At 37.6% G+C, this 144,179-nt stretch overlaps 3 protein-coding genes across 4 annotated transcripts; all 3 read left to right on the top strand.

Moving 5' to 3' along the window:
* Window positions 1-5,206: 5,206 nt before the first annotated feature.
* On the top strand, window positions 5,207-117,127 carry LOC128524165 (NALCN channel auxiliary factor 1). The gene is made up of 3 exons (XM_053496562.1): window positions 5,207-5,860; window positions 114,591-114,762; window positions 116,015-117,127. The coding sequence occupies exons 1-3, from the start codon at window positions 5,207-5,209 to the stop codon at window positions 116,293-116,295; spliced, it is 1,107 nt and encodes a 368-aa protein (XP_053352537.1). The 3' UTR covers window positions 116,296-117,127.
* A 5,775-nt stretch (window positions 117,128-122,902) lies between these two features.
* abhd13 (abhydrolase domain containing 13) lies at window positions 122,903-127,983 on the top strand. Its single transcript, XM_053496563.1, has 2 exons — window positions 122,903-123,040; window positions 125,982-127,983. The coding sequence occupies exon 2, from the start codon at window positions 126,029-126,031 to the stop codon at window positions 127,040-127,042; it is 1,014 nt and encodes a 337-aa protein (XP_053352538.1). The 5' UTR covers window positions 122,903-123,040; window positions 125,982-126,028; the 3' UTR covers window positions 127,043-127,983.
* A 2,321-nt stretch (window positions 127,984-130,304) lies between these two features.
* Window positions 130,305-135,699, top strand: tnfsf13b (TNF superfamily member 13b). Of its 2 annotated transcripts, none has more exons than XM_053496565.1 (7): window positions 130,305-130,888; window positions 131,140-131,433; window positions 131,846-131,936; window positions 133,558-133,614; window positions 134,035-134,159; window positions 134,405-134,555; window positions 135,140-135,699. In XM_053496565.1, the coding sequence occupies exons 2-7, from the start codon at window positions 131,143-131,145 to the stop codon at window positions 135,250-135,252; spliced, it is 828 nt and encodes a 275-aa protein (XP_053352540.1). In that variant the 5' UTR covers window positions 130,305-130,888; window positions 131,140-131,142; the 3' UTR covers window positions 135,253-135,699. The 2 variants fall into 2 exon arrangements, with proteins under 2 accessions (XP_053352540.1, XP_053352539.1); XM_053496564.1 differs by having other exon boundaries at window positions 130,308-130,888; window positions 131,846-131,954.
* Window positions 135,700-144,179: the final 8,480 nt, after the last annotated feature.

Consider the following 144,179-nt stretch of genomic DNA (forward strand, 5'->3'; position numbering starts at 1 on the left):
CAGATAAATATCCCAACATTGCCTGCCAATACAATGAGGAAAGCTCAGGCTGATCATTAGCACATTTAAAATTACCCAGCTCAGATTTGAGCTATTGCTGAATAATCATTCAACCTCAGTGAAAAGCCAGGACCATATTAAAAGATGATGCCACTGCAGCTAGGGGAGCAGTAGTATTTGTCTTCCCTGGACAAAGGCACAGAAACAGTTCCACACATACATTTGTGCTGGCCTCTGCTGTCACACCTCAATCCCAGAGCAGCACGGGGTCAACCAAAGGTCAGCCAACTCACTGTGAGCACCTTTATTCTTCCATGCTGGACACTCCCTGATTTTATAAAACACACCCATGCCCTTCTTCCAGTAGTCTCTAAAGAGAAAAAAAACATATCGTTTTTTAAAGTTATTTGCTCGGTGTCTGTGCTGTGTCGGTCTCCACTGCATGTTTCCACACCTGCTTTCACAGGTACTTAACATACAGTAGCATACAGATTTGTGTTACTATCTTTGGCCAGTTTGACTGGAAAAAAAACACCAGGTTTGTTCTTTTTGTCATTTGAGCAAATTATTTTTCTTTGACACACAAGGTAGTCTATATGTAAACATTTAATTTGAAACACTGAATAAACTTAAATAAAAAGCTTTAAACGTCCCATTTTTGAGCAAGAGTCATAACCAGCTATTTACATGGCTTCATTCTGTCATGTGATCAGTATAGCAGATCAGCGACTTTTGTGAGTAAATTAATTGCATTTAACTAAAATTTGTATATTGCTTCTAAAATTTCTCATGATCTTCGACATTAAAAAAAACTTATGTGAAACTAAATTTAATGCTTTTTTCCCCCTTGATCTAATTTGCTGCCACGGTTTTCTGCTTGAACCAGTATAAAATTACAATTAAAGCAATACCTTTTAAATATAATTCAACCAGCATATTAATGATAAATGCTAACTTGCTTACTTAAATAACCAGAAGCACAACTGCAGGGCGATTTATCTGCTGTAACAAAACTATTTAACCTAATATTTGTGGGGTGTTTTAAAAACCCTTGAGACTCAAATAATACATGCACAAAATATTTTCTCAGTTTGCTATGCTTCTTGCTTTATGAAAAAAAAATTCTCAAAATTGGTAAAAAAAAGGCTCATTTTGCTGTCAAACTACACTCAGCATAGTTAAAACATAGTTGACACAACTGTACTTAGTAATATAAAAAAAACAGCTACAGAGAGGACTCACTCGTTTACACTCAACTCAGTTTAGAAATATCTTGATAACTTTTTAACAATAAAAAGTGTATGTGTAAAACACTGAAAAATAAAACTTATATACATATAATAAAATTGTACTTTCTGTACATTGAAGATATTTTTGAAAAAAAATAATTTAGGGGGACGTAATAGAACACATCAAGATCGTTTTTTTTTTATTTTTATCTTTGTTTGTTTGTGCATGCATCACGTAAAAACTACTAAATAAATTTAGATGGGGTTTTTACAGATGTATTTGGTTGAGCTTGCGATAACATATAGGCTTTTTTCCATCACAATCAGCTTTTTTTTCAATGGAAAACACCCTTATATAATAAAAAAAAATTGTTAATTCCAAAATTCAACAGATGGCTTTGTACATTTTTTAAAATGCTTATGAGTGTGCAATTAAATTCCATGCAAACAAGGTTGCCGGCACATCTAATAATGTATAAAATAATAGGATATCTGCTGCTATTGGCTAATGCTAGCTATGAGTCAACAGCATATCTGGAGTCAGTTATGATTTTCCTACCTGTTGTGATAATTCACAGTTTTATTCCACTAGATGAACAAAAATACTCTACAACTGTTGAAGATTGTTATAACGTAAGCAGTTTTTTAATCAAGAAAAAATGCTAAAAAGATACAAATTCACTCACTATTATTAAATGAGAAACGTAAATTACAAACTGGAACAATAACATTTTAAATTGTTTTTAGTAAAATTAGCAGTGCTGTTGCTCTATTTATCTCGTTACCTCCCAGTGCTATTGGTTTGACAAAACTGACCCTGTCTGAAGCAGATATAATTTGTCTTTTCTCAAATATAATTTGTTTTTGTCTTGTTTTTGACAGAATACTGATATACAGTAATGCAGGTTATGTGCAAGTTTATGTGCTGTGCATTTTATGTTCAATTAGACCCACATCAGCTTGCTTACAACCAAGAAAGTGCAAGATCCTTTTATGTTGCAGTTCAGATTGAATCAGTGCTGAGCTCATCTGGGGGTCAGCTACATATCAAAGGATTCATAATCTGGTTACTACATGCAATGTCCACAACCAAGAGGACATCTACACCTGGCTTCACCAAAGTGGTGCAGGTGCTGCTACAGTATATGAGGAAAGAGGGAAGGGGTTGGGTAAAATCGTGTTCTGTGTTTGTTTTGGAAATGCTCTTTTGGTCGATAATATCATATTTCTAAACCACCAAATAGTGAAAGATTAGTATACTTCCTTTTTATGAGTCCTGTTTTGTCACTGGAGTGTATTTTTTAGTTTCTTAAATTGTTTGAAGTAGTGATTAGTGTAACATTAATCTCCAGTGTGTAGCTAAGTAGCAAGGAGTGTCTCCTGATAACGATCAGTAACTGTGCAGGTGGGCGTGAGTCATGTCTGACAGCTCCAGCTCAGTGAAGGGGATTCCAGACAACATTGGGGAGCTGAGACCGGAGTACACATTCACTTTCCTGCTCTCTTGACACTGCCAGAAAAGCAGCGGGCTGCTAATTAAATAGGCGCCTCTTCGCCTTTGGTTTGCCACAAACACATATGTTGTTGATTGGCCACCTTTCAGGTGGCGCAAGCTGTGTGTGTGTGTGTGTGTTCATGTGCTAATATTTGCATGTCTCCTAGATTTATCTACTCTGTGATTTGTTTATTTATTTGAAATGAGCCCCAGCAGTAATAAGGGGACCTCAAAGTCTCATAGCACATTTAATTAGTAAATTCTAGCAACTCCCAAAATAGAGGTTATTCAATCCAAATTTCTTTGGCAGCACCAGTAAACACAGTGAAATTAAGGCATGCACACATCAGAGAATGTATTCAGTACAGAGTTTTTTTATTCTTTAGTTTTATTTACAATATTTTGTTTTCAATGTCAGTCATTAATCATATCAACCCACAGAATACATACACAAATAATGATACAGTTGTGCTGATTTTTTCAAAACATTTAATAATTTTTTAAAGGTGAAGAACATAAAGAAATACTCATCCATTTTATAGATCATACCAAGATGTGAACCCACATAAATTGTTTAACCATAAAAAAAATATTTGTTACTATGACAAATATATTATTAAATAAAAATATAGATAAATGAGACCTCCTTCTTGAGGCAAAGTTTCAAATACACGCATCATGTTATGAAGATAAAACTGTGCTAGTCAGTATTTAAGATATAAAAAAATATGTGTAGTTTGGCTAAAATCCCTATTATGCTTTAAAGACTGACATTTGATTAGCATCATTAAATGCATTAGCATCATATTGATTTCTAATCTATTTGAAGGTTCTGAGTCTGTCACAAGAAAGCCAGACATGAGGCAATAAAAATAAATCCAGAATGTAATGTCAGTCCATTGCACACACATACAAACAGACACAATCAGGTGGTTTTAAGGCATCAACCCACTGCATCACTATGGCACTTTATAGTGATTAGAAATGTAAAAATGTGCAATACTTGAAAATATAATGTCAAATTGAGAAAAATAAATACTTTTTTTTACACTGAAAAATACCAATATTACTGTAATCCATACAGAGTTACTAGAAGACAAATTATTAAACACACACGTTTGTCTTCCTATCCTTGACATGACCTTCACATCACTTCACTATGGATGGATGGATGATTCTCCCCAAACAAGATATAAAAACATTGCCAGACAGACAGATAGGTTGAAACACACAGACACACACACACACACGTCATGTTCCTAAGCTTGCTCCTTAACGTCCAACAACTAGGCTCCTTAGCTGAGCTCGTCACAGCTCCACTTCCACACTGCATACTAATAAAGTTTGAGGGGGAGGGGGACTGGGGGGACTGGAAGGACTGGGGGTTCAGCAGCAGCGCAGAAGCAATCGAGGTTTGGACAAGGCTTCACGAGCACTGTCCCTTTTATACGGAAATGTTTTTGTTCGCCGCTTATCATCAATCGTGCCGATATTAGATTTATAGTTTTGTTGCGTTTTTGATACCCGCGTTATTTTTTTCAGGACACTGATTTAAGATCGTAGCCTAATTTATATACAAGTAAATTTATAACTAAGCGACTCGTTAACAATGTGGTTATAAAGGGGGGAAAAAAAACAAGAATGCACGGATCACTGTATGTGTATTAACATGGGTTGGAGCAGAATAGTTACAGTTGATAGACCGATATTCCATGTTTTCGTTAGTCGGAACACAGCTGTGTTAATGTTAATCTGAGTTTAACCCACTGACTGCGCAAAGCTATCGGGTGCGTTAGTGCCGTACAGACGTCTTCCTGTGTCCACAGCGCAAAATCTAACGGTTTTATTGACTCGCTGTGTGTCCGTGTCGCCATCGCTCAAAGTCCTCCACTGCGCCAGGATGGAGAGATCGCCACGCTGGAGATGACGCAAATGACCCAGCTCTCCCCCCAGAAAAAGTGCTTCAAGACGAACATGGCGGCAACTTAGCACAGGACCGAAGATGATTCTGACTGTCAACCGAAAAAGCCCGAGGCCATCCGCCCAGATCCGGTCCAGGAAATTCGGCGGGCCACAGCGCGAAGTTCTCGTCTTCCCTTAACGAGCGCCGGTAGAGGGAGAGGAGGAGAGGAAGAGGCGGCATCCCAGCGACTCATCCACGGCGGAGAGGAGAGGAGAGGAGAGAAGATGAGAGGAGGAGAGAGACATGCTGGTGCGGAGGAGTGGGCTTTCCTCCCGAGAGCCACGAACTAGAGGAGTAAACCAGCGTGTGCTTCGTTCTCTGTCCATGCATTAAGTGAAACGGGAAAAAAAGGATCGACACAGAAACAGCAGGACGAGAGAGAGAGCGAGAGAGAGAGAGCGAGAGAGAAAACGCGTTTACAAGAGAAAAAATCCATCTAGTCCACCCTCCAAAGTCAATGAATATTGTGGCAGAGAAGCCGTCGCGGTGGAGTCGGCCGGCGCCGCGCTTTCCTAAAATATGACCAGGGGTGCTCGGACGTGTCGGCAGCAAGATGACGGCTTAAACATCCGCTCTGCACCCCGCCAGCACGAGAAGCCATCCGCTGATTCGGAACGGGCCCAGCGATGGCGACTGAGCTTGGCCTCCTTCTTGTTTGCGAGCGTCCTGCTCGCTGATCGCCTGTGCCTCTGCGCCGCGGCCATACGGACGAGCACTAAAGGCGAGCGACGGGACGCGGTGGCGTTCAGGGACACGAGGGAACAGGTGCACCGATCTTCTCCCGGCACCACCGACTATACTCATCTTTACGCAGGGAATTCTAGCACACCTCTGTGGAGACTGGAAGCGTGTCACCCCGACAGCGTCTCCAAAAGCTGCTTCGCGGTGGCGGACCCCGTGTCCGCGTGTTCGGGCCTCTCGGACGCCGAGTGGAACCTGAGTGATTTGTACCTGCCCTTTTGTGATTCCTACTCCCTTTTGGATTTGTTTTACGGGTTCTCGAGTCCGGACAACGTGAGCTGCGGCCTCGACATGTCGGCGTGTTCCCGGTGCGTCGAGGCTTACCAGCGCCTCGACCGGCGAGCTCAGGAGACGTACCATGAGTTTGAGCTCCTGGTTCAGAAATACGAAACGGACGCGTATTCGGTGCGGACATGCATGGATGAATGCACGGTAGGAATCGCTCATTTGCAGGCCGCAACGCGGCTTGTCTGCGTTTTACCCGCAAATTAGCGGACATACTTCGCATTTGTGCCGTAATGTGTGTTGTTTTCTTTGCTATTCATAGTGTGCTTCGGGGGTTTGATCCACGTACAAAGAGTGCTTAAATTACAGTCTTCTTGTGACCGCTGTGTTTGTGTGTGTGTGTGTGTGGTGCGCGCGGCCGTGTGCTCCTGCTGTGCGCGCACTTGTGGATTATTGCAAAAAAGGAAGCGAGACCTTTCATGTGTTGGGACCCAGCGCTTCCAGTACTGTATAAAGGGTCACACACCAACCAGAACATTGTTTATCATAGTGAGGGTCCTGCATTCCGTGTCCCCTTTAAATCTTCAACGGCAAAACCTATTAAACTAATCTAGTTTATTTCCAGATGAGGCATTGATGCTCCTCAGTTGAAGGAGAACTAAACGTCTTACACAACGAAACATGAGCTGTTTCACAGCTGTGGCCTTTCTTGGGTTTAGTGTTTTGTGCCTTTGCTCGAAAAAACAATCAGGAAGAGGAGAAGCACGTATGATCATTTGGATGCTTGATGCTTTGTGTTTGCTGATTTACAGTATATTTGCACCCGTGTGTGTGTGTGTGTGTGTGTGTTATGGCGCAGTATTTTGTGGCATTTCAATAACGTTAATAGCGGAACAGTGGGTTTTTTCTTAGCTAATCCCCGGAAGGCTCTTGCATTCATTGCTCAGTGCTGAGCAACATGTTTCAGGAGACGTTAAAGGTTTTTTGCTTTAAATAAAACTGCTCTACAATTTTGTTGAGCTTTGGTAAGTAGTACTCGAAGATAACATGGCGTGATGGAAATGGTGCTAAGCAGCATATACTGTACACCACTACATTTCTGTCCTGTCTTTCTGACAAAGAGCATACAGCCTGTCACATACGTATTATATTTTGATTTCATTTCATTACTTATTACTACATTTAATTATTTCACTGATTTTGCAGCATTCTCGTTTCTGCTGTTGGATCCTTTGGTAGGTGTTTCTGAGCAGATGCTGTTTCTTGTCCATGGTCCTGAAATCAGGACAAGTCTTACACTGGCACAAAGTGGTATCTAAATCAAAGGTTCTCAAACTTTATTTAGCCTATATTGCTCTGTTTAACTGCAACTGAACTCTTTAGGGTAATTCCTTAAATGTGAACAATAATATTTTTTATTTTATGCCTAAAAGTTTGTGGACATGTGACCATCACACCCATGTGAGCCTTTCCCAGACTGCTGCCACAAAGCTGGAAGCACACAACTGAATAGGATGTCTTTGTATGGTGCCAAAATGAGTGTTTGACCAGACCACACCAATGGTCGTGTGGCTGGAATTTGGCAAATCATACAAATGTGTCATATAAATGTGGAATGGGATGTTCAAAAAGTACATGTGGATGTGATGGCCATGTACCCACAAACTTTTGGCCATATACTCTTTGGCCAAGTTGACTTTATTTACAGGCCTACTTGTACTAGTCCATTAGTTTAACTTGTGCTAGTCCTTTAGTGCAAAAGTGCGTGGATCATGTTGCTTTCAGCTGTTGAAGCCTAGCAGAGGGAAATAAAAAATTCTGTAAGCATAATTGTTGCACTGGAGCCACAAAACTTCATAAAGATCTGGGTGCGTGTTTTGAAAAACTTATTACTAAACAACATTGCAGACCTTGTTGACCTGTCTCAACATTGTTGACCCGTCTCAACGTTTGTTGGGCAGTTTTTTTTGTCATTGAAGAGAAGTGCATTTCTGATTACCGATTTTATGTCTTACTTTTTTGTAGGCCCTCAGTCAGTATATTTTCTTAATTAATATCTTCAGTATTTTTGTTGTAGGAGAAAATGTCACTGTACTTGCTGGTCTTTTTACACAAATCGGATAATTAGAGAAGAATTTATTGGTAACGTGAACACCCATTCATCTTCTATACCACTTTATACTGTATACAGGGTTGCCCAGGGCCTATCCCAATTACCCTAACCTGCATGTCTTTTGTCTGTGGAAGGAAATCAAAATAATCGGAGGAAAACCACCAAGCACAGGGAGAAGTGCAAGGTGCAAGGCAACAGTGCTAACCACTAAGCCACGTGAACACATGTATTTAAAATAATAGTTTTAATTCTTATATTTTTTGAATACACAACTATACATATTTATGTTTAAAACCTGACTTGAATCTCAGTAACCTGTTTAATTGCACATTGTTTATGGTCTCTTAAATGAAGACTAACAGGAATTAATGCATAATCTTTTCTCTTTCACAATGACTATATGTGCTTGTATGTGAGTGACAGAGAGGCGACAGAGAAAGAGAGACACACAAGAAGATGAGTGAAAGCTCTAAATGACACATTTCTGTCCTGATCTATCATACATGGCCCATTAGTGCAAAATGTTTATTCTCCTTTGGCGTTCTTTGTAAAAGATATTGATTGACAGCAGAGTGGAATTACAAATACCAGGTTCCAATATAGGGAAGCAGTGTTTGACTAAGTAATAAAACACAGGTTTTGATTTTGGACCTGTAAATGGGATAATGCAGACTTAGCATGTAGCTTGATATACTTGAGATTTCCTGGCATCATAAACAATTATCATAACATCACCCTTCAAGGACCTAAATACCATAAATAATTGCTTTACGAAAGCTTATATACAGTATATGTATTTATGAACTGGTGTTCTCCAGTTCATTAGTATTAGATATAATTTAGATATTATGTTTTTAATCATTTTTTAAGTAAATTATAGTGTTGAACAAAAATCCAACTCTAATTAATTAAAAGGTGATGATTACAAAGACAAAGTGAATCAGACAATTGGTAATATAAAAAAAATGACACTCACTCACTACTTACCACTACCTGTATATCAGCACATATTCGTGCAGTTAGTGAATCAGCCAATCAGGAGGCAGCAGCACAATAAAAAAATCATGCAGCTACAGGTGAAGAGATTTAGTTAATGTTCACATCAAACATCAGAATGAAGCAGGGTTGTCGGAACTAAATAGGACAGGCTGAGGTTTGAAAAAATGAGAAAACATTGATAAGAGAGGTCAGAGAAAAAAAAGACCAGATTGGTTTGAGCTGCCTGGAAGACAATAGAAACTCAAACATGGCATTGTTTACAACTATGGTGACCAGAAAAGAAAAGCACTTCAGCATAAACAAAACGTCACTCTTGTGGTGGATGGGCTATAAGAGCAGGTTACACTGTTGCCGGCCAAGCATAAACGTACACATACATTTTTCTGACACGTATCATCACGTTTCCTCCTGTTACAATATTATGGTACCTTCCAGATAAAACAAAACAAACTACACTGGACAATTATATTAGGCAAAGAAGAGAGGAAAAATTATATAACATGAAAATGTACAGAAAACAGTGCAGTTACTATACTACAGTAATTTGTCACAGTGATTTCATTTGATAGGATCTTTACTTTTCTTATTTTTGCTGTGCTGGAAGTGGTTTTAATGCTTGTTAGATAAATTGTTAAGTAAATAAATGAGTATGGGTGTTCGCAAAGAGATTTTTCAAGAATGCTTAGCCTTGTAAAAAACTGTAATACTGTAATACTAATATATGGTATTACATATTGATATTACAGTAATACTCATCTCTAACAATATATCCCTGAGTAACAAATGTATTTGTGTATGCATTGATTATTAATTTATCTCCACTATTTGCTTTTAAATCAGTTGTTTTGGGACAATGGGAGAACACCAGAGAACTCAGGGGACACAGAAAGAACTCCACATACTGTAGATAAGCTGAGCTCAGAATCAAACCTTGGAGCTGTGATGTAAAATAGTACTCACCATGCCACTGTGCAACTCTTTTTTTTTTTTTTTTTTTTTTACAAATACACATTTTATTACAAAATATAGTCTACAGAGTGCATAGAGGATCTTCTTGGGGGTAAAGACTGCCAATTGATCATATATATATGTCTCAAAGAGTATGTTTAACAGATTCCTACTTTTTACACATGTAATACACATGTCCAGAAATGTCCAGAATTCACTGTTGTGGCAAATTGTATTTTGAATGTGCATCTGTAAGAGGCTTTAGTTGCTGTAGTGTGGCTTTAATAGTTGCAATCGTTGCTCTGTCCTAACATAAGCAAAAGAGAGTAAGACTATTAGGCAGTGTATTTCCAATGTGTCACCTCATTAATGGGCTGAATACATGTTGCGAACAGACATAAGCACTATTCTTAATGAAATAAATTTGAATCAGAGAGCCGTTAAATACAATCTAAACCCCTCTCCCTTTTATTGCATGCATACTGTATACTTGTCAAAATAATGGTGAGAACAAGGCTCTTTGAAAGCCTTACTAAGGGACTTTGCAGAGACTCTGTTGACCATCTAAACCATAGTGGGTAGTGAGGCAGCCATGGGCAAAACCCCTTCATTCTTCCCTGCAGCATTAAATATGGATGGTATTAAAGTGCCACAGACCTCTAAGCTGTCTGTTTTCAGGAAGAATTAATGAGGTGGAAAGACAGGGATTTCTGCCAGCTGTGCTTCTGTGCTTTTAGCTTTCATCAAATGCAGGAGAATTTTGTATTCACTTGTGGTAGCATTTCACACTGAAATATCAGCACTGAATTAAATTGCTGGATGTAGTTACAGAGCTTGGCGAATCCCAGTAGAGTAACTTTTTTTTTTTTAATTTAGTTGGACTTTTTATTACATTAAGCTTATTATTTTATTAATTTTGAAGAAATTTACTCAGTATGATGATAGTTAAATAAGAGGGAGAGGAGGTGTACTTGCAGAGAACCAAAATTCTTTGTTCTTGTTTGGGGGCTTTTAATGTCTTGTGTTTGTCCTTTTTGTTTAAAGAAATGCATGTGTGTGTGGGGGTGTCTTGCATGTTGTTGAGTCGGGGTAGACACTTGCAAAGACCTACTGTAGCCTTAAGAATGTAGTTATGTAATTTCCATAAAAAAGAAGAAACTAAATTATATTTAGTTATATATGTTTCATGTAATATCTAATTTCTTTTTCTATTCAACATTTTAACGTCTTGAGAACAAATATTTAAAGTACGCACAAAATCTGTTTACCCTGCCCTCACACACATAGAAATACCTACAGACCATGGCTAAATTGTTAACCCTTCCAGGAAGGACAGATGTTAGCAGTGGGTAACTGGGAAGTGTTGCCTTGCTCAGCAGCTCACTATAGTTGGCTTAATGTCCGTAGCCATGGGCTTTTTGACACAGCACAGAGGCTCGATTGAAGCCAGCGGACAAATCCAAGGATCATCGTTCTGTTCTACTGCCACAGCAGGCACCCAGCCCTCAGGGCACTCGCGTTATCATTGTTTACCCGAGCCTAGAACACTTGTAAAATCAGTTCCAATTACCATCTGCTATATGAACACATGGTGAAATGAGAATATCCTCTGAGAGAATACACCATGTTTATGACATGAATTAAGGAAGGGTGGAATGTTACACCTCCAGTGTCAGTGTTGGTGATTTAGGGAAAAGAGCAAACCTTTTAAAACCAAAACAGTTATGTCATCAGATGTTAGAGTTTCTTATTACACAGTGTAAAAATAACACTAACCATGGACCCTGAACAGTTTAAACTTTGAGAAGTTGTACAGTATGAATGAATATTATATAATGAGACAATTTAGCATAAATATTAATAACCAATGCCATGAACTAGAATAATGTATTTTTAACCAAGCCAAAAATCTTTTTTTGATGCATCAAGCATCATATGCAACGTTTGAGATTTTCACAACACTGATCATGAACATAAGCATGCAGCATGATATTAATATGGAATTGCCCTCTCCTTTGATGTTATAATAATCTCCAGTAACCACCACAAAATTTTGAAGCAGTGGGGATTTGCTGATATTCAGCCACAAGATCATTAGATAGGTCAGGCACTGATGTTTGGCATGGAGGACTAGCGAGCGGTCAATGTTCCAGTTTGCCCAAAGGTATTCAGTGGATTTGAGATCAGGGCTCTGTGCAGGATGTTGTGACGCTTCCAAACCAACTTTATCAAGCACATGTCTTCACCATTGTTATGCTACAGGTTTGAGCTTCCTAGTTCCAGTGAAGGGAAAATTAAAGATTATTGAAAATCATTTTTATAACATTTAAAAAACACTAAATCAAATCTAAATGAATTGCATCATATGAGGCTGCATAGAGGTTCGAGATGGAAACACCATCCAAGTATCACCTAATGCATAAAAAACCTAAAAAATAAACCTTAAAATAAATTTTATGCTTTTAGTTGTCCTACACACTGCAAAATCCATTATCAAAACAGAAAAAAAAAAACAAGAAGGAAGGTGCTTGGTGCTTGAATTGAGAGCCACATATCTTGTGGTGGAAATGTGAAGATTTCCAGGCAAGGCATCAGCACCGCAGTCACCACTGCCACCTTGCTGGTGGAAAAGGCCATTAGTGGGTTCGTCCCATTTTTAGCAACCATTAGATATTGATGTGGCTGGAGGATAAGATCAGAAAGAAAGAACATGTGTTAAGGATGTGACAGCAGATATTGGTTGGGTACAGCATTAGCAGGATGTATAAATAGGTAGGATGTATAAATTTATATAATCTCAAATTGGATTGTCAAAAAGTGTGCATTATTAGCGTATAACAGCACGTTGTGTGTATTATTTTATAATAATATGCTTATTCCAATGTGTTATTGCTCCTGTAGTTACATCTCATACACAGCGACTTGGCAGACATTCCATATAATCCAAGACTAATAATAAACACAAAAAATATAAAGTGTGTAATTGGTGCTGTGGTGATTTTTGTACGTGAAATGGAGGACATTTATTTAACATTTAGAGTTATTGAGTTTCAAGTGTCAGCACGTTGTTAAAGTTTAATGCTTTTCAAGGGATAGACTTCAGGACAGAAGTTGATTTCTGATTTCTCGTTAAAATGACATGCTGCATTTCTTTTTGTCTCCATTAACTTTATGTTACTACATTTTTAAAATCTAAGTGATAAAAAGAACTAACTTCCTAACTAGTTTGTGGGCATTTCACCACATTAAAACTAAGTTAAAACCATTTAAAAGCATGGCATGCCAATAAAAAAAAAATTAACATTGTAATGACTGGACATTTGCTGTGATATAATGACTAACATAGTACAGACTGTGCTGTTATTTAAAAATAATAACCACCACCATATCACCCCAGAGTGTATTATTTTTATATAGCCACATGGTACAATGTGTGTTATTCCTAACAAAAAAACAGCATCGTATTAATTACATTGCATTACACATTTATTATACTGTTACACTAAAATCTTTGAAAGCAGGATTATAATAAGTAAGGCCCATACTCCACCTGCGCACACACGCACACACATACTGTATTAAAGGAAACAACCAGCGAGGGGGTCTCTCTGGGGTGCTGTATCCTGCAGGTCCAGACCTAGCCTTCCCTTCCGGTCTAATTTAATTTACGCCGTCATGATTGTGCCTGCTTCAGCTGGCCTCTCCTCTGGGGCTGACTGTGTGTGTGCTTCTACATGCAGAACTGTTCTTCTAATGGAAACCCCTGAATTTTATACAACATTTTATACAAGTTACTGATAACAAAAGATCTTTAGGTCTGACTGCTAATACTGAAAACTCTGTCCACATTTCTAAAGGGTAACTGTTTTGTTTTTAGTTTTTTGATTGTTTCATGTGTTAAAACATTTACAGTAGTTATTAAACACACATAACTGACGTATTAGAACCGGACTGGCCCGAAAGTGTGGATTAATTCCCTGTAGCTGTCATTGGTGTGGACTGGAACATAACTGATTGGTTTGTATTAATGTGCCCATTCTAACTAGCCATTGTTTTTATAATAATGTCTCATCTATTGGGACTTACAGTACACTACTAGTCAAAAGTTCTAGCTTTATGGTCTTTCTCATTGTTATTTCTTTTTCCACTGTAAAACAATGACTGCAAGCATTTAAAATATGCAGTAATCTCATTAGAACAGTTGATATTGAGATGTTTCTGCTACTTATGTCCTGTAAAGCCTTCTTAAAGACTCTAATCTGAGGTGTTGTTTATTGGTGATTTTTAAGACTGGTACCTCTAAATGAACTTTCCCTCTGCAGCAAAGGTTAGTTTGGTTTTGCTTTCCTGGGATGGTCTTCATGAGAGTCAGTTACATTATGGTGTTTTATGAGTTTTGCAAATACAGTTGACAATACTGTTTTTGCAAGAACTAGTCCAGAACAGCTGACCCTCAGTGGTTAGCACTGTCTAGGCTCTATGTGCCCCGCGACCCTGAATACAGGATAAAGCAGTATAGACAATGAGTAAGTGAGTATTGTCGTTGTCCTTGCATAATTACCTAATGCCATATACTGTACAGGAGTTTTAGGGGAAAAAATCCTGTATATGTCAGATAACAGATAACTAGGTAACATTTAATGCATCTCGGATGTCAGAGCCTTATGTTTACATTTTACTGTAATTTTTTATTTTTTTTTAAAGGTGATCCATGCGCTATACACTTTCTGTTACACACAGTGTGTATGTGGATCAGATAACATGAACATTTACGTACAGAACAGTTTCTTCAACAGAACTAACCAGAATAGCCATAAAAACTAAATATAGGGTTTTCATTACTTAAAAAATCTAAATTCATTTGCCAGCAGTATCTAATGTTTTATTTTTATAGTTTGTAAACTCATTCATGTTAACTTAATAGTGTCCCACCCCCAGTTCTTTAAACAGTGTATAATCAATAAAACTCTATAACATATTTGCTGTGTGTGACTAAAACTGATGAACTTTGGTCCACATCTTAACTGTGTTCGAGTTTTATGGCACCCCAATGGTGTAATGAGTGCTCTGATTAGCACAGGAGGGACGTGTTTAGTCACACGGATGGAACAGGCTGAGCGTACAAGCTCTCGGCAGGGACTGCGAGTGGGGTTCTTGTTGAGGTGGAGGTACCATACTATGCGGGCTGGGTAATTAGAAGTGACACCTTCTGCATGTTGGGAAGCGGAGTGAAGCAGTGGCACTCATCAGAACTCGCTGCTGAGAAAAGGAAGAGGAGGCAGGATTATGTGAATATAGTGTAGTCCCCACATTTCTGTAAAAGTTAAATATCTGTAGAAGTGCAGCCTCTTCTCTTATGAATTTGAATGTGCGACATAGATCTTCTGGTGATTTGTTGTATTGTTGGCAAAGGATAGGTGAATTGTATTCGCTTTTACTCCATGTATGCTACCTGATCTACTGACTTAGTGGAATAATGGTGGCAATGGACGCTTGCTCTTATTTAACACGGCAGGCTGATCTCAGTGCCCTCGGTGGAGAAGCATGTGGGAGCAGGGAGAAGACACTTTCCATCTGGCACTCTTCTATGAACATACTGTATGAACAGTACAGATTATTGTTAATGTGTACACGAAAGGATTCATTTAGCAGCTTCCTGCATCTCTATATCTTTGTCTTTCTCTGTCTGTCAGACTCTCTCTCTCTCTCTCTCTCTCTCACTTCCTTCAACACACAATCATGATATGTGTCTCTGAAGGTACAGTACAGTCTAATTAAATTAGAGCAGTGTTGCTTTTTCCTTTTGCAAACAGCAGAAACCTGCACATCATATTAAATGACAGCTTTCGTCTCTCACAAGGGAGCAGATAAGAAGCTTCTCACTGCTGGTTTCTGTAATGTTGCAGGGGATTACTACTTCCTGCACTAGCTTTGTAAGACCACAGCTTAATGACGATGTCTCCCACTTCTACCATTATGCATAATGTGGTCTCTAAACAGCACTATCCTTTAGACCCAGGCTCCCACATATCCACTCAATTCATCACATCTCTTCTGCAGGAACACACTGCAGATGGAGCTGCTTCCTCATGGTGACATCAGTGCAGTGCAGTTTAGGGCCATTTTGTCATACTGTAGGTTCCCAACCAAAGCCATGTTGCCCAGTCCATCTTATAATTCAGGACTGTGGGCAGATTGCCATCAACTCTGTGCTGTAGAATGGAGGAGGCAGTACAGATTGGTGTCATCTGGTCACAACATGAGAAACACCAACATGTCCTCCTGGGTCCAGTAGTTGTTGTTCATATTCTGCGTTTACTCAGTTTGACATTTTTTTTTTCTTTTAGTGCTTGCTTGGATTCTAGCCCATGCTGCCAGTTGGCCAGCATGTTTCACAGATTACAGGGTGGGATGGATGGGATTAAGGCAATGAAAGGCAATGAGAGCATGAGTGGTCAATGTGTTTGCCTTCTTTATTACTTACAAAATAGGAAGGTGAAACACCACTGAATAGTTATTCCTGGGGTTATAAAGTATAGTAGAGGTGATGAAGTACATGCTTTTTATTCAATTCAATTAAATTTAATTTTATTTGTATAGCACTTTTAACAGTTGTCATTGCCGCAAAGTAGCTTTACAAAGAAAAACTCCCTGAGATGGCTATAGGAAGAAACCTTGAGAGGAACCAGACTCAACAGGGAACCCATCCTCATCTGGGTGAAACAGAGAGCAGTAAATGATCTGCATTCATACTGTGTGTTAGGTGGCAGGCAGTTCAGCATAACAGTTGATGTTAATTAATGTTAATATAGAGTCCAGGTAGTTATTGAAGGCTCAGGTAGACTCGTAGGAAATTCCAGGCCTTGAACTATCGAGTGACTGCAGCCAAGTCAAATCCTCAGAGAAACAGCTGTCAACATCAGTCGGGGCCAGAACCATCTTCATGGTATTTTTATGACTGATAAAGTTTGAGAAATTTTGTCAGAATTTATTTTATTTTTTGTCTTCTTCTTTTTAACCTTGGCCATCCTTTTATATGTCTCCTATAATCTAACCCTAACCCTAAAAAGAAAATCTAAATGTGTGGGCATGTGGCTGTTTGTTTGGATGGAGATCAACTTTTTGGTTTAGATCAAGATATTTTTCTCTCTTTGCTAAGAGATACTCCTAGTCATTTTCAACACAGAGAACTATATTTTTCAGTTATTGCAGTGACCTACCTCCGATTTGTCAGGTTCTTTTGTAACACACTCACACACAGGAGCTATTATAAGACCAATTATGCGCAGTCTGAAGCACAGCACACTCAGAAAGACATAGAGAAATTATAGCCTGCAGTTAAACATCTTAATGCGCTGACATTATTTATCACCACCATTCACATAAATTTTTTATGTTTACAGGTGTGGGGAGCATATGCCTTCGAAGAACATACAGTACCTCTTTTGACCCCTATAACTACACCGTTTTGTGATTCTAATGTTCTTATTTTTGCATTCAGTACTCGTTCAGCATTCATTCTCTCCCTTTCACTCTCTCCCTTTCTCTGTATGTAAACTGTTTGCAGTGTGTTTTTCAACACCTGTGACATGCACATAGTGGCTTTTTATGTGGCTCATTAAAGGCTTTGTCAGCTGTGAGGAGCAGGCAGGATGTAAGGGGCGCTTTATAGAATATTCTCCCTAATTCAAACAATGCTTTTATTAGCCTGACCTCGAAGAGATCACTATCAGCAAGCTACCCTTCAGTGTCAGAGACTAAGGAAGAGAGAGGTAGACCGAAGCAGAGTGGAAGTAATAAAAAAGGTAATAATAGGAAAAGAAATTTAGAGCCATGACGCGGGAAAAGACTGCAAAAAACCTGAGAGAGAAGGAGCATAGCGGAGAAGAAGAGAGCAAGTAACTACTTGATAGCATAATCTATGCTAACTAATGACAGAAGACTCTTTGTGTCATAAAGTGCAATATTAGTAAATTGGCTGTTATGTATTAAACTGGCAAACATGCCTAATTGTGCCTAAAAGTGCTGTACTCCATCATCTGGCCGTTATTGGTGACTATTCTTCATGTTCCAAAGTTATCCTGCTCCATAAATTTGTTTTATATTTTCAATTCATGATAAAATGTTTAGTAATAGAATAGTAATAAAAAGACCATTTCAGTAATAAAAAATTATTTCAGTTGCACAGATTATGTGGTAATTTATGAAAGCAAAGGAAGGAAAATAAAACAAAAAAATACTGGTAATTTGTCAATTACTGTATATAAAAGTCTTTTGCAATATTCACTGATCATCCATAAAATTAACCATTAAGCCATTAACATTAGACCTACAGTACCAAGGTTTTAGGTGTCCTTATGCCACAAGGTAGCTCTTCCCCCTCGGGGCATGGCTCCACGGGGCCTCTGGGGGTGTGCTCTGGTTGTTTCACCAGGACGTTGGCAGCAGATCCTTTGGGTCAGGTCTCCGTGGAACAGCAGATTTGTCTGGCGTATCCCATGGGTCCTTAAACGGATTGGGATCTTGGGAGTTTGAAGGCTGGGGGACGGCCTTGGGCTCCTTCCTTGCTGGGCTACAGTGCAATGGGTAATGGGCTGGACTTTGGTCCCCATGGGAATGGTTGAGCATTAGGTGGCCATGATGCTGTCACCAGTTTACTGGTACATAATTGATAATCAAAACAAACGTTTTGTGGGGTTAATATTTTTACTGATTGGTGTAATTTATTACAATACTTTAACTAACTATAAGCTTTCATATGCTGCACTTACACAGAGCCTTATATTTAAGGAATTATTGGAATCATAGCCCTGTAAACTGAAATAAAGGTAAAATTTGGTGCTTAGTTTCTGGGACCAGAAAAAAGGGGCATTAAAAATTTTAGCGTTTTTTGCCAGAGCAGAGTATATGATTTTAAGATACTCTGCTTTATTAGAAAGAACAGCAAAAAAAGCAAATTTGTTCTCATGACACCATGTGGGATCATTGTGCCTATCTTCTTAAATTCTATCGAATGCATTGAATTTCTTAAAGTTACATTTTATTATTATTATTATTTTCTTATTCTGCTGTATTTCCAGCTGCACAGCATGTGAAATCACTATGTGCATGTCAAGAAAGTAAAATGCTTTGAGCATGTAAATACAGATTTTATAGGATCAGTAAAACGTTACCATGTAAAAAGTTGGACTCTCTAATTAGAATGATTTTGGATAGAATAAACATTGCCCATGTAACCGTAGCTATGCACAGTCACAGAGACACAGCTGTTTGACAAAATCCTGGCTTGTTAACTTATTCTTGACAGCTGGATTACTTTTTTCCCTCCTGAGAGAGTGAAAGGAAACACATTGGCATCTGTCACTGATCTGTTGGTTGTCATTTAATTAAAAAGCATCAGAGAGGCTTCGATGGTGTTTAATGTTGCCATAAATACTATAAATATTGTAAACTAGAACCCTGAGGATCTTATTTTACTGCAGTCTCAGTGCACTATTTTGACATATGTACAAGGTCTTCTGTCGTGGAATTTATTTCCACAGAAATAATACTGCATAATGCTGGTAAAACATCAAGCAGTGAACTTCGAGTCATGTAGATTAAACCTTTGATTTAGGATTAAAAATGTATCCAACCACGCCTCCCAGCCTCAAGATATGGCTTTACATGCTGTTATGCCCTGGTCTTGGTCGGGCTGTATCAGGAACGAAAAGAAGAGAAAAACTGGAAAAATAAATAAACGGGGTAAAACCAATAGTGCGCTTGCTTAATGTTTATTTACAAAACAAATGACAAAATAAGTAAAACCTTAAAAGGTGACTGGGAATTTCAGAAGCCGACAAGGCCAAAATACTATACAAAATTTTCTCTTGCTACTCCAGAAGTAACAGGAAGCAGGAAACAAAGGTCCGGTCTGCAGTAGTGATGAGTCATTCATGAACGATCTTTAAAAAAAAAGATATTTTATAAGTTTTCTTTTTAGTTCATTAAAATGATCCAAATTTCCCATCACTAGTCTGCAGCACCGTAGTCGGAAGGGCTTACAGTAAGTAGGCCTCTGGGTCTCCTCGTTAACCAATCGTAAGGTAGGAGGTGGGATCAACAAGTGTAGAACAACCAACCGATTCCAGGAAGCGACCGATTGACAAGCAGAGACATAAACTAAGCACAAAATATAAATATAAACTCCACATTGTAACAATGCACATGGATATACTGAATGAAAGTACTGTATGTCTCTACCTGAGTATGCCAGAAAAAACAATACACTATGTTAACAGAAGTGTGTTTTCGGGACATGTCTTCTGTTTTTTCTTTCTCGCTTCAAGTCCTCTAGATTTTGATGGTATGAGGAATTCAGTGATGATAATTGACTCGGATATCCAGCTGCCTCCAAGAGCTTTAAATATGAATATGAGGCCTATGTAGGATTGTCTAAGGCTTAGAGGATATAAAGATGAAGAGGTTCTTTTTTTTCCCAAAGTAGCATTAGTAATCCTTAGAACATGGGAAAAAAACACACCAGTCAATCAGATGCTGGAATAGTTCTGCTAAACCAAACCTTATGAGTGAATGTGACAGGTGTAATTTTCATTTACAGAAAATGAGTCACCCTGTAACCGTATTTTGGTCTCACTGCAATTAGAAGTGAGTTTTATGTGTTAAAGATAATGCTCTGAGCAAATCCCTAAGAACGTGTCCACTTAAAATAGTCATCAAGTTAACCAAACATATTTCCCTTCCTACTGAAGTTCCAGTGATGCTGTGGCTAAACCTTACCTTTGCAGTATGTATGTTTCTTTTGCTTCTGTGGGTGCAGGCCCATTTTTTTTTCTAAGAACAGCTCAGCACAGTAGAATCAGTTTAGACCCTGATTCTCAGGCAGCAGTATTTTGCAAGATGCTTTTTCAGTGCGACAAAACAGGATTTACATCCAATCAACCCAACTACAGCACTCAAATTAACTCCATGAATCAGCTTCATTCCACTCAGCACCACGGTTTCCAGCCAATCTTGGGGAAATGAAGACTGTTAAAATCGAGATTAGAGTGGCTGTTACCATGTGCTTATGGTCTCCCATGCAGTGTTCTTCCATTCAGTTATAAGCATCTCTCTATCTAGTAGATTGATAGAATATAGGTAGGAAGCTAAACCTTACACATTACCACCATATTGCTCACCTCTTGCATTGTACATACAGTGAGGTCAATAAGTATTTGATCACCCTGTGAAAACCTCCAAAAACCTCCTTCCCTCAGTCAGAGCATTAAAGATGGGTCGTGGCTGGGTCTTCCAACATGACAATGACCCGAAGCACACAGCCAGGAAAACCAGGAAGTGGCTCCGTAAGAAGCATATGGACTATTTAAAAGCAAAATAACAGGTCTTTGAGAGTCAGAAATCTGGCTGATAAGCAATTGATCAAATACTTATTTGACACAGTAATTCACAAATAAATAGTTTAAAAAAATCATACAATGTGATTCCCGGATTTTTCTTTTTAGATTCTGTCTCTCACAGTGGAAATGCTCCTATGCTGAAAATTTTAATTCCTCCATGATTTCAAAGTAAGAGAACTTGCAAAATCACAGGGTGATCAAATACTTATTGACCTCACTGTACTGTATGTGCACATAACAGTCAATCACCCTTATTGTTCTAAGTTACATCCATTAATTTATTAAAACTGCTGCGTTACTCTAGACTCGTTTAAAATTAGTTATCATCTCTCTTGAGTGTTCCAGTCATGAGTGAAAAACAAAGATATAGTATACAGTAGCTCTTTACAACCTGTATTTTCATGTGCCCCGGATGCATTTTCAGGGATCCCTTCAGATTTTACTTACCTATTTCATCAGTAGCGTGGTTGCCAAACCTGCCAAAGACAACCCTATGACACTACTATTCTTTGATAATGACTTGTAATTATAAATAGTTATATTTCTATTTCATAGTGAAAGGCTCAGTTTTATAGTTATTTCGCTAACGTGTTTAAAATTGTGACATCTTAAGCATAATGTCATAAGGCGAATTAGTTCACCTAATGTACATGCATATACTGTAGTATTGAGCAGAGTGCATATTAATTCAGCATATTTTAGGAGAATTTGCTTGGCTGCTGTACATTATTTAAATACTTTTACTACATGCAAACAGTTTGACTTGTGGTCTTTTTCCTCACTTTGGCAAATTATTTTTCTCAGAAAATAAAGGACATTTGTTCAAAATTGGAATATAATTACTTTGGAGTCCTATTTCATATTTCTTATTTCAAAACTATCAATGGTTTTAAATTTGAAAGCTATTATTTTATAGTAGTATTTACTAAAGGGAGAAATTGAAAACAGAGATAACCCTACAACAACCAAGAGATGCTTGATAAGTTGATGTACAAGAGTTGGACATTGTGATGGACACGTTTGCGTTTGCTACTGTATGTCTGGTTCCATTTTCCATGCCCTTACGGAACCATGGACATATATTCATATATTTGCTACCATGTTTCCCTAAAGAAACATGGTAAGTTTTATTAAAACATGGCAAACGTATTTGACTGTGTTTCTGTAGTGAGACATGGAACCATGCACTCATGTACACACTGCTTTTGCAAGGACACACTGCTTTTGCTCAGTTTTTTGAAAAGCACAGAAAGACAGAAGTTGTGCGCAAGATGATTGCTTAACTAAAAAAAAAAACATTTTTTATTACATTTTAATCGTCATAGTGTGCTATATATATAGTGTGCTTTATATATATATATATATATATATATATATATATATATATATATATATAGTGGTAAAATATTGCAGTTTCACAATACTGCTACATGCAGCTCATGCTTTAAACTATTCATACATTGGCAGGCTGCACAGTGTCATGTGTGGTAGGAGCTAAATTATCTGCTAAGTTTGTTTTGAGTTATAACCAAATCTTAAATCCTTGGTGATTCCCAATTAAGCCTAATGTGTGGGAGGAAACCAGAGCACCCAGAGGAAAGCCACCAAGCACAGGGAGAACATGCAAACTTGCAACAGCCTTGATGACATTCATTAATATTACAAATATTGTTATTTATAATATTATAAATTCTATTCATGTATAAAGGGCTTCTCATGTATTTCTCTATTATAATTTTACTTAGTTATGTCTTTTGTTAAAAATCCTCGTGGTTTGTGTTTTTTTCCCAACTTTTACTTGCCTGTAGTTTGTCTACTGTATGTGTTTGTGTGTGTGTCTGTGTGAGTGTGTGAGTAAGTGTTGGGGGCGGGGGGCTGTTGGGTGTTGCTGAGTGCAAAGTAACCTGTATTTTAAAAGAGAACAGCAGAAAAATCATTAGAGGATGAGCCCTTTCAAATCAATTTCCTTTGTGACAGTATCTCTATTTATTATCGCTGGTCACAGGTGACCCTCTTTTCCCCCCTGTCACCATTTTCAATACTTCCAGGGCTCTCTCTTCATCAAGGGATGAACTGACTGTTCACTAGTCTCCGGGAGACACAATGTCCCCAGGGCAAACCGAAGGCCATTGAAAATAGCAATTTTTTTTACCTAGGTTATGCACATACATTATACCACATACAGCTGAGGTCAGAAGTTAAAATAAACTCATCATGAACATGAATGTTATGGCAATATTGGGCTTTCATTGATTTCATTTACCCAGTAGTGTTTTTTTTTTTTTTTTGGAAGAAGAAAAATGATTGTGCAACATACATCTTTAATAGCAGAAACCTTTGGTTTACAAGCAGAATTTGGAGAACAAGGTTGCATTTATTTGGGGGTTTTAATATTAACACAGGGTCAAAATATACATGCACCCATTTAGATTAGAAATTCACTGGTGCTGAAAATCACAAAATGTCTTTTAATTTGCCAGGCCCAAATTGAAAGTCTCTTAGCTTTGTGTTAGTGATCATGATTGATTACAGCTGGTAGCTTCCCTGTGCCAAAATAAAAATGCCTTGAGTGATTGCACTCATTGAATTGACCAACAGTGCAATGGGAAAGTCCATCGATCTCAGTGATCTGAGAAAGAGGATACTGGATGTACATGAGTCAGAAATAAATCGGAGGTTCCATTTAAAAATGACTTCCTAATTTTCTTTCACCATAAGGTGACTGTTTGGCTCTTCTTTCAGACCTTGGCAAAGTTACTTCACCTTCTAATATCTTGTAGTCACTTTGCCAAGGTCTGTGAAAAAAAAAAAAACTGTCACCCCCTGGTGAAAGCAAATTAGTTTGGATGGTCCTGAAGTACAGGTATCAAAGACACATGCCTGCCATGAACTGGAAGCTGCTGAAACACCAATGTGTAACAGTCAAGCAACATTTATGTATTCAGTAGTTTATGGAATATAAGGCTAACTTCCAAGGAAGAAGCCCCTGCTCTAAAATTGTCCTCTTTAAACTTGACTAAAGTTCTAACATGTTTAATTAAACCCTACCAATTAAGCAAACAAGGGTCAAATATTATACCATAACCATGTCAAAAGCATCTGGTAAAGGTTTTTGACCCTGTACTGTATATTTAATTTTCACCATGGATTAATTTTAGAACATTCTTAGGGTTGTGTTATATAATAAACGTTTGTTGCAAAATAATTCTCCCAAGAAAAAATGTCCAGTTTAAACTATTTATTGAAAGCCCAATAATGCTATGATATTCATCTTCATGATGTCTGTACAGTATATAATCTTCTGAATAGAACTGTACAGTAGGTGCAGTGTATACAGTAGGTCTACAGTTGCTGACTGTAACCAATGCACAATTTATCAAGCTTGTCTACTACATCCGTTAATCGAAAGGAACCATTATGTGAGCATTAGTGATTTTTAACCTAGCAAGGACAATTACATATCAGATGATATTGTAGAAGAGTGTTAGGTGTAGCAGCATTGTCAGTGATTGATTAAGAAGTCTGCCATCTAAAAATATGTCAATTTCCTGTGGGTGAAATTCAAGAAGAGTGATTCATCAATCATTCAATTTCAAGATGGAGGTCATGGTGACAGACATTCCATGGTCACCCAGACATACCAGCGTTTTCTTTGGGATAGTCAGATATTTCCAGCTTTGTAAGGTGCTCTAACAACCTCAGCTACTCACTCTCACTCACACACACATGAAACTATCTTTAAAACATGAAATTATCTCTAGCCTAGCCCAACATCTGAAAACAACCCCACACCAGTTCCAACATGACTGCACACCAGGGCACAAAGCATGGTACATAAAGACATGGATGAGCGAGTTTGGTGTGAACCAAAGAACTTGCTGGCCTGCACAGTTGAGTCCTGACCTCAACTTGATAGAATACCTTTTGGATGAATTAGAGTGGAGACTGCAAGCCAGGCCTACTGGTTAACATCAGTGTCTCACCTCACGAATGTGCTTCTAGAAGAATGGTCACAAATTCCCATAAACACACTCCTAAACCTTGTGGAAACCCCCTGAGAAGAGTTGGGACAACATCATATTAAAGAATTAGATGTTACCCAAGTTCATATGCATGGGATGGCAGGGGACCAAATACTTTTGGCAATATAGTTTGTTCATCTACAATACAATATGCATTTCAATTATATACACATTTCTTTGAACAAATACGATCTTTATTCTCAGATTGGATTTTGTCCATCTTGCATTCCTAAATGCAAGCGATCCATGGTTGTCTTTAATAACAATCCTGTCCCCTGAAGCCTCTACATGCACAAATTGATTTCTTGGGCAAATATTTAACTGCAGTACTCAGTTCCTTCCACTTTTGTTTGAATTAATTCCCCAAGTATAACGTGAACTAATTAAACAAATTTTCCTAGCCGTCTACAGATTACGCGACCATCTGACTGTTCTCATTCATATATCACATGGCCACATGAGAATCAGATTTTTGTGTGTGTGTTACTTCTGCCTTGTACTGTGAATGTATAAGTAATGTATAATATATAAATGTATACTGTAGTAGGATTGCCAACTCCTTGAAAGAGAAATATAACAAGTCCCAGTTTAATTTGAACATTTATATATTATTTTATTATTAACTTATAAACTTGAAATTTTAAAAAGTTTAATATATCATGCATGCATTATTATTATTATTATTATTATTATTATTATTATTATTAGTGGTACTTGCGAAGCAAAGCATCACTTGTATTATCTTGCAGGCTTCTCTTTTTTTCCCTTTTTTTTTGCCGGATTCTGGCACAGAGCAATTTTGTGGACAATTACTGTACAATTTAGCACATTGGAAGAGGCTTGCAAGCTGAAGGGTATATATCGTACCCCTGGGGTGCAAGAGGTGACCAAATTTGTCCCATTGTCACATTATGGTGAAGGGACTTCACCATTAAAACAGGAAGTGCCCACAGTTGCATTCCCTGCTATAGTAACTTCCATAGGAACTTTGGAACTGAGTCTAACTGTGAATTCCATTGCCATAGAGACATGGGGGTGGGCTCAATTACTCAGGCAACCAATCAGTATCTCAGGATCATTGTAAAGCTGTCAAGGTTTACCACAAGTTTTGTACTAAAATGATCACAGAGTATCTGGTTTGCCTGACTTCACAGTGCTAAGTTTTGTTATGGCTTTTGCTGTCATTTTTGGTCTGGTGGTGTGTACCTGAACTTGAACCTGAACCTAAACTCCTCTGGCAGTGGCTGTTGTGTGTATGGTGCCCTGGGCAACCCCTCCTTCAGTATACTGAAAAAAACCTTGCCTTATGTTTGCTAATGTTACATACTGTAGCGTGTAATGTTATGACTAATGTTACGGCATGTAAGCTACCGACACAGCACGGCAGGTTAACCATAAGTTACACTCACCTATATTTTACCACATACATACTATTATAAAGAGATAACAGCTGCCTACAGTATCTTTGTTCTATTTTTTTTTTTTTTATGTGACCATAATGACTTGCATTATGACAGTATTTAGTCACAGTATCATGAATGATCTGTGGTTCATTCAGTGGCGTTTTTAGGGACTTCATCTCTATCTAGCCAAGTATAATAGTGCTAAGTATAATAGTGTAGTGAAGTAGAACAGCTGATTGTGTTCAGGCCCATGTCTTCAGTTGTTCTCCACCACTCAGACCTTGCCCCATCATACATTATTTACCTATAATAAAATTTTGATGAGCATAATCTCCTACCTCAGACATCCATTAATGTGTGTATTGTAGTAAAAAAAAAAGTTTTTGGGCTTTCCACATTGCAGACCACATCTTTGGAATCTGAGAGTAGCATTTAAAATGTTGTGTGTGTGATTCCCAGTAGTATTGATGTGTAGTGATAGTGAATTCCACATCTAATTGTATAGATAACATCCACAAATAACTACTCATCTATCTTTTATCTTTCTCGTCCGTCAAATGCTAATCCTTCTTGCCAACTCATCATGAATTTGCCCTGCCGTTCATGCACTACACTTTTCCACTATAAGAGTCGTGCTGTCCTCCATATGAATCGTCTGGATTTCAGTGGCCCCTGGCAGTATAGGCTCCTGCTGTGCCTTTCATCTCCTCTATCCCCTCACACCTCCATTCAGCAGCACTCTCCTATTCACGCCCAGTCATGTCTCCATTCACAAAATCAAAGAGCAGTTTATCATCCTATAATGCCCACTTGTTACTACCATGCTTTTTATAATGTTTACACTATATCCATTTGCACACTGCAAAATAGATTTAGAGAAATTCTCTGTATCTAAAACCTTGTACCTAAATACAGTAGACATGTTAGACTATTATTTCATTATTTTTACTCAGTATCCTCTTGCTTTTTTTTGTTAAGCAGCCTAGTACAGTGTCTACAGAAGTCATCTTACAATAATGCCATATTTTTTGCTGTATCATTAACCCAAACATAGGCTACATGAATGTAATAGACATTTGTGTATTCAATACAAATATGTGGAAAACCTTATTTGCAAATTATAATATATACACTACAGTACGGTACAGAATAACTAGAGTGGAGGAAATAAATTTTTTTGAGAAAATGAATGATTGTAGTAGTGTGAGTAAGGATAAAAAAAAAGTCAGATTAAGGAATAGGCAAGAAAGAGAACAGGATGAACATGGTAAAAAAATTAATTAATTAATATTTTGAATAATCACATGTACATCACAGCAAAAGTAAGATTAAATTATTATAATCATTTATTTATTTATTTATTTATTCAGATCCCAGTTAGGTCAGTGTTCTGGGTCAGTTAGCAGAAAGGGTTAAGGACCTTGCTCAAGGGCTCAGCATCGGCAGCTTGGCAGTGCTAGGGCTTGAACCCCTGGCCTTAGTAGACTTTAATTAAGAGTTAAACTTCCAGATTCACAGGTAGGAATATATGCAGCATAATCCTTATAACTATATTGGAAGTTGTCACTTATATAATAATAGGAGCATTTTTTTTTTAAATGAGAATGGAAATCTTTTAAAGTTATCAATCCATTAGTGTATTTTATTTAATACTGCCTAAATAAAAGTTGGATGTTAATTTCTTTCTCCTATAACTTTCATAGGCTGATTTGTATGGTTTCATTTTGTTGCATTACCACAATGGCATCCATATTTCTGACATACAGTACAATGTACATCACTGATTACACACAGTCCTTTCTGACAGTTTTTTTACATTAATGTCAAATCATTTGTTTTTGCTAAATGCTGAAGACTCACCAGCTGATTAAGTCCTTAAAACAATACAAAACTGTCTTTTAATAAAACTTTTATTAAAAAAATAAATAAAAGTTTTACAAAATTTACTAAAAATGATGTCCACACACAGAGCATAATGTTTAGAGGGCTTATGAAGGCTGCAACCAGGTGTCATGCATCTGCTCTGATTACCAGCCTCAGGGCATCCCCTAGCCATTGGTATTGGGCCTGTTTTAGAACCATTTAGATCCTTCTAGAAACTGCTCCCAACATTTGCAGACTGGGAGCCCTAGTTCCTGTGGAACTCCCAGCTCTGTTCTGGGTCGATGATGTTCTCCTATATACCACACCATCTAAGTTTCTTCTCTTTGTGCCTTCCAGCTAGTTTGCAATTCCCAACATAATAGTCCCCCATGGTTAGACAATGGGAGAGCACATGATTATACTTTATGATCAGGCTTTGTACATTGTGAGATGACAACCAACTTCTGTGCTTCTCCAATGAGTTACTAAAAATTAGGATATCATCCAAAAATATAAAAGTATAACATTTAAGGGTTTCCCTGAGGACCCTCATTAATGAACCACTGGAAAACCATGGGAGTGTAATCAGATAATGCCCTGGCCATAATGACCGGATAGGCGAGGAATATGGTCTTCCATTCATCCCATGCTCAAATCCAACTGAATGTGCTGCAGGGCTGTGCGATTAATAAGCATAAACCAGCTGCTTGCACTGTACTGTAGTGATGCCATATTTGTCCTTTGCCTAGTCAGATGTCAATCACTTGCCAAAGATCCAACTAAAAATAAGGAGAGTTCTAAAGTACCAACCAGGGAAGGCAACAGCTATTACATGCTTTCTTTAAAACGGGTGATGCTAGAAAACTGCATCTTTTTTACCTCCTGCTGCATCCACTATTAGGGGAGGAAAGCACTGTTGTTGTTCTTTATTATTTTTATTATGCACTGGTCGCAGTTATTCAGAATGTAATTCTGACTACATTTCTTCTGTGAAGTTGGTGGTTCACAACCATCCCTCCAGGTTTTAATATAGTGTTCTTTATCCCAGTTGAATACATGCTTGATACAGGCTAGTCATTTGAACACTTTGAACACACACACACACACACACACACACACACACACACACACACACACACACACACACACACACAGTTAGTTAGTTAGTTAGTTAGTTAGTTAATACATGTGCCTGCAACTTTGTTCACATGGAATTTAATTGCACACTCATAAGCGTGTTTTAAGAAATTTACAACTCCATTCTTTGAATTTTGGAATTAACTTAAATTTGTACAAGTGTGAAGTGAAGTGGCTGGAATAAAGGTGTGACATCACATTTATTAAGTGGATTTAAACTGCACACTCATAAGTGCATATTAAAATATGTACAGCGCCATTATTTTTTCAAGATAATTTGTTTTATGATACAAGGGCGTTTTCCTATTAAAATTTCGAAGTATATCTTATCTTCCTAAGGGCTGATTGCGATGAAACAAAGCCTAAGTGTTATCTCAAGCTCGGCCAAATACACTTGTGAAACCCCAATAAAATTTGTTCAGAAGTTTTTATGTGATGTGTGCACAAACTAACAGACAAACATTATAGTTTTATTATATTTACATTTACATTTAGGCATTTGGCAGACGCTCTTATCCAGAGCGACTTACAAAAAGTGCTTTAATGTTTACATACATACATTATATGTATAGATTTATTCGGAATGTAATGGTAGGCAAAAGTGGAAAAAACACATTTCATTTTTTTAATTTATTATGAATTTAACCTGTAAACATACAAACTTTTACAAACATGTATACAACAGCAAACTGGTCATGATGATCCGAACACATAAGGAATGCACATAATGGCACATCCTTTCTTTTAATACTGCGAACAGTGGTTCTTTTTCATAAGGAATGTTTACAGGCTTTTTTAAAAACATAATTTAATCTAGTCACTACTAGCAATGGCGCTGTTACTATTCATGCACAACTTGGTTAATGCTTCTTTCATGATATGAAATACCACCACAACAAAAGCCAACATCTAAAGAGATATTTGAATATAAGTCCTCAGTGACATGCTGCCTGTCCCATTAATTCAAACTAACTGAATTAATGGAACACCCAGACCCCCTCGCACTACGTAGTTAAAGTCGGACTTACTGTATACTGTATATGGCCCCTTTGGTTAGCCAACCACTCTTTTTTATACATGTACATGGCAGGTTCTCAGAAAGGAAAAGTAAACACTCACAGACCTTGTAACAGGATAGTAGCCAAAAAGCCTTTTCAACACCAAAATGGATGCTAATGTTATCTGGTATCTATCATCAGATGAAAAAAACTGACTCACTCACATCACAGCTCTCTGAAAACAAGAAGCAATCATTCTAAGGACTACTTTTCAGCTGGTTAAATGTTAGAAATTCAGAGGAAGCAATAGGCAGTTATTGAACCCTCTTGATTGTGGAGCACAGGGAAAAATGTTGAGAGCTCTACCAACACAACCACTAGCGACTGACTGTTTTTATATGTCAACACAGCAGTCTCTTCGATTCCACTCACTCACTCACTCACTCACTCAGGTTGTATATTGCTTATCCTGTACAGGTCACAGGAAGCCTCAAGCCTAACCCAGGAGATTTTGTGCACAAGGCAGGGTACATGCATCACAGGGCAAACACCATACATACGCTCATTCACACACTAAAGGCAATTAGTGAATACAATCCCTGTTCTCCGATATCACCCAGATGAGGATGGGTTCCCTGTTGAGTCTGGTTCCTCTCAAGGTTTCTTCCTATTACCATCTCAGGGAGGTTTTCCTTGCCACTGTCGCCGTCGTCCTCGGCTTGTTCTTCATGGACAATCTGTTCATTTTGATTCATGCACATTGACATTTCATACAAACTTAAAAAATCCTTTTGATTGTGTAAAGCTGCTTTGCGACAATGACAATTGTTAAAAGCGCTATACAAGTAAAATTCAATTTAATTGAATATAAAAGTCAACAACAAAAACTAAGCAACAAAGAATTGGACAAAGAAGAATTTTTTTTCTGTTTGTGTCTTCTCAGTCATGGCAGTTGTTTCGCCCGCCATGCGGAAGGCCCAGGTTTGATTCCCAGCCAGTGCCCAAACCTCAGCAACTGTATGCAGTGCCTAGATAAAATGAGAGTGTTGCATCAGGCGTGAAACCTGTGCCAAGCTTAGACCACTTGCTGGGAGCAGCCAAAAGATAACAACATAATATAAGATCGATCCCTTCACTATTACTACACAAAAATACATCAGCTAGGATTACTCGCATAAGCATATATTACAGAGTACATATGAACATTACAAACACATCACAGGTGTTTTGTTTCGCTGGTATGTTACATATGTCAAAGTACACCCATGTCCGGGAGCGGCCATTTTTATAAGGAAAATTGTATAACAAGTCAGCTTGAGATACATCGTCCACTTTTTCACAACCGTGTTGTGAGCAGGCATGTTCCTTGGACTTTTTGTGTTTACACTACACAGTATTGCCAGGGCAAATGCAACATGCCATATTTTAGAGATTTTTACAATTAATATTTATTGCCATTTGTCATAATCGATTGCTTGAAATCACTGATCATCGACTATAATCAATGATTGTCCCATCAATAGTTAGGTGAGGGTTAAGGGCTCTGTCAATGGTTTATCAGTAGCAGCTTGGCAGGGCTGGGATTTCAATTCAGTTTAATTAGATGTTATTTGTATAGCGCTGTTACCAATGGTCATTGTTGCAAAGCAGCTTTACCAGCTTTACCTAAATTAAATTATTCCCTTATTTGAGGAATAATGGAAATAAATTAGAAAATGTATGGGGGAAAAAATAGAACCATCAGAGCAAACGGTGACGGTGACAAAGAAAACCTCCCTGAGATAACAACAGAAAGAATCCGTGAGAGGATCCAGACTCAACAGGGAACCCATCCTAGGAATCAGTGACATTCAGTGATTCAGGTCTTAGCTTACAATATTAAGTGGTAACTACTGTAACTTTCTTAATCGACTCAGTGGTACTAGAGATGCACAACTTCATTTGAATTGGGTTAATCATCTCTTTTATCAGTTATATTGCCTTTTTTTGTTTAGGTTCTGCTTGTGTTTGAAAATATAGAACTTTACATCAGACAGTACCAACTAAAATTCCCATTATGTAATGCATCAATCCTAAAATACACCATAATTCAGACAGTCACTAGTGGTGTATATGTGTGTGTGTGTGTGTGTGTGTGTGTGTGTGTGTGTGTAAAATTAAAACCAAGTCAGTATAACTCCATATCCTAAAAACTAATTTTGTAATTAGATAATTATATTAGATAATTAATATAGAGAGAACCATAAATGTGATGCCATTATGTCGAGCAATTAGATGTACAGTAATGGATTTTTCTATATATTTGTCTACTACATGTTTAAAATAGAAAAACACTTTTCTAGATCTAAGGTTGCATAATGTTTAAAAATTGTGTAAAAACCTGCAGTGTTTTACACTAGGACCATGTCATTGTAATCACGTGTTAAAAGTGTATGTATGTGCTTGTCTTTTGTCTCACATATGTCCAGCAGATGTACATCTGTCCACATATGTGAGTGTACTGTATGTTAAGGCAGTGCAGGAGAGAGCTAGGCTGAAAGTGTTCGAGACAGAGTAGAAGGAGCCTGAGGTGAGCCAGTCTGTTCTCTCTGTGAGGACTGACAGTGAGACAAAATGAAGAAAGACAGGCTGTTCCCCAAAACATTAGCCTCCACTGCTCAGGGCTGGCACTGAAGAGGAGTGTGTGTACATGTGTGTCTTTGTATGTGTTGCTAAGTGTCAGGTTTATTGTTTATTGTTTATTGATGTCCCCATTAGCTGTTGCCTAGAGACCGTTATTCTTTGTCCATCTATTCTCTTTCTCTGTGGTGCACCTGCCTTGGAATAATAGTGTGTGTGTGTGTGTGTGTGTGTGTGTGTGTGTGTGTGTGTGTGTTTAACCCTATTTAAGGATGAGAAAGGTCTAAATGTCTTTATAATATAATAGGATGGTAAGTCCTCAATGTGTGTGTGTGCATGTGTGTGTATGTGTGTGTCCAGTACCAGTCAAAAGTTTACATACATTTTAAAAGAACAAATATGGAATTATCAGCAGTGTTACTAGCAAAGCACCATGGAGGTTAAAACCAAAAATCTTAAATTTGCAACTCATCAAACCGAAGGACAGTTTTCCACTGATCTCTTGTCCATTCCTTTCTTCTTGTTCTCTGAAATAATGGTCTCGTTGCTGCAATTCGTCTATTGAGACCTGACTCACACAGTCTCCTCTGAACCATGAATGTGGAAATATGTCTTAAACTTCAAAAAGCATTTCAGGTGACTACTGTACCTTGTGAATCTGATTTGAGAATGCCATGCGTGTGCCGAGCTGTCATCAAAACTACTGTAAATGTAACTGAATGTGTGTGTGCTGGGTGATTCTTCTTATTATTATTACGATTCATTCAGATTAATAGAACTGGCAGCTTATAGCTGAGGACTTGTGGCAAACAATTCAATTATCACTTTAGACTTAGTCAGATGAACACATTCCATCCTGGATGCTACTAGGTTCGGATTTTGTTACATACTGCGCCGCTAACTTGGGTGATGTATGATTAATTTCTTAAACAACAAACTGTATAGTCAGTATTTTAGGTAAAAACAAATACTATGTCTGTTTGTTGATTAATCTGAACCTAACACTTGTAAGTACAGTATAACTCATTTGAAGGTTTGTTCCCAATGTTAATCAGATTTGTGATTAACATGTTGGCCAAGGTTATTTCTGTTGTTGTGGTGGTATTGTATGTCATAAAGGGGATGTTGAGAAAGAAGGGTCACTCTTAAAATGTGAAATATTCTTGAATTTAGCCAAATTGTTTTATCATTTCTTAATATAACAAACCAAATATAAGCATATGAAGCTTATTTTTAGTCAAATGTTACTAAAGTTGTTATTATATAAAATATATAATTTTAATATATGAATTTAATATATAAAATGTCTTATTATTTGGCTAAGAAATTATGCTTCTTTGAAAACCAAAAAAATTAATTCGATTTAAGCTTTATCATCACATATTTGGTTTACATCTTATTCTAATAACATATAAATAATGTTAACTTTATTTAAGATATTTTCACTTCAAGCCTTTACTGTATGTGTGTTCATTTGTTCTGCCTTTTGCTGTGACTGAACCAAAAAACGCACCGAACCTTGCCTTTTGCTGTGACCGTACTAAAAATGTACCAGACATTACATCAGAGCCAGATATTATGGCACATCCAAAGAGGTCTTGGAGTTATGCCCTGTTGGACCAGAGCTGCCCTGGTGGAAACCTACACAAGTTTCCATAGTTATAATGTTTCTCATTATAATGGTATGTCTGATCAGTGTACATGTTGATGTGTGCACAGTGAGTGAGAAAGTAATAATAATATGTTTGGGGCAATTGCTACAGAATGGTAAGACTGAATGTGGCAACTAATGAGATACGAAAAATAACCACATTTATCCTATCTCCTGCTATTAGCCACACAGTAAGGACAAAGAACAAAACTAATTAGTCATTTTTGTGGAGGTGTCCTGCTAGTCCTATTTCCTGGACACTTTTGTGAAATACTTCAGCTTTAGTTTCTAAAGAAATGGTGGGAGTGTTACTGCTTCACTGCTACTGCTGCTTCACTGTAAATCTGAAGTGTGTGTCACTATTATAAATTACGATATAGACATAAAATAAAATAAAAATTAGATATATGCCTAAGGCAGAAGTGTATTTATATTATAATGTGTTTGTAAGTTTTCAATTTGCATCCTGCTGATAAAAACCAAAGAGAAAAACCCGAAGAAGGAGAAGAATACATTTGTCCTTCCCTCTCCCTGTGTTTTTGATGCATCCGGGGTTGAGAAAGATAGGAGAGAGGAAGTGTTGCGTTGCCATAGTAACAGTCCACTGGAATATGACAGTGTATCTTTCTATCCATTGTCTTTTACTCAACCATTTTCCCTTTACCATCCAAGGATGCAGTTATTGACATGAGTATGTGTCTGTCTGCTTGGGTGTGTGAACCTGATAGTATATTCCCCCTGCTTTTGTTGCTGATGAAGACTGACTGTGTGCTTTTGATGCACGTGCAGAGCAGCCCACACTGCTGCTCCAGGCAAATAAAGGTTAGGTGAGCATGTGTGTGTGCACGCACGCAGCATATGTCGGCCTCTATTTAGTATATTTATTTTACACAAGACTAGATTTTCTTTGTATTTTGCTTTTTTCAACCCACACTGCAGTATAGCACAGTATGGATTAAATCCTCGGGTTCCTGGAGTACACAGTGTATTGCACATTTTGGTGATTCTCTCCTCTAAAGCACACATTTTAACGGAGAATTTGTGGTTAATTAGCTAATGCATTTCTAATAGATATATAACAGTAGGGTCTCCAGGACTACAGCATGAAACCTGTGATTTAAACTAGTCACATACTCTCATCACTTAATGATACACATCAAGATTGAAGGAGGGTATGGACTAGACTCCCTTGTAACATAATTTCAAGTATGATGTTAGTGTTGATAATAAACATGAAAATTAACAGTGTATGAGATTTCTGGTTGACCTTTTACTCTATTTGGTTGGTTGATCGAATACTTGGTAGACCTTTTGTTTCAACCTTCTTTAGGTCTCTTTTGATCAGTTGCAAACTAATGATGTCTATATGTTTTTATTTTTATTTTTTTATTTTATTGAGCTTAGTGAGGACTTGTGACTCTGTGATTCTGTAATTGTGTCTGAATAATTAATGGTCTGCGCTATTTCGGTCTCCACACTTAAGTACCTGTTCAGTGCTCTTAGTGTCTTGCCGAGAAGGACAATTAAACTTAAACACAGCTACAGTTAATCTAGGAGTGAAAGCTATGACACAATGCAGAACTATGGATTTATTGCCTTACTGGTTCAGACAACACATTTCGAATGTTTTTAGCAGCTTTGTGTTTTGTACCAATGAAGTAATGATCTTACTTCTGTGATTGGCCAGCGTGAAATATTACATATTTGTTAGTTTTGTTACTAATATGATATCAGACCTCCTTCTCCACTCTGACTTAACAGAAGTGTAGCTAAAAATATCTAGTTTATTAGGTAAATAATAAGTAAATTAATAAGTAAAAATGAATTTAAGTGACTGGTTAAGTGTTGTGGTTCTTAGTTTTCATATGAAAACACTCAGTTACGTATCTTAAAGAAACAAGGGACGTTCATTGCACCACCTGGATACAGTACATGGACAGAAGCGAGTCTTGATGCGTGTCTTCCTTGTGTCTTGAGGAAAGCTGAAGGGAGTGTAGTGCAGATAGGGATGTGATAAGTGGCAGGCATTTGTGTTTTATCTCTGATGCTGGCAGCTACAGCAGTGAGGACCATCTAATGTCACCCTGTCTGTCTTCCTATGGAATTGACAACAGTCATAATCAGTAGGGTTTATATTCCACCCCTGGTGGACGTGGACACTGCCTTATGTGAACTACACAAGGTTTTCACTTAACACCCGACACATCACCGAGACGCTCTGCTCATTGTGGTAGGAGACCAGTCCCACCATCAAACATTTATGGTCAACACATCTCCACATCATGCCATCTTTTTCCTTAGAGAATCAGTGGTTCTTAACCCTGGTTTTGGAGGACCCCCTTCACTGCCTATAGTGAAATGAAGTGGCTGCTATAGAGCAGGGAGAACACTAAAATGTATAGAACAAGGAGGCAAAATATAGGAAAACTGGAATCACATTTCCAACATGGTGGTTCTAGCACCCTGTGGCAGAGACACAAACTAAAAAAAGCTCCGTCCTACAGAATGGTGAATGAACACAAAAGTACAGTAGGTTAGCTTAGATTATTTACGCAGTTAGGGTTAGGGCTCTGCAATTAATCAAATTTCTGTTACATTTTTGGCTTTAGACAATTATGAAAACAAGATAATTGAGATTAAATTATGATTGTGCTATGGTTCTTTTTTGCAGTGATTCTCATTTTGTGTTAGAAATCCATCACATATTTTAACTTTACAGCAAAGTGCTTTCATCCAGGCTTTGGTATATATCTGTGTAATATTCATCTCCACTGGGCGATGAAACACTGGGCTGTTTTATTTGATAAGTTAAATAAATGCATGATATTTACAAAGTTACTGAGTTACCATGTTAAATAATCATGATCTTATATAATATGGATAGTTTTTGCAACTACCCTAGCTTAATATTGACATTATTGTACTGTATTGCACCAACGTATATACAGTACACAAAGTAAACATCTACCTTTTACAGTAGTTGATCAATTGGAATGGTTATTACCGTCGCGCTCACCGCCGCGTGAAAACGTCAGCGGCCAAAATAAATTAGTTGCATTTCAAAGTCATTCGTAAAATGGCCGCCAGGTGGCGCAAAGTGACATTTTCGCTCGTTGCCGTAAATACAACAGTGACGGTTATACAGCGTATCTCTGTATCTGTTTATTGTTATTTAAGTTCTGGATTATTTTAGGTACTTTAAACACATTGTTGGGTTGCTCATGTTGGCTCATATGAGATGTAGTTTACAAATGAACACCTGGTTGGGTTATTTTGACCCAACAACTGGTTTATTCATTATTCTTTCCTTTCTCCAAATATCAGCCTGCAGAATGTTTGAAATATTACTGTTATTGTGTCACAGGTGTAGTTTTAAGAGTTGTTTAGGCAGGAATGCGTGTGTATACAGCTCAAAACCTCCATCAGTTGTTAAAGATAGCGGCTATTTAGAAAAAATGCCCAGTGATTTCTGAGCTTCAGGAAATCTCCCGGCGCTCTGCGCATAACACCGGGCCAACTCATGTCGGAAATAATTTATAAACGGTTTCTAAACGTGGGCTATTGTTTTTTTTTTTACTTATAGTATTTGTTAATTTAATTTAAATGAGGTTTGGGCCCAGGACTTCAGAATCGTGATTCTCCTCTTTAATTTACTCCATAGTTTTAATCAGCGCTCAGCCGCATACATTAAGTTTTCCAGAGCGCACCGGCAGAAGTAGACTAATGATTATGAACGCGTCGGGAAAACAGCAAGCAGACTTAAAAAAAAATGTTTGCGTTCATTTTCTGACGCGCTCAAGTTCACCAAAAACAATACAGAGCAGCACAGCTTACAACAAATAAAAGTTAAGTCTTATAAAGGCATGTAGTCTTATATAGTTTTATTATATAGTTTTTGCACATTAATCTGACAGCAGTTTTTTCAGCCTGTCACGGCCTGCGCCCAAATCAATATCGCTCCTCGCTCACTAGTTAGGCGGCCTCCCCTTCAGACATGCGAAGCAGCGGGACCGCAGAATTACACATGACTGGTGAGCTATCGTTACTATGATTGCCCGGGCTTGCACCCCGCGCTATAAAATACTCGGGGTTTGTTGGGCTACAGTGGATTTTACTACGCGCTGTGTATGCAGCGCGCGTGCAACAACGCGGAAGTGCGGCATGCAAGCAGGGCAAATGGAACGCGCCCCGGTGACTTCAAAGGAGCGAGAGGTGGGAGGGGGCCATCCGCGGAGAGCAGAGTCAGCGCGAGCAGACGGATGGCCATTGCACTCACACCGCGTAGTAAAATCCACTGTAACCCAACAAACCCCAATCATCACCAGCCGTTCCTTATTCCGTCATGTCATGTGGGCATTATAAGCTTTGTATTGAAAACTTCTAACTAAAAAGTGGCAGCTGGCACGCCTAAAAATAGACGCAGGTTATTTTTTTAATAGTCTAAATAAAAACCCTCCGATTTAATTTCCTATAGTCTAACCAGCGCTCAACCGCACGCATAGTTTTCCCGAGCGCGAGGAATTTTTTTGTGCTAAATAATGTTTATGCAGTATAAGAATTCCTATTAATCCTGGGTTGTTCTTTTAGTGTCACTATAGTGCTTTACAATGCCAGACAACATTCAAATACAAATGATTCACCCTCCCCAGGTGTGAATCGGCTGTTCTCACCTATACATTCAGAGAAACTGTAATGGACCTCTCCACACTTTAAAAACCACTTGAATCTGAGGCTCTTCTGGAGACTTTCAGTGATTTCAATTTGTGTAATTTTAATCTCCTGGATTCTAGATTCTAAAGTTGACATTGTTACCTTTTTTAATCATTGGAATAGAAGAACTTGTTATTTTCCTTATGATAGCATAAATTGCATTGTTTTTAATCAGTCTATACACAATAATATTATTTGGTATTTATTTATTTATTTATTTTTTAAACGGGTATGGGGGCTATCTTGGTTCATTAATCTCCATGCCTGGTTTAGTATTCAGTGCGCATCTGTTATATTACAACTATCATAACACTCAAATACCTTTTATTGGGGGTTAAGTGACTGATGTGCCTAACATTTTTCAGCTGAGCCTTTGTTTCACTGAATAATCAACCACCGCGACACCCCCCTCTCTCTCACACACACACACACACACAGAGCCGACCAAATCATTAGCACGTCCCTCCCCCAAACAGCACAGACATTTACTTACACCTGAACTGAGTTGTTTGAGTAACATGGGTCGAACCCGTTACAAATCATAACAGTCTACTGCATTTCATTCTAATAATAACGCAAAAACACAAGCGGGGCGGAATGACCGACATCAGCTGACGCAGTAGAACGTCCTAACACTGTTTTAATTTTATGGTAATTTATTTCAGTTAATAAATCTACTATAAATTTAAAGAACACAAGAAATAAGATGACACAAATCCATACACGCTTTTTTTTTCTAATTACAAGTGATAGAATCAAAAGGCTCACTGTGTTAACATTTATTGTGCTTAAATTTGATCCTAATAAGATTTGATTTAATTTAAATTCTAGAACAGTGGCAGCTGGAACACCTAAAACAGATGCAGGATAATTTTTTTATAATCTAAATAAAATGCTGTTTTAAACGTGGGCTATTGTTATTTACATGCAATATTTGTTAATTTAATTTAAATGGGGTTTGGTCTCCGGAATGTTGAGCATCAGGATCCTCTTCTTTACTTTCCTACGTGGAATCAGCGCTTAATCGCACGCATTAAGTTTTGTAAATTCGTTTAATGTTTAATAGTAAATAATGACCCCCGTTGCGCTGTACCACCGCTCGGAAAACCTTATGAAATACAAGTTTAGGACAATTATGATGATCTGCCACGGCGTGCGCGTGTGATGGGTATACGCCCAAATCTACTATAACTACTCCCTCACTCCGTAGGCTCCCTGAATAGGCAGCAAAGGGACGGGAGCCGCCTATTTGTGCCGGCTGGCGATAATTAACGTTAATATGATCTCGGGCTTGCTCCGCATTATAAAAGCAAGGCGCGGAGGTTTGTCTGAGGTCTGGGAAGTACGTGATGTAATGGAGAATATGAAAGAAGCATGTCAGTGGGGAGATGTGACGCGGCCAGGCACTTTAAACAAGGACACTAGAATTCCGCCCTTTGATCTCCGCGCTGAGGACAGCGCGAGAAAGAGCTGCGCGAGCTCCCGCGGCATCTTCACTCCCGCACCGTGCTCGCCCTCACAGCCCCGCTGCCGAAGAGGAAAAGTGTGGTTAGGTTTTTGCGTCAGCGAGAATTAGCGCCGGCCATCGACAGCGGGAGAAGCGCCGTCACGAGGGAGCGTGCAGGAGCGCTGCCTCCGCGTGCTCAGTTCTGCCACTCGCACCAACACTTATCGTCAGCTGTGTGCCCGCATGCCAGTGTGGCACAGCCCCCGGAACTGCACATGCACAACCTTTATCCCATTCTTTCCATTCTCCCTCCTTCAACACTTTCCTTCCCCATTTTGCCTAAATAAATTACCCTTTTCCCGTAAGACCTCGCCTCGTGTCCGTGCTTTATGGTGCCGCCCGTGCAACATGGGTCGAATCCGTTTACAGATCATAACAGTCTACTGCATTTCATTCTTATAATAACGCACAAACACAAGCGGGGCTGAATGACCAACATCAGCTGACGCAGTAGAACGTCCTAACACTGTTATAATTTTTATGGTCATTTATTTTAGTTAATAAATCTACTATAAATTTAAAGAACACAAGATATAAGACGACACAAAACCCTACACGCGTCTTTTCTAATTACACGTGATAAAATTTAAAGGCTCACTGTGTTAACATTTATTTTGTTTAAATTTGATCCTAATAAGATTTAATTTAATTTAAATTCTACATTTGTATCGTCATTTTAGTTCTGTGATTATAAATTTGTTTAACTACAATGTTTTACTTGATTTTATCCGCTACTACGTGCAGTTCTAAAACTCCGTGTCTCATTAATCCAGCAGAGAATGAACTAAGGCATGAGGCGTCAGCCTGTAGTTATATAGCGCCACTCAACGGTAAAAGCCAGCAAACGCACAAAGCCAAACGGTACCGCCGAGCGCGGCGACGGTAGGACCTACAGTCCGATTGATTAACCACTGTATGTCTATTAATGATCTTGAGATTACAAGCAACTGAGCAGTCACGTGGTCACTGTGAACAGCAGAGGCCTGATCCCCTGAATAACCTGCATGACTGCGCCAGGTTAGCCATGTGAGAAGCAGGGATAGTTGGGTGGCCAGAACTACCCTAAGGCTGTGTATATTGTCAGATGGTGTGATCTGGATGCTGTCCAGGGAGGTCACTCAGTTCCACATGCCATTTATATAGACCAAATGTGTGGTCCCTGTCCCAGTTTAACTCCTGGTAGTAATAATGGCATTCAGTATTTATTTTTGTCAGACATGCAGATACATGTACTATTAAAAAAAACTTTAGAAATGACAAATATCCGGTGTATGCTGCATGTAGTAGGCTTTGGATGAGTATACTTTCATTGGTAGGAAATGAAACGTTGACGTACAGTAAATACTAGTTAACCCAATATTTGCGCCGCTCAGTTGTTTAATTTCACCTAATTTGCCCTGTTCAGCAGTGTCTCAGCAGAAACTTAGCCTGCTACTTAATTAGCTTGCCAAGTCACCCAGGAGTATATGTGCTAATCAGGTCTATACAAAGTGCTCAGACAACCTACTATTTAAAGATTAGTGTAACAGCCACAGGAGACAGCTGAGCTAAGACAGGCAGAGTTCTGGAAAGGAGAGAGTCCTCAACACCTGTAATAATTGCCATTTTGTCTTTACTTAAAAAGAAGACGTGTGGATTACATGTACCGCAAAAGCAGATCCTTGAAGACATCGTCCTTAGGCGTAATCGAATAGCATGTTACAGTATCTACATGAAGAGTTCCTTTACAGATACTAGTCTATTTATTTTATTTATGTACTGTATGCATTGCAGTATCAGCCTTATTTTCCCCTTAGGAAATATAAGCACGAAGATTATTTCTAATAAACATAAAACTTTACAAGTGTTGATGCATATATCTCTTACGACTTTTTTTTAAGAGTTTGCTGCTAGGGAAAGAAAAAGGAAAATGGAAACCAGGAAAAGGAAAGTGCAGAATCTGCAGCTTGACTATTGGCTATTATAATGATTGGTTTAAATTATATAGATAATTTCATCCATCTAGGAGCTTCTGTAGTCCAACTCGGGGCCGTGAAGGCCAATGGTGACCATAGTATTTATTCCCATTTTCACAACCGTGGTAGAACCTCCGGTCAACATTCTCATGCCCATGCACACACTACAGGCAGTTTGGGAGCACCAGTTAGCCTATCCCACCAAGCACAGGGAGAACAAGCAATCTCCATGCACACAGATCCTGGGGGTGCAAGTCGACAGTGCTAACCACTACACCACTCTGCCGTCATATAGATAATTGCATAGATAAATATAATCACAACATCAATATTGTAGTCTAGGAAAAACTAATATTTTATAAATTGTAGGCTTTTGTAAGAAATGTTAACAGACTAATTTAAGAAATATTATAGTTGAAGTCCCAAAGCATTTTAGTGACTATGCCAACAAAAACAAATGCTGTATTTCAATGTTCTTATAATTGCATTGTGCGTGTCCTTGAACTAAATAGTCATAAAAAAGCAAATAAAAAGAGCTGTTTAAAAGTAAATATGCCCCTGCAAACACAGATCTTGTGTTGGCTGTTCTGCATGAGTTGAAGAGACATCTGTTGGAGACAATGTCTTTCTTTGTCTCTCAGGTGTGTAATGCTGGTGCAGCTGGGCTCGCAGGCTCATGACTGTGTGGGCAAAACACAGGTGTAGTGAGACAGCTGTGAGGATATAGAAGAAGGGCAGGAGGCCAGACACTGAGAACAGGACAGGATAATAGGATAGGACGAGTGGATGGGCAGGATAAGAATAATAATAAGCTAGAATAATTCACCACATGAACACTGAGGTGAATTTTTAGGCAGAAGGTTAAACTGGGGTAGGTTTGTAGCCAGTGCATGAAGTCTACACTATATGTTACTATACATAGCATAATAATAGTGTATGTAATAGTGTGTTCAGTGTACAGTGAGAGGTACTGTAAATAAGTTAAACTTAATGTGTTAAATGACTACTTTTCACTATATTTTCACTTTCAATATTACCTCTACCTCTTTGTCCCTAATGTTTCTTAATCAGTAAATTAAAACCCCAACCCAGGTACTTTATGGCCTGTCAACAATGTTGCTCTGGCACAACAAATCAACTTCACTATTCAGTTTATATCGTGTTTTTTGGCCACTGATTAGATTATTTATCAGATCTCTAATTCAGTATATCAGTCAGTACCTTCTTCCTATGAACAATAAACTATATAAATAAAAGAAAGGTTTTGTCGGTACATTGGTCAGAACCTGCTCTTTGAATGATATCTTAACATTTTATACATTGGAGAAACCGAAACAGTCTCAGAAACATTCCTGTCTGTATGTCTGTCCAGGCGATTTTGTAACAGCATCATGCAAAACTAGCTAAGCCGAATTTTATTAAACTTTGCCAGAAGTCAAATCAGCACCATAAATAAAATCAAAATGTTAAGTAGAATGGGTGTTCTAAGCAGGTATGTGCCAGATTACATCATAGCACCAATCGCTTTTTTGGATGAACATAGCACTTTTTTCCTCCCGTGGATATAAGCATCACTCAACAGAACCAATCAATGCAATTGTTTACCATTTATCCCCAGAGTATGCAGAAGACAGAGAAAAGACTCTAATGCATCTACAAAAGCACCTTAAATCTTCACGAAACACAAACTAAAGTTCAACACAGCATGGCTTATCCCCCCAAAAAAACATGTAGAATATAAAAACTGATCCTTCAAAGATGAATGGACAGATCAATGTATGTTTATTCTTCCTGCGGGAAGTTTAATACCAGTTTGTCTCATATGTTCTGAAACCATGGTGCTACTAAAAAAAGCAGTAATGTGAAGTGCCACTATGAGATAAAACACATATTATCTTACTATTAGAGCAAACATATTAGCAGCAGTTCAAATTAAGTGCTTGTAAAATACCTGACCTGAGAGCACATTGTTATGTGCGAAATCAAAATGTTGAGTAAATGTGATGTTATGGATAGTCATGTGCCCGATTAAAAAATCTACTTTAAATTAAGCTACTAATAAGCTACCTGCTAAATGTAAATGAACTCCTGCTCCCGTATATATTGATTAGAAAAGCTAAACAGAATATTTTTACTGGGATTATTTGATATTTTCACAGCTGAAATAACAGCACAAAAGAAGTGTAAGTGAATTTTAACATGCTGGAGTCGTTTCTATTTCTCATCTGTGATTCACTCTCCAATTACCAGATACTCAACCTTATAAAATTTTATTTTGTTGAATTAAAAGAGTTCTGCTGTACAGAAAGACAGGCAAACATCTACGTGGGCTTTAAACTGAAATAATAATATCACGGCTTACATTAAAGCTGATCAGCTTCTTTTTAGCTTTAACCTTTTACCTATTTCTAAAAACTATTTTCACATCAAAGATGGGTACTATCTATAGTGTAAGAAAAAATAATAATATTCAGAATGCTTTTTATTATCCAACTTCATTAAAACAAAGCATGTGCATGTATAATTGAGCTTTATTATAATTTCTTATACAGATGTTTTCATTTGATCAGAGTGGGAGGATTTTCAGCACTGCATAGGAGGATTTTGTCCATTTAGGAATGGGCTTAATTTAATGCCATACAGCAGAACCTTTTTTTTCTCTATAAAGGATATTTAAAGCATCATAATGCCTTAAATAACAATAAGACTTTATTACATCTGTTAAATTCCTGTTAGGTTGGTTCATGTGCTTTACATTTTGTATTATATCTGGATTTCCTCTATACAGTGATGTAAAGAATGAACGTGTATTCATCTGTAAGTAGACAGCACATGTAGATGCAGCCTATCACTTAAGTAAACACTTTTCATCTGTTTGCTTGGAACATGAGTTAATTTACAATCACAAGTTAGATATGACTTCCCCTAGAAAAGTACCGTTTATTGAACAACTTCGCTGATTTTTGCACAAGATGTGTCGTGTTACTTGCTGTAAGCTGTTACCCAAGCATATGTAAGGCTTATTAATCACTTCATAAATTGCTAAATTAGAAGAGTGTGATCCTGCAGGCTGACCAGTGGGCTATTATAATAACGGCTCTACTTAGACTATAGTACATTCATATATTTAGCTTACTAATCATGTATAATCAGAGGCTGATACATAAAACCAGCGTATGTTGGCAAATGATTCAATAATGATTCAATAATGATTACAATAATGTAGTCTGCATTAAAATAGCTAATGCATACAAATCAATAGGGATAAAAAACAACTATTTTTATTAAAGGACTACAAGTGCTTTTCTGTGTACTCGCATGGAAAGATGAATCCTGTTTGCTTGGGTTTTTTTTTTTAAATACCTAAAAATATTCACGCAAGACCATCTTAAAAGTCAACCTTAATATCACTTCAAATTTATACTCTCTTAATTAAAGTACATTAAACGGAGGGAGAAAATTAGCTAGCAGGTCTAATGTTATACAAACAGCTACAGCTATAAAGACATTCTTACACTCTTTCCCAGCACACAATACATTATTCGTGCAAGCCACAGAAAGGCATCGAGAAATGCTGATAAATGAATCTAGACGTCACCCTGTGAAACCTCCCCTTATAACAGAGCTTTGGACAACCGCAGAATGTTTAAACAATGGTGCGTTTTATAGTGATGTGACATTTGTTTGCTTGCCTGTGGCTCTGTAGAAAGCTCCTCTCCCCTGGGGCTGTGTGTACCGAGCTAGTCTGCTGTAGGAAGTGGACAAGCTTGCCATTCTCAGAACGAATTGCAGTGTTATGACAGATCCAGTTCACCGAGGCTCTCTTGTGACTGTGCTAATGCAGTACTGCAGTCATGACAAAGCACCCGGGCCATGCTGAGACCTCAGCAGTCCTCAGGTGTGCATAGGGCAGGTTGTGTATAGATGTGTGTGTGTGTGTGTGTGTGTGTGTGTGTGTGTGTGTGTGTGTGTGTATGTGTGTGTGTGTCTATTGTACAGCAGTTTTTACAGTAGTTTCCGAGGGTGACTTTGCCTTTTGTTCTGATGGTGCAGTAAGTTCTCAAGTAACTATATAGCAATGAACTCTGTTCTAAAAGTGAAGCTTAACTTGAAGAGATAGAAGATAATCTTAGATTCCCACCATAACCCTTAAACATATCTGATAGAAGGCTGTGCTTGCTAGTCGAACGCACCAAGCCCTGGCAGCATCAGACAAACTTTGTTCTCTAGCTTGCACTGTTGAAAAGCAGCATTTTAAAATTGGCATTATTAAACTTTAAACTGATGATAGATTTTTAGAGTTCAAGGTAGAGAGCACGCACAGTTGAATAAATCCTGTATATATTTGTTTATTAATGATTTATCCTACATTTAAGCATACCAAAAGAAAAATTAAAATCCATGCTTTATAAATACTGCCTTTGGCTAAATTAGAGCATTAGAACTGGCATTATTGTGAAAACCATCAGTCTTTTTACAATTAGAGGGCTCTGAGATTATTTACCAATTCAATTTTGTTTGTATATCGCTTTTAACAATGGTCATTTTCGAATGTATAAGGTGTATAAGTTAATATAAATTCCACTTTCACCAAATGATAATTAGATATAAAACTGTCGTAGTCGTAAAACTATTATGCGGCTTCAGTCAAAAGCCATCACAGAAAAACATCCTGCTGTTCCTGCTGGGATGGTCATCAAGTGGAACCATCCTCATCCATCACATGGATCTCAAGCAGTTCACAGGGCGGGGCCATCAGCAGACAGAGGCCATTAGAACTAGCGTGCCAGGGTGTGCTCGACAGGTCCAGGGACGAGAAGGGGTCAGGATTATAAATTAAACTTTACATGAGAACAGTATTGTGAGTTGATTTATCGTTAAATAGAATACCAGTTGTTCTGGATAATACTATTTTCATTACACTGTATCAGATCCAAAACAATTCATTTATTATTAACTCACTATGGCAGAAATAAACTGAGCTTCAAAGTCAATCATCATAATGCCATTACAGTATGTCAGGGGAAAAAAACAGCACATTAAAATCCCTGATCTGACAGATGATGCATGTTGGAATTAAACTTTATACCTAGTTCTATAGTCAGCAGGTAACAATGCCACCTCACAGCTTTAGGGTCTCCGGTTCAATCCTGAGCTCGGATTAGTCAGTATTGCATGATCTCCTAAAAATCATGCATGTAGTTGAACTGCTTAAGATAAATAATCCCCTACGTATGGATGAGTGCTTGCATGTTTGTCTGTGTGCGGCTGTGCATAGTGTACTATGTTAGACTTGCATTTCATCCAGCATGTCTCATTACCTTGTGTGTAGTATTCCTAAGACATTAACTTTGATAAATAATGAATAAATGAATAAATAAATTAGGTTCTCAAACTTGCTTTTTTAAGCTCCAGGGCTTCATTACGATTGGTGACATCTGAATGTGTTTTTGTTTATATTCCTTGTCATCTTGATGTAATGAAGTAATGTAATTGCTTCAACTTGTCATGGTACAGTATGTTCTCTTTGCTGTTGAAAGAGCTATTATAGATATTGGTATATAAAACCAGACTTTTGTAGGACAGCATCTCTGTAAGTAGCTCACCTGAGTGGGCTTTATTGTTTGTACTGAGACTGTCCCAATAAAAAAAAATGATGCATGTGCTACATGGCTACAAAATCTACAAATAAGAACTGTTCCTTCTTTGCGTCTAATGAGTGCTGTTCCACTTTTACACAAGGAACATATTAATTAAAAGCAAATTGTTGAACACAGTGTCTAATCTGTGTGCAGAACAGTCCAGGAAATCTTCTACATTGTGTACACATTCATTAGGCAAGTGAGTATTTTGACCAAATATCGACCTTTATGCATATATATTTAACACAAAGCTTTATAAACTTGGAAAGCTTATTGGATTTAAGGATATCAGGTGATGCGCATTTGTGTATTAAGGGAGAGTGTGTACTAAGGAGATCAACACCCCTATATTCAGGTGTGCATTATTATTAGGGAGCATCTTTTCCACAGACAGAATGGGTCTTAAAGAGATTTAACTGATTCTGAAAAGTCAAAAATGATTAAAAGGCTTTCAGAGGGATACGGAACTCTAGAAATTGCTAAGATATTGGGTTTGATTACAAAAATATCAACAGGGTCATAAGAAACGTGTTGAGAAAAAAAGACGGAAATTAACTGCCAAAGATCTCAGAAGAATCAAACATAAAGCTACCAGGAATCAATAATCCTTTAGTGGTGTCATATTCCAGAACTACCATCCTACCTGGAGTGCCCAGAAATACAAGTTGTTCAGAGACCTGGCCAAGGTACTGTACAGTAAGTAAGGCTGAAACCTGACCACCACAGAAAAAGTCACCTAACTTTAAAGGTCAAGACTGGACCTGATATATCTGAAGACATTTTTTCCAGAGGTTGTATGGACTGATGAGATGAGAGTGACTCTTGACATGTCAGATGGATGGGCGCGTGGCTGGATCAGTAACGGGCACAGAGCTCCACTTCAACTTAGCTGCGAACAAGGTGGAGGTGGGGTACTGGTATGGCCTGCTATTATAATAAATAAACTAGTTGCACCTTTTTAGTTTGGAGAAGGAAAAATTAACCCTTAAACCTACTGTCATTTTTCAAGCTTTGGTACAGGAAGAAGTCTGCATCTTGCACAATAAATAATTAAATATTTCCGTTTTATGTATTATCTGACGATATTTTATTTTGACAAATCTTGTATTTTGAAAAATGACCGGATTATTCTCTCGGTTACGTCTTGCGCACCGTTACGAGAGCTGCTGCAAAGCTGTCTCTCAGAAAAGCCGGAGGAATGGGTCGAAAAAGGGGCTTACCGGTGTTCTAGAGAGGTGTAGAGCTTGTGAGTAATAGCCGGCACACCATCTTGCGGAAGCCTTAACTGACGCGTCATAATGTTTATTTATTGTGGCTCAGTGGTAGGTGTTTCTCCCACCATGTGGAAGACCCAGGATTGATTCCCGGCCAGTGCACAAACCCCAGCCACTGGATGCAATGCAGGTCCCAAGCCCAGATAAAATGGGAGGGTTGCGTTAGGGCATATAAAACCTGTGCCAAGCTTGTAAGTGTGGATTGGATGGTCCGTTGTGGCGACCCCTTCCCGGGAGCAGCCAAAAGACCAACAATAATATTTTTTGGAGATTTTTTTTGTTCTTGGTTTTCATTCAGCTGTGTAATAATTCTGCCCAATTTTGCTCAATAACCCTGCACATATACTGTAACTATTCTCCTAAAAAAGCCAAAACATTATTTACTTTACTAAATATTCAGGTTGGAGGTTTATTAACATTTTAGATTGAGAGCCCTGCAGTTGTTCAATAATGAAATCAATCCTCAAAAATACAACTTTCCTAATAATTGTGCACAGAGTGTAAATAAATTGCAAACCTGCGATATTGAGCCCAGAATCTTTCATCTAGTATATGGGCCAAGCACAAAAACACTGGATGGCAATATTTACATAAATGTATGTCAATTGTCATGATGTAGGCTTACCTGTACACCTGTATTTGTTACCTGTATTTAAGAAAACTTAAATTTGTTATTTCTGGCTTATTATGGGTTGTCCACAAACCCAGATACAGGAGATTTATAATTGTCTGTACAGTCACAGAAAAGGAGACATAGCAGATTGAACTTTTGAGTTACAGTATGAACAGTAGAATGAAGCAAAGAGGAGTGTCTGTCGGAAAAATCTATGGTTTTCAAATTTTCTAGGAATTCTCTCTGAAACCCCACCGGCTCCCCCTGCTCTGACAGCTATTTAATTTCTAATTATTAAGTCCTCAATAGCACACATCTGACACCAGTCCAAGCAAGATGAACGTTTCCCACTGGAGCACCAGATGTCTAATGCACTTGTACAGCCACATGCACACACACACACACACACACACACACACACACACACACACACACACACACACACACACGCCAAATGTTTGCAAACACACACACACACACACACACACACACACACACACACACACACAAACACACACACACACTCAAACAAACAGAGTTTTGCCATTAGGAGGTCACATAGACATACTAATAAGTGAGTTCCACTTTCTGTGCGGTCCTGTGCTAGGCAACCTGCAGGCACTCTGAGTAAGAGGTCATTGTCTTAATGAGTCTAACGACAGTATAACAGGCCATCTACATTCTCCCTCCTCTTACACTGTCTCACTTCACTAGGCATCCTCCTACCCTCCTCCTCTTAATGAGTATGGGTGCATTCCTGAGAGGAAGACAAAAGGTTTGAGAGGGTGGGGATGAAATCGCATGAGTAACTGCCCATGGTAAGTGCACAGGCCACGGAGTTTGCCTGATAAATCAGAAGCCATAGCTCTTCTGCGTTCTGGCCCAGTAACCTTGGTGCTTGACAGCCTGCCAAGCAGGAGGCACAGCCTATTGATTTACAGAAGCTGGTTTAGTGAGCTAGTGTGTGTCTCTGTGTATGACTTTGAGCAAGGTGTACTGTTCACTGGTATTTACTCATAGGAGAAAATTGTAATGAATTATGTGTGTATGTGTGTCTTTCTGTGTGCAACTTTTTTATACTTTGGTAGGAACTTAAACAATGCCGCGAGAAAAAAACAAAACAACCTGCAGCTAAAGTATTGTATGTTTGATTTATAAATGGGGTCTTGAGAAAATTTTGCCTTTGCGTTATTCACTTATTTTACATATTCTTTTAGCAACAATATTACTTTACCTGGGAAGATGGGATTTTGTGTCCTACTGTTTTAAAAGAAGAGTGCACTAGTGAAGAACATTAACAATAGAAATGGGCTTATTTCCCTGTATATACAGTCTTGTGAAAAAGTATTTGCCCCCTTACTGATTTTTTTTTTTTTTTGCATGTTTGTTACACTTTAATGTTTCAGAACATCTAACAAATTTAAAAAGTAGTCAAAGATAACACATCATGCAGTTTTTAAATTAGGGTTTTTATCATTAAGGGAAAACAAAATCCAAAACTACAGAGCCCTGTGTGCCTCTTATTACAGTTACTGTTTGAATTTTAAAAACCTGTCATCTAGCCTTTAAAACTAGTTTCAGACACGGCCTGTAATGACAGTTATGCTGATGATGGAAGATTTTAAGGGACCTTGTCATTTTGTTTATCCAAAACGTTTTGGAATTCCAGCCCAGCAGAAATTCTTGGGGCAACATTACAGATATTTGTTGTGGGATGTAATGAAGAAGAAATGAAAAGTATCCACTAATAAAACGTAAGTAAAGTACAGATATGTGCAAACTGTACATACATACTGTACATTATCAAAGTAAATGCACCCAACTCCCCTAGCTGCACTGTCTTAGTATGACGTCTTAACCTTGATCAATATCAGTCTCTGATTTTCCACCTACTGTACGTGTTAATCACCTTTTGTTTCACTTCCAAATCAATACGTCTCCCTCCTGTTGCTATGTCTAGTACTGGTTTTGCATTTGGGCTATTTCTCAGTGCTTTAGATGAGCAACAAGTCTCCAATTTTTTTAACATATGTGTGCATGCGTTTTTTTCTGTAAAGGCTAAACCGGCATGGCCTTCGGTCCAATTCGCTGCTACTAAGTTGAGTTCTATGAGAGCAGTAAAATGCTGAGTCAAAGTGCTCAGTCTTAGGTCTTTAATAATTCACTTGTGCAGTGCCTGGTGTTAAGCACTGTTGATGAGTCAAAGCCTACCCTCTTCATGCTGTAATTGGCTCTGCATGTGTGTCCAACCCTGCTGAAAGCCATAACCAGCACTAACTCACAATTATACTGATTGTGGAGAAATCATGTCATCTGTGTGTATAGGTGTGTTTTGTGATTATGCTGTGTGTGTCATTATAGGCTGCTGTGATTAGAACAAAACCTCTTAGAATCAATTGTAAAAATAATAATGACTATAATCAGTTATTTGGTGTTTCTTTACATTGCAGCAACTCTACATCACACTGCGAATATTAGCCTTGACTTTATGTACCAGAGATGGGATCAATAGAAAAGGTTCCCAAGCAACAAGAAGTATTAGGTAACACTGATATGCGCTAGTGATTTGTCCTGCCTTTGCTAGTGCACAATGTTCCCATAGTGGTAATGTATATTGTGTATACAGAGACATTCGAGTTCTTTACCAAACAATTCTGACCTTTTAAGAGCGGTTACAGAAATACTCTTGCATTTTTAACCTTTCTAATACAGTACGGTGATTACGGCAGACAAAACACCACACAAAAGCAAAACCTGGAAATCTTGTTTACTCCAAATGAAAACTGTAATGGGAGTATTGTATTCTGTCATTTTTGTAAAATATGTATTTATGTATTACTTTTTTATATATATATATATTAGAAAAATCCAACAGGTGTTTAGTTACTGCCATGTCACAGACATTAGCTAATATGTTTTGTTGTCTCATTTTCACGGCCCTTTGTTCCTCCTTGTAATTAATTTTGGTATTATTTAGTTGAAGTACAGCTTTGCAACTCAATCAGATGTGTCACCCTGCTTCATCTGTCATCATATCATTTCTTCATTGTTTATCTGAAGAAAACAAATCTAAGATACAACTAGCTTCTACCTTAGAACTAGCCAAAATAAACAGTGAAGTGCCACAGTGTTATTTCACCACACGCTTTTAGAAATTTTTTTTATTGTATTGCCATTTGGACTGAACTTCTTTTAACTTGAAATAATTGTAGCTTTAAACTCTGTGGCAGGTGCTGATATGATATTTTTTGGAAGCCTGCAATGTGAGCGCGCTTACATCATACAAAAAAAAATGTATCATTATTTTTTCTCAAAATTCAACAGATGGCGCTGTACATTTTCTAAACACATTCTCATTGAAATCTACTTTCATTCTGCGCATTTTACAGTAACACATAAAATTGTACTTATTGCAAAATTCACATTCATACAACAGATTGACATTGTACATGTTTTGATAAGAAACACTTAGAAAATCCATGCAAACAAAGTCTATGGAACATCTAGTACATACTGTATACACTATATATATATATATATATATATATAGAGAGAGAGAGAGAGAGAGAGAGTTGGGCTTGAGTTTGGTGTGGAAGAACTTGACTGGACTGACCCCAACTCAATAGACCACCTTTGGTATGAATCAGAGCAGAGACTGCAAGCAGACCTTCTCCTCCCAACATCAGTTTCTGACCTCACAAATGCGCTTCTGGTGAATGGTCAGAAATTCCCCTAAACACACTCCTATACATTGTGGAAAGCCTTCCCAGGAGAGTTTAGGCTGTTATAGCTGCTAAGGGTGGGACAACATCATATTAAACCCTATGGATTGGAAATTGGATTTTATTTAAGTTTATATGCATGTGTAGGCAGGTGAGCAAATACTTTTGGCAATAGAGAGCATGTAAATGGTCTGTGGGTACACTTATTGTTCTGTTTTTGAACTGGGCTCATTTACCCATTCTTAGACTTGATACAAGCATCAGCCTCCCAGTGGCATGGACTATAGTAATGTGCCATTCACTCATCACTCATCACTCACTCACTCACTCACTCACTCACTCACTCACTCACTCACTTACTCACTCAAACCAACCAACCAACCAACCAACCATCTATTCTGCTTTATCATGTATTCAGGGTCATGGGGTTCCTGGAGCCTATCCCAGGGGACTTGGGGCACGAGGCGGGGTACATCCTGGACAGGGTGCCAATCCATGGCACCACATACATTTTATCATAAAAATATGTGCATGTCTATGTACAGATCGAGGGGCAACAATTAGGTTAAAACAAAGTAAATCATTTCTTCAAGGGAATATGCTGTTATACCTACAGTACCTAGAATGGTTAAGTTTTCCAAATAAATCAATAAAGCATAAAGAGGTATCACTTACCATGTCATCTTAGCACTGTGTAAAGTCACATGCCTAAATGACGATTAACTGATGTTATATCTGCGTCAGAACTGAAGTAGTGCGTCATTTCACTGAGTTATTTATAAATAGCTGATAAGACTGTTTTAGCAGTTGCAGGAGTGTTCGAGAGAGTGTAACTGATACCTCACCCCAAACCAGGTGTGGTTTATGTGTTTGGAGTGCTCAACACAGGGAATTTTTTTTTTTTTAAGTAACGTCATATGGTTTTACATGTTATACAAGTTAACTGTTTTTTTTTACTTATTATTACTTATTGGCAAAAATAACACTATAAAAACCCATTAATAATGATTATAATATTAAGTTCATAAACTGATGTTTGCGATCCAGGTTTGTAGAGAATATTGTTATGAGTGTTACGGCTGTGTGTGTGCTGTGGCAGATGGACTTGAGACATTGTGTTTCCACTGGCTGAAGCAGGGAGCTGTAGTGATGCCAGTCCCTTTGTCCCTGCTTTCTTCCTGCACTCCTTTCTTCCACACAGCGCCTCAACTGGCCAGCCTGCTCAGTGCCAAATATAGCTGCGGCACAGGGGAGCACAGCATGGCTCTCTCCTCCCTCCATCAGCACCCGCAGCTCGGCATTATTGACATCCACTACACAGGACATGTCTGTCAGCTCACGGCACAGGTGGGGGCTCAGGGACTGGAAAAGACGGTGATTTAGCCTGCTGATATAGGCTTGCAATTTCGTACTGTGTGTATGTGTTTGTGTTGGGGGAAGGTTGCAGGCATATGGTAGAGTGGGAGGTACTGTATACTGCTATTCATATGTGCAATGTGGAAAAAAACTAAATGTAACAATAATATTCTGTTGTTAATATTATTCTCTTTAAACCAAAAAAAAGTATTTATTCTATAAAACCTCCACTTCTCAAGTAGACCTCCACTGATCAAGATTTCAGCAAGCTTTGTTCCAGAATAAAGATGTTTTTGGTCCAAAACAAGAACCTGCCAACTTCAAGGGCTAGAGATGTCATTATTTTATCATGCTGGCAGTCATTTTCTGTCCTCAAATATAACTCTAGTCCATGTGACAGTACTGGAAATTGTGTAATGATTTTAAAAAAATCATTACAACCCACAACCCACATAACTATAATGAATGGTGTTTATTGAAAGACTTTGCAGAAAGCAAAGCAACTTTCCAGAAATCTAGATATAAAATTACGAGTCAAGTCTAACCCTAATAAGACTTCTAGGGTATGCAGTGGCAGCCAATAGTATTAAGGCAAAAGTGAAATTCAATGTTTTAATGATTTTTCATGAATTAAGATAATAAGAATAATTTTTAATATTATGCAAATAAATTGCTAAACAACAATCAATATATCGTATATATATTCTTCAAACCTGCTGGATCCGTCTGGGCATGGAGTGACACCCTGGTGTCATAAACTAAATTGAAGATGGTTTCTTGAATACTGCTACCTTGTTCACCAGTGCCCAACAGTTTTCTGTTGAGTCTGGAGATGACCCAGGGCATATGGCTGCAAAAGCTGAATAGTGTTCTCATATAGCCAGTTTCTAACTATAATTTTTTTCAGTTAATTAGCACAACTCTTCATCCAGATAGCATAGGACTAATTCCTGACATAATGCATGGCGTGAAATAATACACGGCACATTTTCTCTTAATACTTTTGCCCATGAGTGTATCCGACATCGGATTGCAGACTGTTTTCTGAATGAGAAGTAAAATCCTTGATTGGTGCTGCTGTTTTGACACATCTGGTTATGTAATGGTTCAGTGCATCATCTGGTGAAAATAGCAATTTCCTAAAAAAAGGTTCACAGGTTCTTTGATTAAGTACGGGTTCTGACACCATAAAACTGTCCAATTACTCTTGTGTTATTTGCAGTTATAAACCAAACTTTGTCCTCACTCTGTGATTCCTTGTGATCTGTTTCTATACTTGTGGGGTCTTTAGAGACTTACTGACTGTTCTTCCTCTGATTAGCTTATTGGTACGGTTGATTAATCAACCACCCCATTTTCCCCATTCTTCAACTAATATATAAAATAGAATCATACAGTTGCTAAAACTGTTCCTTTATACCTGAATTAACTGATAAATCCTAATTTAACTATTTTAATCCAACAGCCTAAGTGAGCAAAGTATTTATATAAAATCCCAAAAGGGTATGCACATGCTCTTTTATATTTTTAAAAGTAATGTTAAAAGTATTTACCTTTTAAGAGCATATGCATGCTTTTACCATTTACTGCACCCCGCTGAGAGGAAGCAGATGTTTGGGAGAAAGCGATAAAGTAAAAATGAAGGCAAGATAGAGAGGCTAAAATGGTGTTCATAAATTTAAGGAAAGGTGCTTGATGCTTAGCTATTTCAAATCACACACACACACACACACACACACACACACACACACACACACACACACGTCGGCTGTGAACAAGCCAGAAGAGAATTAAATATTTTATAAGCTAATTAAGGTGAGTGTGTGTGTGTGTGTGTGTGTGTGTGTGTGTGTGTGTGTGCTCGATAATGATTTATGTTTCTCTGTGATCTAAAGTAGCGTGTGAATAATTTTGTAGCCAAGTCACCTGCTCTTGTGCAGGCAGGAAATGTTACATAATCTCAGCCCTTCAAGGATTTTTTTCACTAATTGAAAATAACAAAGGCATGTTCTGATTTACCTGGGAAATGTTGGTGTGGTGTTGTGGTGGTCACCAGTGTGTGTGAGAGAGAGATATGTTTCTACTATGTCACTAAAACCAACAATCACCATGGGATATTTTAGTGCAACAAATCTAATGTTATGATTGGCTGTGAGTTGTACATCTGGGATTTGTATGAACTTGTACACTACTATATTAAGTCATGTCTCTCTCTGTGGTATTCATAATTAAGTCAGATTTTGAGTGTAAATGGTAGTTTAGTCTTCTGCGAAAGGTGGAAAAAGCACTTCAGAGACAGCAGGAGTAGTTCAGAAAGTCATTTTCCAAAATGAAATTGTCTACAGTGTTGCGTTAATGGGCCTAGGGCTTGCAGAAGCTTTTACTCTTAAAAAAGAGGGGAAGGAAAAGGAGATGAGGAGAGGATATCTGTGATGCAGTGCTAGAAATGTTGACTGGCAAATGTATTAAGTTAACCACTTTCAATGTCGCATTGTTTTCTTTTAAATCAAGTGCTGCACAATAATATATTTCAAATAATATTTGTAAAGTAGTGATGGGTCGTTCATAAACGACTCGTTATTTTTGAATCTTTAACGTGACTCAGAAGAACGAGTCCTTTTCACAAATCGCAAAATCATTTCTTAATGACTCTTCTTATCCGAGTCGTTCGTTCTTTTGTCACGTGACTACCATATACTGTAGATGCAATGCGGTGCAATAGATTCAAAAGAATGAAGGAGTCAGACTGGAAGATATGAGAGGTGAGCTACTCATTCTGTTTGTTATAATATGTCCTTGGCTGCATTGTAATATTTTGATTACTCGAACTATAGCCAAAATTTGTGTATGTAGACATATTGGGGGTCTTTTTATTGACAATGCAACATTTTATTTTATTTCTGATCAAAAGAACGAAATGAACTAAATGAATCAAAAAAAGATTTGTTCATTTTGATGAACGAGATTCAAAGAACCAAGTCACTAAAATGATTTAAACTTCCCATCACTAATGTAAAGCATTTTGTTTAACACAACTTAGCTTTTAGCAGAGCTGAGGTGAAAGGGTTCCTTGATTCTGCAAAAGAGAGTATACATAAGGACCATGAGCCTCACATTGAGCATGTTCTACTCAACTAACTGGTCTTGGTTGGTTAACACCAGAATGGTAGGTGCTGCTCTGCCCACAGTGTTCGGACCACAGTGAGTTGAGGCGCCCCATTCCTTCTGTGCATGAGGTGGAGCTGACCATGGTGCTGAGGGTTTTCCTCTGCTTGGATCATTGCAAGATAGTAAGAGTCTGCAGCCATACAGTAATGTGCAAAAGGCTTTAGGTATTGTTTATATATATATATATATAAAATTGTTTTTTTTAGCTTACGAAGAGCCAGAATGTCTTGTATTTACTGTAGTCTTGAGGAAAAGATTTTTTTTGGCTCTCATTTTTGGCAAGTTTTTGTCTCTCTCATTTTCACTACAGTCCCTATGAATCCCTATGACCCATGAATCATTCAACCATAAAAAAAAAAGTCTGGTGATGACAGATGATCAGGCTGGTGATTAATATACTGGTGATGCTGAACGCTGAGTGGTTGGAACAGACGAGAGGGGAAATGAGGTTGCTGTGTAGGTTGTTACATACAGTAAAGGACCAATTTTAAAAATGTATTTTATCTACATAATTAAAAAATAAATGAATGTGATGATATGAGAGGGTCTCACGTGTTTTGTAATGTACATGCATCCATACTATAAATCACAACCTGAGTAAGAATAAGAACATAAGAACACCCAATAAAAAAAAAAACTAAAAAACTGGAGCAGTATTTAAAACTTTTTAGTTGTCCAGTTATGAGGGAGATTAGTTGCAAAAAAAAAAAAAAAAACATTGTCATATCACACAATTACAACTGGCCAATCTCAATCCGTTGTCTAATGGTTTCAAGCAGCCAAACCTCAGCAGTGACTGTGTATGTGTGTCTGTACTTTTACTTTCAATGGCTTTGAATGTTACAAAAAAATGTAGCATAAGTCTCTTATGGGTTTGAGAACAATTTCTATACAGTAATAGGCTAAATAAAACACCAGAGACTCCTTATTAGAGCACTATCCTACCAAAAGGTGGAAGAGTCCTTTTGTAAAGATGTGGACAAAGAAGGCTGCTAGAGAAGAAAATTAATTAGCAGTCTTACAGATAAACAAAGTCCCAGTGGCGGATTGGCCTCTTTTATTAATTACTTTTTCGCCTATTTCACCTCTCTATGTGTCTTTCTCTCTCTCTGTCTTCTTTACTTTCTCTCGAATAAAGACCTTAGGGGGACGAGGTAGGCTTACCTTAAATTACCATGTGTATGCGAAAGAGAGTTATTTCCAAAAGAAAGCTCAGTTTATGCTTTAAGTGCACTGCAAAGTCTTCGACTTGGAGAATATGCAGCGCAGAGAATACCATCAGATATGCACACTGCTTTTATTATTTGCACAGATAAGGCAACTCTTGTATACTCAGCTGATCCACTTCTATCTCAGGATGAGCCTGCCGATATGACTTTAACATGAATGAGACAAAACACTGAACAACACAGAGGGAAGACCTAATGTTTGCCGTCACATACAGTAAAGGTGTGAGCACTCGCTCAGCAACACACTCACACACACACACATACATACACCTACAAACCCGACTATAAATGAAAGCCACAGGTTTGTCTGTCAGTTTTATTCTGGTCTCTTACAGGCATGTGGGAGCTGTTATGGTTAGTGTGTTAGCGTGATAAGCCTCCTCCTGCGTGTACACGGTACACTGAGCTAATGTAGTTTGGCTTCAGGAACAACCCACTCAGATAATTTGACACTCCAAATTGTGTGTATATGTGTCTGTGAATGTATTTGATAATTGCGGTAATAGCAAGTTCCTCACTAACTGTGACTCAGGTTCTATTTATAGATGGTGGACATGGTGCTAATTCGTATCCTTCCCCCTTGCAGTAGATTTCATGAGCTCTCATCTCCTATAAAATTCCTAAAGACCTAAAGAGGATTAGTAGAAAAGAGTTAAAGCTTGGTGATGAGCTTTCATTTGCATGCCCATCTCACTTTCACTATTTTTGCTAAGAATGTTTACAAGTTGATAAATTATAATAAGTTATGAGTAGTCATAGGGTAAGATGGTGGCTTGTGTAGTGATTTGTAGGTGAAGCTATACATTTTTCTGACCCTGCTGTAGGTCCACAGATGTTTCTGTAGGCCTATCCATGGGATTTCTTGGTCTCTTCCATGGAGACCTACGGCAGGGCTATGGCTTAGCTATGGTATAAACAGTAGCACCTTCAAATGGCTATAAAAAGCTACAGTAAGCTATAATTTGTTATTCGTCAAAATAATAGAATTGTGACAAAGTCAATCCTTTGGATATTCTAAGTTGCTCTTTAGCACCCATAGACCCTTGTAGCATATCTTAGAGCCATTCATAAATAAAATCAATTGCTTTTCCATGTTTTTACACCAGGGGACCGGTTTAAGTCTATAAACACACTCAAATGCTCATTTACACCATGGACAGTTTAGCATGACCAATCCTTTTACCAGTCGGAAAGTAGAAGAAAACCAGAGACCCTAGAGAAAACCTATCAGGACACTGTTTCTTTACTTTAATACACATAATTTAATAAATGTAATTTAATATGAAGAAATAAGAGTTGGCTGTATATTTAGGTATAACATGTAAAGTTTCATGTAAAGCCCCAGTTTATGTTTGACTCTTCCTATGCTATTTATTAGTAGGTAGGTTAACTCCCAATTAGAAAACAGAGGTCAGCTGATTAAATTATCATCTGGTTCCTTGATGCAGCAGCAGCACTGTGTAAGTGGAATACAGTAGTTTGGTGCAGCAGGAGTGTTACCTTGGAGGGGAGATTTGCTGAATGAAAGTGAAATATATACTGTAAAAGGTTAATAGCTATTATATGCTCCTTTTATTCCCTCAAAAAATATTCATGTAAGACTTAATTTACTGTACGCTTCTTTATTCCTCATTTACTGCAAACTCACTCTGGATTTGACTGGGACTATTCTTTTGGGATTAGTGTCTCATGATTCTGATGCTCTTTGTTTACTGCAATATGAGTTTCTGACCTCTGTGAAGGGCATTTCCTCCACTCGATCTTGCTGAGGGCAATAATTCATGGGATGAATTAGTTTCTCTTTTTTTTTCTGTGCTGGATACTGATGATTGACTTTTATTAGGGCTAGCAGACATTTATTGGGTGATTTGCAGTGTGCACAGGCCTGGAGCATTGAATTTGTGAGCTCAGCACTCAGGACAGAGCTGAGCAGTGATAGGCAGAGGAGTGCAAACCAGTCAGAGAGCTTTGCAGCTGCTGGTGGCTTGAATGTGTTTCTCATCTAAAGAAAAAAAACATGAATGAGTTATGATGAAGCCTATATGCACACACAGGCACACAGTATCTCTGGCATGAATGAAAATGATCTCTGTATACATTCGTATACAGTGTAAAGGAAAAAGAAAAAGATATACCTGACAATATTGTCTATTACAGACTTGAATAAAACAATGTCAACTTATACTTATGATATAGCAAAAGGAGTGAGAAATGTAGGGAGCTGTAAGAAACATGTTTTTTTTTTGTTGGTATATTCATTTAACTATGACTTGTCTGGTGTCTCTTGCAAAGCAAACTGTCTTTTAGTCAAGGAAAATAAGATGGTCTTTTGGCATAAATTTGCTTTCTGTTGAAAATGTAGATATTGTTTGCTAAATGTGTGAAGGTTGGCAGGTGTTAAATGCTTATTTACACATTTATGCTATGAAGGTATAAAACAGGGACTGAAACTGAAAAGCAGTTAAGAATATGTCCACATTATCCCTACCAAGTTATACCTGTGACAAATATATCTATAGTGCCTTAGAAAGTGCTATTTGCTTTAATTTTAAATGAGAAATGTGATTTCTAATATAATATGTAATCTCTAATTTGATTTCTAATGAGATCCCTAATATATACTGTATACTGTACATATTATTCAAGTTCCTAAATAGTGCAAAAGAAAAGCCTTCGCCCCGTAGGTGGGAGATTCTGAGCTTGAGTCCCTCAGGACACCTTAGCCTTCGGTGGTCAGGAGTCTAAGAGAGTAAAATTGGCCAGGCTTTTAGGGAGTGAGGGGTGGCATACTCTGTCCCCTGTCAATCAGAGTAAGACTACCTGGGTGTCTGTGAGCTTATGTTTATCGAACATGGCAGTTAGTTCATGTGTCATGCGAAGCAATTTGAAAAGATGCAGTGGCTTCATATGCAGGGGTTAAAGTTGTTTTCAATTCTTTACAGTACTATTTAGCCAAAAGGTGAGCAGAATAAACCATGGAGGTGGTGGACAGAAATCTCATGAATTTCTTTTAACGCCTCCACTTTTTCTACTTTAGAATACTCACTCACTCACTTATCCTCTTTACCACTGTATCCTGTATTCAGAATTGCGGAGGGCCTGGAGCCTATCCAAGGAGACTTAGGGCATGAGGCGGGGTACACCCTGGACAGGGGGCAATCCATCGAAGGGCACACACATACACACTCACACTCTCATTTACACACAAAGGGCAATTTGAGAACGTCTATAAACCTAATGTGCATGTCTTTGGACTGTGGGAGGAAACCAGAGTACCCGGAGGAAACCCACCAAACACGGGGAGAACATGCAAACTCCATGCCACCAGTACATGATACCAGACCATACTAGCTTACTATTCTTTTATTTTTTTATATTATTTTTTTAATAGTAGAAACTACAATTCATGTTTTTACAGCAAGGGAATCATGTTTTAGTCCTCACCTTGCCTGGTTTGTAACTATTGTGTAATGGGGAGAATAGGGACATGCTAGCAAATGATACTGTTGAAAGAGAATAGGAATTGAATGCTTTCAGTCCTTGTAATACAAACCACAAAGCAGAACACAGTTTGTACTCACAGAGGGTAAACATTTATGATAAATGAGAATTTTCTGCCTGTGTAAATTTATACTGCTGTATAAGTAGAGCTGCTGTTATGTCATGATACAGTATGTTTGTCAAGAGTGCCAGTATACCAGTATGACATTGCATCATTTTACTGTAGGAGACAACAATTTAAGAAATCATTTGGAAATCATTTAGTTGTTTTAATGATCACAATGGTCTAATGCTACTTGTGCAGAATTGGCTAGGCTACACAAGGACAGCTACTGTATGTGTCAGTAAGCTCATAAAAGCTTAAAGGCCCCCCCCCCCTACACACACACACTCAACTGAAGAGCTTTACTGAAACATTGATATTACTAGAAAAATTATACACACCACTGCCCTTAAACATATGAATGTGGATACACTGTGGCTTATGTTCAACAATTTCATATCCATGTGTTTATACTGTAGATGTGAAAGTGAAAGAATGCCTCAGACATAATCTCATCTAAAACTTATACCAATGCCTGATGATCATACCAAATGAACTACAGCAGAATGCCCAGCTGTCTATGTACAGAACCCTTACTGTATGTTATACAGTATATTGTGTGTTTTTGGCAGATGATTGGTCCAGCAGTAAACATCTCACCTTGTCTTGGTAGATAAAGTGGGGCTGCTTCGGTGAATGATAGCTAAACAGTGTCCTGTTCGTCTTTCACAAATGCTAAGTGAGTGGCTTTTGGGGTAACTGGTGACTGTTTTAAGTGGATAAACATCTTTTAAAGTGCTCTGCAAATACAGTTTGGTCAGGGAAGGAAGAGAACACGAGAGACCATCTGACCACAGTCAATAAGCACAAAGTACTAGAAGGATTACACAAGCAATTGAGCAACACACACACACACACACACACACACACACACACACACACACACACACACACACACACACACACATATACACTGATAGACAAACACACACAAACATGTAGATGTAATGATGTATGATGTAATGTCAATGATTATACACACAATTTAGCATAGTTAGATGGGTCATTACATTTCCTCGCATCTCCAATACATGAGTGTATTTCAATTCACAAAGTGTCAAGTGACTATGTACTGTAGGTACCAAATACACTTGCTGCTGTGCTGCTGTATGTCTCCCTGTCAGTGCTATGATAGTCATTTACATTAAGTGCTGTGTCAACAGCGGTCGCTATTGATTATTTTCATAATCAATATGTCGATGAATCAATTTTTTTCAATTAACAATTGCGTTGTCAAGATCACAGTGTCTAAAAATCTACCCATATAGTTGGTATAACTATATAACATATAATATATACCGTAAAATATGCGAAAGTATTCACTGTTATACATTATTTAACTATTATAGATTATATAATCATATAAACTATTATATAATTATATAACATACAATCTACCCAAAATCGTGGGTTTTGTTTTTATTTGATATAAATGTACGATACCTACATTAAAGTAAAAGCTCCATTGCTGACTTTTTATTGTTTTTATTTTTATTGTAAGTCCTGAGTCACATGAAATTAAATATATAGATAAATTATGTAGATTAAGTTAAAGAAATGTTGTTTTAATTTAATCTATATAATGATGTATGCCTAGATACAACTGTTTTAGAACAATTCATAGATTGTATTTAAAGATACAATTTCAAAATTGGTTGTTTATGTAACAACCTCAGCAGCAACCTCATTTCCCCTCTCATCAGTTCCAACCACTCAGCATTCAGCATCACCAGTATACTAATCACCAGCCTGATCACCTGTCATCATCTGCACCTGTTTCTCACTGGTTCATGCCTTAAGTTAGATGGTTGTTTTATACTTGAATGATAGTAGGTTGGGTTGGTAGGTTACTATGGGGCTTAACAAACAAAAAACATTGCAAGTTCAGGCATGAAAGAAGTCCAACTACACATTGACACACAAAAGCCAATGAGACGAGACCAAGCATAAATCATAGTGAGAGTCAGTAGAATAAGTCAAAAGTGGTGGAGACAAGGCCTATTTTATTGATGAATTCTTTAATTTAGTAGAAAGCCAGCGAATGATCAGAAGCTGATCCTCATTGTGTGTGAAGCTGTTGAGGTACATTTCATGACAGCCAGTAGACGTGTATTTGTGTGTTTTTCTCTGATTTTGTATTTTAAACTTGGTTATATCGGGTGAGGGTGAGTCATCTGATGTGCCTCCTCACCTTGGTGTGTGAATTTCTTGCTCTCACTGGCTTGTTTTTGACCAGCTGGAGAAGAGAACACACAAGTAAACTAATGCAAAACATGGAAAAAACACAACAGGTAATAATATTACACAGTGAAAACGTGCACAGGTGTGATAGATTTGATTAAGAATTAGTGTGACCAACTTTACCTCTGGTGGTGCTGGAGATGCCCCAAACTGTCTCCTGTGCAGACAGATACACGCCTACCGAGCAATGCAGCATGACATTACAGAAGAGCAAGCAAGAGGTCTTGCTCTTTCAGTTAATACTCAGTCTCTGTCACGTTCATGTGCAAAAAAAAAGGTTGATTTATTTGATAGTATTATGCTACACTAGGCATCTTTACATCCCAAACTGTGTAATACCATAGTGGATAGTGTTAGTTGACCACTGGTGTCATTACTGTGTAGTCACGGTACTTAGTGCGCATTACGTAGTTTCGAATGCAGCTCTGAATTTTCTCTAAATGTGTGCCCTTTCAGTCATGTAATTAATCCGGAAAGCTTGCAAGAGCTAAAGCCACATTACAGCCAAGATTAAAAAAAGACCAGGGGTCTCATTTATTAAAGTGTTTGTAAAACTACTAAATTTGTGAGTAAGAACTGCTCATATGCACAAGAAATTTTGGATTTATCTGATGTATATATGCATATGCATGCAGAGCTGTATGCAAGGACCATTGATAAACACAGATTTTATACACAGATGCATCTCTAATGCATAGTCACAGTCACTTCCATAAAGAAACACCTTCATATTTTCACATATTGTAAACAACTTGTCTTCGATCCTGCTTACAGCGCTGCTTGTTTCAGATAAAATGGAACATGACAAAAAGATGAACCTTATAGACAGACAGTAAAGATTTATATTTTATATTTATACTTTATAAATAATTACTATTTAAAAAACTTTAAAAAAAAAAAAAAAATATATATATATATATATATATATATATATATATATATATATATTTATAAGTAAATAAAAAAATGATTATATAGTGTATATGCATACAGTATATATATATATATATATATATATATATATATATATATATATATATATACAGTAAACTGTATATTATACAGTTAGTATGTTTGTGGTTTAGTGAGTTACTATAGGCTTTCTATTAGCTGAACCGCGTCTGGCTATTTTCCTCTCATCTCTTATCAACAAGATATTTCCTCCTTAAGAATTGCCACTCACTGAAAGTTTTTGCAACATTACATGTAAACTGTAGAGATGTGCATGAAAATCCAGGGAAATCAGTAGTTTTTAAGTTACCCAAACCAGCCAACTGGTAACAGTAACCATGTCTCAATCATAAGATCACTTTTTTTTTTCATTTCTAAAGTCTGATATGAATCTTAACATTATCTGTTATTAATTCTCTTTATTCATTGTCTCTTTGCAACGTGATAGGCCAATTAAATCACTGAATGTACAGTGCCTTGAAAAAGTATTCACCCTCTTGGTGTTTCTCCTGTTTTGATTGATTACATACTGGAATTAAAATTTTGGTTGGGTTTGTAAAATTTGATTTACACAGCACAAACTTTGAAGATGCAAAACATTTTTATTGTGGTACAAACAATAATAAAGACAAACAAACTGAAATCTGGAGAATGCGTAAGTATTAACCCCTAAAAGTCAATACTTACAGTATAAGGCAACCTTTTTCTGCAGTTATAGCTGCAAATTTCTTGGGGTATGTCTCTATTGGCTTAGACCATCTTGCCACTGGGATTTTTGAGAAAAACATCCCTACAGCATGATGCTGCCACCATCATGCTTCAGTCCGGACATGGTGTTCTCAGTGTGAAAGGAAGTGTCGAGTTTGTGCCACGCATAGTGCTTTCCATCTGACAAGAGAACCTTGGAGAGGGTGAATACTTTTGTATCTCCTTAACTATGAATGTAAAAAAAACCCACACAATTTAATTTCTTTAATTATTATATGCCGTTTTTCTATGGAAAGGTTTTACTCTGTTGTAACACTATCGCTTTACAATTAAACCAAAAAGGTTCTGGTATTGTGTGAGTTTGATGTTCCCCTCACTGCCATCAGAGCCAACTGATAAGCTAATTATCCACTCATTTATGAGCTGGAGCAGATGTATTAGGAGAAAGAAAACTGCAGGGTGTTGAATTGCCAGTACCACAGTGGTCTACACTTTAAGCTTGATTACCACTGCAACTTCTTTCATTTCTGTTTTTCACTCCAGAAGCTAGAACTGTCACTAATTTATGTAAAAAACTTTATAGGATTTTAAAACCCAAACAAAAATATCAGGTTCTGTTAAATTGGAAAAAAAGAGATGGAGTCATTTTTTTTAAGCCATAATTAAGGCCAACTGTTTTTCTCTACTTCCAATTTACATGAAACTCTTGTTAAACTTTTCATTTAACTTTCTCCTAAATCAGCCTAATTTCCTGATGTGTACAGTATGTGCTTGGCATCCATTTCTAGTAAATATTTAATCCACCACTTTGAACACATGTAAATACATGCCCTGAATAAACCTCGTGCTTGAACTGACCTGCCAATATCACTGGTCCTCCAGAGTATGAGCAACACATAACAAAACCATAAACCATAATTAAAATGTGTAATTATAGTTTATTGTTTTGTTGTGTTTCGTTCATCTCTGACTCTGACTTTTTTACGTTTCATCCATGCTCTCTGCTTTTTCACATACAATGTCAAGACACTTGAAATATTGCTCCAGTGGTTGTCATTGAACTCATATGTACACTACCAAATCTAATATCTCATTCACATATTGACTGCCTGGGCCAATGACTTATTCATATTCCATAATGAGCAAAATTTCCATACGTTCTCCTCTGCATCTACATCTAATAAACACCGGAGTTGGTAGTTGGGATAGTGTGTTCTGCAGTGTTATTAATTAAATGTTGATTAAATATTACAATGTTGAAGAGTTTTAACTTACTCTGTTTACAAACGAGGAAGGTTGAATTCTCAAACCAGAATGTGTTCATAATCTTTTTTTTTTTTTGTAACAGATTTTCAGACAGTAGCCTTGGCTGTGTTTCAAATTATACAGTAGGTTCGTATTAATGTGCTTTTTCTTCTGCTATCATTTCTATAGTAATAGCTGATTTACAGGGACTTATATGATGGAAGCTCTGCATAATCTAAGTCTGTTAATAAAGGGATTTAGAAAGTATGTTGTTGGCTAACAAAAGAAAGCATAGAGTCAAAGATAGGGGTATGTTTTTTGTTAGAAGCAGTTGGCCTATTGAACAGTTATAAAAGAGGTTTTCAAAGTCAGGTGTCAGAAACTGTGCTTTATAGTTTGATAACTTGATAACATGCCAAGTTAAATTTTTTTTTGCCTTATTATCATTGAAATAGAGAGAGAAGGCCCATAATATAAAATAATCACAGCAGCTAAGTTATCTTTAGGGCGTGCCACTCTTACTCATTCTTTATACTGCTTATCCTGTACAGGGTCGTGGGAAGCTTGGAGGGGACTCGCACACAAACCCCACGGCCATAGACCTGAGACAGGAATCAAACCCCGAGACTACAGTGCTAAACACTAAGCCCACAGCTCTTACTATAAACCATAAAAAGGGAAGTTAGTTTTTAAAGAAAAAGGAAAAAAAAGGCAAATACTGTGTTTTATTAAGTGCCAAATTCCCTATGACTATTTAATTCCAAACACTACATTATTAAAGGAGATTTTACTGTTCCTAAGGTAACAGACCAGGCCAAAGAGACTGTATTTCCTAGATAGAGCAAACACAGAACACACACAGGGTTATTATAACCAGGCAAACCAGGCTTCAGAGCTAACTCCCAATTTTTAAAAAGTAGTTTATAATAGAAAGATTGAGTAATAATGACTGGATTGGTAAAACTGCATTAAAAAATATTTATCAGCACTTCTGCAGCTCCAAGGCAGAGCATACTTTCAGTCATGTCATTTAAATCAATATGTTTGGTACTGGCTGCTTTTATTTGGTATTAGAGGTGCATTTGCCATAAATACCCTGGGTGACCTTAAACCGAGGGAAAAAACATCACTCGTGGAAGATAAATCAGCAGCAGGGTTATAGTGACCTGGCCACAAATGGTAGGGATGGATTACACAGGAGATCGTGGCTGCTTTCCACTGTCACTGACCTTGACCCAGCCACTAACCCAGCGCCTTAATCACACTAAAACTATATAACATTATGGGGGAAATAAACCCCCAAGGGTAAGGGTTAGTAAATCATCAGCAAAAAAGGTCAAAGACAAAAATATATAATGGAGTGCAGAACTGAACTGATTCTACTGATTTTTCACGCCAGCCAATGCACTTCCTTATTACATGGGCTGCTCTCCATGGGGTCATCATCAAGACTTCTTGTAAAAGTATTGATCTGGCTAAGAGAGACAGAGATGTGGTAGACAGGGGATCTTTGTGAGCATGACCCTACAGTAGAGATCAGTTTGAAAAAACTCCAAATAAATAAAAAGAAAGCACAAACATTTCTCATCTGGGAGAGTGTGACTGCAAATGGATGAGGGCATGTGTCATGTACATTTAAGAGACAGTGGACATGAAACAATACTGCATTGCTCTAATTGAATATTGTTAAGATGAATGTTTACAGGTACAGCAAAAAAGCAGTTCAATCAGTTCTCCTGAGGCCAGTGTGCAGTTTAACATGTGGATCTTGCCAGGGACATATATTACATGAAAGATGTGTTTGTTACAGTCGGATTCTAAATGTCTAGCTGAGCAAGTGGTAATTATATCAGATGAATTAAAAAGGATGTGATTCATGTTCAGACAGAATTCTGTGTTACATGGTAGGTGAGAAAATGTGGGCTTTTTTGCATTTACTTCATTAAAAGAAATAAGCCTTGTATTTGGTAGAACATCGAACCATTCCAGATTCCTTTAAAATGTAAGTGTTGTGCATTAAACATTTTTTAAATTACAACGATATTTAAAATCTATTTTAAGACATGCTTTGATGTCATGTAAAAACTATATTAGTAATACGTAGATAACAAATACAATTCTGTTCTAATTTGTATATGAATACAATATTTGCAAGTTCTATTTTTGTCTTCGATATCCTGTTTTGTGATTGTATGAATTCCTCTTCTGTAATGACCACTCGACTCTTACCCTGTATCCAACTGGCTTGATTTTTCTTTCAAATGTCAATGTTAAGCCTTAAATAGTCACTCAGTCCTTTTGTTTAAAGAGTATACAGGGTGCACTTATTTAAATAAAGCTGGATCAAACATCATCTAACCCATAACATTAAATATTCCCACACCAAAAACAGATGATAACAGCAGTGAGTGGTTTAAGAGAGTATATTCATTTGCTTCTTATTGGACAGTCTTACATCTGAGTCTATGAATTACTTATTTTTAAAAAGCCAGCACAGATAAGGAAAAATGGAGACAAATGAGGGCCGCTGTAATGACAGTGACAGCTGGCATATAACCTCTGTCTGCTCACTGACCACAAGCCCTCCGTGCACAGGGGAAATGGCCTATCTGGTACTTGATAGGGTATTGATTATTTGTACAGGTGGATCTTTCAATCCATTTGGCAGAGACAAATGATCCCTGCAGCCATGTTCCCGGCTCTTCTCAGCTGTCTTCATTAGCAGACACACCATTTTTTGTTGTTGCTGTGTTTACAGCGTGTTACAGTTGTTGTATTTGACAGTATCTTGACAGGCACACATTAAAACAGAGAATTTTAATACAGTATATTGGGTTTTGCTCATAAGGTGGCTGTAGATTGCTACTGTATAGTTCTGTTCATAGTTCTAGTCCTGTTAATATTTTGATTTTATGTTGAACACTAAGCTTATAAAAGTCTGCAACTAAATGAAATAAAATGGTGAGATTCACACAGAACCCAAGAACAACAAATGGGACAAAGACAAATTCATGGGGTGGATATATTTCTGTGGGAACTGAGGCAGGCGGACTGAAGCCTTCAGACGCATCAGTATCACCTTCAGACCCATCATGAACAATTAATTACAGAGTTCCCACAGAGCAACTTTCAGGGCAGGGGCCAATAGCTGGTTTGTCAGCTGGAGTAAGGAGGCCGAACATGGACTGTGGCGTTTAATGAACCAGAGGCAGAGACAGCAGCCTCGCTGACACAACTTAACCAGGAAGTAGCAGGGCAACCTCTCTTAAAAAGCCAATGCTGGAGCCCAACAAAAGCCGCCACCTAAGCCACAATCCTACGAGAGGCTGATCTTAGGGAGTTTTGCCCCGTCACCGATGCTACTGGTTTGCACATTATGGACATTTCAGTAATGCTGTATAAGAGTATAAAATTAACGTAAGAGACCATACTATTTTAAAAGTGCCATATAAATACAATTTATTTATTTTACAATTAATATAAGTTGTTGTTTAATTATTGAGAATCCTCTTAAAAGTTCTGAATAAGAATTATGTCATAAAAAATTAAGTTTAATAGAACTATCAGAACAGATTTACTATTAATCATTAAATATTATAGTTCATCTGGCATGTAAAATGATGTAACCATGTTATAAATAATGTTTTAAGAATATATAAAGATTTTAAGAATTTAAGACATAAAAAGCAAGTGAATAGAAACAGCTAGGGTCACACTGATCAACAACCATGTTAATGATTACAGTATGTCCGTTAACAGAGATTTGTAGACATTTGTGTTCATTCCAGAGCAGTTAAGGGTGGTCAAGCGTTTATTTATATATTTATTTCTAACTAAATACTGTTAAAATTTAATTTGTCACATATACAGCCATACACAGTATGATATGCAATGAAATGCTTGTACGATTACCCATGATCATAAATAAATAAAAAAACTGAGTATGAAATAAGAATATAATAATAAAATAAAGAAAATATTAAATAGGTATATAATGAAAATAATACAAATATAGAAAATATAGAAGACTTTTAGCTGTAATTAGGTGCAAGTAATAAAATAGAATTGAAATGGAATTGAAATAGGAAAACAGTCATAAGCAGAACAATGTGCAAAGTTCCAGGTGTGCAAAATGTAGATCATGTGCAAACGTGTGTGAAATGTGCAAATGTCCATTAATGTGCATGGTGCAGTATGATGAGTGGTGTATGAGTGGAGAGTTATTGTGCTGTTGTTGAGAGAACAAAAAAAGCAGATCAGAGTGTTTAGTCCTATGTGGTGTCCTGGTTGAGAACCTGCGTATAGCCTGGAGGAAGAAGCTGCACCTCAGTCTCTCTGAGTTGGCCTTCAGGGAGCGGAAGTGCTTTCTTGGCTGAGGTTCTTCACTATCTTCCTGCCCTAGGTCCAGCACAGCTTGCTGTAGAATGAGTGCAGGTCAGGGAGCTCAGTGGGTATGATGCGAAAAATGTAAACTTAAAAGTAAAAAAGGGTGACAAAGGAAAAACCAACAAAATGTATTGTTGTAGAGTGTTGGGCCACCATGAGCCAACAGTGGAGAAATGAACACCATTATTCCAAAAGATGATAATGAATTTATAGAATGCTGTATACCACATCAGTTTACAATCTCCCACAGGTCTTTAAATGGTTTTGAGATCTTGTGATTGAGTCCTCTTTCCAAACGGATGAGGATATTGTAATCCTAGAAGAGCGCATTATCATCAGGATAGAAATTTCATCATATGATAAGCACGAGCAGTCAGAATAACTCTATATTGATTTGAAGTGACACTCCCCCTTACGAGGAAAACCATGCAAGAAAAATGCTCACAGCACAACAGAGCCAGTGGGGTTTCCTTTAATTTCTCACCCATTTGTACATTTGCAGTAAATGATGCTTAGACTACTCTATAATGTATTTTCGGAAATGTGGTTTGACACAGACGCTTTTATGGCCTTTTATGACATCTGCAGGAAATGGGATTTGATTCTCTTTTGTGCTATATTGAGCGGCAGTATGTACACTGGTCAGCAATTTATGCTTTTGATTTCCTGGGTGACTAAAACAAGGTTGGCATAAAATGCAAATAATTGTGGCTGTGATGTAGCTGTAAGTGACTTCTAATGCCTCGTGTTATAAAGAAAAAAAAAAAATCATACCCTGACATACAGTGTATGTTTGAATTTAATGACATATTACAGGAAAGTAGTCAGGATTGAAACAAAAATCATAGTCTCTACTCAAGTCCTCATGTTGTATTTACAGTTAAGATTTGATGTACGAGTGTACTTCAGCATACCTCCCTCAGGGCATGTTACTGTACAGGCAACTGAGCAGCAGGAAAGAGAAATTGCTATTCATATTTACTCCCTGTCCAAAGGAACAGCAGTTCAGTGAGAGTATATGTGACGATGGTTGGGTGATAATGGGTTGCCTGATTTTTTTCTCTTTTGCTTCTCCTGAAAAGTGATCATTTTGGCAACACTGTGTTCTTTGGACTGTGGTAATATACTTACAGTGACAGTCAGTTATTATTGTTGGGATTACATTTACATCATCTTACATACTGCCAACACCAAAAAAGGTGAGATTATTGGCCTGCGTCAAGCATTAAGACAACTGTACAAACAGTACTGTACATAGTGGCTATGCCAAAAAAGAGTTACATCATCAGTCTGCATCAAGCATCAAGATTTTACATTTAGACACCCTTATCCAGAGCGACTTACATTTTTAAGTCATTATAGATTTGAGCACTTGAGGGTTAAGAGCCTTGCTAAAGGGGCAACAAAGGGACAACTTTGTGGTTGTGGGATTTAAACCAGGGAAGTACAGTATAGTCCAATGCCCTAACCACTGAGCAACCCCTGACCCCAAACAGGTTACTGAGATTGAGATGTGAAATGTACAACAGGTTATTAAAACCTGGAAGGATAGTAATGAATCGCGAAGAAATGTGTTCAGAATGTGAATGGAGAGCACTTAAAGTAGAAAGTAGAGCATTTCTACTTGCATGATGCAAGGAGAAATCACAGGATTGGGACTAAACAGCTGTGTGGTTATAGGCAGCCACTTGTTAATAAAGCTAACTGTGAAAAAGGCTTCAGTTTGTTGGGGAGCATAAATATTGGACATTGGAGCAATGGAAAAAGGTCACATGGTCTGATGAGGTTGACTACTGTAACATGTCAGTCACCCAGTTGCCAGGGGTGGCACTGAACACATGGGGAAAAAAAACAGAAAATAAAATTTCATAATAACGTTTGCATGATCAGTTTGTTATCACATGTCAAGTTTTTCACGTCACCATGTAGGTGAATTAATCTTGTTGGGACCCAGATTCTAGTTTGTGGCCGTGGAAACCGGACTAATAAGGTCTCACACTTAGGTATATGCGATGGGGACGGAGGGAGCTCAGTGGAAAACACATCAGGTCTCCCCACTGGAAGAATGACTGTGGGGGAGCGGGGAAATAAACACACATCTAACTTGTACAGCAATGGAATTATTAAAATCCTCAGTACAGTATTATGAATGAACCACAGTTTATTTATACTGTGAATAAATTATCTATTATATGTTTTCCAGGTGTCTTTAGCAATTTTTTTCTGTTTTGTGTGATTTTTTGGGGTAATGTTCTGATGCTCATTAAAAAAACAAAACAACAACAATTAATAAATAAGAAAAGATCAAATCCATTAAGTGCCAAGTTTTAAAAAAAAGAGGAAAGAAAAGGACAAATGTACAAAGGATAAAGGTCTTCACTGTTTTGATTATTATGTTATGTACTATATGTAATAATTTTATAGTTATAATCGTTATAATTATTGATTTGTGTTGTGCCAAATGTCTAATGCAAGAAAAAGCAAATCTCAAAGCAAAAAAAAATTTCTGGGTCCCCCCAGGGTGCCATACACGCTTGAACTGTCAGAGATAATGCATTAAATTTTTCTACAAACTCAGGCTGATCTCCAAAATGTTTTATGCTGTGGATCTTAAATTATTCATGAATAATGATTCATTGCTATTTTGAGAGAACAATGTGCTGACATTTTAAAAAAATATCTTAACTGCTTGTCTAGTACCTAGCTACTGTAGCTAGCCTCTTATTCTTAAGTAACAAAATGCGTGGACACATTCTAGATTCAGTGCTACATTTAGAAGTCATAACCATTGGCATCTCTTCATTATGCTATCCTCAGCTGCAAAACATGTGCTTTCACATTTAATACCCCCCCCCCCCCCCAGAATAACTAAACATGTGCATGGATGCACAAACTCAATTTATTGAGCTCGCACATGGGTCTGTTTAATCATTCTGTGTGGCACGCCAAGGACCCATTGACATTCCGGCCTCGCAGCCCGCTCCATTGTGTATTCAGAATGAGACAGCATCTCACCTTTTTCCTGTCTGCCTCGCTTTCTTAAGTCCCCTCATAGGCCTGAACATACCTGCTAAAGTCATAGCAGGAACACTGAAGGAAATTCAGCCGTTTCAAATATCAGCAATAGCCTAAAAGCACATAAATCATTCAGTGCTCAGTAAGAGATGTCATATTGATTATTTTTAACAATTATTCAAGTATTCATTTAAATATTTCCAGAAAAAAATGACTGTAACAAATTGAACAAAATTAACAATTAGCGATATTAAACCACAAGCCTGGTTTTATACTTTAAACACTTTGTCCCCTAGAGACATAAAGAAATAATAACAAAAGCATTGCATTTCAGTTCAGAATTAATGTACAACGGTGGCTGAGTATTTCTTATTCTTATATTTTAAAACAATGATACTGTGGTTTAAGATATTAAAGTAGACGAGTTATGGAAGAGTTTGGGATTCTTTAGACATTCTCCAAAGATATCGCATACTGTAATAATGCCGAAAAAGCCCTCATTGTATCACATAGTTATTGAAATTAGAAGTCTTATCTAGCTACCATGAAGCCCTGGTTTAAAATTTTATGTATAGTTATATGACTTCATTCAAATTAAATATAAGTATGTTTCAGCACGCATTTGTGCCTACAGTGATAAAAAGAGCTGCAGCTTGCCACTTCTCTCTCTCTCTCTCTCTCTCTCTCTCTCTTGCTCTCTCAATTATCTCGCTGCACATTAGCGCTGTTTGGATGCTGCGTGGTCGTTACTGCATCAACATGATTATGGAATTATATTGCCAATACTATTCAGAAACACTTGATAAAACCCATGGAATAAACTGTTTGCTTTAAGGTTGCTGGACACATACAGTAGCACTGCACATTCAGTACAGTAGGCTACTGTACATATCAGATGCTGTAAGTGTTTGGAGAAATACATCGAAGTCTGTCAGATCACATAAACCTGTCTCCGCATTGCAACACAATCTTTAAAAAGACAAATAAAACTATTAACCAGCCCTAACATGAGGTTATAAGCGAATATCTCGACATCAATCCCAATCTTAATGTCAATATTTCAGTTGTCTTTGTGCCTTCCTGGAATATATAGGTATTTGATGGCCTTGTCACCAAATCTAAAGAATACCATGGATAGACAGTTCCTAGCTAAACAATTATTTTCCTTTTGTGCTATTCAGTCATAAGACTGTGTGTGTCTGTAAGAAAAACAGATTGAGGGAAAGAAAGAAGGAGAGAGTGGGAGGCCAGGAGGCAATATTTGTTTATGGCTTCCTGCATGGCAGGAGACAGAGAACAAGAAAGATCCCCACCATACTTTTTCCTGGAAAACAATGACACAGCTGTAATGTGCATCAATATACCCCCCCACCCCCCACCCGACCCCTATTTCCTGTGTCTATCAGCTCTGTGCACAGAATATACACAGACATGCAATATGTAAATAGACACTCATAGCTTTATGATAAACAGTATGCACCATAATTCATTACATTTTTGAGCAATTAATGTTCAGCCATTAATACATTATTAATACCTTGTAGACTTTCCTGTGGTTTGCATGGAAGGAGAGGGTTGTTCTCACCATATCTCTGAAGAACATGAAGACGCCTTTCAGAAAGTCCAGTCAACCAGCTCATGACTTCATTGATATTTTACCTGTTTCGGTAAAATGAAGTGGGACATGACTCCTAGCTATTTTTCCCTGGGACTGTTCACCCTCAGATTGCCATCAGGACCCAAGGCAAGCTTACAGATGAATAAGTTCTATTCTGAAACAAAGGAAACAAATGATACATTTTATCATAAAAATTAATATCTCTAGTATTTCTAGAGTGTCTTTAGTGCATCATTTACTGCAACAATTGTCTTGGTACAATAGTGACAAAAACTATATAGATGTTGTATGTACTAGTTGCATGTCCAGCTTAAAAAGCTTTTGAGGAAATCAGGAAATTGAGCTTTTATCAAATGATAAAATGAAACACAATCTGGCTTAGTGTCACATTCACCCTGGGCCTCATGGTGTGTTTTTGACATGCTGATTAGACTTATTTTTTACTGCTTTCTTTGTAGACTGGATGGTGAGATTGATTAGGTGACTCTGACAATCAGAGTGTGACGCACATGGTGGACTAACTCCCAGCACCGACCTTTGGCAATGGGGTAAAGCCAGTGGGTGGCCTGCTGCTTACAGCTCTTCTGGGAAAGCAGTGAACATGAAAAAAAAAAAAAAAACTAGAGTTCTTATGTGTTGCCTTCAGTTAAGGTTGAGAAAGAAATACATGCTATGTCTAGCGGTGATGTTTTAAAACCATGTCATTTGCTTTTAGAAACACTTTTTGGCTTATGGATTCATAGCTCTAACATAAAATTAAAATTTTTTTCGTATTCCTACTGTATGGTTTTCTAGATCATTTCTAAGAAGTTCCCCAAAATAATCAAACAAGTAATTAATAAAGTGGTTATCTAGCACGAATAAATTTATCTGAGTGACCTGTCCACTGTAGTTTTGTTTTGTTTTAGATCAGCGTGAACAGTCAATGGCTCGCATACCAGATCTGGCCCTTGAATAAATTTTTGACAGGCACTTTGCTTTTATTAGTTTATTAAGGGCTATATTCAGATTTGTCAACATACTGTGGAAGGCAGTTTTTTTTTAAAGATGTGTCAAAAGATAAGTCAATAAAACATGTGGACAGTTCAGAGAGGGCTTATGCATCTCCCCTCAGAGACAGCACACACTTATTTTTTTTTGGACAGCAGATTAGTCTTATCATAATTGCCTGTGTGTAAATCACACCTCCAAGGTTGCCCAATTTTTCTTCATAAGAAGTGTTCAGGATTAGTTTGTAATAGGATCTAAACTACTGCTTTTAAATACAATGACAGGGATATAATGCTTTGTTTTGCTATTGAATGCAATATAATGTCAAATAAAACCTGAAGAATAAACAATTAGCATGACAAACGTTCAACTAAACATCTCAGAGGAGCCTGGAATAATTGCAGATATATTGCTGAATGAATAGTCCTAGTTGTAATTATATAATTAAGCATGTCTATTTTGTATGTAATAATGTGCCTGTGGTTAAAGGGATATGTTGGGGGGGTGGGGGTGGGGGGGGAATGGTCAAGGAAGTCATGCGAGAACTTGGTATGCACATACTGTATCTTCTGTTTTACACCTAGCATCAGGCTTTTGGGAAAAACAAATTAAATATATACACAAGTATGAACTCTCTCTTTATAAATTGCTGAACATAATATTTTTATCTTAAAAAGTTCATTATTAATACTTTAATGATATCACGGGAGTTAAAACATCTTGCTTTCCTGTTTTTTTTTTGTTGTTGTTTATGTCAGATCAAAGCCTAAACATGTGATGCTATGCTAATGATCATGCTAATTTAAACTAATTTCCCATGATATCCCTAATGCTGCTAACATTCACCAGTGTATAGAACTATTGTATACTAATGTTCTGTCTCTCATAAAAGCACATCCAACTTATAATGAGACTATGAATAAGAGGAATGTTCAAAGGGGGGCTTGAAAGCTATTGACCCTATTGCTCCTGCTTACGCCACCCTGCTACTATTCATCGGTTGTTAATGTAGAAATGTAATGATATTACACTGATGCAGTCATTATACATTGATTGCACATCTACAGTATAGATCCCAGGTAACTGCTCAAACTTGAATAAGAAATTGATTCCTTATAAGAGCAAGGTCTCTGCTTAAAGGCCAATGAAAGCATTCTGAATATGGAGACAGATCAACTGGAAAGCTTTGTTAGGACGTCAGCTGTCACTGATTAAAGTACAAGGGGCAATAGGTTTTCAAGGGGGCGATACAGATGAGCTTGATCCATGATCCCACAATTTCCAGTCAAGTAAGATTACACAAAGCGATTGAAACAATAACATAGAGCAGCTTCTTACAATAATGTATTAAGCACAGGCGACTGGCACTGCAGTACAAACTCATGTCTTGCAAGGTAGCACTGCTGCTCAACAAGTCAACTCATGTGGTGTCATATTAGTGCCTGTTTATTGAACTGAAAAAAATCTTTTCTGCATGTACCTATATTTTCGCTCCATTTTCAAACAATTTTAAAATATCCATCACATTAATACATCAGCAAAAATAGACAAACATAGATTGTTTTTTGATAACTTAAATTTAGGCAATTGGCAAACACTCATTTTCAGAGCGACTTACTTTTTTTTTTTTTATCTCATTATACATCTGAGCAGTTAAGGGCCTTGCTTAAGGGCCCAACAGTGACAACTTGGTACTGTAGTTTGAACCTGGGATCTTCCAAACCGTAGTCCAATGCCTTAACCACTGAGCTACCCCTGGCACTTCCACCACAGGGGCATACAGTTATAGAACGGAGATATTTTTCACAGCATTGCATTCCTCCGGAGGGGTTCCCCATGCTTGGTGGGTTTCCTGCAGGTACTCTGGTTTCCTCCAAAGACATGCAGATTAGGCCAAATGGTGTTCCTAAATTGCCCGTAGTGTGTGAATGTGTGTGTGTGTGTGTGTGTGTGTGTGTGTGTGTGTGTGTGTGTGTGTGTGTGGTGAGCATGTGTGTACCCTGCGATGGGGACAGATTGGGACTCTGCCCAGGGTGATCCCCCACCTCGTGTCCCAAGTCTCCTGGGATAGAAGATAAATGAATGAATTAATTAATTGAAGGGAAGTGAGCTGAGACTAAACAGATCCATTGGCTAGACCAGGGGATTTCTGTTCTTGGGAACCAGGTGCAGAGTTTGGCTGTTTCCAGTAAATATGGTCTTATCAGTTCATAGTAAAACACAATTTTAAACAGTTAGCGACCTACAGTAACTCAAACATGTTCAAGCATGATAATGCTCCTGTGCACACTATAAGGTCCATGAGGATATTGTATGCCAAGGTTGGTGTAGAAAAACTCAAGTGGTCTGTACATGACCCATTTAGGATTCACAGACAACTTTTACACAGTCCCTTCATTTTTACAGTTACAATCATAATTAGACAATTGACTTTGAGTTTGATGGTTAGTTGTGGCATATTTCTTTGTTATTACGGGACAGATTATGGAGATAAAATGTCTGATGTTGATTCCAAGTGTTGAATTTTCGATTGGCAGCTCCATCTATCCATCCATCTTTAACCGCTTATCTAAATTTGGGTCACGGGAGTAGCAGTTCCAGCAGGGAACCCCAAAATTTCCTTTCCCCAGCCACTTCAGCTAACTCTGACTGGGGAATCCCGAGGCGTTCCCAGGCCAGTGTGGAGATATAATCTCTCCATCTAGTCCTTGGTCTGCCCCATGGTCTCCTTCCAGCTGGACGTGCCGAGAACACCTCCCTAGGGAGGCGTCCTGGTGACATCCTTACTAGATGCCCGAACCACCTCAACTGACTCCTTTCCACGCAAAGTGGCTCTACTCTGAGTTTCTCACGGATGACTGAGCTTCTCATCTCATCTCTAAGCGATAGGCCAGCTACCCTTCTGAAAAAAGCCCAAAAGCAAAACACATCTGACTTTAAGGGTTGCCAAATTAACAATGTACAGTGGGGGAAAAAGTAGGGAATTCAAAGAGTTATGGACCTTAAGATACAGCTAAGAAAATTTATTCAACAGAAAGAGCTACTGCTACTTCAATTTTGGAGCTACATCTACAGCTAAGGTGTGTGTTTTACTAAAGTTATTGCTTGAAAAGAAAATATATGTTATTTGTTAATAATAAAAAGAGTAAGGGGTAAAAAGACTAGCATATACCAACCTGTGTCACCTGCAAATGCTCATAAAACTAGACTACAGTAGATAGCTAGATAAGGCAAAAGATGCATGCCACACCAGAGCTACAATTCCAAATGCACCATAAATAAATGTCTTATTATTCATCTAACATTGTGCTTTGTGCATGTATCTGGATTATAGTGATGGTAAGTCTTAACATAAATTTTGATACTGCATGCTTTCAGAATCAACTGGGTTGGATGAATGAAATGAAACGTCTCGTTTTAGATGCTTTGAATTTGTTATATCTTTCTGTGTAACTATAAATGTAAGACATGGAAAATCTGCCTTATTCTTTTTAAGTGGACAACTACATTTTAATTTTGTTGCACGTTCTAGACAGACTGCTTACTGGTGCTGTCATGCCTGGTATTACTTAGACACAGGGATTGATGGATAAACAAATGAACACATAGATAGATAGATAGATAGATAGATAGATAGATAGATAGATAGATAGATAGATAGATAGATAGATAGATAGATAGATGCATACATATGTAGGTAGGTAGGTGTGTAGATAGGTAGGCAGATGCATACATACATACTTACATAAATACAAACCTACATCCATACATACATGTAGGTAGGTGGGTGTAAAGATAGATAGATAGATAGATAGATAGATAGATACATACATACATACATACATACGTAGGTTGGTAGATGTGTAGATAGATAGATACATACATAGATACATACATACATACATACATAGATACATACATACATACATATACATACATACGTACATATGTACATACATACATACATACATACATACATACATACATACGGACATACATGTAAGTAGGTGGGTGTGTGGATAGATAGATAGATAGATAGATAGATAGATAGATAGATAGATAGATAGATAGATAGATAGAGAAATAAATAGATAGATAGATAGTTCAACACTCAGTGTGTCCTAGTGTTGCCCAACACTAATAACCTTACTGCTGTATCCATGCCCAAGTCCGACAGGGCAGCCTCTCCAACTGAGCCAAAGCCAGGGTCCAACAGGGTAGTTTGCAATCTAGGATTGATCCAAAGGTCGACGACTGGCCTTGTAAGGTATGTCCACACCAGAGGATTAAAAGAAGGGCCTTGGCAGGCACACTCCCCCTTCTGTTAGACTAAGGACATCTCTCCTCACTATTGCCCCTCCCCCCACACCTGCTGGCATAATGTGTGATGGAGAACACCCCAGCTTACCACAGTGTGCATGATACATTTCCTTTCCAGCCCCAAAGGACCTTATCAGCCAAAGAGCCTTTACTTTAGCCTTCAAACATCTCCTTGCATGACAGTACAGGACTACCAAGTGGTGTTTTACACTTAAGGAGCTGTGCATTAAGGGGTAGTTCTTTCATCGTGGCACCAAAGCAGCACCAACTGCATTACTCGTCATCTCCAGCATGTCACGTCACGTCATTGATTACTTTTACCTTTGTCCCATTTTTACCCATTTAGCGCCACTACTTAAGTTTCAGTGATTCTTTGTGAAAGTTTTGTTGTATTCAAGGTTAATTGTTGTGCAGTTCACAGTTTTGATCATAGTCTGTTAAATTTAGCAGTAAAACAGCATTGTTGTAAACTTTTAGTGATTGTTCATTTATGCAGAATTTCACTATACTGTATACATAAAGATCTGGACCCGCAGTCCAAATCTGCATCCAAAGATCTGCTTTGCCACCAAATATCTAAAACCACCAGTAACAAGAATATAATGTAAAGCCATAATATTTCACAGCAGCAGGTTTGTGTGGGGAAGTAGGCATTCTATTCAGGTAACTACAGTTTATATAGAAATCAACCCGAGGTTTATCCTGAAAGATAAGATTTATCACTGGAAATGATTTTTTTTTCCCTCTGACATGTATGCATGGTTGTCTGCTTTCTCGACACGCTTTTGGAGCAAAGCATGGGGGAGGGAAAGGTTCTTTAATTGCAAATGCATCGCTGCTATTCTGTTTAGGTTGTTTATTGAAATTATAACACTTAATGTCATGTAACATTTATTTGTATTTATTTGTTTATTATGTATGTCAATTCTCTATAACGAATTAGATTAATCTTGTAAATAATAATATCCTAGGGGCTTTCTAGAAAAATATGGTCTTCGTTTTGTATGTTTGGATTTAATTCATCGTGCTGGGATTTGCCACAGATAGAAAACTGTGATAGAAAATGTTATTGCACACTGTCAGCTTTGATTCTCAGGAATTAGCCTTGGTGCAGTATTGATCTAAGCATTGGTCCTATGTGTAGATGACAAAGTAGCACGATTTAGTATTTTTAACATACACTTCTGACCTTTTACCACAGCTATTTTTGAATGCCAAGAAAGGAAACATTATAGAACTGGATAGAGCACCGGATAAAGGAATCATTAAGATAAATAGTAGACTGATTAAAATGATCTTGCAATCATTATGGCATAAGGTGGCAGAGAGATTAGTGTCAGCACCCCACAGCTCTATCATCCCTGGTTTGATCCTGAGCTCGGTTTGCGGTCTGTTGGGAGTTTGGCATGTTCCTCTCATGTCCATATGACCTCAGCTCTTTTGTGAACTCTAAAATATGTAGGGCATAATTCAGTTTCAATTTGTAGAATTCTGTTGATTTAGCCTCAAAACATGAAATAAAATTGTAGGCTGAAAAGTGTATAACAGGGAATTAGGGATTTATTGGTATTCCTTTCAATTTAAATGCAAATCCATGGCAAAAAGCTCCCAGTGGTGGGGTAGAAAATGGGGAGGAGGAAAGAGAAGAAAGGAGGAAATCAGGAGTGCAGACAAAAGCACCTGGCGGCACTAATAAAGAGTCTTGTGACTTGCGTCATTGTAAATACTGGACGTCATCATTGGCAAGCTGTCATCAGTCAGGAAATAAATCCTCTTTTGGTAGAATATACAGTACAGTATGTTTTTGAAATTCACATATGTACCATTGTCAAGGTGCGTGTGTCTGTGTGTTTCCTATCAAAAATCAGAAACAACACAAAAACAAGAATATGATAAATTGGCATAATGAAATAGGGCGAAATCTTGGAACAGATCTGAACTAAAATTTTAATTTCATGAACCTTGTTGCCATGGTTGAAAGTGTTTTATACAGTATAAACACTATTTTAAAAGTGTTTTTACAGTTTGTATTAGAAACTAGGAGGTGGATCCTTGCATCTATAAAATATCTAATGAGTAATACCTTCATATTAAGTGTGCATTGTAAACTTATACAGACTTTGAGTCTTTATAGTTCATTTTCCACTCATCTGGGGGCCCTTATGCAAAGCCAAGCTGGTTATTTAGTTGATCAATTATCCATGGAAATCCCAAAAAGATTAATGAACCAATGAAGCTGGATATTCATATACCTACTGAAACTAGCAACATTATTAATTAGAGCTGCAACATCTAATTAACAAAATAGCAAAAATAAATGTTGCCAATGAATTATCAAAGAGTTGACATTATCAAAGGCACCTTGGTGGCGCAGTGGATTGCACTGTGGCCTCGCCACCCCAGGGTCAAGGGTTTGCTTCTGTACATTATTACAATATATTATAATCTATCAAGGAGAATAGTATCATTAATAGTGTCAAAAGCTAAGGTTCAGCAAGACAATTAAAGAGACACAACCCTGATCAGAGATAAGTAGTATGTCATTTGCCACTTTAACCAGTGCTTTCTCGGTGCTGTTATGAGGTCAAAATCCTGACTGATATATTTCTTGAAAGTTATTCATATATAGGTTTATGCATAATTGTTGTGCTACATTTATTTTTATGTTCTTGGAGATAGAGGGGGGTTTGATAATGGGCTATTGTTGGTTAGCAGACAGGTGCCATGGTGTCAGGTTTTTTAATCAGAGGTTTAATAACTGCTAGTCTAGGATTAGGTACATAGCTATTCCTATTAGAATTAAATGCGGGGTTCATCATTATCTTTTTCAGTGAATGAGTAGGTATGGATGGTGGCACGGTGGTGTAGTGGTTAGCATTGTCGGCTTGCACCTCCAGGGTCTGGGTTCGATTCCTGTCTCTGTGTGCATGGTGTTTCCATGTTCTCCCCGTGTTTGGTGGGTTTCCTCCAGGTACTCTGGTTATCTCCCACAGTCCAAATACCTGCAGATTAGACTAAGTGGCATTCCCAAATTGCCCATAGTGTTTGAATGGGCGTGTGTATGTTTGTGTGCCTGCGATGGATTGGCACCCTGTCCAGGGTTTATTCTGCCTTGTGCCCTAAGTCTCCTGGGATAGGCTCCAGGTCCACGCGACCCTAAATACAGGATAAAGCGGTATAGACGATTAATGAGTGAGTACTGTAAGTAGATATGGGATGTAGTACACAAGTTGATTTTGGTAAAAATTAATGAAATTAGGAAAGGGAAGTATATACAGTACAACTGATATATTGTTCTTGTTTGCACATTTGCACGTGCACTTTATGTTGTCTCTTTTGTATAGGACATAGATAGTTTTTCATTAATTTTAAAATATCAATCTGTCTTGTCTCAGCTAGTCAGGTAATTGGGTTTCTTAGTTAGCTAGTTAGTTTTGTTAATTTATGTTATATGTAGCACCTTGGTCCTGGGGGAATGTTGTTTCGTTGTGTACTGAACTGTATATGGTTGAATTGACAATAAAAGCCTCCTTGACTTGTCTTGTATATGCAGAGCTATTAATCATATATGGAATAATGTGATGTTACATTCTTTCAGGAGCTTTGTTTAGTTGACATAATAGTCTTGTTATCAAAATAATTTCAGCTGCAGAATTATCATTAAAGCATCATTATGTACAAATTATGTAAAATAGAATGCTAATGTGAAGACTTGAACTCCACTGCTACTTAAACTAACTTTATACTCCAGCTGTCCCATCTCTCTCTCTCTCCCGCTCTCTCTCTCTCTCTCTCTCTCTCACACATACACACATACTGTTTACCTGCCTCCGGGATAATGAAATTAAGGTTACAGTTATTTTATTGAAGCATGTGGCTGGAGTAGTACATTAATCTGAAAACTTCGAAACTTCTAATAATAATATTCTACTGCCAAACAGACAGGACACATGGTGAGCTGTATTACATATGTGTTAAAAATATGGTTGTTTCAATAATATACAGTACCAGTTGCAGGCAATATTGGGTAGCATTGCTGCCTCAAAGCTCCAGGGTTATGGTTTAATTCTGAGATTACAGTAGGTTGGAGTTTTACACAAGGGTAATTCTTGCATATTTTGCCCTTGTCTGTTCCTACAGTACCACCTTTCAAAATATGCCATTAGATGAATTGGCTACTCTACATTGTCCCTAGTTTTGAATAAGTGTGTAAATATGTGTTTGTGCCATTACAATCCCATGTAATGTGTATTCCAGCATAATGTTGCCAGGATATTCTCTGGATCCACCATGTCCCTAACCAGGATAAAGCTACTACATATGAATGAATTAATTATTAAGGGTAATTAATAATAATAAATAGCTAGCCCATTTAGCCAGTACCAGTTAATGAGCATTGTAATACCTCAAGGCATGCATCGCTTGTCTTCCTACCACTGAAGATGAATTATTCAAAAGCAGGAAAACAGGTTTCAGTTAGATCCACTTAAGGTTGCTCGAAGGCTGGCACTGAACAGATGTCCAAGCACCAGAGGTAAATGGGTAAGGTTACTTTCACATGAAAGTGTATGAAAGTATAATAGTGCCAAAATGCCTCTAAGCAAAATACATGATGAACTGAATAAAATCTAATACAAAATGTATGAATTTTTCCGCATTGCCATTTGATCTGAATGGAAAAAAATGTAAAGTTTTCTCTAATCCTCGCCGAAAAATTTCAAGCATGTTGTAAGGATTTTTTTTCTCATTTAGATTAAACTGCAAAGCACAAAATTTCCTGCAACATGTTTTTATTCAGTTCATACTTTGAGAGATTTTGGCACTGTTATACTTGAAAGTGCCAATGAGCCATTTTTGGCCAGTCATGAACCAGAAAGGGCATCTACTGTCTTAATACAGACTGCAATTTAATCTTTTTTGCTAATAACCCATTTTCCTCTAGGAAGGCTTTCCACTAGATTTGCCTGTTAGTCAGGATGGACAAAGACCAAAAGAACAGTCAACATTCAAGTTTATTCCAGAGATGTTCAATTGGGTTGAGGTCAGGGATCTGTGCAGGCCACTTGAGTTCTTCCAGTCCAAACTTCGGAAAACCATGTCTTTGTGCTGGAACATGTTTGGGCTTAACCCTGTAGTTCCAGTGAAGAGAAATTGTATTGCTCCAGCATAATAATTATGGGGCAGTGGTGGCTCAGTGTGTTAATACACTGAGTTACAGCTCGGAAGATTGGCGGTTCGAGCCCCAGCTCCGCCAGGACCCCTGAGCCCTGTAAAATAGCTGACCCCTGCCTTCTCACAAGAAGCTGAGATATGCGAAGAATAAAGAATTTCAATGTGCAATAATGTATGTGTGACGAATAAAGGCTTAATTTTAACAGAGACGTCTGTGCTTTGTGGCAATGTCTATATGATCATCAGTTATCTACAAACCCTTGGCTTTGTAGTGTAGCATCAGGTTTTTTGTTTGAGGAAAGAGATAAATGTATTAGTAGAAATACGCTTTATTACAAATTTTCTACATTCTGGGGTAATTATGGGAGATGGTACAGCTTAAATATAATAAAGCCACTTTGGAAAAAGCAATTTGACAGATAATGATAGACTATTCTATCCGCCCTAGTAGACAGGATGAAACAGGTGTGTTCTCTCATTAAATTATCAAGATGAAAGCCTTATCCTCTAACAGTTTGGGCTAGGTGATTATTTATTAGAAATGGAAGTGGACAGGACAAGCCTGTGAGATGAGTGTTATGGTGCATTCTGCGTGTGGTTAAAGCCATCATTGGAGATTTAACTTTATTGTTGTGGATTGGTACCAAAGCAAAAAATGCACACTTCAAGCGTACTGAGCATAATTTGCAAATGAAAAAAATATCAACCATCCTTGGGGAACCAGTGGTAGCTTGGTATGACAACAACAGAACGGTAGGGAGCTGCATTTGGCTTCTATGTTGATATGCACAGGGAATCTGTGATTGAAACCAACCAAACCTCCCTGAGACACTGTGCATAAATAACACACTGGGAATTGATGCAGTTCCATAGTCAAATTGAACTTCTTTTAGATTTTATATTTTAATACAGTTCTGGCAATTTATTTTTTTAATAGGTTTGAGTAGTAACACACAGACAATTTTGCTTTTAAGCCCATGTTACTCTGGTGTATTTATATTAGCACCTACGATTTAATTGTTATGTTGCAAATAATCATCCAAGGTAAACTAGACCAGTATTATCCATAAGCATCAGAAATCCATTATTGCAATACTGAGAAGTTTAGCTATTAAAACTAGATTATGCTACTAATTTTATTTCTATGTTTACATTTACACATACAGTATTCATGTGTATGTATACATTATTCATGTCTTAATTACCCCAAGATCATTTCAATCACTTACCAGTGCTATATCATACCACTGTGCTGGTTAATAATAGTAATAATAATAATTATTATTATTATCTGTTACATGTATATTGCAGCAGAGTGAAATTCTTTTAGCGTATGTCCCCAGGTAGGAGGGTGGGGTCAAAGTGCAGGGTCAGTCAGAATATGGTACCCCTGAAGCAGATGTTAAGGTGGCGTTAATGTGTTGAGACCTAGTAACTTGATGGCACAGGGCTTAAACCCTGACCTACTGATAAGTAAACCAGAACCACCAATAAAATTTCAATATATATCAAAGCAAATTTCCCCATACAAAATAACTCAGATGATTTGTTCCACAACCCAAAGATATTTATATAAAAAGAGTTATAATGATAAAATATAAAGTGAAAATAAAACAAATTAACCTGCACAAGAATCGTGGCTGTAGTAAGACGAGAGAGGAGAGGAGGAGGGGGGCTACTGTATAGGATGACTTTCACACACAAACACACGCATACAAAAACACACACACTTATGGAATCACTGCTCTGTCTCCAAACTTCTTTAACAAGGAATCTCTCTAATGACACTTCCTTTTGCCTCCTATTGAGGATTTCGCGTAAATGTGAAATTGCATTGTCATTAAACAGATTAAACTCCCGTGCTGCTACAGCCTTTTAAACTTCTTTTACTGGGATCCTTGTTGCAGTACAGTTACTCAAGGACAGTCACTACACTGGGACACAAAATAAAAAAATGCATTATATGCACACAAAAATGTGTGGTCACAATAATATGATAAACAGTACTCGCGTGCATGGATGTTGCATGGGAGACTGGGGATGGAAACGATTATCCACAATCTTACAGCATGAGAGAGAGTGAGAGGAGCTACTGGCTCAATTGTGATCACATGTTGTTCGGCAGACAAAGTGTATGTGTACTGCTCGTACGTCAAGACCTCGCTCGTTTATCAAGTTAAAATTTAATCTTGCAAAATGCTTACAGACTAAGGTTCCACTGTATTAACCAACAAACAATAAATACTGCATTTGAATTCACGTGTATATATTTCTCTACAATATGTAGTTTTCATAGCAAGCATTACCTGAACAGTTCTCTTGTATACAGTATGGCGGTTTTAACTTTTCATCTAGCTTTGGTTTTGTGTAAATACAGGAATTCCTGCATTACTTCTGAAACCTTTGTAAATTCTGAAATTGTTGTGTGAGTATGATGTTGTTATGAATATTTATTCTTGCAAGTATTACAATTTCAGTGTATTAGTATGTTTGTGTACCTGGATCTGTAGTTGTAGACAAAAAAATAGTGTTGGGCAGAAAATATTTGTAGGATTTTTTTATGCATAATTTACCCTAGAGGATGCAAATGAAATAGACTTCTGTGGGCGTGTAGTTTCTAAGCAGCGTGCAGTGATGCCCTTTATGCATGATAATCTCTTCATTAAAACATTGGCCTGGGTATTGTCATTTACAGTATCTGACTATGATGGACAGGCTTTGAGCTCATTTACTACATGGGGAAGGGACCTGTAGCCTTTGAAGCATAATAAATTAATATGATAGATAATCATAGTTAATCATGAATACCATTATTTTCTCTGTGTGGCTGGTTGAATGTGGCTTAGTTATAAAATGTGTAGTTGTATAAATCATCATTGTAGTAATTCGAGGAAGACAAATGAAGTTATTTGGGTTATAGACTTGTAGTTACATAATAATCAACTGGATATTAGAATAATTTATTTAATCACAGGAAGTCATGGAGATTGATGTTTTTTGCTTTGTTTCTCATCTAAATCTCTTTGATTATATTCTAGTTTTGGTAACAATATTATATTGTCAGATTATTTCGTGTGTATGTTCTTTTTATGATATGGCATCAACCAAGCCTAGGCTAAAAGGTAGCCCAGGAAAATCTTTAATGATTTTATCCCATAATATTACAACTTTGGTACTGTATTTGGAGCAACATAGTAAATTTCATGATAACCTTATAAACTGTCATTTTTTGTACGATGTAATAAAAATGTAGGTGATGTATAAAATCTTTTATAGATCATAATATCTTATAAATAATTTAACAAAAATATTGCATATTGTGTGTGTGTGTGTATATATATATAACATAATCTATAAGCATGGTGGCTAGGTGGTAAGAACTGCCGCCTTGCACCCCCAGGGTCCAGGGTCGGTTCCCACCTGTGTCTGTGTGGATGTTCTTCCCGTGCTTGGTTGGTTTCCTCCAGGTACACTGGTTTCCTTTCACAGTCCAAAGACTAGGCAGAGTAGGCTATTTAGCGTTTCCATATTGCCCCTAATGTGTGATTAAACAGGGTGTACCCCACCTCATTCCCCCAGTCTCCTGGGATGATCAAGCGGTGTAGACAATGAGTGAGTGAGTGATAACATGCATGTGACCTTGTTGGTCAGTATTTCTCACATATATCTGTAAGCACATATAATCTTTACAGTTTCTTCAACTTTTATTACAATAACTCAAAAGACCTTTATGATTCATTTATTTTCTTGTCATGCATGCAGTCAAAAGAGTGTGACAAAAGACTGCAAGACAGTAAAAATACAGTATAGTCGATTGTAATATACTTACATCAAAGGTATGATGCATTGTTTTTAAACACATGATTGCATGTATAGGACCACACAAAATACAGGCATTAAATACGGAAATAAATTTTAATTTCCATACAAAATTAGAATGAACAAAGTAAGTTCTAAAGAGAGTCTCTTCATTTTCTAGCCTTGCCCCCTTACATCAGTAACTATGAGAAAGGAAGGGCCCTAGGGGAGAAGATGCCTGTCACTATAAGCAATGGGACTTCCGCACACTATTAAAAAGATGCATTAGCTGCAGCACACTAGCTGTTAATGGCTCCAGAGTTCGGGCGACTTTCTCCATTATTAATATGCTTTCATGGATATGGAGTTATTCGGCTGATAATTAAAGAGAGAGAACCCATCGATTTCCAGTGAATCCAAAGCTCATGCAGAGCTGTGAAACCCCATTGTGTGGTGTGAAATTATCTATCTTTCCAAGTACACCGTTGACCTACAGTAGACCACTACTCACAACACTCTTCCATGTGTCACCACATAACACTAACATCATGTCTTTTGATTATATTTACAGTTAATGGGTTTTGAAATAGTTTAAAATGGAAAAGTGTCACTCAAAATGACTGAATCTTATAAAAAAAAATTGTGACAGTTACAGTAAATAGCAGGTTATACAACAGACTGATTGCAGTCTGTAGTGAGTAGTGTTGCTGCCTCACAGCTCCCAGGGTCACGGGTTCAATCCTGAGATCTGGTTAAGTTTCACTAATGATTTGCTTCTATCTTTTGAGGTTAAACGTGTGAATATTTTATGTATAATGAGTATTCCAAATGCTAGTATCTCCATGGTGCCCTGACTGGACTGTTGTGCCACCGAGAGTGGATTCCCTTCTCATGGCCACTGTTTCCTGCGATAAGCTGTAGATTCATTATGCCCCTGACCAAGATAAAGCAATTAGTGGAAGTGAATGAGTGAATGAGGCCTGCAACTATGACAGCAAAGGTAAACCATGCATGTTTAAAGGCCTTTTAATAGAGTATATGCCAACAGTATCACTCAAAGCAATTATAGTGTAGGCATCAATGACGCACTGCAGAGTTTGGTTAGCCTTAAAGAACAACCCCTAGCAAAAAAATTAAGATACAGTAGAACCTTGGATTACAAGCATGATTCATTCCAGAATCAGGCTCCTATTCCAAAACACTCGTAAACTTAACTCGTGATCAAATTTAATTTTCCCAATGGAAACTCAAATTATTTGTTTCACAGCCCAAACAAATAACTACATATAAATAATTAAGGCAAAATATAAAGTAAAAATAATTAACCTGCACTTTACATTAAAAAAAAAGAGAAAAAATAAATCCCGACAGATAAGTGTTTATGCGTGCGGGCGCTGTGTGTGTGTGTGTGTGTGAAGCTAAAGTAAGAGGAGACTCTTACGTTCAGCCCCTTCTGTGTTACCCTTCTCATGTTACACAGTAAACCTTTCTCCTCTCTTATTTGAATTTCACACAAACACACACATATGCACAGACATTAACGGAAAGACTGTTTTGTCAGATAAATTAGCAAGAAACATCGCTAATGTCACTTGTGTAAGCGTATACTAACGGACTCACCGTTGTAAGGTAAAACAAACAAACAAATGAACCTGCAATTTACCTTTGTAAAGAACCGCAACAGAGCAGTGTTTCTGTGTAGAGCAGAGTGTGTATGTGTGTGTGTGTGTGTGTGTGTGTGTGTATGTTTGTGTGTGTGTGAAGCAGAGAGAGGGTGCTTCACACACACACACACACACAAGCACGCACACACACACACACACACACCAAAGGCAAGAGAAAGAGAGAGTGTGTGTGTGTGTGAACCGGCACGGTGTCAAATTACGCGAGCACACAAACATAGCAACCACACACATAACGACAGGCTGAACCAATAGTACACGCATGCATGGATGTTGATTAAACTAGTAAGAGACTAAGAGCCAGCAAGGGAGACGATTACCCACAATTCCGCAGCACAAGAGGGGGAAAAACTGTTGTAATCACGTGACGTGCAAAACAAAAGGCGCATGTGTGATACATGATACTCGGTACTCGTAAATCAAGACTTGCTCGTTTTTCAAGTCAAAATGTTAAAAAATCTTTGCTTGTCTTGCGAAACACTTGCAAATCACGTTACTCGCAATCTAAGTTTTCACTGTACTTTGATATTATTATTATCAGGAAATCCCAATCAGCCTGTGAACCATAGTCAGTTGGCTGATTCTGTCATTGTTAAATCAGTCTAGATAAAACAATTGATATACGTAAGTTTGTTTTAATTTCCACAATTAAAGTTTTAAGTTATTTCCATTTTTTTATATATTGTCATGCCATCAGAACACATGCACATTTGTTGGCTTTACATAAAATGGTGTGCAAATTAAGGTCAGCTAATTATGGTTAGCTGGTTATGCTGTGGTTTTACTAAAAGTCACATTACCAAGATGTAATTAAAAGGGTGATATACACTATATTGACCAAAGTATTCGCTCGCCTGCCTTCACATGCATATGTACTTGAGTAACCTCCGATTCTGAAACAATAGGGTTTAATATGATGTTGGCCCACCCTTTGCAGCTATAACAGCTTCAACTCCTCTCGGTAGGCCTTCCACAAGGTTCAGGAGTGGGTTTATGGGAATTTGTGACCATTTTTTCTGAAGCGCATTTGTGAGGTCAGAGACTGACGAGAAGGCCTGTTTTACAATCTCCGCTCTAATTCATCCCAAAGGTGTTCTATCAGGTTGATGGACCTTTCTTTGGTCTTTCTTTTTTACTGGTGTGCAGTCATGTTGGAACAGCCCACACGGAAAAAACCTATATAAAACATATATGTTTTAATGTAGGTTTGATATAGGTTTTTAATATATGTGACATATATAAAATTGGCCGTTTTCCTATATTATATGTACATATATGTACATATATGCGTGCGTGCATATATGCGTGCATATATGTACCTATAGACATATATGTGACATATATAAAATTGGCCGTTTTCCTATATTATATGTGCATATATGTGTACATATATACGTGCATATATGTACCTATGTGCATATATGCACCTATATTTTTACCTAGATATTAGTAAAATTATTAAAATCCATAGCTGTTAGACAACATAAATAAAAGCCCAAAATGTAGAAATTTAATTATTTTTATTTTTTTTAAGAACAATCAAATAGTAAAAGAACAAAAATAAGACAAAAAAACTCAACAGGAAGAAAACATATATATATTTTGAGGACCTTCTCAGCTTCGTGAGCTTTGAATTGATAGACGTGCCTGTCTGCCCTCGGGCGGCTGCCGGCCACTTCTTCAATGTAGCATCTAGAAAAGACAAAAATAATAGGACAGTATAATAATAATAAATTATTATTTATTAAAACGTTTATAAACATCTGTAAACTCCATAAGGCATTAGCTTAGCCACCGGGAAATATCATGTTTGTGCTACATGCAGAAAGGCAGCATGTTAGCATGATTTACCTAAACTATGTAAATGGAATTGAAAGCCAATGTGTCACACAAGCTGACAAGAGCTAGCTGAAGTGAGGAAAATATTTACTAATATTAGTTTAATATTATCAGAATAAGAGTTATATAAGACTTAATAACTTACCCAGTGTGTCCTCCTGGATTCTCTCTTCAAAATGCTCCCCGTTCGTCGTCAGGGCCACACAGTCTTCTTCTGAGGTAAATGTAAACTCCTCCCACTTTCCAGAACATTCTAAAGAGTTTCCTTGTCCGGGGGCGTGGCCTAGTATGTAAATTAGCCGGACTGATTTCCGTGTGATTGGCGTGTGGGCGTGTCCTGCCTCGGGTCATTAGCAGATAATGCGACAGAAATTCTAAAATGTGTTTTTTATTTAGTTAGTTCTTAGTTATTGCCTTGATAATAGAAAATATAAGCGCATCATGTATGACAGTTGCCAAAGTGAGATATGAGCTAAAATGACCAGATCCTGCCATGAGCTATATAGGAGACATATCTTGTATGTACATATAGGGCTTATATGTGGATATAAAGAAGCAATACAGGAGACCTATATGGCCTGTATGTGCACATATATGCACCTCAATTTTGCCTATATGCAGCATATATATTATCATATATATGCATATATACTGCATATAGGCTTCATGTATGCGCATATATCCCCATATAGGTGAGGATAAATGCGCATATATACTGCATATAGGTGAAGATATATGCGCATATATCCTCATATAGGTGAGGATAAATGCGCATATATACTGCATATAGGTGAAGATATATGTGCATATATCCTCATATAGGTGAGGATATATGTGCATATATACTGCATATAGGTGAAGATATATGCGCATATATCCCCATATAGGTGAGGATAAATGCGCATATATACTGCATATAGGTGAAGATATATGCGCATATATCCTCATATAGGTCAGGATATATGTGCATATATACTGCATATAGGTGAAGATATATGCGCATATATCCTCATATAAGTGAGGATATATGTGCATATATACTGCATATAGGTGAAGATATATGTGCATATATCCTCATATAGGTGAGGATATATGTGCATATATACTGCATATAGGTTTCATATATGCGCATATATCCTCATATAGGTTCTTTCCATGTGGGAGGAAGCGGCCATCCCCACAAAGTTAAGAGCATGAAATTGTCCAAAATGTCTTGGTATGCTGAAACATTAAGAAATCCTTTTACTTGAGGTAATGGTGCAAGCCCAACTCATGAAAAGCAACCCCACACCAATCTTAACATGACTGCACACCAGTGCACGAAGCAAGGTCCATAAAGACGCAGAACTTCCCTGGTCTGCACCTCAACCTGATCACCTTTGGGATTAATTAGAGCAGAGCCTGTGAACCAGGCCATCTCGTCTGTGTTACACATAATTCCTAAAGATTTCTGTTTAATTAATTATCTGGCTTCATTTATCCTTGACTGTGCTTTAGCATATGTCTTCGTCAATCAAGAAAATAATCCTGTTCTAACCAATGTGTTGGTGAACAGACTGTCTTTCTTTTAAATTGTGTTTTAATTAAACAGCCTATTTCTCAGACTAGGCTTCAAAGTAAGTAACTTTTTTTTACCACTGGCTTTAATTTTCTTCCAGCTATACACACTCACAGCATGTATGCATCAGACCCCCTAATACACATCCCATCACCACCAACACCACCCCTACGGGAAGATGTGCAGTTCTGATTATAGCAGTTTCTTTAATGAAGTCCTCATTGTAGTAAGGGGATCATTAGCTCTGCTCAGCTTGGATGCTTTACATCTTGGCTTTTTTAAATAGTTGATTCTAATTAATAAATTTTTGCTGAATTCTGTACTTAACAGGGAGTTTGTAAACAAGGAGAACTGGGATTCTTGTGTAGTTAGGACTTTTGGTCAGATGGCAGCTCAGCTGGCAGCGTCAGATGGCTCTGTCTCTACTGTGACAACATTCAATTAAGAGCAGGTAATTAGCAAGACAAATGAAATAAATAAAAAATAACTCCCCACAGTGTGTCCGTGTAAACCTCAAGTGGCTGAAATAATGTAGCTCATGTTTCCACTTTTCTACTGCAACAAAATAAACAAACCCTGGTTTGATTAAGCGGCATTATGGTGTACAGTCTCATTCTCTTTACAGTGCACAGTACAGGTACACATCCCCTGTTTGTTTATTGTGTTTGCTTACTGTAACCTTGCTTCAGAGACTTTTGGGGAGTCTTTATTTCTGAGGGTATCAGTTATTTGCATTTGCATTGTTCAGCACAGTCTATGCATACATCTGAGGAAGAGATAAATAAGGAGAGAGAAGGAAAATGCTGGTATTAAAGATAATTGTAGCTTTTCACACTTTACCTCTAATGACTGCAACTGTCATATTTTTTGTTCTCTCTGCTTCTTAAATGCAATGTTCCTGGTTTAAATATTAGTACAACATGGCTTTCACATATTGCTTTGACATGTACGTGAAATTTGCATTAGCAGTACTGCAGTAAATTGTCATCAGAGACCTTCTATGGTCCATTGAGATTTTTAGTACAACTTGTACATAAACACTAAACTCTGCTCTTAAATTCAGTACAGCAGGTTAACCGAAAATGTTAATAAAAAAAAATTAAACAAACCTTAGTCTGAACCTCACACACTCTTTTCACAGCCCATACATAGTCTGCTATCTATTGCAATGCAAAAAAGACATCTCAGCAAGTTATAATGTCATAAATCTAATCTAATTCATCTACTGTTTCTTATTATAAGATTACAATAAACCAAATACAAAATTAATAAAACAATTCCTAGACATATTTTATGTTTCTTAAAGGGGTCATACAGCACTACATGCACTATTTTAAGCTGTTTGGACTGAACTGTGTGTTAGGAGAGTGCGTACACAACCACTCTACGATGATAAAGAGCCGCCCAGTGGTTTTCTTTTCGTTTATTACAGTAACATCCCCCTTCTGAAATCAGGCCAATCGCAAAAGCCTTGCCTTGTGACGCCACACCACAAGAGGGCGTTCCTAAACAAGTTGATTGACACTGGTGTTTTAGCAAAGACCCGCCCCGAGTGAGAAGACGCTGTCGGCCATTGTTTTTTCGCCGCTGGAGCAAAATGAGGCCTAAGCGAGTGTTGTGTACAGTTGTTGGGTGTAATAGCGAACACAGCAGTCGTCATTCACTACCTAGGGTTAGTGACCTAGGGTACCTACCTAGGGTTAGGTATCTGAGCCACTGAGGACGCAGTGGCTGAATTTAGTTTTTAAAGCTAACGTCCCCGCCGATTTACCTAAATGCGTTCATGTTTGCGATAATCATTTTTACCAGACTGCTTTATAAATGCGGGTCAATATAAAGCTGGTTTTACTAGGAAGCTGCTCCTAAAAAATCGGATCTGTACTAACGCTTCGTGTTCCTGCTTCATCTTCACCAGGCTCGGTGAGTGTGATTTATTTTACTATGACTCTTTGCAGATCGCCTTTTCTAATAATCCGGATGAATGCGGAGTGTAAGTTAACTTACACTCTCATAGAACATGGTTATGGCTTCTTCTCTATGTACATCCGTCTCTATATAATCCCTAATCACCCGTTTATAATAAACAATGCATTAAGGTGATTGTCTAGTTGCAAACTTTGTACGTAGTCGGAAAACTATATTATGCTTACCTTTGTTACGTTAGATGGTTTATAACGATGTCTGTCGAAGATTAAGAAGTCATGTAAACACATCAGTAAACACATCAGTAAACACATCGCGTCCGTATCTCTCTCAGTAAGCTTCTCCGCTTTTGTTGTTGTTGTTGCTCGCGGCAGCGCATTCATGCAAATTCATGCACATGCAGTGATGAGAAAGACAAACGGGTCGATGCATGTCCATTCTTTTAATTTCTGTGTTGTCAGGCGATATTACAAACTTCCGCGTAGGTTCTGTACTTAAATCAAACCAAAAACGACTGAAGAAAACAGGCTCGGGCTCTATAATCCATAGTTTTCCAGTTTGGACTGCATTACCCACAAAGCACTGCGTTGTGGCATTGCTTTGTGGGTAATGCAGTCCAAAGCATTGCCCGCACTGGACTACACTTCCGTCGCTATACCCGACGTGTCACGCCCCACAGAACGGGGGGGGGGGGGGGGAGGTGGGGCTCAGCAGAGGTCATGAGCATTTAAATTAGCATGTACTGAAACAGGTTGCTGAGAACAGAGCTAGTTATTACCAGGTAAAAGTAGTGTTTTTTTTACGCAATCCTTTTGAATTTTTAATTAACGTATAATACAAACTTTTCATTAGGACCCTAAAGATCATATTAAAATTTAATGAAAAATATAATGTGTAGGACCTTTAAGATTTGCAATTCTGGCTGATTCATTTCAAAATGATAAGTATTTCTAGAAAGAATGATCTGTTAATAGTATTAGTAAATGTAAAGTCTAAATATGGTAAAATGTAAAATATGTCTAGACAAATTTATTAATCTTATAATTAGTTGTAATCCTATAAAAGTTATGAGTATCTAATAAATGTTGCATTAGGGGGATGGAAAGATGGATGGATGGTATCAAGTGAATATTATTTCACATAGTGATATTTTGTTCCATTGGTCATCCAGAGGACAGAAATAACCCTAAATAACCCTCAGTTGGTGTTTAACATGATCCTTAGTGTACCTTTTCTTTGTCTTTAGACTGTGTTTATAATCTGTACTGTAATAGTGCTTTATAACAAGCGTATAAAGCCTCATTGCATCCTCTGTAGTGATGTTGCCCACCCCCTCACGCCTCCCCAGGAGCCCACAATAGGGAAAAGGATGCTGGACGATATTCTGATAAAACGGCCCAGCTGCCTGCCTCATATAACATTGAAATAACCGAGCCTCCACAGATTGAAGAGCCTGCTCTGGCCTTCCCTGTATAGTGCTGCAGTGTTATCAGTCCAGTCTGTTAATTATGTAACCCCCTAGGCTTTGCATCTCCACATCCTCTCCTGGAACGTGACTGATTTAATAGGCTTCCTAATATGCTGGAAGTCCAGTAGCAGTTTCTTTTTCTTGCTGATGTTAAGCTGCAGGTTTTTTCTTTCTTTCTTTACTGCCCACCAGAAGGCTTCTGTATTCTGTCCTGATTTATCTTCAGTGTCGCTGCACCCTACAATGGAGGAGTCATCAAAGAACTCCTACAGGTGCTGTACTAGAGGCCTGATGTGTAGAAAGTGAAGAATAAAGGAGACAGGACAGTTGCCTATGGTGCTCTAGAAGTTCTCACCACTGACTATGACACAAAGTTGTAATTTTCTTTCCCAGTCAGAGAGATAGGATAGAATTGAGGCCATATAAAGAATATGGTTTATGTCCAGATGCAGAGGTGGGTAGTAACGAGTTACATTTACTCTGTTACATTTACTTAAGTAACTTTTTTTTTTTTGGGGGGGGGGGGGCAGTACTTCTACAAGTTGTTTTACTGCACCATACTATTTACTTTTACCTAAGTAAATTTGTGAAGAGGAAACACTCTCGACTGGATTTACCACATGACTTTTTCCCCAATTTGACGTAGCAACAATAATCACATGACTCTGTTTGACCAATCAGCACAATAACAATAACCACATGTAGTCACATGACCACACACAAACTGACTGCATAGCGGGACAGCAAAGGAAACGCGTTAGTTTAGCTGTTTTATTTAATGTTGCTGTGTTAACATACTGAGCTGGAGTCTTAAAAATATCTTACATTTCTTACATTTGTTCTGTTGGACACAATGTTCTTTTTTTCTGCTGAGCCATCTGGAGGGCGACTAAATATACAGTATAACTTACACTGGAAATAGTTTACATTGTTTAATTATATGTATGTTAACTACAGTAGGTATTTATTTTATGTTGTGAAAAAAGTAAGATTTAGAGAAATTTGTGTTTGTTCCTTAATTTGTTGTAAAGATATTTAGTTTTATTAATTTATTTTATTTTATTAAATTTATTTCATTTATTGTATTATTTGGAAATGTCAGAATTTTTACATTATTTTATCATCTTATCTGTCTGCTTACATAATTAGAAAAAGGAAAAAAAAATCTGACATTAAAACAGTTACTCAGTACTTAAGTAGTATTTTTACCGAATACTTTTTTACTCCTATTTGAGTAATATTTTGAATGATGACTTTTTACTTAATATTTTTATTGTAATATTATTTTGAAGTGCAGCTACTCTTACTTGAGTAAAAATTTTGGCTACTCTACTCACCTCTGTCCAGTTGTGAACGTGTAAATCAGAGCATTTGAAGTCCTGGTGGTCTAAGGGTCAGTGCTGTTTCAGCCTCTCAGTGGTGAATGGAATGCTTCTATAGTCCTTAAAAGTGCTGGGGCATCCTGGCACTGGAGCCATACAGGATGTGTGCCAGTTGGTAGCTTGCCTAAAGTGTCACATTGTGTTCTTTCACACAACACTGCTTTGCGATACAAACCTTGGAAATAGAATACCGGTGAATGATTACATACGGAAGTAACGTGTTATAGAAAACTGAAGTCACTGAACTATGATCATTTTTATACATAATTTAGCTCTGCAGTCAATAAATGATTGATTATTTGGAGCCAAGTTTTAATATCAAATATTTTGCTATGTCCATATTTAGAATACAGTCTGCTAGTTTTTGACCCCTGCTCGAGATAATAACCATAATAAAACCAAGCAATATTTATTACAAGTAGGACTAAGGCTCTATTTACATTGCTGTTTACACAATTGATTGATATATATGAGGGAAATTACCAGACCGTCTGGTGAATTTCCAATAGAAAACTAATTAAAATACTGCTGTGCTACACACCTCATTATATTCATCAACTTTTTATAAAATGTACTTACAGTATAAAAGAACCTTACCATGTCAGGTTAAAACAGAAACTTGGAAACTTCTCTTTCCACATCATTCTCACTCCAGTAAAGTCTATATCGCTTTATTATGTATTCAGGGTTGAGGAAGGCCTGTAGCCTATCCCAGGAGACATAGGGGTACACCCTGGATGGGGTGCCAGTCCATTGCAGGGCACACACACATTAGGCTAACTTGTGTTCCCAAATTGCCTGTAGTGTGTACAGGCAATTTAGAAACACTAATTAGCCTAATCTGCATGTCTTTGGAAGGGGAGTACCCAGAACCCACCAAGCACGGGGAGAACATGCAAACTTTATGCATACAATGCCGAGTTGGGGATCGAACCCGGAGTCTAAAGGTTTGAGGCCACAGTTCTAATCTCTAAGCCACTGTGCCACTCTTTCCATATCACCAAGATTTAATTTATGCACATTCTTTTATTTTTGTTTAGATTTTGCCCTTTCTTGTCTTTTCTGTTTTTGGGTGATGTCTTGTTTCCGACCAAAAAAAAACCTGTTAAAATGGAATTAGTATAAAATATTTTAAAACACAATTGCATACATTTCAAAATCTGTGACAGTCTCTCAATACAATCTGCCCTGGCACATGGGTCTGACCTAAGTATGAGCAGTGGGTGGGTACAACTGCACAAACACAGTTTTATAGACACTAACAGAGGTGCAGATAGAATAATCCTGGCATCACTCTTGTGGGAAGATGAAGTAAAACACTATAAGTAATTTAGTGGTGATTTTACATGCTGTGTGTTTTTGGGTAGAGTGCTACAGGGGCCAAGAAAAAGTGAAAAAACATTCTAAAAGAAATGGTTTTTTTTTCAGGGCATAAGACAATATTGTATTATTTTGAGACAGGTAGAAAAAAGGTAGAATGTCAGCGAGAGTAAAAGAAAAGGTGTTCAAGACAACGGTAAGACCAGCAATGCTCTACGCATTAGAGACAGTGGCGAAGAGAGTGAAGAAAAGACAGGAGGCAGAGTTGGAGGTAGCAGAGATGCAGTTGTTGAAGTTCTCTTTGGGAGTGACAAGGATAGATAGGATCAAGAATGAGAGGGACAACTCATGTTACAGGAGATAAAGTCAGAGAGGCCAGATTGAGGTGGTTTGGACATGTTCAGAGGAGAGATTGTGAGCATATTGGGAGAAGGATGCTGAGGTTGAAACTGACAGGCAGGAGGTCTAGAGGAGATTTATAGATGCAGTGAGAGAGGACATGAAGTTAGTTTGGGTGAGAGAAGAGAAAGCAGAGGATAGGGTTAGATGGAGGCAGATAGAAAGACAAATAAGAAGGAAAAAGGTAGAATGTCAGAATAATAACCTGCCTAAATAAAGCATGCCTGCACATCACATGCCTTGACAATAACATCTATTACATGGGTAAATTCTTACTTTAGTCCTTCTCTGAAGCATTGCTAGAATGATTTACATGCCCAGATGCTTGCCTCAGTTAGCTCTGGAGGTGTCTGATTTGCCCGGAGCTGCATTTTAATATTTAATAAGCCATGTCTTGGGTAATAAGGTCTGCTTGTTGGTAATAATAATTGCATGGCATTAGTGGGTCATGTTAAAAACCTTTATTTAAATACAGATTACAGCAAGCAGAACAGGGTCAAGCCGCACCTCGCCATTGCAAATACAACTGTTCCTACCCTGTTCCTAGAACCCCATTCACATACTGCCATCCTATTTCTGTCCTCCTCCCCTTTTTTCTTTGTTCTCTCTTTCATTTTATATCCACCCTGTTAAAAGCAGTTATCTACCACTGATGAAAAAAGGTTACCAAGCCAACACTTGTGTACACCTGCTCTGTTTTGTTTAAAATGGCCGTTGCTTAGCACACTAGCACTGCCAGGTTAAGCAAGAAATGAGTGCTTATTATGACTCTGATACTTTACTGTTGTTTTTTTTACTTTTGGCTTCTCATGTTAGTGGTTGCCATAGCAGACCTTCTGATTCACATATTTGGTTTGGCACAGGTTTTGCATCAAATGCCCTTCCTGATATATTTTATTCAAGCTTGGGACCAGCAGCTTGTACCTCTGTGGCTGGCGTTAGTCGTCTGAGAATCAGAATTTGGTCTTCCATGAGAAAGTCAGAGATACTCCCTACTGTATGTACTAATGTGGCATTACTTTATTAATATTGTTATTATTGCTGAGTTGATGTGAATGTTCGGGCATCTGAAGATTCCAAAGAGGCATTCAGTTTGCATCCAGTTTACATCTCTGATTGATTGATTGATTGATTGATTGATTGATAATATAAACAACTAAGGTCTACGCACTAAAAATTTATTGTCGTACATTTAGTACTGTACCATCAACCATTTCTCTAGTGGTGTGCAAAAAAGGTTAGGTTCCGTAAGTTAACTCTTAAGATAGGACTTTTTTTTTAAAATTATCATACACACAATTGCAAATAAGGATGTGACAGTTGCTGTATCATGTCATTCTTATTAAGCATAAAAGTAGTATAATATTTAATTTAATAGATCTTTGAATATCTTGTATTCAGGGTCGTGGAGACCTGGAGCCTATCCCAGGAGACTTAGGGCACGAGGCGAGATACACCCTAGACTCGCTGCCAAACCATCGCAGGGCACACACACATACACACACTTACATACTTACCAATTAGCCTAATCTGCAGGCCTTTGGACTGCTGGAGGTAACCGGACTACCTGGAGAAATTCATCAAGCACGGGGAGAACATGCAAACTCGATCCCGGACCCTGGAGGTGCAAGGCGATAGTGCTAACCACTACACCACCGTGCCACCCTAGTATAATATTACATTTAAATAATGTAAAAGTCACCAATAAATTTGATAATGTGTATGTTATTACTTTAAATATCTGTCTCCTGTAAAGAGGTTAAGTTTTTACAACTTATTAACAGAAATGCACAGGCTCCTGAGTAGTAAACATCGTATCACAGCACAAACTATGCAAATAAATGTACTACAGCCACACAGTACATTTGCACATATATAAATGCTAATATATATATATAAGTACATGTATTTACATGTACTTATATATATATATATATATATATATATATATATATATATATGTATTATAGGGCATTTTTTAAGATAAGAAAAATGATTGGATTACACTGAGTATACCTCAGTCTTGCCAATATGTTTGCTTAACCGACCATAGGTATTTGTCTGTTTATACAAGGAGTGTTCTAGTCAAACTGAGACTTTTGATTGTGTAGAATAACAGAGCAAAGGTATGAAAGTAAGAACTTCCTTTATTTCTTGATATATTCCCCTGCGACACTAATGCACTTGTGCTAGTGCTTGCATACTATCAAGGTAGAAATTTCTCAATTTTCTGCCATGATCGCACTGCCCACCTCAAGTTTAAAACGCAGGCCTCCCAGGAGTTCCTTTAATGGTCCAAACATAAGGAAATAGGTTGGAGTGAGGTCAGGACTGTACAGAGATGTAGCAATAACTCCCAGCTGAGTTCCTGTAATGTGCAAGTGGTGAACGATTGTGTACAGTTTCCACAGATAGTTGGATATGTGCTGATTTTGAGGTATCAAGGATTTCACTTGCTGAATGTTCATGTGAATGTGTTGTGGTGGCTCCGACGTGGTTCGTCATTCGTAACTTTTTTTTAAATGTCATCCATTACGTCATAATTCATAAGAAATTTCATCATACTGTAATTTGACTGGTTTGATTTTAAAACCCTATCTTATATTCATATTTTAATACAATGACAATCAAATGTTTTGTTAAACTCCAATAGCTCACAGCATAATATTATTTGTCTAGCAGTTGATAGAGTCTTGCAGTTGGTCTTGCAGGTGATTACACCGTCTAACATCATCTGTACTACAAATAACGGTTTACACTAACGTACATTTTTACATTAACTGCTTTTATCAAACAAGTTTCCTTTCTATAATAAAATTGAGAACCCCATCAAAAACTGTACATGGATAAAGGATCAGGCCTTAAATATAAAATTTGATGGAACAGTTGTTTACAGTATTTTCCCCCCTCATTTAGTTTATAAAAATACTTTAAACTACGCAAATGTACATAATATAATCTATTTAGATTGATTTTTTATTTTTAAAAAAGATGTTGGTGTTGGTTGTAAAAATATTAAGCATGAATATAGATTGCATGCAATGACTAGTAATTAATGTGTAAATATCTCATTGCTTTTGGTGACAATCCGTAATGTGAATGTGTGTATTCAGTTTTATTTTTTTTTTTCAAACAGTAATGTGCTTTGAACTGAAGCTGGACTCTAATTAGTTCCTATGTTCTGTGGTGCAGTTATGCCTTGAGGCAAGCTGGGCTTTGTTTATTTCTGCTATTCAGAATGCTTATAGTAATTTGTGGTGTCAGGGTGGAACAGTCGTGCACAGAGGTTTCAGAGAATTGCTGTATTCCACAGAATATTATTTTGCCTTGTCTCTTGGTTAACTGTGAAGGCATGAGGTAATTAATTGCTTTAAGAAAATGAACATGGATCTCCTGTTAGGCACTGGAAAGGTTCATAATTTTTTATATTGCATATTATGACTGTTTTTATTATTTTTAAATGCTGAAAAAATGCTGGCCATATTTAATTGAGAGGCTTTTTTGGCATAGTCACTGTCTTTTTCATACGTATGCTGCTCCATAGCAAGTGATGTTTTACTCACTAGAAATGCAGTTAACTAAATTAAATCTGATAGACGGTGTCAAGTGACAAAGAAAGAAAATTAGTTATGGATGACAAAAAACATTGTTTTATGAGCAAATCATCTTCCATTTGGTTTCAATCAGTTAATTGGTTTTCTAAATTGCCTCTAATTAATAGAAATTCAAATCGGAACATTTCTGACACATCAGGGTGGTGAGTCTTTCTGCCCGCTGTACAAACCCCTCAATGAAGTTATGCACAAGTATAGTTTGTTTTTTAACAAATCATTACATGATGTAATTATAAAGCATAAAACACAAAAAGTTTGGCGTGTGTATTTTCAGATGGTTATTTAAACCTTAAAAGTTCTTGTCTCCTACATGATCTGAATGCAAGATATGGAGCTGATTTGTCAATAGAAATACAGTTGCTTAGTTGTTATTGACAGCTAAGTCTAATCTGATTTTTGTTCTGTTTCTGACCCTACAAAAACAGATCTGTTCGATGATATTGGCTTGTTAAACAATTATTCAGTTACTGAAGAAAAGTCAGCTGTAATTTTCAGAAGTGGTAGCTGGCTGGATAATAAATAATGAACATAGAACAATAAATATGTATGTTATTGGAATATTGAACATTTTATCGCAGTATTTATTCTTTTATTTATAATTATTTATAATTTCATTTTAGAATTAAGCCATGCTTGTGTCACCTTCTCAGCAAGTTTGATCGTTCTGTTGCTATCAAAGAAATATCCACTCTACAGTTTTTGTAAATATACTGTACAAAATGTCAATTGTTAAATATTTCAAGATTGTTATTTTTCTTTTCAAAATTGCTTTTTGTTGCCATTTTATGTTGCAACTTTTGTCAGTGGAGTTACCATATATGGTTCTTCTTTATTTAATTAGTCCAAAAAGTATATTAAATAAAATACGTTTAAAACAAAGGTAAAGCTCAAGGCATAATAAATTAAACCTAAAAAGTTGCAAAACTACAAAAATGTTTCTTTTATACAAATACATGTTTTTCCTCAAGATACTGATACTGGCACTTGTAAGTTACTGGTTCTTCACTTCTTTAAGGGTTTAAATCGAGCTGTAACTTATAAAAAAGACAATTTTTTTTCTTTTTTCTTTTTTCTTTTAGACATTAGCATTTTTCCTACAGTATCTAGACAAATGTATGAAATGGTAAACTTGAAAAAAAAAAAAAAAGGTTGGCATGGTGAAAGGCATTATATGAGTTTCTGGAAAATTCCGCGTGCAGCACTTTTATTGCTTTGAAGCCTTGGCCCTAAGAATCCAATAAGCAAATCAACAGTCGTTAGACCACATTTTTAATAACTTTTATTCAATCGATTAATTGAATTCAATGAATATGAGATTCCTTAAAAATGGCTGTGTTGATCTTGTTTGATGGTTTGTTGCTCTATCTTGGTGTTCCAAGGGCCATTCTTCGCTGTTTAGTTCATTCTTCCAACTGTCTCTTATTGATTTAATCAACTTTGCTGATTGTATGGCCATCTGTAGGGCGGAAATTTGCATCATGACCTATAACCCTGTATATGTATTGATGCACTGTTGCTGCCATGGATGCCCAAGGGACTCACTTGCCTGCTTGTGTAACCCCTTGACCCTCATATGTTCAGAGGGGGGTGACTAATGTGGGTTATCGGCAAGAGTGAATCAGTCCATGCCTTCTCCTCTCTCTTTCGGGAGCCTGGGCTGATATTACACAGCTGGATGTGTTGTTTGATATAATGAAAAAAATCTCTTACATCAGCCTTTTCTCTGTATGGTTTTAGCTCTGTAATGCCTACAGACACTGAGCAGCTCCTCGCTATCAAAGAACAGAAATGAACAGGTGAGAGAAATGAACGGATGTGAGATGAGAGCTGTGCTTACAGGGTTCAGCTCAGGGGTTGATCTGTGTCTCACGGTGAGAGCTTCAGAGAGACAGAGGAAAAAGATCAAAAGCCCGGCACTGACATGCCAATTGAGGCTTTTAAGAACCCGTACTGTCACTGCGGAAAGGCCTTTCCTCAATTACAATGTTATTAGCCCCAACATAATAGAATAATGCAATCCTCCAGGAGAGTTTATCTAATCCCCAGCAGTGGCAAGTTAAACAGAGACACTCAGATAAAAGCATAAGATGAAAGAAAGAGAGGGGGTGAGGGGAAATAAATAGATAAAGAAGGGAAGAATGGAAGGAAGAAAGAAAGAAAGAAAGAAAGAAGGAACGAATCGGGATTGGGAGCTTGCCTAAAATAAGATGAGTGGCTATGCGTATCCGCCTCCTCCCATTTCATTACTGCTGTGTATCTGAGGCTGTGTGGTCATTTATCATGTGCTACTCTCGGCAGGAGCAGCTTTAATGCTGGCAGGTCTGGGCAGGCCCAAGCTGGGAACTAGGGCACTGCGAGTCTCACTCAGCCTTCCTCCCCTTGTTCCAGACCTCGCGCCTGCGGTCCCACAGCTCCGTATACTAATAAGACCGCACCGTCGAACCAGTCCCAGCCTGCCTCAAACTGGGTGCCAAAAGAAACAAAGCCTGCTTGAGAAACTGCAATGCGTTTGTTTCTCTGCCCTGTTCTTCCCCTCAAACCCAGAATTACTACCAACATTTGCTTCAGTGCTGGAAGGAAGAATGTTTACCACAATCTTTGGTGTGCGTTTCCAACCCATGGAGGAACATATCAGGGACTGCTTCAGAGCTATGTTTGACGTCTTAAGTAGCGCAATCGATGGATTACCCGAACTGGCGTGCTGGTTGAGGTGCCGCTGTTGTGAACAGACAGTTGTTCTGAAGTGTGTGTAGGAGGTTATCAGCACCCTGCAGCAGGAAGGGGAATAGCAACACTGACATTGTCAGGATGAATGAGTTACTGCTGAGTAGGGTAAATCACACCAAGCCTGGCTTCACACTAGCCCCATCTACTGGATGGCCTGGTCACTCGACAGTTTTAGTAAACTAAATTAAATTTACATAAAAGCCACATACAATGCATATTGATGACCTGATTACATTTTATATTCATTTCTTGAATGTTCAATACAAAAATATTTATGTGTTCCATACCAGTATTAAGGTATTAAGTTCGATATTTCAGCATTCGCCAATTAACATACATTATTCTTAGTCATCAGAAAGTAAGCAGTAAAAATCGATCAGGCAACATACAAAAACACAGACAGCAGTGAGTACCTGACAGAAAGAACATAAAAGGCTGAGTTACAAGCCTGGCCTTCATCAAAGTGCAGCTGGGGCCCTGTGTTCACACAGCCAAGCCCTCATCCCTCACACTGTGTGTTTAGAAGCGATAATGCATTTATTCTCATCCCACACTTTAGAGAGGGCACTCCCCATCACCTCTCTAATGGAGCAGTGGGCACAAACAGAAACCACGCAAAGGAGTGCGTTCTACTCACAGGCTGTAGTAAACACCACACACACACACATAAAGATAAATGAGATTAAGAGAAACACAGTGGCATGTGTAGTGCAGCGGTGAGCTGTAAATACATGCTGCATATCCTTTGACATCTATTAGAAATCTATTTTAATATATGTGGGTTAAGTATATCCATCCTTTAGCCTCAAGGAGAATCTGTACAGTATGTGTGTGTGTGTGTGTGAGCCAGTGTCTTTCCTATACGTTCCAAGTAGATTCATGGACGACGTGTGTTCATCTGCAGAGTAGACTTACGACCAGGTACAGGCCTGCCGCACACAATGTTCATGTGAATCATCACCGACGATGGATAGTCCTGAGGAAGGATGTGACATTCATGCTCTGATGGATCCATGTGTCTACACTCACCACCCAATCTTAGCTGATTTGTGGAAATTAGCCTCTTTCTCGCGGTCCCACTGCCCATCTCTCTGTCTCAATGATGCAGGTGGCCTTGCCCACACCACACCATGCCAAATGAGCTCAGAAATAATGACGCCATGTTCTAGCTAGAAATACCAGCAGGATGCCTTACACTCTCTAGGAATTGCCTCATGTTCCTTGTATATACATGTACAGTTTTTATGCTTGGTGTCCTCCAGTATTGTGGTTCACTCTCCAAACTTACTTGTATAAAATACTTTCTGTGTCAAGCCTTCTTGTGATTATACACTTCAGTGGGAGTAGAGTACAACCATAAAATGAGTTAATTATTTGTAACGAGAAAAATTACAATAATTGCTTGAATTATTGGGACATTCAAGGAACATGAACACAATGATCCTAAAGTTTTCAGGATGGCTTTTACACGTGTGAGTCTTTTGGCAGGCATCGCATAGGTAGAACTGACACCTCACAGCTTTAGCATGAGCAAGACAAGATCATTGATCCTAAGTTTAGACTACTGGCTGTGTGAAACTTTACATGTTTTTTTCTTTGTATTCCTCCGACCTCCTAAAAATTTCCATGCAAGTAGATTATTTACACTTAACTTCCACTAAGTGTGTGTGAATCTGGGTATTGTGGGTAAATCCCTGCCTCTCACCCAGTGATGCTCAAATAGATTCCGGATCAACCATGACCCTGAGCAGGATAAAACAAGTAGTGAGGATGAATAAATGAATAGGACATCAGATTGGGTATTAAGTTTAACTAATATTCCAAAGCAGAAGACATAATTTAAAACATAGTGAAGCTGCAAGAACACTCAGCTAATATACTGAATTAATATTGTCTACTCAAAAGTTTCACAAGCTCCTTGTTAGGGTGACATTGAGGGTAAATGCCATTATTTGTATGCGCATAAGCTTAGATTACACACCATAAATGTAATCTTAACTGTAACATTTGACCAAACCTTTTTATGGTTTAAAATGGACTTTTTAAAAATTTGGTTATACTGACAAAAGACAAAAAAAAAAAAAACTTGATTCATTAGAAATTATCCTAAACCACTAGGTCATTGTCTGCTGACGTAAGGACATTCTGATGTCCTCTGGTTAATGTAACAGCTTGTTATCTGATTTCACTTCAGAAATTGTATTTACTTTGAAAGTCAGTCATCCAGACAGGCATGAGCTGAAGAAGAGGCTTCATTTCTACCCATTTCTATGATTTGTTATCCTCCACTAATGTCTGCTTTACTTATGCCTCACAAGGGATTCATTATATGATCAGACGTTAGCAAACGCCCGCCAAGAGGTTTGTTCTCTGTCAATCTAATTGAAGTACTTACATGAGAATGCAGAAGGCAGGGGTAAAACAGCACACAAGAAGAAAATGTGCTTTTTACAGGGTACACACTAGTGACGCCATATAAATATTTGATCTGAGTTGAGTGGACTGTGTGCAGTCAGGCAAGAAGCTGAGCTTAGGGCAAATCCAGTGATTCACTGCACCCATAATTACATATGTTACTTTTTGAAAAGGCACTAGAGACAGACCAGTCAAACAACTGACCCATGAATCAATGAATGAATTCAACAAGGTATAAAATTAATTAATCAGTTAATCAGTCTATCTATCTATCTATCTATCTATCTATCTATCTATCTATCTATCTATCTATCTATCTATCCATCCATCCATCCATCCATCCATCCATCTATGACTAGCTGGCCGTGATATTAGTTGTGACTGCTAAAATCTAAAGTCTATAAGTAGCAGGCACAATGAAGCAGGAAGAGCTGAGCAATGCATTTCATCAAATCTTGAATCAAAAGCATAATAAGAATGATGTAAGGCTATTGCAACTAGTATTATCATTTCAACTATATCGACTAGTATAATAGTATAACAGTAACAGTTGACAGAAATCTACAAGCAATCTTCCAAAATCTGGAGAAAGCCTTCTCAGAAGTGGACACGATGGGAACAAACTACAGTAAATATTAATGCCAAACATTTCGAATAGGATGTTCAGCAACCATATAGTGCGTGTGTACACCTAAATATCACATTCATTTGTGGTTATCGAACATCCCATTTCAGATTAATTCCCTCTTTGCTGTTATAGTAATGGCTTCCATGCACATAGATGGTGCAGTATGGCTGTGGGGATTTGCCCATTCAGCCACAAGAGGGTTAGTGAGGTCAGGCACTGAATGTCAAGAGAGAACACATAGTATACAGTTGGGATTGCAATTTATCCCAGGGGTATTTAATGGGGTTGAGGTCAGGGCTCTGCACAGGTCACTTGACTTCTTCCACTTGAACCTTGTCCACTTGAAAGCCAGTGAAAGGAATTTGTAATGCTACAGAATACAATAACGTTGCAGACAATTGTGGCTTTCAACTTTATTGCAACTGTAAAACCTCTGGCCATATAGCATATATCAGTCCCAGGGTCCCATCTTTACACCATTCTGTATATTTTTCTTACAGCTGTGTGTATCAGTCACCCTGATCCATCTATATGGATTATCAGTCTATATATCTATGCATCCATCCATCCATCCATCTATCCATCCATTGCAGATTGAAGACATTAGATGTACACCCAGAAAAAGCCAGTGTTTTATTAGTAATTGTGACAGCTAAGTGGATATGATGTCATGTTTTGTCTTAGCGAAAAATGATGAGTAGCTATAAAAGACATTCTCAAGCTCTCAACGACTAAGTGCTATTAGTGCATTAATGCTCATTCATCAAGCTTTTTAATGCTGACCTGGATATCAGATTATGTGCCAATGAAGTTGTATTATATAGAGTGTTTCTTTTGATTTCATGAACATACAGAGATCAGTGTTGAAGAACAAAGCATTTTTTTAAAAAAGTCATCCGAAAACAAGCATTTTTAAAATCTCTGCTTACAAACACTGTTAATTACTTAATACCTGTGTGTACATATTGTGATATGTGATGTGAAATGTGGCTTTTGCTGAGCACTAATTTAAACTGATTGTGAACTGTCAGTGTAACCTTCAACAGTGCATTTATAAAGAGAGCTGTCTTCACCACTTTGTTCTCAGATGGTTTGATGATTGACAGCCTGCCTGAAGTAATATTGTAAAAATGTTTTAATAACTTTACAAAGGTTCTGACAAAAGGATAATTCGGAGCCATGGGATTACTGTAGTTGCTGTCAAAACAAAGATGGGCATACCATATTGAGAAGAACATATTTAAAGGACAAAATGGCGCATTTATTTTTGATTGACTAGCTGTGAAAAAAACTAGCATGAAATCTTGTTGATGCCAAAATCTGTGTTCAGTACTTTCTGCTGTTCTGTGAGCATAAAATGCCCCATATGCTGCAAACGTGCAGAACACAATGTGATTAAGTCTATGGATGGTGGAGGGAATATTTGGATGGTGGAGAGGAGGAAAATAAATGCATGTGCATCAGGGGAGGGGGCGGGGGGTTGCCATGATACTAGGGCAGAAGGTATTAGATTCGAACTGTTAGCACAGTATCAGTGATATGTTATTAACTGCAGTGGATCCTTACTGACCCTGGTCTGTCTTTCTCTGCATTTTCTATTTTTCAGACTGTCTACAAACACTGGCTGTGTTTCCAGTACTTCCAGACCACACAGATGCATTGCAGTAACAGGATCCCATGCAGACAGTACTGCCTGGAGGTCCAGCAGAGGTGTCCATTCATATTGCCTGACAATGACGAGTTAATTTATGGTGGAAGCCCTAGTTTTATATGCACAGGTAGGCATGTACACTGTATCTGGCTCTGCATGCTGTCTCTGCAGTTGCATTGCAGTGCAATAAGGTCTCCATTCATTCATCAGAGTTTGTTTGCAATGCCACCTGCTGGTCACACAGAGATGTAGCACAATGTTGAGTTTTTTCCTACCTTCACCTGTGAAGAGGCAAACCAGCCTTTTTAACTTTTGAGCCAAATGTGTTAAAGAGTGATATCATATATATATATATATTTGTGTTGTCCTTTTTTTATGTTGTACTTTTTTTTTTTTTGTACTTTGGAATTACCACAGGAAGTAACTTGGGTTTTTCTCCCAATTGATATCTGCTCAATAGTTTTTATGTTGGCAGCACAGTAGCTCAGGGGTTAGCACGCACCATCAGGGTTGGTGGTTCAAATCTCACCTCCAGTCTGTCTGTGTTTACATGTTTTTCCTGTGCTTTGTGGGTATCCGGAGTTCCTCCCACAGTCCAAGAACATGCAGTGTGTAGGCTGATTGGCATTTCCCGTAGTGTGTGATTGTTTATGTATGTGGGGGTGTGCTTGGGCCTTGCAAAGGGTTGGCATCTCATCCAGGGTGCACACTGCCTAGTCCACTGAGTTCCCTGGAACATAACAATGCTTACTTAGGAATGAGGAATGAAAATGGGTTTTACAAAAGGACCTGCACTACATGTTTGATAAACCAGCTGAAAGCATCCTGGTGAATTATTTTATCTCTTGCCAGCTTGTTTTGTTGATTTCCAAAAGCAATTTCTATTTCCAATATTTATAACTAACACTAAGCATTTGCATTTTATCCTGAATTTATTTGTGGAAAGGATGTCAGTCCATTTCTACCACTCAGGGCGATTTTTTTTTTTTTCATTAAAATAAAACAAAAACATAGTTTTTTTTCTAAACACACATTTTATCGTTACAAAATTAATTGTCCTAGCAGTTTGAGTGTTTGTAATATATTTATTTATAAATGTGTCTAAATATCATGTGCAAACCTCATTTATTTATTTTATTTTTAAAGGTTGTTTTGAATACTAGATATTAACCTAGGCATTCTCCTCACACAGTGATAACTCTATCTATTCACAAATTTCTTTGTCTGAATAATTATATAATCTTACAAAAAAAAAAGTGTCAAAAAATGGATTTAGATTTTTGATAAGGATTGGAAGTGAAAGTGGTGTATTGAAATGATGTGTTTTCAAACCCACTGTTAGTGCATGCTGTCTAATGATGTGTTGCTGTGTCTCTCAGGGCTTCTAGAAGACAGCTCTTCAGATGTAGAAGCAGAGTGCTGTGACGTTCGATGGGACAGCAAGTCTGACAACAGCTCCAAAGGGACTTTGAAAAGAACTCACCCGTCATGCCAGCACGGGACGTCTCTGAGCTCGTCAGCAAACTCCAGACTGTGCAACAGCAGGCTCAAACTGTGCTTGCTAGTCCTGGTCCTGCTCCATACTGTGGCCACAATCACAGCCTCCCACAACCTCAGCACCATGTCCTCCCTGGAGGAGAACTCCACTAATGAGGAGTGACGAGGCAGACGATCATTACAGCCAGCAAACGTCAGTAGTCAGTCCAGTTCGGATTGATTGCAGAGCTTTCTGGGACTCCTAGTGCAGGACGGGATTACTGTGGACATGCAATCAACAGAGCAAACAAACGGACTGACTCGCGAACATCAAAGAACACTGGACAAACTTAGTCCAATGTCATGAACAAGGGACAACACCACAGCCTTTTGTTGAAAGAGACCTCTCTAGGGTGGAGTTCTCTCGCACCATATTTTTTACACTGTGTCAAATGGTTTGGATTTCAGTTGCACTAGATGACTACAGGATCTCTTCATGTTCTTGTTTTCTTTTCATTACTGGTCTTTGTGCAGGAAAGGATAGGACACATGGATGGGTTACGTGTATATTATAAAAATGAAAATACGAGTGTGTGCATGTGTGTGTATGTGTGCATATCTGTACCCACCCATATGCTTCATAAATGCTGCTCTGTCCATCACAAGGACTACTATGGAGCCTAGGGAAGAGTTCTAAGTCAGAAAGTACAAATCTACCTAATTAAGTCCAAATCCTGAGCTCAAACCTAGCATTCTGATTTACTAATTGATTCTCCCTTGCTAAAGCTAATACAGTAGTTCTGCCAGTGCAATGCGTTTGGGACAGTAGGTCATGTGGTTTTGAAGCACCGGTTACGTGTGCAATATACAAAAAAAAGGTTATTGACTGGATATAGACATGATTGTTAAAAAAGACTTTGTCAAATTTAATCTTTCGAAATATGATTCATTATAGAGGGAAATGTTTCCTCTTTTCTATGTCCACTCAACTACCACTAAAGCATACAGTCCGTAATTCTGCGTTTTCCCTTACCCTTAGTAGTATATTTATATAAATATATAGATGTATTCTCTACACTATATTTGATAACTGCATGGTATTACTTCTGTTTAGACTTAACAATCTAAATTTTAGTAAAAAACCCAAATGGTATGCAGACAACACATTCATAACGCAGCACGTTTCAAGCAAATCTCAGCCAATTGTATTTGGAATATGGACATAGCCAGAAAGAACACAGGAGACAAATCAACCAAAAGAGTATCCATTGCTTTGCGGAATATCTCATCTCTTCCACTGTAAAGGGCTTTTTCATTGTTTACACATGCACACATTCACACACTTCTGCAATTCTTGATTGTAGAGAGTAATATGGCCTGGACAGCTCAGTTTTTCATCCTGGAATAGACATGTATTAATAAAATAAATATTTGTTGCTGCATAGTCGTGACGAACAACCATAGTCACGCAGCTCCCTATGGCCAGGTCTCTTATGAGTGACCCAAAGATATGAGAGATTTTTTTTTTCTGTATTTCTTTTTCATTTCTTTTTGTCCATTGAGTAAGAGCAGGAGAGGAGATGCTAAGGGCTGATTTCCTGTTTTTCCCCCGTTTTTCTACAGTTATACTAACAAATATGAGCTACATCCATATTCATATTGGCTCAAAGACACAATGATGATTAGCATTTTAAGAGTATGAGTGTTTGGATTTGTACTTCATGATTAATCTGAGTCACATTACATAACTTGGGCTCCAAACAGTATTCTTAGACCGGCGGCAGAGACAAGGTCAGCAACTTTATTCTGCAGTCCCAAATCGTTCAAATTGGAATTCATCACTAACTAGCATGGGCTCATTGACTTCTTTTATAAATATTTTATAAATATATGGATTTGGAGTTTCGTTGTAATGTCCAAAAACAACAACAACAACAACAACAACATGGATATAAAATACCAATGTTCAATCAAAGAAATTTAGTACGAATTTTCACAAAGTTTGCGCCCCTTCTCACACCTTTATAAAATAATTAAGGAAACTAAGGATGATAGATTGAGTAGATCAAAACGTTGCCCTCAGTTACCCTTAACCTTATTGTATTTCTGCTAAATTAATATAAGTAATTTGAAATTCCTTCATTATGAATTTTAGCACATGCAACTTCATAGGTCTGAAACCAAGAATTTAATGCACTGGATTTGAACTGGAGTTGAAGTTGCTAATTCATTTTTAGAGACTGAATTGATTCACCAAATTTAGTCTAATGATAAATTAATGATAAATTAATAAGCTTCATAGACATACATTTGTTAAACAGTCACAATCTTCACTTCATTGCCATCAAATTTTCTTTCACTTCTTTATCTCACAGGGATAAAAAGACTTCCTATAAATCAAAGGAACTGTATTTAATGCAATTTGAATATTGACATTTTTTTGGAGAATAAATAATACAAGGGCTGTACCAAGTGTACCAAGTAACCGACGTAGGTTGTTCAAATTTCACATGTTGGTAAAGTAGCTCTTTCTCTATACAGAGATTCTTACTCAACAAAGTCTCCATCACAAGCAATGTATTTGCACCATCTTTGAACCCAACTCTCAAATCCTCTTTGAAAATTCTCCTTGTTTCAGTTGATGGTGTCCCATTGTATGGTTTCTCCGTAAACATTCTGTATAGCTGTGGAAGATCAACTGCAACAAAGGGGATTTTCAAAGAGAATTCGCAAATGGGTTCAAAGATGGCGCAAATGCATGACTCAAGATGGAACCAATATTGAGTAGTTCCTTTGTATAGAGGAAGAGTTACTCCACCAACAAGTTTGTGCAATTTGAATAGCCCATGTCAATTAATAAAAACGTTATACCCACTTTTGTATTACCTTGAGTACAGCCCTCATATTATATGATACATTGCCTTGATATACGTACAAACGTTGTTTTACCTTTTTAAATTATGGAAGAATACAAACTGTAGAACTAAATCAAATACATCAATAAGATAAGAATACAAAAGATTTTTGAACACATTCCTTGTTCAGTTTCTCATCCAGTAAGCTCGCGCTTTATTCCAGTTCCTCAATACATAAGGAAACTTAGCTCAAGATCTAAATTGATTTACGAGTAAAATTATTAAAAAATTACATAAATATGGGAAGAAAATTACTAGGTCATTCGTTATGGCATGGCTTTGGTACAGCGAGGACTTGTGTAATGAATAATTAAAAGAGCGCAGAGAGATGGCCCTCCTGAGATCTTATTACCGTACTCATAACACTAGAGTCTCTTTTGAGACCACCTGTTCTGAAGAGAGAGAGAAAAAGAAAGAGAGCGACAGATAAGGATTTATCCACCCCATTCACCTCCTCCAGACACACACTCACACATACACACACACAGCGGACACACACTAATCCACAAATAAACAGTTCCGTCCCTTCCATCTGGACCCGTCAGGAGGAAGGAGAACGGAATAGAACAAGGAAGATAATAATAGGAATGATAAAAGGAAGGGAAGCCATAGCAGATAGAGAACAGAAAAAATGCAGATAGAAACATTTTAAAATGTGCAGAAAAGCCTGATGCTTCAGAATAGGTTGAGTGTTTAAAAACTCAGCAGCACAAGCACATGAAACTAATGAAGTTGCGCTGGGACACACCCGCCTCCGGAATCATTCACCTATACTGTGTGTACACTGTGTGTACATTAAATTTCAGGAAAAACAAATTGAAAACCACAAGGTCTGTGATGTTACTGTATTGGCTATGTCATTCAGCCTAACTTTAATGAGCACTGATGTTGAATGAAACAAAATTTACAGCTAATGTCAGCATCCCCATGTCACACGGCTTCAGCATACCAAATCTGTGAAGATCATTTTAATTGCAGGTAGCCAAAATAAACCCGACTCACCTTGTACCATTTCACAGTGTGTGTATGTGTGCGTGGGTTCAGTAACTATGCCTCAGTGACCCACAAGAATGAATGTAACAGGTGCCTGCTAATATTGCTGAATACCACCAAACCTACAAATAAGATATATTTGATGCTTGCACATGAAGTACATGTTCACTCTCAGCTATAAAAGCATCTGTGTAAGTAGTGGCTCATCTCTCATTTTCACTTAGCAAGCGGAAATACTTTCTCTCTCTCTCTCTCTCTCTCTCTCTCTCTCTCTCACTTTCTCTCTCTCACTATTCTGTGGACCTATGCAGCCCTGAACCTCAGTCGTTTTTCTGTTGTAAATATGTTATAAGAATGCTTAACTATATGTGGTTCTGTTTCCTCTGGAGGTTTGCTTGCATTCTGGGTTTGTGTCCTTTTTTTATTCCTATTTTTGAAATTGTCAAATTTTTTGTTTGTTTGTTTCGACTGAGAACTATTCTGAGTGATGTGGTTAAACCATAAGGACTATCCTCTGAATCACAACCTCTGCACCTGAAGGCTGTGATTAAAAAAGGAAAAAAATAAATAAACAAAAGCAAAACAACAGAAAAAATATAAAAAATTTTAAAAGGCATATAGAGGTTAAAAGGCATATAGAGATAACATTAAGATTATGATTATTTAAAGAAAAGGATTATTATATTACCGGTATATTGTAATAATATAGATGATTTAGTTCAGTATCTTCTTTAATTTTTTACAAACGACTTTGAGGAATTATTTATAAAACAAGCTCACAGTTCATGATCTTTTCAAAGGTATGAAAACTACTGCTAAAATGGTTTAAAAATGTGTTCTAATGAAAATAAATACAGAGATGTAATCTGTTAGTTTGTGTGTATGTGTTGTTTACTGATATGCAAAATTCTATTTTGATAGATATTATACAAACCCCAGCTTAGGTTTGGCTCATGGACATTGGTGCAACTGACAAGAATAAAGAGAAATATTATAAGTATCATAGGGATAAAAAAATAATAATATGCAGTTATCAGAAATGAGACATTAACATTTTGCAAGAAGTCATAGATTCAAGAATTTGGCAGTGTGCTAGTAAAGAAATACTTAATACATAACACATAACTGAATAAATATTTGAACAGTACACCCGCTTGTGTTGCATTCAGATTTTGATGATATATACTGTTCAAACATACTAAAATGGAGCTGAGGAATGATAATGAGAATTTAAATAAAAAAATTCCCAAGCAAGGTAAATGCCAGGCATTTTTCCTCCTCTTTATTGCTATTATTGTACCCAGGCGCTTTTACAAAGATTAAGAAAAAGATATAAACTTGTTTTGGTTATTCGTAACTTTAACAGACCTGCCCACAGTGTTGGTGTAAAAGAACTTCACAGAAGCCTGACCTGAACTTCACTAAACAGCTTTGGGATGAACTGGAATCCAGAGTGTACCCCAGACCTCCTGACCTGACATCGCTGTCTAACTCACTAATGCTCTTGTGGGCGAATGCCTGGCTCTAGTAAAAAGCCTTTATATTAGAGTGGTGGTTATTTAAACAGCCAAGGTGGACTAAATCTTTAATGAAATGTTTAACAAGCACATATGGGTGTTATGGTCAGATGTCTGTAAATGTTTAATTTTGTGTACACCGATCGGTCATGACATTAAAAACACCTGCCTAATATTATGTAGGTCTCCTTGGAGCTGCCAAACCAGTTCTGACGCATCAACTCACAGACTCCACAAGGACTTGCTATCTGGCACCAAGACCTTATCAGCAGATCCTTTATGTGCTGTAAGTTGCGAGGTGGATTCTCCGTGGAGCAGACTAGTTTGTCCATCACATCAAACAGACACTTGATTGGATTGAGAGCTGGGGAATTTGGAGTCAATGCCTTAAACCCTTTGTCATATTTCTGAAAATATTCCTGAACAATTTTTGCAGTTTGTCAAGAGGCCATGGCCATTAAGGAGTCAATTCCATGAAGGGCAGTTGCTCTAAGCATCACACTGCCTTGTCCAGCTTCTCTTCTTTCCATAGTGCATCCTTGTGTCACAAGATTTATCAGACCAGGACACCTTCTTATATGGCTCCATGGTCAAGTTTTTATGTTAGTGTGCCCATTGTAGGACCTCTTATTGGTGGAATGGGGTCAGTTTAATAAACAATATATAAACGTTATTCACCTGTCAGAGTAAATACTGCATCATATACCTTGATGGCTTCTCAGCACACAGCCTTTGCACACGCACATAGGAAGGTCCTTCTTACTGCCCCTAGTGGTTAGAAAGTGTAACAGATAGGCATAGCCACAATATAACACTGCATACAATAAAGTGTAAAGTACACAGTGTCATAGCTTTCACTTGGGAGATGTAGTCATTTGGTGCTGCCCATGAATCTCAGCAAGTCTTCTAAACACCCAAGTGCTGCACAGCTGCAAGCTATGTCTAATTTCTAAATACACTACTCGTCACTTGGAAAATTGCCCTCTCCAAAATGGCGGTGGCGTTTACGCGTGCGCGGTTAACCCTTTATAACCCATATTTTCCATATCCATGGTATGCAGTGGAGATAACAAACCAATTTTTGAGGCATAAGGGTTATTTGCCAAGGGATACTATGACACTTTTGCTTTTGTGGAGACGGAGGGATGTTCTTGTACATGTTAAATCTATCACCCTAAATGCTACATCTAACATTTAATGTACATTTTAAACATCTGACAATTAACACTCAAATGTTTATATATGAAGTGTAATTTAAACCAACATCATGTGTACCCGTATTAACGTATAAGCAATATTTAAACTATTTACCCGGACAGTTTTTAATAGGTGCTGCATATTTCCGGCCGGACAGATTACAGTGTGACACGCTGAAAAAGCGGTCTGACTGGTGTGCTAAGCCGTAGCCGAGCCCGTGTGGAATGGACAGACGTGTGCATTTAGCACACAGAAGAACCCGTTTTCTTTATTGTTTGAAGATGTGCCTTTGAAGAGTGAAACATATGTAAGTACGTGCATAAAGTCATATGGTTTGTATTAGCAGGGTAAGTTTTGCTAATAAACATGTAGCTAACAACAGGTTTGCTAACTAACAGTCGGTTAGCATGACAGCAGTGATTAAGCTTGGCAAAGTGTAAATAACCGTCATGTCACGAGCTGATTTGGGTTAGCTCCGTTGCTAAAAGGATTAACGTGACTGATTCGTTTGTGTTCGTTTCTGCAGTGTGCTGCTAACATTAGCCACAAGCATTAATTAACAGGTAACGTACAGTTACGGCGACACACCTAGTGGTTTGTGTAATAAGTGTAAATATCACGGGCTCAGCGTTCACATCTACAGCACTAAGCAATCGTTTAACAGCTGCCTGTAGATAACACGCTCAGAAAGGTGGAGCCAGGTGTCCACTGCTTCCTTCTAACCTGCTGTTTGCGCTTTATGTGTGTAATATACTGAGTCTTTGGGCCAGTGTGCATAAATAAAAATACCTGAGCAGATCACGCATGTAACCTTTTCATCTTCCGTTCATCCCCATCTAGGGATGACTGGTCTAAAATGTCCCCTGCATTTCTTTGACGCTAAAAATACATACTTTTGACAGCACACCTGACAGACTATTTAAGCAATATAACATGAGATAGAGAGAGTGATGATGTGCTGGAATATTAGCACCGCTCCGATGCGGTTGTAGGTATTAAGGCGCAGCCCGACTGCCAAAGCCATCACAACTGTGCTGATATTGCTTTTTTTTTTTTTTTTTTTTTACATCAGTAACCCTAAAAAATATTTTGTCAACAGATTATGATTTTTGCCTTTATTTAACCAGTTATTTTGCTTTGCCAGCACACATTGAAATAACTAACTGTGACTGTGGGAGATGGTTGGTGTAATTGGTGTAATAATTTAGCCAAAAGGTGAGGAGAGTATACAATGGAGGTGGTGGACAGCTCTGTAAATCTTGTTTCTCTTTATATTGTCACTTACTCCACTTTAGCATAACAGCTCAATTAACTTTCAGGTTCCAGGGTTGAGTCCGAATTAGTGTTAAATGGAAATCTAGTGTGCTAGGATGTACAATCAATTGTTTTGCACACACCAAGTAGTAATCAGAAGTTGGTGAGCGATATGGAATTCACCTTGCTGTTAGGGACTAGTTATTTTTGCAGATGCAAATAAAAACAGGGACAGCTTAGGTGCGATAAGATTTGGACTGACTGTGCAATTTGGAAGCAGTGATTGATGATTTTGAGTCTAGGTTTTGACAGACAGCTGCTCTCTTGTCAGTATGAAGGACCATAAAGACCTACTTTCGCTCATACTCCAGCCAACATATAGTCAGTGTAATTAATGGTTATTATTGTGAGACCTGGGACACTGAGTGATACATATATTTAAACACATCAGTGAGTCCATCCTAAACATTCATGGAATGTGTCAGATTGCTCCATCTGAACTAACTATTGTATAATTCTGTTAACCAATACAGTGGGAAAAAAATTAATCAGCCACCAATTGTGCAAGTTTTCCCACTTAAAATGATAAGAGAGGCCTGTAATTTTCATCATAGGTATACCTCAACTATGAGAGACAAAATAAGAAACATCCAGAAAATCACATTGTAGGGTTTTTAAAGAATTTATTTGGAAATTATGGTGGGAAATAAGTATTTGGTCACCTACAAACAAGCTACTTTTCTGGAGCTCACAGACCTGTAACAACTTCTTTAAGAGGCTCCTTCGTCCTCCACTTGTTACCTGTATTTAATGGCATCTGTTATCAGTACAAAAGACACCTGTCCACAACCTTAAACAGTCACACTCCAAACTCCACTATGGCAGCTTGGTGTGAAGAAATCAACTGTGGGAGCAATTATAAGAAAATGGAAGACATACAAGACCACTGATAATCTCCCTCTATCTGAGGCTTCATGCAAGATCTCACCCAGTGGGGTCAAAAAGATCACAAGAACAGTGAGCATGACAATGATCCCAAACACACCGCCCGGGCAATGAAGGAGTGACTTTATAACAAGCATTTCAAGGTCCTGGAGTGGCCTAGCCAGTCTCCAGATCTTAACCCCATAGAAAATCTTTGGAGGGAGATGAAAGTCCATGTTGCCCAGCGACAGCCCCAAAACATTACTGCTCTAAAGGAGATCTGCATGAAGGAATGGGCCAAAATACCAGCAACAGTGTGTAAAAACCTTGTGAAGTCATACAGAAAACATTTGACCTCTGTCATTGCCAACAAAGAGTACATAAAGTATTGAGGTGAAATTTTGTTGTTGACTAAATACTTATTTTCCACCATAATTTGCAAATAAATTCTTTAAAAATCCTACAATGTGATTATTTGTGTTTGTTTGTTTTTTTGTCTTATTTTGTCTCTCATAGTTGAGGTATACCTATGATGAAAATTACAGGCCTTTCTCATCTTTTTAAGTGGGAGAACTTGTACAATTGGTGGCTAACTAAATCCTTTTTTGCCTCAATGTATCTTAAAAGGATCCATTTGTGTTTTCTTTAAAACTGTAAACTCCTGTAAAAACATCTGTAACTCCACAGCATTGATTGGCAACGTTCCGGTGAAATGCAGTTTGAGTAATGCATGGAAATTAGTTATTTCCTTATCGTTCTTTCAAAAAATGTTAATGACCTAAAAGGACAGATAAGAGAACATGACAGAGTTGTAAGTTTATGGTGCATTTGTTTTGACAAAATGGGTTTGTAGAAAACACTGCATTGATGCAGCAGGGCTTTATAAGATGTAATAAATGAAGGTATCCCAAATACAGCTGCCTGTCTATCTTTTAAGCATGTGTGTGTAATAATTTGCCTCACATCATACTTATCACACCATAGAGATATGACGTGTAATCTGAAGCAATTCTCAATCCTAGTATTGTCAAATTTCACTTTATTTTTTTGGCATTCTGATTTCTGTCTAGATTCCCTGTAAAGTGTGATTGGAGCGTCTTCTATCAGACGGCTTGTCATGGAGAAGTCATGGAGGTTTTGGGGGATCCTGGAGCGATGCCTGCTCACTGTCGGGTCCTGGACTTGGGGAGTTTGTCGCATCTCACTGCTGCCTCTTATCCTTACCTTCCATCTCTATGGAGGCATCTTGCTGCTGGGACTCATCCTGGCCTCTGTGGCTGGGATACTGTACAAGTTTCAGGATGTGCTACTGTACTTCCCTGACCAGCCTTCCTCCTCACGCCTTTATGTTCCCATGCCTACTGGAATTCCAAATGAGAACGTCTATATACGCACTAAAGATGGTGTGCGGCTCAACCTAATTTTGTTGCGTTACACAGGTGAAAATCCTGCTCTAGTGCCCACCATCTTGTATTTTCATGGCAATGCAGGGAACATCGGACATCGTGTGCCCAACGCGCTGCTCATGCTTGTTAACCTTAAAGCTAACGTGATTCTGGTAGACTACAGAGGTTATGGAAAGAGTGATGGTGAGCCGAGTGAAGAGGGTCTCTATCAGGATGCTGAGGCCACACTGGACTATGTAATGTCTCGGCCCGACATTGACAAAACTAAAATCATATTGTTTGGCCGCTCTCTTGGGGGGGCTGTGGCTATCAGGTTGGCCTCAGTCAACCCACATCGCGTGGCAGCTATAATGGTGGAGAACACGTTCTTGAGCATCCCACACATGGCATCCACGCTCTTTTCCTTCTTCCCTATGCGCTACCTGCCCCTTTGGTGCTATAAGAACAAATTTTTATCTTACAGATATGTGGCGCTGTGCCGCATGCCCTCGCTTTTTATTTCTGGCTTGTCAGATCAACTTATCCCACCTGTCATGATGAAGCAGCTATACGAGCTGTCGCCTGCGCGGACTAAGCGCCTCGCCATCTTCCCTGAGGGAACACACAACGATACCTGGCAGTGCCAGGGTTACTTCGCTGCTCTTGAGCAATTTATGAAAGAGCTGCTCAAGGGCCATGCTCAAGAGGAGGCGTCCCAGGGCTCGGCAAGCGTCACCATCATCTAAGGACTGCTTCCACTACTACAAGTGTGGACCTGCTGTAATAGAATGTTCATTTTTACGCTCCTTTCCCATTTTGCCCAGCTCCATTTCTAGCACTTATTATATTAAGGACATGTGTGTATGTGTGTGTGGGGAGGTTGTGATTGGAGGAGGACACATTTTTACATACCTTCAGAGCTTTCGGTTAAAATATGAATGCATGAACGATATGCTCATATAATGCAATGTCTTCTTAGTCTTCATTTTCACACACTCATTTGTACCGACTGTACAGGTGTTTTTATACAAAGACTTTACCATCCCAGGTATACCAAATGATCATTGACTGCACACCATATTGTATAATAAAGATACTTGCCTAATAATGTCAGGCAAAGTGTTAAGTATTTTTTTTTTTACTTGTTCCAGTTTTGATGCAGTGTGACATGAATGTTTAAAAAAAAAAAAATCTTAAGAGCTAACATTTAAAGACCCGGCACTAGCCAGTGGCAGAGATGTATTTCTGTGCTTACAGGTGCAACCAGTGTTTTTTGTTTTTTTGTTTTTTTTCCTTTGAAGTCTCTGGGTTAAACATCTTTCATTCTGTTGTCTTTTAAAGGTATTATTATTATAATTATTATTATTTGGGCAAATGGAATTAGTGAAATAATTGAAACTAAATGTGGACTCAGGAAATTTTCTGAGAGAACCATCACAGTTTGGGGCCTGGCATTTTAGTGTCCGACCAGCAGATGCTCAGAGCGTGTTGCATACTCGCTTCATCCAAAGGTGGTTGTGAATCATTGTGGCTGATAGAAGGCTTCAAACAGTGTAAGGTGTAAAGAATGTAGGGGTGTGATAGTGTTGCAAGTACATACCTTGTACAACCATTGTAAATAAGATGTCTAAGAGCACAGGTCTTGTGCTGCTGTACTTGGTTTTAATAAAGCCCTATACTCTGGTGATGTTTCAGAAATTGTTCCAGTTTTCTCATAGAGGAAATTGCTCTACTGCACTTCAAAGCTTTTGGCCTTCACTGTGGTGGACAAACGGTAAATAGAGTTACTAGCCTGCCAGGCAGTGTACTGCCTAGATTTGTGTGTTCGTTGCCTGGAAACCTGGCCAGGCTAAAAAGTAGTAGCAAGCAATGTAATAATAAATTAAACTGTTTGCCGGATTTTTGCACAAATATCTAATTATTATCCTCTTCTAACAAAGGTACCTAGTGTATGTGGTGTTAGAGCCCTAAATCCCCTAACTCGATTTTTCATCTCTGGATTATCAGACGAATTAATTTTTGCTCTGACTGTACATGGCCCTTTCATGTGCATGAGTCAACATTAAGATTTGTCAAATGTTTTAAGATATGTTGCAGGCCTGAAGTTTGCATAATCTCATCATGAATATTAATGTCCAGGCTTTATGGCCCTACAATTAATTTTCTTTCTGTCTAAAAACTTCATTTCTGAGGAAGAATTATTGTACAACATTTTCTGTTAATGAAAGAAAGGAATGTTCTGTACAAGCTTTAAATTAATTAGCATTTTATGCACAGGTTTAAAACATATACTGTACTTACTGCACTAGTATTTTGTTAAATGTCCACTGGTGAAATTCACCTTTAACAGAAGTTTTTGATAGCGATCAGCAAGCTCTCGGCCGAATTCTGGTTGGATATTTGCCCACTGTTTTTGGCAGAGTTGTCTGTTCAGTTCACCGGCACAGACCTTACTTTTAAGCATGGGTAGCACATTTTTGCTAGATCTTAAAAAGCTTAAAACCTTACTTTATCCATTTTACACCCAGCTAATGTGTGTGTTTGGGTCATTGCTCTGTTTAAACAGTCAAAGTTGCCCAGGTTTTAACCATCTAGCTAATAATTAGGATATGCTGAAGAAGTCTGAGGTAGTCCTCCTCCTTCATTATTGCATCTACTTTTTGCAGTGCACCAGCTTTACTGGCAGCTAAACAACTCCAAAACATAATGCTTAACAGTTAGTGTTGGGTTACTCCAGCAAACTCTAATATTTCCTCTAAAAGGGGTTTGGTTTGGGTGTTTTGGGATGTTCTTGACCATCCAAACCAATTTCCTCTCATTTGAGGGTCTCCTTCAGAACTTGGCAAAGTGGTTACACCTTCTGATAACTTGTACTTATATAGAGTGTTTAAACTGATCTTGGTATACACAGTTTCTTAAGAAAAAGACATTCTTGTCTTGCGTAAAATCTACCATCATCTTTCTCAGATTTGCACTGAGCTGCTCGAACTTTCCCATTGCACACGTGTTGGTCAATCCGATGAGTGTTGCCTAACAAACCCTACAGAGAAGCTACCAGTTGACAGCTTCGGCATGGCAAATTAAAAGATATCTTTCGACTTTCAGCAGCACTGAACTAATAATCTAAGTGGGTGTTTCTGTATGTTTTTTGGACCATGTGCTCTTTTTTGTGCTCAGTTTTTCTTCTGTTAAACATATATGTGTACAATCATTCTTCTGCAGAAAAAGACCAGTTTAATGAAATAATTGAACCAATATTATCATGAGGTTCATTATCCGGACAAATATTAATCGTTGTTCGAGGAGCACTACTTTAAACAGACAGAGTCACAGTTACCTTTCATTCGCTCAGGATATTTCTTACAGATATTTAAGTCACATGACACCCAAACCCCCCCTCCCCCCAAATCTGGTATCAGCATTTATCTTGGACTGCAACTTAATTTTGAAATCCAAAAATGTCAATAATTTGTCACACTGCTGAATTTGTTCTTAAGGGCTTTATCAGTTATATTTAGAAATGTTGATGATGGGTATAAAGGTTGTAACAGCCTCCAAACTAAATACTGCCTGTTCAGCAATAAACAAGCTGTTTGTCAAATTACACAACTGTTCGTGTGAAACATGAGAGGCGCTGAATGACGGGTGTCGAATGCTGTATCTGTAATGGTTTCGTTATCAATATTCTGAAAGCTGTGTCTTATGATTTCTAACCATATCTGGAGAGATTACTGATAACCATATTGATTTTTAAGTAATTCCTATACTGTCGGTTCCTAGTGAAATGTAAAGAGTTCTACATTTACGTAATTTTTACTGACTATTCAGAGTTCAAAGTGCCATGGCGATGATGTGTGTGTGTGTTTGTGTGTGTGTGTGGGGTTGGGATGGGAGTAACTGTTTGTGATATCCTTCAGTGTTTGTACCAAATAAAAGATCTAGAAGAGCATGAACCACTTGTAGGAGCTGACTTAATCAACCATTTTTAAATCAGTTGATCATGCACATATTCTTGTTCATATAAATAGATTGGATAGAGTTCCTTCTCAACTTAAATTAACTTGCATACTGGAAATTGTGGCCCAATAAGGAAATTCTTTCAGTGTTAATAAGTGTCTAGTTCCTCCATTGATATTTCCAAAAATAAATGAGTCCTTTGGTAATTCTGTATTGACATGCTAATCCATGCTCTTCCTTATTGCAGGTTAAGTCCATGCCAGGACTGCGTTTTTTATGATGTGTGTGGGTTTGTGTGTGCGGATACACCTCCGGCAATTTCATTTACACCTACTCTTATGTTAGAGCTAAACTTATGTTGAGCAATACAGTATGTGAGACGGTTTTCATTTCTCTTTCTCTCATGGAATGTGTAGTGGATAAATTTGATGACAGTAGGCGTAGAGAGCTTGGCAGGAAGTTTGGCAGGGGTTTGGTTAACTGACTGAAATGAAGGCAGCACTCTTTCTCTCTCTTTCTCTTTCTTTCTACTTTCTCACTCTCGCGCACTTTCTCTTTTTGTTCCTCGCTTCACTTTGTAACAAGGCGAACTCGAGGACTAAGTCATTAATGGGCTGAAAACACAATAGCTTGTGGTAGGTTTACATCATTTTCTGCTTTCTTGCCGGAAAGTCGTTTCACCTTTAACCTAAAACATTTCACAAGAACTTAAACGTGGGTACAGATATACATTTGGTCTTTTTTGCTGAATAGTGAAGCACCAAAGTATTTGATTTTGGTTATTAGATATAATTTATTCATTTTTATAGTCTCACTATAGTGCTTAAGGGCAGAGATATGACTTTTGTAAGAAAATGACATTTTTAAAATGTGTTTATCTATTTAGTATATGTCAGTCCCACTGAACCTGTGGATAATGCCTGCAGTGGGTGCTGCTCCACTTCGAGTGGAGGGTCAGAGGCTTTCATGGGTCGTAGTGATTGCGAGCGTGGTGGCGATCACCGCATCCTCGCTATCGGCTCTGTCCCTGTACCATGTGCTGGCTCTGCAGGCAGAGGTGGAAGTGCTGAGGAGCGAGGTGAGCCGCAGGAGAGAAGGGTGCAAGGACACACCCGGGGAAAGTGTAAGAGGACCTCAACCTCAACAACACCAACATGAGGATGATGGGAACAAAGCGCTGGTGAGATACAGTATACCAAGAGATGGCAGGGTTTGTAAACCTAATTAAATAGAATGCGGTTTAATTATTATGCAGGGATAGTGGGGAAATAATGGTGTTATGTACTGTATACACACCTCACCCCAGCATCCTTTTTAATAAAAGTCCTGCAGTAGCTATACCGTACATACAAAGAGTGTCCTTGTAGTATCCCTGCCCCCCCCCCCCGAAAATTACTGCCACATGACACAAAAAGAGGATTTATGAAAGGTCTGGCACCATCTGAAAATAGCAGATAAGCTTTAAATTTATTAACAGCCCTAGCACTTCCTTACGAACGAGTTGTAGTGCGGCACTCTGATAACATTTCTACTTGAGGGTTTCGGGTAATATATAAGTCACTTCTTCTCTGTCCTGTCCTCGGAGCATGCAGGTGAGGAACAGTGTGGTGCCTCCTAAAATGCACATGAATGCTTCTGGAAAGCAGCAGGTGCGGTTCGTTTTGAGGAAGAGAAGTCTGCAAAGTGAGTCTGAACAATCAGGCAAGTCTTTTTTTTACTGCTCTTCTGCAAACTTATCAAGTGAGGAATTATCAGTAAATATGGCCCCTTTACAGTCTGCTCTTGGCTGCCTAATGCATAAGTAGTGTGCATGTGCAGGAAGCACTGTCTGTTTGATTTACTGTAAAAAGGTAAATGTGGTGGTGCGGTTTTAACACATCTGGCAGGTAAAATGAGTAAATACGCACTACATTTAGAGATGGTGGAAGATTAAAGGTGCAAAAGCAATTTGTGTTTTAGGTAAAAGTGCAGTACAGTGTCAATAAGCAGTATTGTTGGGCTGGAATTGACAAAAACACACAGATGGAAGAAACAAGATGATATTGTTTTCCAAAAAATTCCAAACTGTGCTTGTACAACACATCGAAAAAACAATAAAGTAAACTCGTTTCTATTCCAGTAAGGGATGTGCAAACTGATAGAATTTAGATTTCATTAATGATTGTATGAACATCTGTCAAAGCTGTCTTGGGCATTTTTCTGGCATGAAGGGGAAGAGCCATTGAACATCTGTACAAAATTATTCTGACTGATCGCTATGATGTTATCTTGTTGGTAGTCATCTCCTCCAGAAGGACAATGGCAGTGACCTTACTTTGTTTTTACAAACTTAACAACACTGACACAATGGCAAAATTTCTCCCATGTTGTTGAGTTCATTACTATCATTTCAGGTTTTAATAATGTACTTAACCCAATTCTAGTCATTTTAAGGTTGTCTTTGCTTAATGCAGGCTAATGATTTGGTCCTTCTAAAACAGAATTTTTAAAAAAACTTATTTGTTTATTGTTTACTAGCCTTAGTACCCGTTGTTAAAGGGTTTTTAGAAATATAGTAAGTCCTCGAGTTCTGTTCCGGGGACATGTTTGTAAGTCGAATTCGTTCATAAGTTCTTATACAGAGTCTTATACACCTTTGATACAAATATATGATGTAAAGCATAGAAACACACACACACAGGTTTGATACCTAACTTATTAATACAAAGAAATACAATTTTGTAAGGTTGAGTATTTTAAGCCTTGTTCATGCTAAGTTGTACTTCTTTTGTCGTTAGCCAAATACACCACCGTGTTCAAAGTAGATTATTAAATCCCGCACATGACTGTAATTACCCTATATTTACTGTGTATCCTGTTGATTGGCTCTGTTGAGTGACACGTATAGCCATGCCTACCTCTAGGGAAAAAAATGCAATATGTGACATAATCTGGCAAATAACTGCTCGCAACGTCCCGTCTAGTGAACATTTAGATTCTATTTATGGCACAGATTTAACTACATGCAAATAACGAAGGACTGGTAAAGTTTCATTTAATTCTGTAGAGCCAGTTTTGCATGATGCTGTGAAAAAACTGGATGGACAGACATACAGACAGAAATGTTTCTGAGATTTGTTTCTGGTCGTCAAATGTGTGAAAAGTGAAGATATTTACAGAGCGAGTTCTTTCTTTCTTTCTTTATATATATATATATATATATATATATATATACACACACTTATTTATTGGTCAGCCAGCGTATAATTTTCAACTTTGTGAACCGGATTGAAAATTCATGAAATTGTCTTATGTCCTTGGTTAGTGTTTCAGCCATTCCTGCAGATGATGGGAGACAGCAAGAGGAAGATCTTTCAAAAAGGTACCACAGACTCATTTGCAGGATTGGTCCTTTATGTTTACAAAGACTGACATCGATCGGCCATAACATTACAATTCCCGGGGTCCCCTTGTGTCACAAGGTGGTGCTAGGCCCTCAGGCATGCCAAAAGACCTCTGTGGGTGTGCTGTAGTGCCTGGCACTGAGACATTGGGGCTGTGGATCAGACTTTTTTGGCTAGTGAATCTCACGGGTGCTCAATCAGATTGGGACCTGGGACATGGGTGAGCCTTGGGTGCCCATGATCCTTTCACCAGTTTACTGGTATATAATTAATAAACAATGTTAATTTGTTAATTTTATGCATCATCGGTATGTTATAATATTTAAAATAGTCTCTTCTTGTCTTTTTTTTAAATATTTTGACAAATATTTTAAAATTATGCCGTTTGCTTTGCTTAGAGTTTGCACTAGAGAAACATACTGGCATTCCATGGCAAGTCAGTCTAAAGCGAGGCGAGGCTCTTGAGGAAGATCAGGATGGCATAGTGGTCAAAGAGGAGGGCTACTACTTCATTTACAGTCAGGTATAGCTCTACAGCCCACCTAACATTACCCAGGTAACAGTTTGTATCAGTATTTACATGCAAAGACAAAAAAGAGCCTTTAGCATAAGGAGTGGAACTAGCACACAATGTGCACTTAGAGAATCTTTTTTTACTACTTTTTATGTACTATGGACTATAGATTGCTTGTTGGATACATGTAATAACCCTAAGCCATTTATTTACACTTTTTTGTTGTTTGTTTGTTTGTTTTTTTCCTTTTTTAGGTTTATTACCAAGACCCCACTTATGCAATGGGCCACATAGTTATACGCATGAAAAAGCATGTGGTTGGGGATGAAAGTCAGCATGTCGTTCTGTTCCGATGCATCCAAACCATGAATGTTAAGGTTCCCTATAACACTTGCTACACTGGAGGTAGGTGATACTGTAAAATAAAAAAATAACATTAATAACGTTTCAACCGTTTGCAGTTACAAAGTTCCATAATTAACTCAGACTGAGTCATCAAGCAACAATGACAAGAATGATTTACAGTAGTCTCATTTCCTTGACTGGTGTTGGCAACTGTTTCTCTGGGGACTTGACAGGTCGATAGTTCAGGACTGGAACTTCCTACAAGTCTACCTGGGTCTTCAATAACTACCTGGACTCCAAGATATTAACATCAATTAACATCAGCTATTATAGCTGAACTGCCTCCCACCCTACACACTGTATAAATGCAGATCATTTACTGCTTTCTGTTTCACCCTGATGAGGATGGGTTCCCTGTTGAGTCTGGTTTCTTCCTATTACCATCTCAGGGAGTTTTTCCTTGCCACTGTCGCCCTCGGCTTGCTCACCAGGGACAAACTGACCATTTTGATTCATACAAATTCACATTTCATACAAACTTAAATAGTTTTTTTGATTGTGTAAAGCTGCTTTGCGGCTATGACAATTGCTAAAACGCTATACAAATAAAATTGAATTGAATTGAATTTCCTATGCTGTTTCAGGAATAGTAAAGCTTGACATTGGCGACAGAGTGGAGCTGCTCATACCCCGCCCCACAGCAAATATCTCTCTGGATGGAGACTGCACCTACTTAGGGGTCATCAAACTGGCCTGATTTAACTCAGAGAGATGCAAGCTGTAGATATGAGACACCAGGTTATATGGCTTTGGGGAATTTCAGTGCATTGGTTTTAAAGCACTTTCTTTAACTGTCTTGTACCGGTGGTCATTTTGCACAGCTTAGTGTATTGTGTCTGAATGGTTCCCTTTAATATACATGCGTGCTATCCAGAGTCTTTTCCCACTTTACCTGCGGTGCTCCTAGGATGTGCTCCGGACTCTGCATAATGTGCGTACTGAATATACCTTTTTTATTGTGACTGGGAGATGTAGACCCAGTCTGCCTGTGGAACTTGAAAACTAAAATAAGCGTTATAATAACTTCATGTTTAGAGCTTTGTTTAAACCTACAAAGATTTGGCTGTAAAAAATTGACCTTTAACAAGTTTTAAACATTTTCTTTTCTTACAAATTTATACATAAATCACCATCTGCTTCTGTCTTAAACAACAAGCAAACTGCTCAATGATAATTAGAACATGAAACCACTACCATGGGCAAACAGCTGGTCATTTTCCATATTGCTTCTGTAAGCATAGGACATGTGGGTTTTATCCATGCACAGAATAATTTTACTTTGCTAGTAAATTTAGCCAACAGTTAAATCACAGCCTTTGAATACATTTTTCTTTAGCCATGTGATTTTGTGGTTTGTGGTTACATGAGCTTTTTTTTTTTTTTGCATTTCAGCAGAGGGCAGCACTTGCATATAATTGGACCACAATCCTTTGCCTTGCCTTTTTTGGAACCACTGCTATTTTTATTTTCATTATTTTAAAGGCTTAATGTAAGGCATTTGTTCATCATATTGTTACCAATTTAAACCACATGTTTTTTACAACCACTGACACAAATGTAATAAGGTTCACAAACTCACACTTATGCACAATGCACACTGTACAAACTGTGTTTCAGTTACTGATATGTAAGCAAGTAATTGATGTAAATTTGTGATTATTCTATTAAGCTGACATGAACTGTAATATGTTCACAAATGGCCTTATTTAAAGGATTTTGTTAAAATCTTTTTTTGGTATCAGCATTTATGTAGCATCAGTCCTGGTAGCAGAAGAAAAAACAGACACGTTTCAAGTTCAACCTTCAGAGGGCATCAGTTTTCATTCGAAAGCATTTGTAGCAGAGGTTTGAAACACTTGTGATAAAACGTACATCTAGAACTCCCTCAAATATTTACTTTCACTGCTCATCATAAAACAGCACTAAAACAATAATGGAGATTTTTGAACCATTTTACAAGTATTCCAACATGTTATAACATGAAAAACAAACACATTTTTCATTTACAAATACTCTTTAATGTAATGTCCCAAGAAATAGATTACTTACTGTCTAATAACAGATTGGTTTAAAGCTGGGGTATTTAGTTAGGTATCTAGTTTGTTTTTTCTTATAGGATTTTAAATGGCAACTGATGTAGGGTGCTATATACAGAGCAACATGTTATGAACTATTTCTAATAGCTGGTACTTTGTTAGGTATTTGATATTAAGAATATATGAGGAAAAGGGACGTTGTGTTAAGATTTGTAGTAAAGTGAGACTATAATACATATATATATATATATATATATATATCCAGTTTTAGTATGATTTAGTATGACAGAGAGATCTGTCTGAGCCAAGACCCCTAAGCAGAATGGGAGAATCTGTGTGCATTATCAGTAAAAACAATCACCTGTGGAATCTAGCTGAAATTACCAGTTATTAATACTGATATGTCTATATGACAAAAGTATGGTGGTAAATGAGATTTGTAAAATGCTACATTAGTGTTGCAGGTCATAGAAAAATGTGTTATTTTATATGGTTTGTCTGTCAATTATTGTACATTAACCAAAATCAAAATACATGTGTAATAAATGTGTACAACTGTGAAATTATTCTTTTTTAATTTTTTGCTTTAGTGTTTCATGTAGAGGGAAAATTGTATACATTTTTTTTTAATGATATTGTTCAGTTGGTGGCATTAAAAAGACCATGGTCATGATGATGATGATATTATTAACATGGGATTGATATAAAAAATATTCAGTATAAATTTCCACAATACAGTTAAGGTTGTATTTAGGGTTGCCAGGTCTTAGCATAATTACCATTTCCTTATAAAAACATGCACAAAAAAGTTGCTCATCGAAAGGGAGAAATGTTTATATTTCTTTGTATTGCTTTGGAAAAGTGTGCAATATTTTTTGATTAGTGATGTCTAATGCACCACATCTCCTCCTTTCTCTCTCTCAGTCTTCAAAATGTATCTACAACTTCCTTCTGTATATCATGGATACAGTACTTTATGTCTGAGTAAATTTATTAGGTTTATACTTAAAAATTAGGTGCAACTGAAAACTATTAAAAATGCATCTGTGACCGCGTGCAAGCTGAATATCGCTTTTCTTCGAGTATTTTGTACTGCCACCTAACAATGCATTAAAAAAAACACATTACTTTCTCTGGAAGCTGTTACTTCATAGGGCAGTGCCCTAAGACAAGTTGGAATTGAATTCCATAGATGTAAAACCATTCAAAGTTTTTTTTAATACCTCTGTAAGTGGTTAAAGACACAAACATGGCAATTAAAATATCAGTATTGTATCCTGAAGTGATTTTCTAAAGAACGGCCAATATACTTCTAGGTTATTTTTTTTATATTATTATATATATTTTTATTATTATTATTTACAATAAAAGACATTGGTGCTAACAATCTAGAAGAGAAGAAAATTGTGTTTTTAAAACTCACTTTATTTGTCCTATTAGAGGGAATTATAATTGCTTCCATCTAATAAAAAATCCTCAAACTATCTAATTAGAATTTCAGAATTGTTCTTTAATTTTTTTAACATATTTGGTATATATATTTAGTTAATGAAGCAGTTAGTTGCGTGTCCATGGTCGAGGGTTCAAGTCCCACCTCAGGTCTTGGTTCTTTGTGTGTGGAGTTCTCATGTTCTTGGTAGGTTTCCTCTGGGTACTCCATTTTGTCCTGCAGACATGAAGAGTAGGGTAATTGGTTTCTAATTTGTCCATAGTGTGTGAACGAGTGTGTCTGTAAGTGTGGCTAAAAGATGAGGGTTAATTGGAGGGGTGTAGATACCTGCATTTGTAAAAAAAAAAAAAAAAACAGACAACAGAAAAAGAAAAAGACAACAGAAATCAATAGAAGGTAAAGAGCCATCAACACTAACAGGAAAAGTGACCAAAGATTAAAAAAAAAATAGAATTATTTAAATCCATTACAGTATTTTCTACACACCTAAAACCTGCACATCCTAACTTTGCATATGAAAATGCATTTAACATATCGCTACATGCTAATACACCTATGGATCTGTCTAATAGGTGACATTGATTCTATACAGGTTTCACTTTAAACTGACAAGATCTTTGAATAAGCTTTACTAGCTCACCCAGTGAGAGAATACCATTGAGATGTGCAATTTAAGGAGCTGGATGAAGTTCAAATTCCCTCCTCTGCTGAAATATCGACCTCTCAGGAGGAGTGTGATCTAATGATCTGATCTGCTAAACCCAGATCTTTTGGGATGCTGAATGAAAATCAATGAATCCTTTGTGATGCCTTTTATTTAGATCGTTAGATTTTTTTTTTCCCTGAAAGAAAATTGCCTTGTCACATGGCTCTTATGTATACTGAATTGATTTTCTCACCAATAGTCAAATACATTTTTTAATCAATTAGTTTTTAACACCATCATGCTGGCCATTTATACACCTCCGGTTGAGCTGCATCGTGTAGTGGCCACATTTTAACTTCTTTAGATGTAGTGGTTTAAAGAACTTAATGCCAGTTTTAAGTTTGTGGTATATTTAAAATTTACATTCAGATATTTTCTCTCATTTATTTGCCCTAGTGTGATAAACTATTAGAAAGATAAGCAACATGCACACACACTTCATAGCTTGGAGGAATAATATGAACAATAAAGATCAAAGGTTAAGGAAGGAAGCCTGAAATTAATGAACTATCGATGTAATGAAAAAGGCAGGAATCTCTTAATATCCTCTGTATATATTTACTCACGCATTAATGCATACTGGTTTACCTGTGGCAACTTTATTTACAGCAAAAACTCATTTAGATATTAAATACAACAGTTCACACAAAGGTTCCTATAAATCAAATATGAAATTGTTTTATGACACCACTGCTTAAATATTTTAACATGTATTGAAACGATACAATTTAAACAATATTTTAATATTTTAGACTGTAAATGCATGCAGTGTTTTAGAGAAATACGGCAGTCTTTTTGTTTTTGTTTTTTGGTCTCTATGTGATATATTACAGTAGGTGAACTATAAGCTTGAAACACAAAATACCAGCTTGTAATTTATTTATTCTTGATGGTCAAAGAAATAATTGATATACAGTTTGTGACAAAAAAGACAACAGAAGAATTTTTTTTTATAGTTATGACAAAAATATCACATTATGTATCATAAAAAGTTCACTGCCTCTAAATAAAATGTTATTAATCCAGAAAGATCAAAAGATTGGACTGTATCAAACAATGAAAATAACTAAATGGATTTGAAATGACTCCTCTCAAAGACTAAAGGCTAATTGCCATTTCCAAATTGCCCATATTGAGTAAGAGTGAGATGGATTGGCACCCTGTCGTGCCCAAAGTGTCCTGGGATAGGCTCCAGGCCTCTAAGATCCAGGATAAATCAATATAAAAAAAAGTGTGGAATTGGGTTAAGAAACATCAAACACAACAAATGTGGTCAGAAATAAATGATGAATAGACATTATGCACCATGTGACGATACCTCACAAGATTGAAGCTAAACATCTTTGTCATGCTGTCATACTACAAAATTGTACTACAAAACTGTAAATCTCAATTTCATCATAATGAATTGTGAGTTTTTCAAGAAGTATCCTTCTAATCTAAACTGCAGTGCCTAAACACTAAGCATTGTACTACCACTGGCATCATGTGACCAAATGTGTGACCATGAACGCCATCAGGCCAACTGGTGACTAAAGAGGGCTGCATACGAAATAACAGCAGCTTGTACTGCTGTCAGATTTAAACAGTGAAAATACAAAAGCTTAAAATGTCCTTAGTTAGGTCTTACATTTCTCAAATCTCTTTTCTGCTTCATGTTTTTGTACTGTGATTCATTCCATGATTCATTTCATTTTTACCTGGCTCATTTAACACCAAAAAAAGCTGGATAAATGGGAGGGTTACACCAGGAAGGGCATCCGGCGTAAAACCTGTGCCTGTGTACATTAAAGAAGTCAGCTTAGTGTGATTGGCAGAACAGCATCTACAGTACTATAGAACTGCAGGACTGGATTTGTCTAGTTGTATACAATATGTTCAACATGCCCGACTGCGACTGTACAGTACTGTATGTCAAGCACAGAAACTTCTTATATGTGTACCACATCACATCCTGCTAACCAGCTTATTAAATCTCTTCTCCCCATCAGGAAACCATATATATATATATATATATACATATGTATATACATATATATATATATATATATATATATATATACATATGTATGAAAATACATTTTTGGTATTGTTTATTTCCATTATGTTAGACTAAAGTGCTTAAATCTAACAACTTTATGATATAATGTATTACACACATAAGGGCAAATTGGTAGCTGTATTTATGTTTTCATGAATGTATTTCAGCTCCTTTGCTTGATTCATGCAATGTTCCTTTCATAAAAAGCTCTTCAGTTCAAACCAAAACCCGCTAAACTTGCATTTGTTTTTGTTGTCTTTCCAGACAATATGTGTTTAGTCAAAGTCTTCCTTTAGTTTCTCCTCCAAAGGCGTTTTTTTTTTCAAGCTGTTAAACAGCACTATCATACCAACAAGCTGTTTGCAAATGTTCCAAGAAAGAAGCCTGACAGCCATCCAACTGCAGCGGCTGAACACCAAGCCCTGGTATAACTACTGTACAACAGGCATCTAAATGCTTCAGTCGTGCTCGACATCAGTGACTGCAGGCAGCTGCATATAAGGTACAGCCTTCACTTATGATGTAATAATGTGAGGCATTCTTCTCCGAAGGCATTTTGGGAGGAAAAAAAGGATGATAGAGAAAATACCACTGCTTCATTTAATATGCCCACATTGCTGTGTGTGTTCCCAGGCACTGCTGATGATTTCTTACACATGTGTCAGTGAGGCTGACAAGCTGAAGGCTAAAAAATATTACATTTAGCACCAATTCCCACAAAATCTAAGGGGAGTTTCACCTTGTGCAATCACCTGATACACTAATAGGCTGTGTGAGTTTACATTCTGGGCTTTAAACAAATTACTGCCAGCCTGTTCTTTATCCTGTCGTGTATATATTTCTGCAATTATATTCTGCCAATATACTTCTAGTTTTTTTTAAATATTATTATATATATTTTTATTATTATTATTTACAATAAAAGACATTGTAAATGATCGCATTTATGTAATGTCTAATTTTTGAAATGAAACATGTACTGCAGCTACCCTGCTCCAGATTCCAAATGGCAACAAACCTCTTGATATTGAGTAGCAGAAAACTTACAGCTGGGAGCTTAAAGGGGTATGAGTGAAAACAAAAATAAAAAGAAATGGCTGAAGATCTTCTCATAATAAAAGAAGCAGGGCCAAGTGGAAGGCCAAACACATGATTAAAAAGAAAAAGGCAAAACACAAAAAGAGCATCTGGCTGTGCACATGCCTACCGAGTGAGAGGAATGTAGAGACTGGTCAGTCCCCTGATGGTTGAATTTATAAGCTAAGTGACTTCCCCTCCTAAAAATGTCTTTGTGCACTGCCGTGGTGATGGCTAATAGATTGGCGGAAACTGATGTCAGGAACATGTGAATGTGGCTCAGTGATGGAGTAAAGGAGGGGGCGATGAAAAGAAAGAGGCATGGGTGGAGAGACTTCTGTGCCACAGGAAATACAAGAGGCTGAACACATTTCGTGCCCAAATAGTGATGAACTGATTTAAACACACACACACAAACTTATTTACACTTATTTTACTACAATCAGTCTATAAGAAGTGTATCTGCTACCAACCAGCACAACTCTCTGGTAGATTAAAATCTACTTTAAGTAGTATAATTTACATATACTCTTATTTATTTGCCTTTGCTAGCAACAGTATAACTAAATTATGTTTTCTAGTCACTGTACATTAAATGTAATGAGCAAGTTAAATTTATGAGCACTAACAGTAGCACCTGAATGTGAGTGTTCGATGCTCAAGGTCCCAGCACACTTAGTACTTAAATGCAAAATGCACAATGTACCATTGTTCACCCTTTGTGCAGTATCCCCTTAACCATAAAGTATGTCTGGTGTTCTGAAATACTGTAGGTGTCCCATGAACATGTTTAGAGTGTCGATGAAGAACCTGATGGCAACATAATGTGTTTTGGGTTTTTTTTGTGATAGGGAAAGTAACATTCAGAGAGAGACACAAATACATCACACATAGATTAGTCTTGCCTCTTCATTTTCTATGGTACATCAGATCTAATCAGACCACAGCTAAATATAAAAAAAGAGTTCTGAAAGAGAAAACAACAAATAAATTATATTTGAATGTAACACAATAGAAGAATAAGGCTTGAGCAAGATTTGAGCTTTTTCTAACATTGATTTAGTCCATTCTGGGTCCAATCTTTTCTCTTATATAATTTTCCCCCCATTCTATTTCCATCATCATTTCTTTCTCTTTCCATGCTTTTTTCCTTTTCTTGTGTTACCCCTGAGTTACTTCACTAGATGTCCTTTCTGCTGCAAACCATTGGGGCTGGCACTGAGGATGGCCTGAATCTTCAGTAGCATAGGATAAGGGCCCTGCCCAAGGGCCCAACAGTGCCAACTCAGCATTGGTGTAGTTTGACCCCCCCGAAGCCTCCAATCAAGCAACCCACAGCCTTAACCGCCTGAGCCACCAGTGCCCCTTTCTCTCTCAATCCTTTGGTTTTCCTAATTACCTCATTAGTGCTCAAAAAAAACATGGGAAATTACTCTTTCTATATTAAACACATTTTGTGTCCCACTACACACCCCTCCCAAAGCACATTCCTCTCAAACCAATTCTCTTTTCTCGTTATTAAATGTGCACAAGAGCATCACTATCTTTCCAACTGCCCGTACATCTACAGTATGTAAGAAACATTGCCTCCCACATGAAATTTGGTTTCTGCTACAACACCCACACATTTTTATTCCATTAGGTAAAAAAAAAAGGATATTTAGACGGAATTGTACCTTCAGGGTCTGCTTCTGAGCTGTGCATCTCAGGTGAGGTGTGCACTAGGATTTGTTCATACAGGAAAGGATTAGAATGAAAGAAATTGCTAAAAAAAATAGTTAATTGAAGATTTAGAATGATAATTGTCATTACATCATTACATGTAGGAAACGGGGCATAGCATTAAATAACAATGACGAAGAATGACTGGAATGTCAATATACTGTTAAAGAATAAAACAGATTATTTCATATATGAGTAATTACTCCACAGACCTGACTACGATATATACTTTTTTTCTAAAAAGATTTGAGGTTTTATTTATTTATTTATTTTCAGTAGCAATGCATATATGTAATTATGATGATGATGATGATGATGATGATGATGCTATGATGTTACCAATTACATCTCTTGGTTATGATCAGGCCTTGTGTGTGTTTTTTATGTTTATGTTTCCCCTGGTGAAGAAGCCCTATTGCGGCGCTTCTTGCTTATTAATGCAATGTTTTTGCAATTGCATTTAGTTGCATAAAAAAGACTGAAATTGGCTTTTAATAATTCATGTGTCTAGGATGCTTTTCATAGAACATGGGGTAAGAAAGAGCGCAGGCACAGCAAACTAGCGGTTTATATATTACACCTTCTGCCACAG

The sequence above is a fragment of the Clarias gariepinus genome, chromosome 5 (genome assembly GCF_024256425.1).
Source record: "Clarias gariepinus isolate MV-2021 ecotype Netherlands chromosome 5, CGAR_prim_01v2, whole genome shotgun sequence".
Taxonomy (NCBI): domain Eukaryota; kingdom Metazoa; phylum Chordata; class Actinopteri; order Siluriformes; family Clariidae; genus Clarias; species Clarias gariepinus.

What these genes read in the sequence shown, in the direction of transcription:
- LOC128524165 (XM_053496562.1), top strand. Translation starts at nt 5,207, where the DNA reads ATGACCAGGGGTGCTCGGACGTGTCGGCAGCAAGATGACGGCTTAAAC. An exon ending in CATGCATGGATGAATGCACG is followed by an intron (nt 5,861 to 114,590) that starts GTAGGAATCGCT and finishes TCTATTTTTCAG; the next exon opens with ACTGTCTACAAACACTGGCT. An exon ending in CCCTAGTTTTATATGCACAG is followed by an intron (nt 114,763 to 116,014) that starts GTAGGCATGTAC and finishes TGTGTCTCTCAG; the next exon opens with GGCTTCTAGAAGACAGCTCT.
- tnfsf13b (XM_053496564.1), top strand. Translation starts at nt 131,143, where the DNA reads ATGTCAGTCCCACTGAACCTGTGGATAATGCCTGCAGTGGGTGCTGCT. An exon ending in ACTACTTCATTTACAGTCAG is followed by an intron (nt 134,160 to 134,404) that starts GTATAGCTCTAC and finishes TTCCTTTTTTAG; the next exon opens with GTTTATTACCAAGACCCCAC. An exon ending in TAACACTTGCTACACTGGAG is followed by an intron (nt 134,556 to 135,139) that starts GTAGGTGATACT and finishes ATGCTGTTTCAG; the next exon opens with GAATAGTAAAGCTTGACATT.
- abhd13 (XM_053496563.1), top strand. Translation starts at nt 126,029, where the DNA reads ATGGAGAAGTCATGGAGGTTTTGGGGGATCCTGGAGCGATGCCTGCTC.